This window comes from Gavia stellata, chromosome 15, assembly GCF_030936135.1.
Source record: "Gavia stellata isolate bGavSte3 chromosome 15, bGavSte3.hap2, whole genome shotgun sequence".
Classification (NCBI taxonomy): Eukaryota; Metazoa; Chordata; class Aves; order Gaviiformes; family Gaviidae; genus Gavia; species Gavia stellata.
In genome coordinates, this window is record NC_082608.1 from 3997800 (window position 1) to 4122067 (window position 124268).

The 124268-nt window shown below is 40.6% G+C and overlaps 2 protein-coding genes across 7 annotated transcripts; both read left to right on the top strand.

Annotated features, from left to right (window-relative positions):
* Positions 1-24033: 24033 nt before the first annotated feature.
* On the top strand, positions 24034-32192 carry LOC104251902 (dipeptidase 2). The gene is made up of 10 exons (XM_009815359.2): positions 24034-24167; positions 24719-24845; positions 25341-25470; positions 25806-25947; positions 26871-26940; positions 27446-27622; positions 28118-28205; positions 28862-28937; positions 30621-30756; positions 31998-32192. The coding sequence occupies exons 1-10, from the start codon at positions 24034-24036 to the stop codon at positions 32190-32192; spliced, it is 1275 nt and encodes a 424-aa protein (XP_009813661.1).
* A 12106-nt stretch (positions 32193-44298) lies between these two features.
* Positions 44299-93790, top strand: SLC12A4 (solute carrier family 12 member 4). Of its 6 annotated transcripts, none has more exons than XM_059825106.1 (25): positions 44299-44455; positions 64466-64560; positions 66695-66826; positions 73259-73405; positions 74001-74055; positions 74383-74513; positions 74963-75204; positions 77091-77305; positions 78306-78470; positions 78551-78649; positions 80782-80839; positions 81395-81569; positions 81933-82051; positions 82564-82662; positions 83021-83140; positions 83874-83978; positions 84996-85164; positions 86275-86470; positions 87188-87357; positions 87536-87667; positions 87764-87871; positions 88678-88862; positions 89396-89410; positions 91332-91465; positions 92629-93790. In XM_059825106.1, exons 1-25 carry the CDS (start codon positions 44314-44316, stop codon positions 92718-92720), a joined length of 3300 nt encoding a protein of 1099 aa, XP_059681089.1. In that variant the 5' UTR covers positions 44299-44313; the 3' UTR covers positions 92721-93790. The 6 variants fall into 6 exon arrangements, with proteins under 6 accessions (XP_059681089.1, XP_059681088.1, XP_059681093.1 ...); XM_059825110.1 differs by lacking the exon at positions 89396-89410 and adding an exon at positions 49371-49373 and having other exon boundaries at positions 44314-44425; XM_059825108.1 differs by lacking the exon at positions 44299-44455 and adding an exon at positions 60807-60978.
* Positions 93791-124268: the final 30478 nt, after the last annotated feature.

A 124268-nucleotide genomic window follows, 5' to 3' on the forward strand; every position in this document is an offset into this window, starting at 1 on the left:
TGCAAGTTTGGCAGTTGCTGCTGGAGAAGCTCTTGTGGCAGAGGAGAAGTCCGTGCTAGAAGGGCTGAGGATGAAGCTGCCCTGGGAGCTTGGAGTGGAGGCAAAGCGACTGCAGCTCGGCTTCCTCACGCCCCTCCTCTTCTGTTTCCCTCCCACGCCAGTCCCTGGATCTGCGGCTGTTGTACCTGCTCTCCCAGCTCTGCTCGGAGCTGTGGCAGTGAGAACAAACGCTGTCTGTGACCTGAGCCCTTCAGAAAATAAACCCTGATCAGCTCTGTCCCCATATGTTACTACTCACGAGGAGGCAAAGAGCAGAGCAAAAGCAAGTTCTCATCTGAAGGGATGGGTTGAGCAGCAGCCACTGAGCGATAGTGTATGCAATTCTGTGAGAAGCAGCATTGGAACTGGCTGCATGAGGAAGAAAAAGGCTAAAATATGTTTTTTATCAACAGAACAGGATTTGTTTTTTTTCATAGTCTTTAATGTGACACATTAGAGCATAAAGTGATCTGGATAGTTGTGTTTTCAGCAGAAAAAAACTGGGAGAGCCTTAGATTCAGCAGCTGGGTCCTGTTGCTTCTTGGATATCTGCCCAGATTTCTTAGTGCCTGAATATTCATGGGTCTTGTTGATCCAGCTGTAAAGAAGTTCCGGGTTCAGCCCAGTAGTACCAAGAGCATCTGTACTGGAAAAGGAAAGGTTCAGTCTTGGTACCTGTGAGCAGCTCTAAGTATTCCCTGCCAGAGAACAGAGATATGGATTTTAAAAAAAAAAAAAAAGTTTTATTAAGGATTAATGGCTTAGTTATTGTGTTTTTGATGCTTACTTATAGAAACAGTATGTATGTTTTAGAACGCACTAACTTGGTTTTAATGGTATGTTTCCTCATGTTTCTTAAGGGATTCTGTGAACTCTACAGGCAGTAAGGAGGGAAACAAAGTTTAGGCAAACATTAATAATACCTGCACACAGTGATTTATGCATTCAGGACAGCTTCTTGTGTAGAAGAGTACACATCTTGATTTTCAGTGGTTACAAGTCTTGGCACTTGGTCAGAGTGGCCCACCACTGGTGCCTGTGGATGTGGAGGTTAGGCTGGAGGGAGCCCCTTAATTTTTTGAAACAAAGTTCAGTAACTGAGAATTTCCCTGCCCTGTGACTTGTCTTTAAGCTCTTGTTGAGAGAGGTGATAGTGCTGCCTTCCTTAGCCTGCTCTGATATACTTGTTTAAAATCTGTAATGAAGCTAGACTCCTTATTTCCCCCCATAGTTTTGAGGCTAGTTATGGGGTGAGGTGGGAAGTGGCCAGGGAGTGAAAGATGTCTAAGTTGCAGTGGAAAATATGTCTACCCTTGTTGCATGCCAGTGAGCAGATCGCTGTGGCTGGACCAGCTGCCTGGATGCCACCTGCATCTAGACACCTTTTAGTCTTCTGCAGCCCGGCTGCCTCCCGTGCTGTGGCACAGCACCTCAGACGCCACTAAGGCTTCCAGTCCCCCAAGCAGTCTGTCTGTTTGCTGGGATCTCTGCCTTCAGCTTGCAGACAGCTGCTTGCAATGCATCGCTTGCAGGGACCCTGGACGCTCTGGGGTTGTGCTGCAGAGTTGAGTGCCATCTACTGGCGTTTCATCTCCTTCGCTGCTCTCAGACAGCTCCTGTGGCAGTCCTTGTCCTTTCTGTGCCTCAAACATACAGTCCCACCGATCAGTAACGATCTCTATCTGCTATTGTTTTCCTCTCGTCCTTGTGCACGTACACACCGTTAAATAATGAAATATATATGCTCGCTTTTCCTTTTGTGATAATACGTGACCATTGGAAGGTTACTTCTTGTAATACTATTCATATCACTTCATGTAACATTTTAGAGAAGGCTACTGAAGGTGATTTCAATAGCTATTGCTGTATTTTAGATCTGGGTTGTTTTTTTGTTTTTTGTTTTTTTTTTCCTCTAGTGGGCAGTCATACCAGAAAGTATTATTTAAGAAGCACCCGTAGCAATCACAGCAAATGAGAACATGCATTTTTTTCTTTTAGTGGCTTTGGGCAAAAAAAAAAACCACTGCAGCATAAGTGGTTTCTACTGCAGGGGATTTGAGACAATGCATGCAGGAATTTGAGAATTGCATGCATGTGTCACCTGCAGAACAAACACAGCTTTGCAGATCTAAAAGGTTGTATGGCACACTAAGTGGAAAATGGGCAGAGGACAGCACAGTTGTAGCAGTGAGGAGGGAGAGATTGTAGAATTGTTTAGATTTATAAAAACAATTTTCAAAAATCTCCTAAATTGTTGCAGAAGGGACATTACCATCTTCAGAATGGTGATTACCATTACCAACATCTTCAGAATACTATTCAAATTAATAAAAAAAAATAGGCTGCTCCAGGTTTTGGGGTTTTTCCAGATTTCAGTGAGAGCATTATAACTGGGGGAGTAGGAGGAAAGGTGAATATTCTGGATAGAAAGTGGCAGTGACCTGCTGAATTAGACATCCAGTAAACTAGGTGCAAAAAATCAGCTTGCTTTCACTAGGGAACTGAGATGCTGCAAATCTGACTTCAAATGGAAGCTGGCTGGTGTGGGAGTATTCCTGGCTGGTCTTACTTGGGAGGAAATAATTTCCAGTGGTAATTTACATGCTTTGCTGAAAACTTATCCTGAAACCATGCTTACCGTGGCATTCAAAAGTTCCAAAAAAGGTGAAGATTCCTTCTTCTGTTTCCCTCTTTCTGCCACTTCTCAGCTGCTTTAAATGGTGTGTGTCTGAAAGGGATAGAACCCCTGTCCTCGAGAATTCACAGCCCAAATGCAGTTGGAAGGGAACTGACCATGCTGAGACAAAGTACTTGCCATAAGACATATTCATTAGTCCAAGTAGGAGGAGAAGATCAGGTCACTTTACTAAGTGCAGGAGCACACATAGCAAGTGAACCTGTAATGTCTGATTTGCTGGGAGCATCCACATTGTGTGTGGTACTTTAAAATCCGTGGTGTTTCACCTGAAAACCAGAAACAATGCACTGTGGATTGAGCTGCATGAAATATCTCAGCTCTACAAATTCTGCTGTTCTTTAGAAACTCTTCCTGGATGAAGACAAAAAACATTTAAACATGAGGAAGTAGGAAAACAAAACTGAATATTCTCTGTGGGAAGAAAAAAAAGGTAGAAGTCTGCCAGACATCACCTCGATCAAGACTCAACGGGAAGCCAGGTGCTGTTGCCTTTGTCTGAGTTGGTGTTGGGCTAAATGAAAGCATTGGACTCGCATGCTGAGTGCCTGACTAAACAGACATCAGAGGTGTCTTGTTGAGAGCGCACAGCACTGGATCTTTATGGATAAATTGGTAGTCCCACAGTACGGAGAAGAGAGGGAGAATGTCAGCCTTAGAAACAAGGGTAGGGGGGGAAAAAACCCAAAACATTAGACAGTAGTATTTAAATGGTAATATTTTTAGCCTGTGTGGGTACAAACTAATTTGTCCATTTTCTGATTGCTAATGGGTGCTTCAGCTCTTAATTACACTGAATATCAGGTATGTTGCAAATCACTCTTACTGTTTTGATAGTCATGGTTCAGCTTTTTGATACCTATGCATTAGCTCTCTAACCCTCTTGACTTTTGAGTGGAAGGAGGGCACTCAAGCATAACAGCAAGCAAGGACCTCACTGTCACACTTCTCTCCCTCTCTGGAGAATGAGGGTTATATCCAGATCCATTTAAAGGAAAACAAACAGGCATCCAACCCCAAAAGTCCAGTTTGTGGCTTTGAGTTTGGCATCTGTCTTTGTATACTGTGCTCTTCAGAAGGCTGACTTGGGCTGAAAAGTCCTTTGGGCTGAGTGATGAGCTACCTAGATGGAGCTACTAGGAAACAAGCAATGGTAGGTCTGAAATCTCTGCACTTGGATTGTAACAACCCCCTCCAATTGTGATCGCGAGCTTGGTTATGCCCTGGTGAGGGAAGATGCAGTGTCCATTCCTCTTTAAGTATGACCCCAAGAGGGGCAGGAGGTCCTGCTGCCTGCTCTGTTTATATTGCCCCCCAAAATAGGAGCCCAGATTAAATTCCTTTCCAACCCCGCATAACCTCTTTCCTAAAGGAACTGAAACCTTCATCCCTTAGACACTAAGTTACTTGTTCACTGGGCCATAAGCCAAGCTGTACAGGGTAGTCTTGCTCATGTGGGAACTATGGTGAAGTGCTGCAGAGGGTACGAACATCACAGGGCCAGAGGAAAAATAATTGCCTATTCAAGTTAGGCACTTGGTGGAGGAAAGAAAGGGTTCTGAAGTGTGACTTCTCTGCTTCATTAATTGTAGGGTTAAAAAGTCAGTATAATGAATAAGTAAATCCTTTCAACTTTTGTGAGCTGTAAAGTTTGAGTCTGTTGGGTGGAGGATTGGAATCTCACTCTGACCATGAAAATGTCAGACATTGTATGATATGAAAAGATAGAAACATCTTTTTATGAGGAGTCAGAAATTGTTAATGTGCTATGTCAGTATGTGAACTGAAGGGGAACCTCAGGGGTGATAAAGAGCGATTCCCTCTTACTTGTGGATCTTGAAGGGCTGGGCAGGAGTTTGGTAAATAGCTGCCAATTTGGCACAAGTCTGTGTGTGCACAAGGGAGAGCCTTCAAAGCACAGAAGGGGTTGGTTTAATCAAACAGCTGGCTGAAAGGGTACTCTGCTGCATGTAGGTAACTAAAGTCACAATTACCAAAGATCAAGCACTTGGTCTCTTTTGAAGAGTTTCAACTTGATCTGAACAGTTTATGAGGCTGTAAAACTCTTCCCACTGAAAAGGGTTTAGACTGAACATAACTGAGAGAAGACTCCTTTCATTTTAATTGATGACAGCTTCTAGCACAGCTGCTCTTAGTCCTGTGACGTTGCCTTTGAGCTGGTACAGTCAGGATTTAAAGCAGATGGAGGTTTATTGATTGATTCTTAATCTATTAGATCATTTTGTATTATTTTTCTCTTTAATAAGACTTAATCACAAAACTGAGTGGGCTGTTGGCTGGCTCTGTGGATCTGCTTTGTTTGTACTGCTTAAGTGTTGGCTGAGGTAAGAGCTTGTGGAGTACACAGCCATGTAACAATGGCAAAACAAAGCATATTCTTAAATGTAAATATAGGCTAAATACTGAAGTTGTGACAAATCAAGCAAAAGTGTTCTGTGCTCTCCATCCCCAGCAAGGACAGGAAGATCACAAGGGTGTATCTACACAAATTTGCATCAAAAGTGCACTTCTGAATTGAGACTGCTAATTGTCCCTGCTTCTTGTGACTTGTACCACAGTCACTCTCCAGGTTGGCTTCTATTGGCCTGCACTACATAACCTACAATATGATAAGCTAAACCCTGGACATGTTCTGATCTGGCAGAACTTCGTGTCATATTTCACTCTAAAATTTGCATGGAGCTGATCCAAAGTTAATATTCTTTCCTCAAATGATTAGATAGTTAACCTGTTTCCACAGGTTAAATAATTTTAGATTAATTCTAACTGATTTTTTGACTGTTAATCAAAGAAATGGCTGAGAAGGTACTTTGAACTAAGAAAAGCCCTTTTGGTTCCAAGTCCTTCAGTGCTGTATCTCTGCTGCTTGCAGGAGTATGCTCCTTTCCAGGAGTGTCAGCTTTTGCAAATTCCAGCTTTCTCTCATCCATTTTAATGGGTAGGGAGGGGGACCTAAAGTACACCATCAGTTTACCTTCACATAGATTTATGGAACAGGCTCAGTTTTTCAGATAAATTATTTTGTTTTGCTCAGTACTTGACTGAAGGTATTGCTGAATTATTTTCTATTCTATATGCTGCAACACCTTCAGATTATTCACTAGAAATTACCTGTGGGTAGTTTATCTATTTTGCAGGTGCCTTAGCACATAAATTATGCTAAGGACTCAGTCTTCAGTCCCTGAGGGAATGCCATTAAAACAGGAAGTATTTCTAAAAATCTCTTAGGAGGCTTTATAGGAGATTCAGGCCATGGGACTGAATATGTAGTCTGCATGCTGACTGCTCGACTTGCTTATGTGCAATCATTGAGTGCAGGCAGTGTATTTCAGAAGAAAAAACAACTCATTTTCTGAATAATGTAGGCTGTGTGAAAATAGTTACCTGTAGTGGTGAGGAGAAAAATCCAATGTTACAGAACATTCTTGGATGTATGAGAAAAAACCTAAGGTAGTTATTCAGAAGCTTATGGAACAGATAGAATTTAAAAAACACCCAAACAACTTCGAAAGAGTTACTACTTCAGTGTGTACATAATTTGGCATCATCTAAACCATAGACATGAGGCTCATGTTCAAACAGTTGTCTTTAAGAGTGTGTCTGTAGAAAGCTTCAAAACAAATCAGAGATTTGCCTTACTCACCCTTGAAGAGCTGTTTTATAATGACTTGTAAAGTCAGTCTCCAAGGTAGAAAATTATGTTGGTAATAAACAGATCCCATTCAACCTGATGCAGATCAAGGGAGCAGAAACATTTTGTCCAATCTTCCTCTGAGCAGTCTACCATATAGTTACTAAAACAACTGATAATAATCTCTTTGCCAAGCTCTTTCTGCTCTTGAGGCGTTGTTTCATATCATATGCTAAGATAAAGACTTTCTTTCTCAATGCCAGAACCTACCGTTTGCTAAAGAAGGAAACTTAACTATACATTCTGGTAAAAGGCTTAAGGCTCTCAGTAACTCTTACACACTTCATCTGCTCTGCTAAAATAGCTTATCTGCTATTTTTTTAAAAAATCTGTATTTTCTGTACAGTGGGCTGGGACTATTTTTTGAAAAAGCAGAATGTCTTTTGCTCCTTGTCTTCTGTGACTTGAATGTTCAGTGTTCAAAATGCTTTTCTACAGTTTAACTTCATGCTGTGTTCAGCTTATTCTAATTTATCTTCACTAGGAATAGAAAGTAAGTCACGTGAAATATGCACTGATTTATAGTATAAGTTTTAGATTCAGCATGCAGTATATGCTTAGGTCAGGGAAGACTGTAATATGCCTAAGCTGATTCAGTCGTTTGTGATTAGATACTCTGTAAAGTTCATGGAGCTTAACTAAAAACACTCTCATGTTTGTTGTATACAATCAATCATGTAATTCAAAACTACAGGTGAATAACATAAATAACCTGCATCCTTTTCTCTACATTGCAGGAGTTTTAGGTAATATACAGGGTAATTTGTCAAAATCCATTTTAACTTAACCTGTGTTTTAAATCTTTTAACTCCCACAGTGTATGACCCAGAAATCTAAGATCTGATTCTTTTGTTTAACTTACTTTGAGATTATCTAGGTTAACTATATGTACATGACAGGAACCCTTGAGTACATTTTTCTGTGAACTGCAGTGAGAGTCTCTTTGAAGTGAGGTACAACTCAGCACTACTGGCAGAAATATATCCAAGCTGAATAACTGACTAGGAAGGCTGAAGCTGAACTGTTCAGCTATATTTGATTTGTTAGTCGTAAACCTTTTAGTGAAACTTTTTCCTTTTGGTAAAGAAACAGTCACAATACTTTCCAATTACTTGAGAATATGCTCAAAATATTGACAGAGATATTTTGCCATGCTGATGAATTAGGCTGCTGAAAAAAAAATTAGAACTTCAGTGAAAGTTTTTCAGCTTTAGCTAGATACTTAGTCAACAGTTTAAGTCCCATCAGCTCCACAACTTGAAAACTATAAGAATTCAAAATTCAGACAGTGGCTTTTCTCTGTGTAATATGTATCATGGTTGCACATATGAAAAAAGCAGCAGTATAGAAATATTGGGCTCTCTTTACGTAAACTGAAGTGTGTGATGCCATTGACTTTGCTTTAGGCACTTTGACAGCCTCTTTTGAAGCAGTTAAGTAAATTAATGACTGGTGATTTCTCTGTCTCTCCTAAACTGGCTCTATCACAGCCATGATGAGGCAGGTCTGGTTAAACACACAGCTGTTCAGATGCTCCTTAGGGTTGGGATAAATCCTTCACATGACTTTTTCATGTCTTCCTTACTGGACAGCTAAAGGCATGGCAGCTATTGGTGATTATAAATACCCTACAAATTACTATTGCCTTACCTAGAATTTATAATAAACCAAATCCATTTGAACAGCCAAAAGCATTGTATCCACACTTTGTTTGCAGACTTTATTCTGCAGTTTAATTTTTGATAAGGCAGGTAGTGTTGTTTAACAAAGCTTGTTATTCATTACGACCAACCAACTGAGTAACAAATTATGATCTTGGCTCTAATAGAAATTATATTCGAATAAAGCTATGGAGAGAGAAGACTGTTGGGCATACAGTGTTGTCAGGTATATATAAAACTAGGAAAAGAAGATGCCAAAACCATAATAAACCTCAAAACAGGATGCTTGATGATACTTGTTGCTTATTTTGTAGAGAATAAGGAACGTGTCCTGGCTTGTGTCATCAGATTCAAGACAATGTATCTCTTCCTGTGTGCTCCTGTGGTTTTGTGCACAGCTCTTTTGTGAACTCAGTGTGGTCAAAGTGATGTGAGTGATGGCTCACATTTTGGCCTTACACAGAAGAACAAGATGTCTTGATTTGGGTCCTCATACGTGATATATTTGTAAACACATATATGACACTATGCAAAGGGTAATCAAATCCTGGTGCAGAGTCCGAGGAGACATACTTGGGTTGTGAAAGCTAGAAACAGAATGTCACGCTGGAGAGGTGCTGCTCCCCTTGTTAAATACCAGACTTGCTGGTGTTTAGATGAAGAAAGGTGAGAAGATATTACAACTTCACTGGAGTTCATGAGCTTGGTCCATCCTGATTTGAAAAAAGGATCATTCTATGAGAGCATGAAAACACTTAGTTAGCTTCTCATGGTGATAAACTAGTTTAAGGCTGGTTCACAAACCTATTTTTCCTGTGTGTGTATCAACTTGACTTTACCTAGCTGGTTGGGTAAGATCACTTGTCCAGTTCATCTCCTAATACTCCTCTTCCTGTAACAAGATACACTGTCAGCTGGCCAGCTCTGGAGCATAACAAAATTCTGCAATAGTTCTCCTGAGTAAGTCCTGGTCTCTTGCTGTGCAAATAGCTCTTTTACTCAGTAACACCAGACTGTATCACAAAATGCTGCTTATTACAAAAGCAGAGATGTAAGTGTACATGCTGTGCCTTAATATCATCTCAGCAAAAAGTTTCCATGGTGATTTTCTCTCGTAGCTGCAAGGGAGCTCTCTTTCCAATAGAACCACGGCAATTTTCTATCTACCACCTTATTCAGATTACTGCCAAATTCCTCAATTAAAGAAACCTGTTCTTAAGCATCACAATATGTTGCGTAGGTGATAAAGTACCTCAGAAACAATGGATCCTAAGTTGGCAAATTTTCTGGTCTAACAAAGACATCCCAAGACAAAGGTACTCTGAGGTCTCTTAACAATGCTTCTGTAAAAAAAAAAATCAGTATTATATATAGGATCTCTTATTTGGCCACAGCTCTGGATGTTTAAGAGCACATGCTTGTGCTTCACGTCAGATTCTGAGGCGGCTAGCTGAAAATACTTGCAGCAAATTTTAGGTTTTTTAGATTTGAGTTAATAATTTCTCTGACAGCCTTTGACAGACTTTGTATGAGCCATTTTACTTAGCTTCCAGTTTGTTCAGTGTGGTCTGGACAAGAGGCACAACTAGTCAATTTATTTCCATGCTGCATTTAGTTTCGTAATACTTCTGAGGTAGAAGTGTGTGTACCCAGTACAATTGGTTGCAGATACATAGCAAAGAAAAGTCATTGCATAAGCCTTTAGGAATTGCTAATGAAGTGACAAGCATGCAATTGATTATTTAGAAACTTGGTACAAGAACATGAATGTGTTTCAGTGTAAATACAGTAGAGATCTACCATATAATGGATGTCTGTTGTATTTGTAGTTATGTTGTGGTATAGTGAGGTATAACAGTCAATATTAGACCTTCTGTAGCCCTACTCATATTTAGCTTGCTGTTTTTCTCCTTTGTCCTGTAACTTGTGCTTAGGCATGTGACTTGGTAGATACGTTACTACTGTAGAATCCAAAGGTCTTGTTTTGGGTTGGGGCCACTTCAAAAAGCATAGATTAGTAATAATCTCTGGACCATTGCAGAGGCTTGAAACAGGCTCTGTGCAGGAGAGGAGGAAGTAAAACACATCTGCTTTCACCATCTGTCAGGGCTGAAAACGAGTCATGAAATTCAGAATATTGGTGAGGCGTCGCCTCCTGGAAATGAAAGTGTCTTATTACTTTTTGTCTATATCCCTTGCTGATTATTTTGTTCTCATTAACCCTGAGTCTTGTCAAGAAAGACATATGTGAGACCTCTTTAATGGCTCTCAAAAGTTTGAGCTCCTTCTGGTAAATCCTTATCTTCACAGACCCCAAGTCATTTGAGGGCAGTTCCTGCTTTTCCAATGCACCTTTGTGACCGTAGGCTGGGAGGTGGTCTGTGAAATTTCCTGGGAGGAAGAGGAGGGAAGGAGGCAGGCCAGGAGGACTGATGTCTGAGTTTACGCATTCTTGCTGTCTACCAAAAAGGCAAGCTGGAGCTGACTTGAAGTGCTTTGGCATGGGTGGGATTCCCTTCCTCCTGAGTACTGTGGGAAGGCAGATGTGACTTTTCCTACAAATAATTAGTTCTAGTCTTTACTCTGTGTATGTGTGTGTATAAATGCAAAAGCTATTGTTTTGTTGGGAATATTAATTTCAGAATTGACACTTGAAACTGGAAAGATTTTTAGAAAACCTTGGCTGCCTCAATATATTTTGTTAAACTGAAAAAAAACCTCAATCCCAAGTTTCTTGATTTACTGTCCTGCGCACCAGCATATTACAGAATAACTGACTTGGCTTTCTCAATGGAGTTGTGTTTTACATTGACATTTAAAAAAAAGAAAGGGTGGGTGGGTGCTTAAGTGTTAAATAGAGGACAGAACACTAAAATTAAAATCAGTAAAACCTAGACTCTTCCAATATCCTAGAGTATGCTGACAAGCTTGCAGTTAAAGGTGGGTGGGTGCTTCTACTCTTGATTTTCTTGTGGAAATGCTTGTTTCCCAAAACTGAAAAATTTTGGTGAAAATAACTGGCTAGCTGCTTGGGACAAAAGGGGGAGAGAGAAGGGCAATATGCTCAGCTCTAACTTAAAATGGAATCTGTCAGGAACTAAATGTAATTATTCTTGTAGACAAAAAGGTGTAATCGGTGAACAATACTGTGTACAACTTCAGTGATGTTTATACAGAAATATCTTTGGGATTTTATTGAGAGCACAATTTAAAATAATTATGATTTAACAGAATAAGTAGCAAACAATAAGAGCTCTAAAGCAAAGATATGTAGGAAAAAGGTTTAAAGTCAGTAGAAGACAGAATACTTGAAACTTTTCTCATACTCTTCCACTATGCTTAAAAAAAATTGAAAAAAATTCCAGAAGATACCATCCTCTCTGCTACCATAATCTGGCTGTTGTTATGTGACAACAGATTTGAAGATTCTGTGGAGACAGTCTTAAGCACCAGTGAACACTGTAACCTGAAGGTCACACCTAGTAACTTTCTTGATACTGATAGCAAAGTGTGAGTGATTTCAGTGGATGAAACACTCCTGTTCTTCCTGAACTGTATGATCTTCCATTTCCCCAGAATAATCCTGAGAGTAAACACATGTTAAAAAATCAGTAAAAATGCAAATACTACATGGGCCAAGGCACAGAAATGTAATTTGCAATGCTGCATTCATGAATGTTGGTCAGTTTACATCACTGAAAGATTTAGTCTAGTTCTATACTTAAACTTATACCAGCAGAGCTGGCAGCTGTGATCGCAGTGGTAAAACATCTCCAAAACCAGTGTAGCTGCTATATTTCAGGGCATGAGCTCCAGTGAAGGAAGGAAAGGAAGGAATAAGGAGGACTCAGGCCTGGGTCAAGGATTACCTGAACATCATCTGCAAATCAGAGATGATGATAATGACTTTTAGGCATCCCCCCAAAACTCAAAGCACAGTCTTTGAAACTCAAAGAAAAAAACCAACCTGTTACTAGGTGGCAGAAACGAAGTTGACGAAGTTGACTAAATAGACTTGCTCTGAATTGGGTTTTCTCATTGATACCAAAAGGATCGGCTCTTCTCAGAAACCTGTGCTGAGCGGGAAACGTGGCATTCAGTGGAGCTTGCTGCTCTGCATGGCTGTGGAGTGCCTCATGTCACAAGGGCAGCTGCTACTTTAAACAGATATAAAAGGCATTGCTCTTGCTGAAAAATTGGAGTGGAAAGTGGCAGAAATAGAGCTTTGAGAATTCTGCTTTTAAACAGAAAAGAGTGCTTATATAGCAATCAACCCAGAGTGGGAAAACAATTTTTCTAACTACTTTTTTTATGAAAGAACCTGTTTCTAGAAGCCTATTTAGTTATAATTCCTGAACTGAGTAGGCAACAACAACTGCTGTCCACAAGGCTTTTGTGACCTCTTCTATTGCTTCTTTAAAAAGATTTTTCTTTTTATTTTCCTGTCATGGGAAAAACACCCAAAACCAAAAAACCCCCACCCGTCTGAAGCAAGCTAGTTTTCATCCTGTTCACAGAAATGGTCTATAGTCCTGACAATTAGTAATCTGTCATTAGGTCACCGATTAGGTATGATTTTAACTGGGAAGCTCCTGCCACCTTGTGGCAAGAACTTTCACCTTTCTTGAATGGAAAGAATTAAACTGGATACATTTGTAGAACAAATGTACATTTGTAGAACAAATGTATAGCTAAACAAACAGAAAGCAGGGACACCAGATGCTTTGTTTGGTTTGCTTCACTATTTGGATATTATCACTTGTAAATATTACTAGTATTTTAAAACAAGCATAATTTAAATTAATAGATAAGCTTATTGCAACTTTTTTTTTTTTTTTCTGCAGCTGCTTCCTCCATCTTTCTTTCCACCACACTACAGAAATTAATTCTGTGGAAGTAGAATATTGAGCCAGGAGAACCCACCACAACTTTGGTATTTGTATAAAAAGTTGTTGACAAGTTGTTGATGGCTGTCAGTGTAGTACTCATTTGTGTTCATCCTGCAAGGTATCTGCTTTCATTATGGCACTATTTGCTTTCAACTGTAGGAAACATTCAGATATAGCTTCCTTCCTAGTGACTACAAAGCTTTTGTGACATCTTGATGTGCTTCATGAAGCCTTTTCTCTGTTCAGAACATGGGAAAATAAAACTGGCATCTGTGGTGAAGATAAACATTTATCTTTGTACTCCTTCCTGTTTCTTTCGCGTTTGGTAATTCGTATCAACTGATGTTGTTCTGTATGTACATATCCTGAGAGTATACGGCATCATCTGAACTGTTTTCACGGACACTGGTCAAACTAGGGTCATGAAACTGTGGCAGCTTCAGCCACCCAGGACAGAGTAATATGGGAAAAACAAGTTTTTTACTGACTTAGTTTGTAACCTCTTTGATTTCCCAAGCTTAGATTAACATTTCTCACAAGGTCTTGTCTGAGAAATATGTTGCAGCCATGCTGATTTAAATAGATTAAAACAAGCAATGAACCTCCTGTCACCACCCCCGCTCCAAGTGCGAACTCACTCCATTTTAGGACCTGAAACTAATAGTGAGATCAGTAGAAGAAACAGATGGAATGTGATTTGGAATAGTTAAGACTGCCTGTATTGCTATTTTTATGCAAACAGAAATCTTGATACATGGGATTTCCTCTTTCTAACATGTTGTAACAGTTTCTAGTTAAAACACTGATGCCTGTGCTTAAGAAATGCCAAACTGACAGTCTTGGAGACTGCAATCTTTACAAGGAAGTAAGATACCGAGTTCAGATACTTGATAAGCAGCATTTATAATACTATGTTAATGTGACTTGTCCCTAAGCCATTTCACTGTATGTGGTTTTAAAGCATATTCCCACGCAAAACTGTATCCATGCCAAATGCTAGAGTGCTATCAAGGAGAGTAGATGATGCCATGAACTGGCAGAGAATAAGCATTTTATGGAGAAACCAAACTGCAGTTAAAAATGGCTGCCATAGTAGGCATCTGCATTTACAAAGCACTGCTTTCCCAGCTGTAGTAATCTACAGTTTAATCTGTGCTGGTAGTAAAAACACTAGCGCTTTCGACGTGTAACTATTGAAATTAGTGAAACTGCTCTGTGGCTGGAACAAGCCTTCATAGCATGAAAAACAGTTCCAACACATAATGTTATTCCTCTGTGTCCTGACAGCAGCTGGTATTAGTGTAAGTGCTGCAGTTACTTTATAGCTTCTCAGCTCGCTCCAAAATATGTCTGAGGTGAATACAACATGATATAAACATATAGGGATAGCTATTATCAGGGAGAGACAGCTGTATAACAACATTCTGGACAATAAAGATAGCTCTCAGGATATTTATTAAGAGAACAGTCCTGCCAGATGGACTCTGCAGGAAGGACATACATCACAAATGCCACATTATAAGAATTATTATACACAAACAGCTGCTAAGGCTCATCCAGGACTATTGGAATAAAAAGATAGGAGAAACCTGACCGTGAGGCAAAGTAAGAATTTGGCTTTTAGCAGCTTTAAAAATCAGTTACATTATGAATCTGCAAAGAGGTGAGCTGTTAAAAGTCTGAGCAGGAGCTTAGTGGATCAGCAAAAATTGTTCTTGAACACGGAGTTGGTGAGCTTAGTTTTCCTGGAGGCATGTGGAAACACAGAGTTTTAGGCAGAAATCAGACCAGAGATGAAACTTGACTTTGCAAGGAGAGAAAATTGAGAAAATAGGAAAAATAAATTGCAAGCTATGCTGGTTATGTGATACTACTTACTTTGGAAAAAGAGGATGAGAATTTGAAAAGTTGAAAATTAACAAGGTAACATGCACTAGAACTAGACTACACATGGGAAAATTAATCTAAGCCTGTTATTTGCTGCTTTAAATTAAATTTGGGAGACAGTTTCCCGTAATAGGCATAAAAATGGACCTGGCCTGGATCAAGCTTCAGATTAGGTAGAGGATATTTTCTAAAGAAAATATTTGTCTTTTCTCTTGATACTAAATTTGTATTGTTTAGGGTTCTTTAGTCCACTTGAGTTGATGGTAAATGTTTATAAGTAAAGTTCACCAAAGCAGCAATGTGCAGCAGAATTCCAAGTGATGTGGGGGTTTCTGTTTAAGTTTTCCAGTTACTGGGAACTAGAGGATTGATGACAGACGTATGTTCCAGTTAAGACGTGACTTGTGCAATAGCTCTGTGGGAGTTTTCATTGTGACACTTGGTTATTTCTCTGCAATGGAATCATAAACAAAAGCATGATGCTCTTTTGGTTTTCTGTACGAAGCATGAAGTAAAATAAAAATTATGATAAGCAAACATTACTTCTTGTGAAACTGCAGGATCGTGTTTTTGCACATATTTCTTTGTTTCCAAACTGTCAGCTCCTACAAAGGGAGTGAAAACTCCCAGTAGGTTCAGAGACGTTAAATATCTTTGAAAAGGTCACCTGTAACTTGTGAGCATTTTGACTTTTACAACTATCACACAATGGCACTGTAAATCCTGATTAAAATCCGACAGGTATAGTAACAAGGGGTAGATATTTATTGGCTTAGGTATAGTCAATGTGACAAAATTAGGTCAGCACTAAGGTGCATACCTGTACCTGTGTTTACTGTAAGTTCAAATCTAAGAGACTCTTCTCAGAGCAGGTCAGCAAGGGGATGAGAGGCAACCATCCCAGATTGCAGTAAGGGAGATTCCAGCTGAAATTTTTATTTTTTTTTTTTAAATCACAATGTGAATAAGCAAGCACTGGAACAGGGGCCTGGAAAGGTTTTATAATCTTTTTCCTTGAAGACATAAACCTGATCTAACTTTGAACTTATCTTAGCTGGGATCAGGTGGCTGGACTAGATGATATCCCACCAGAAATCCCTTCCAACCTGAATTATTCTGTGATAAGGGGCACCTATTTCTAAAACAGCAAGTGTTAAACACATCATATGTTAGTGAGGAGATGCATGGTGGACTGCACAAACAGCCTGCCACAAGAGGGAGGAAATGCCAGATTTTGAACACGCACAGCACAAGGCTTGTGGGTTCCCCGGGTGGGCGGTATCTGAGCTGAAAGATCTCTCACAGACCTTATAGGTAATCTCCAAATGCCTGTTGAGTGTGAAGCCTGTGACATACGAGCTAAAGAAATAGAGGACGCTTCTTGTTTGCGGCTTTGATGCCAGGAGGACCTGGTGCCAAGCTTTAGCTGTTGCATCCAACACAGTGGAATGTGGATTTCGACTCTGCTGCATTTTCCTAAGAAGGTAACTTGCTCCAAGGAGCCTTTAGATAAACAAGAAAAAGCTATAAATCTCGTGTCAACTTCCACTTTTAAACTCTGCTCAGTCAGCATGGCAAAAAGCTGTGTGGGCTTTGTATTTTAAATGTAGGGTTGCCTAATATGCCATGTTCTTAATTTTGTGTAGTGCTTGCAATACTCCTTCAATTTTCAAGAACTGATTTCTGAATGATGATATACTTATGTGTCTTTTTTACTTAAACAGTTTCCAAGGCAAATGAGTCTTACTGTCAAAGTATAAAGAATATTTTGCATGAAACCTAGAAGGTACTTTTATATAGCAAATCTATGGGAAATTCTTGCAGCTACCAAGAATAGCATTTTTGTACAAACACATAGGATGGAGATTTGGTAATGTATAGATAAGGACAATTTCTGTTAGCAGTCAAACCACTTGAAGAACATGTAGGTACACTTCCTGCTTAAAAATTTTCCTGAAAATCGCTATGGATTTCATATTGATGGAAAAATAGTAAATATTTGGACCAAAATTTACAATGTGTAGCAGTTTTTATAGCATCAGAACGGTGTTATTGTGTGAACAAGGCTTAGTACTTTTTCATTAAGCATTTTGAACTGACAAATTATGTGGATTTCTGGAATAGCAGTTACACTGTACTATGCTACAGAGTACATAATAAGCTATAAAATCTTAGTGTTCCTTTTAGAGTCAGGATCTGGCAGAGTTCTAGAGATACAGCTTGCAGATCTGATCTATATTGTGGCTTGAGGAATTTGAAACCAAAAAATGCCTGCAGAAACTAATTCGCCTTTGTGATGCCAGCTTGCTAGAATTCTGATGCTTGGGAAATTTTTTCACCTTTCCTTTTTAACAGTTTGCATGCTGAGCTGCCACAAACAAATTTAACACTTTCTAAATTAGAGAGACAAGGATTTTTTTCACTGTGGTAGCAAAGTCTGTGTTTGAGGTAAAAAGGTAAGTGCTTTGACATTTGAGGGAAATCTCTATGGTTGCCACAAAGCAGAAAAGAAACAACTTCTGGTTGCTCTCTATCCTTTACAGTTCTGTAGAAGTGCTGTTTCACCAAAGTTTTTGGGTCTCACAATGCATGTATATTTCTGATGCATGTTTACGGAAGAAAAACAACTTCTCTAAGACTGCAGTCCCATCTGAGGAAGGATTTCGAGGATGGTTGTGTTTCCAGTAATTGCTGTTCCTCAAAATCTTTCATTTGCATGCCATGACCAGAAGAAAACTAAGTGCTCTCTTTTAGATTGGAAAAATGTGTGTGGCACAGAAAAAAAAAAAAAAGCACCCATGGTGTGTTTGAAAATGCTCTCTTTTTCACAGCTGTAAGGGAGAGGCAGGTAAACTCCACTGTGGCACAAGTACTCAAATAAGTTTTCTTAGGCTGAAGCAAAGTTCATTACCTCCTGTGAGAGCAATATTTCCACAGACTGCATCCATTATGGTTAAACTTGGTTGTTAATGCTCAGTAATGCTCGTCCTTGTGGCCTTCATCTGCCTCTCTCCCTATTTTGTAGCATTGTTTTTTTAAAGCAGTATCCAAACATTTCCAGAATATTGGAAATATTTTGGAACTGGGCAAAACCCTGCCAAAAAGAATGAGTCTGGCAGGAGTAGGGGCTGGAGGGGACATGGTTTGCACTGACCCTGGCATGGAGAAGAACATGTGTTAAAAAAGGAACAGGAGCATGGGGCAGAGGGCCCAAATGGGGTGACTGGGAGGAAGAGCATTCCTTTCATATAATCTGCTGTCTATAGCTTTGAAACCTGTTTTGGCCCATACAGTAGGAAGTACCTTCGCAGAGGGGAGCCATGGAGTAGTTGTTTGCTCAAGTCTGTACGTGCTATTCAATGGGTTCTAGTTTGTCTTCCAGGAAAGCAGTATCGCCAGATCTGAGAAAGAGGAGACTGCACATTAACAAAGCAGCCAGCTGACTCCCTGCATCAAAGGCTCCTGGCCAGCCCTTCCACTGAGGTCAGCACTCTTAAACTGGATACAGATTTGCCTGATAATATGTAGTCTGCTACACTGCTATAGAAGGTAGTTGTCTGGCTGTTCTGGTTTGTTCTGCCTTTAGGAAATTATGCCATAAAGCATATCTGTCTTGAAGTTAAAAGAATTTCAGTAATTCAGGATTACTGAGAAAATAGTCCTCATCATTAGTAATTAGATAAAAAAAATGCATAGCATTAGCAGAGCTCCTATTTATTTCAAAATTTCTGGATTCAGTAATTTGTATTTGTCAGAAAGTCTTAAAAACTGTGGACAGGAAAAAACAATGGTGAAGTAAAGGGTGAACGCCTAACAGGAAAGAAATTCAGTAGTTGTCCTTTTCTTAAGGGAAGTTATGAGAAATCTTTCTGGAGTTAAAACAACATTTTTATCTGTAATAACAAAATTTGTTATGGCATAGTTTTAAAGGAGAAAGCAATGAATCTCCTATACTTCAGCTGCAAAGAAGTCTTGCCAGCTGAGGTTATATTGTATCTGAAAAACTTGCAGTCTACGTGCGCGGTGCATAGCATGTGTAATATCCAAGGATGCACTTAAATTCAAGGCTGACAGCTAAGAGTGACTGTTTCTATATATGGAAGCACTGTAATTGCCACCAGTGGGTTCCTCTTTCCTAGGAAGTTTGGGACAAGCTATCCTGCTTGTTCCTCTCTCTCTCCTAGAGATCCTGAAATGCCTTCCAACCATTACTGTATTTATTCCCTTCTATCCCTGTTTTAAGCAATAAGTTTAACAGCACCATGTTTTTTCATTGTACCTTTGCACAGGCAGAGAAGGAATAGCAGGTTGGAAATTATAAATTGTAATACTTGTATTGGAACAGCACTAAGGAGGTTTCTAAACAGGAGAACAGATAAACCTGACATAACTCAGGGCTGGTGATAGCAAAAGGAATTTCAAGCAAATATTGAGGAAGATTATTTGAAAGACTGTCTTGATGACAAGGTGAATTTCAAAGGGATCGATACCTTTTCTTAAAAACATACTTCATAGTATGATGCATGTTTTCTGCTCCTAGACGTATGTTTAATATTTATGTATTACTAACTATGTTTAGTTATTATTTAAGGAATAGGGAGAATCCATGCTTTTGCCAGCAATCAGCAAGGAACTGTTTACCTAGGGTCCTGGTCACCTTGTGTTGTCTGTGCTGTTGCAACTAAGCTGCTGCCATGATCTGAGGTAGTTAATTCAGAGCTACACTAGGATTATCTGCATGAGCTGTCTGCGTAACCGGACTGGGGGGGGGGGGGTGAACCTTCTTCATTTTTCAGGAGATGTTACTATCTTGAGCTGTGAGGTCTATTTTATTGCACTTTATGTATTTGATTGGGCACAGTAATTCAACAAATTCGAGTCTTAATATAATAGCTGTCATGAAGTTTTTTTAGTAAAGAATAATATGGAAAATAAGGACTTCAAATGGGATGAAAGGAATGCCATTCCTAACTGAGATTTGCTGCACTTAAATAGCAGCTGTTTACTGAACCTTCTGCACTGAGGTCTGGCCTGCCTGCTGGAAAGAAGAGGGGCCAGGCAGCTTGCCCATACTTCCGAAGATGGTAAATGACAGAAGCATGCAGAAAAACTTTCCTTTTTTACTGTGAAATTTTCCATTAAAATGTATCTATTTTAAAAGAGCAAACCCTCCTTGTTGTATCCTTGTATGGCAGATATGGCCATCCTGCTTCATTATAGCTCTGTCCTCCCTGACGTGGGAACACTCAGTGTCATGTACTCTTTTTCAGCGTTCACCTTTTATTGATAGTAACTTCCTAGCTGTTCATGAAGAGCTTGGAGAATGTAAACCAATAGTCGAAGCTAACTAATGGCAGAAGCATGAAGTGGTAAAGCTTTATTCCTGTAGTGTGTGTCTGCAAAGACTCACTCTGTGCCTATTGCAGCTCTCCAGGGACTGTCATTGTTTATTTTGGGCTGTGGGCTGATGGCTTTTCTAAGCCTGATGCCCCAAAATTGCTGTGCTTATCCTGTGTGCAGAGGTATGGTGGGGATGAAAAGCAGTTATGCTCTCAATGAGAGATGCAAAGGTAGATATGGAAAGAGGCACTTTGGCTCTGAAGTGTAATGTGGACAAGAGATAGAGCTGCATTTTGCACCTCCCTCCTTATCTCTTCCACACTGTGTGTGTCGGTATGTTGCAAGCCTGTGATGTTTTGTGTAGGTGGAGTAGAGCCAAAACTAAGAAGAAAGTTTTCTCTTTGTGTTCATTGTCCCTTGTAGTGTTGCACGTATTTCTTTGGGACAGACTTTTGAGAGACTCAGCTGCGGTGCCTAATTCAGAACTGAAGAGATGTATTTCAGTTCCTGCAGCAGCATCATGAGACTGCCTCTGGGTTTGTTCCATGGGGATTAATGGTGCGCTTTGCTTTATGTATCCCAGGGATGGGAGAGAGGAGCTTGGCAGGAGAAGTAGCAGGCTGTTGGGCCCGGTTTACTTTATATTCCCGCTGCATAGTACCTTCCAATTTTCTGCATGAGGGTAATTGAAATAAATCAACTGTAAGCAAACCACTGCAGTTTTAAATGCATATGAGATTCCAGTAGGATTCTGTTTATCTTTTCTTTTTGGAATGTACCCACTTGCTTAAATGGATTTTTATTGAAAACAAGTAAGAGAAGGAAATCAAACACCACATCGTAGTAACATAACAGGGCTCGTATTTTGAACACGGATTTCACTGTACCTGGATATAATGTGCAAGCCCATGTATCTGACCTGCCTCTTTTTTTCCCAAATACATAATCTATAAATATTCAATTTCTTTGCGTAAAAGTAATAACAGAGATCAGCTTGTTCAGCATTGACGCATCACAATTGTTTCCAATGACAATTCAAATATTTTTCTGTTAAAGGCAGTATTACAAAAAAAAAAAGATAGAAAATGACCCTCCCAATAAATTTTTCCCTGAATACAAATACAAAGCTGTGGCAATGAATAAAAGCAGAAATATTTCCCTTCCAATCAGACAATGTGGGAAGAACACAGAAGGTTCCCTTGGTTATTGTGCAGACATGAAAGGAATAAGGGCTTCTTCCATCAGCTATGGTATGAATCCTGGGCAAATGAACGTGTTGCCAGGGAAATCAACTGTGCTCTCTCTGGTGAAGGACAGACTGAGAGTATTGTCCCAGTCTTGGAAGGTCTGGTCCTTATTCTGACCCCAGGGGAAGTAGTTGGGCCTGAAGGAAACCATTCCCATGAGAAACCCCAGATGTGTAGGCTTATGATGTAAATTGATTCCCATATTGTCCTAAGGGCCTAGCCAAAAACTCTGTTAAGCATCCTTGAAGGATGAATCTATTTCTAGAGTGCTTTCCTCTATGTAGCATTAGAACTCTGTACTTCACAAATACTTTCTATGCCATTCTTTACATTATGTTTGTCTTGTAGGAAACATTAAGGGGTGAGGGTTATTAATTTTCTTTAGTTAGTGCCACAGCTCCCCTGCTATCATATTTATATTGGATCTTCATTAGTGCCTGCATACTACTGTGTTTATTCAGCTGTCCTAGAGCTTCTTTCTGAGACCACTTCAGGGCTAATTTTAAAGTTGCTTCTCCATGTATGCTCTCTTTTGTATAAGCTTGTATGTTACCAGTGTTCTTTCTGCCAGTGTACTTTCTGCCAGATGGTCCCACAATTTAATGCATTCCCAAATCTTGTGAAGCAGAGAGGGCCTGAACCAGTTTCTCTAAAGAACCACCTTAGGAATTTTTGTCAAAGTTAAACGGTTTTTTTAGAACATCAGTTTGCACCTCTCTAAACCCAAGTTGTGAGGTCATTTCTTAATCTCTTTTTTTTTTTAAACTTTTATGTTATTTTGATTTAGAGATAAAATACATGCAAAATGGATTAAGTTTTACTTTAAAACATCTTAATTGCACAGCTTAATTAAACTTATACTGGCTTATTAAATATAATTCCTTTACTAATGTATTTACATTTTATCAGGCATAGGCAGGGCGAATAAGTCTGTTAACTTTTCCTTTTATTTACACTCTGCATATTGCAGGTGACAGGAAAATGGTTTAATATATAGCCTGGAAATATAAGAATCTTAATAATATGATTTTCACTGTGCTGCTTTTCAACATCCTGCTACTCTTATTTTGGCTTTGATTTTTATAATCAAAATGTTCTAGTAAGGGGAAGTAAGAAATGTGTTTAGAACAGGATGCCATCAGTAGGTAATTTGCTTAGTGTGACTGGAATTTGCTTCCAATGCCACCGTCACCTATGGATTTCCCTTGAGATATCTGTGACTTTATTGATGAATATGTGGTTTTATATCAGGAAACCATTTCCTCAGTGTATGTCCACCTCCTGTTGCTTTAGAAAATTTCCTTGAAGACAAGAGAAGCAAAGCATGCAGGCAGCCAAGGTGAATTGACTTGATATGATTTTATCATATCTTGGATATTTGCTATTTGTTTTTACCTCTGCAGACAAGGAACACATAAAAACAACTTCCTTTATTAGTAAAAACAAACTTTTGTGCTGCCAGAAGAAAGTTTATAAATGTAAACTTTACTGACTCAAAAACAAATGAAAAGTCAATATTATTTTTCTTTTTTTTTTTGTTGCTGACTTTTGGAAAAATTTGAGCATTTGCTCTGCAATATCAGAATTCTAGCCAAAATTCTTTGATTCGGAAGAATTCACATGCATCTAATTAGGATGTCACTCCAATGAATAGAGGAGCTGACTGCTCCTCAGCTTTATAGGTAATGCTGCCAGTAACGCTGAATGTGGGAGAGAAAACCCCCAACCTTTTCACTGCAAAGGTATTTTCACCTCCTAGCAGATCTTGTATTTACTTTACATAGAACAGGAGGTATTTCTAATCTGTTTGTAAAAATGCTTTTTGACTGACACCTGAAAGGCTGTTGTCCAAGTGTTTGAGTACTATATTTTTAAAAAGAGCAGGGGGTGCTTGAAGTTGTCATACCCATTTCCTCATGAAAATAAAGTGACCCTTTCAAGTTTGGCACATAGTGTCCTTGCTAAGGTGTGGAAAAGTGTTGGATTTCAATAGCTTACCTCTGAAAATACTCTGATGTGGTGTGTGTTTTAACAATACAGTTGTTACTGTAACAATACTCGGAAGCAGCTGACTTTTGGAATTTCTTAAAGACAGCTTCAGTGTCCATTTCAGTGTGAGGTTTCCCAAATAATGAGAACAAACCAGTTAACGTAATGAGAAAACTATCTTGTTACGCTGTTTTGGGAGCTGCTTTTTGGGAGGTGTGAGTCCAGGGTCCATCAGGCTCACCCTGACAGGTCTGACTGAGGAGTTGGTTCCCTTCAGCAGTCAGCTGGTGGCAGCAGCACAGTTTAAGGAGTGGTTATACAGGCAAAAACAATAGCCAGAGACATTAAAATTTTTGGGAGAAGGTAGCTGTTTTACAGTTTCCGCCACTACCTTCCCTTCTGTTTATTATTCTCTTTTTCTTTCCTCCTGCAGAATTCACCCAAGCCTTACCAGGAGGGACATTTCAGCTCTGCCTATACTATTAAGCCTACAACCTCCACAGGCTGGAAATTTTGCTATTTCATTGTCGTCAGCGAATAATTGTGGTATCTCTTTGCTTTAGCAAACTGGAAAATGGAAATGAAGAGAAATACAACAAAGCTGTTGCTGTGGCTGTTGATGTTCTCTGATACTGTTCCATTCAGCTATGAGAAATCAATGAGAGAGCGAGCTATCGAGCTGATGCAAGATGCACGTTTAATTGATGGGTATATAAAATATGTTCAACTATATCCTCTTTGTGAATCTTGACAAGTGAGGAAGAAATGCTGAAGTGTGTTTGGATCAGTAGAGACATAGGCTGTTACTAGCACATAGCAGTTAGTTACTGTTGCAGTGATTTAACTTGAAGGAATTTTGGTTCAGAGGGTACTTACTATAGGATCAGGTTATTCTAAAGGCATTTGTGATTTTTCTGGTCTGGTTTTGCCACTTAATTATTGTTTCCCTTTACATAATATCCTTGTCTCCTTCCCGTAATTTAATGACATCTTTCAGATTCCTTCAGAAACGATAGGGAGAAAAATAGATATAGAAACACAACAGCTTTAAAAATGGGAGAAGCAAAAAAAGTTTCTTGCTGTCCTAATTAAGAAATAAAGCTTGTTTGCAAAAGAAGGGAGACTTCTAAGCCTATTTTACTGCAAGGATTATTGGCAATTATTGGTCCAAGGGACTATGAACAGCGGAAGAAATTACATTTGTGTTGGAAGGGGAACAACTTATTTCTATCGCAAGCCCTTTTTGTTTTCAATTCTAGCCACAATGACTTTGCACTGCGGCTGAGAATATTTTACCAAAATAGACTCAGTAGAGTCAACTTAAGAGAACTCAACAAGACCCACACAAACCTTGCGAAACTTCAGGCTGGTTATGTGGGAGCTCAGGTATGTACTGCCATGGTTGTGAGTCTGAGAATGTATTTTTACATTTGCCTCCTTCCCAATCACAAAAGTACTCCTGGCCTTGGTTTTGGCTTTTTCTGTTGAAAAAGAAAAAACAATGAAACTGAAAAGCCACAGACGCTTTTCCATAACATTTGTGTTTCAAAAGTTTGTGGTTTATAATCCAGGTACCCTTAACCAAAACAGTGGCATTTGTTTTGTGCTAAATAAAATAAAGTAAACTTACATCCACATTCCTGTGTGTACTCTGGAGTAGCTGAGTGTGTCAGGAGGTCAGGGAGGCTTTAATCATGTCTGGAGAGGATGCTCTTGCCTTGCATTGTAACTCTTCCTTTGGGGGCAAAAACTATAGTGGCAACTCCCTTGTGAACTGTAGGAAATTATTTTGGTCTGTGCTTATGAACTGCACTATTAGCAAATGAAAGTTTCCAAGTTGAAACACAAGTTATCTAGTTTTCTTGTCAATGTCTCTTTCAGTTTTGGTCAGTGTATGTTCTTTGCAGCGCTCAGAACAAGGATGCTGTGCGTCTGACCTTAGAGCAAATTGATGTTGTCAAGAGGATGTGTAACAGCTATGAAGAGCTTGAACTTGTGACAACTTCCCAAGGTGATGCTCTTTCTTGTAACAGAATTTTTTTAAATGGGATTGAGGGGGGTATGTGCAAAAGACAGAGAACTGCAAGCAGGCAAGTTATTCTGGTTTAAAGAGCAACTTTAACTTCAGTTTTTCCACTGAACCACAATAACTGACTCTGTGCATGGTCCTGGCCCACTGCAGTCAGGAGAAAATTTGCCATATAAACATGCACTAGTATAAGCTCCTGTTCTATGAAAATGTCAGTATTATTGGTTGCAATTTACAATAACAACTGTTGCTCAGAAGTGCTGGCTTCTTATCTGTCATGAAATTACTTTGGAATTATCTCCATTTGTTGTTTCCAGGTATCTCTGACAGTAGAAGGATTGCGTGTTTGATTGGAATAGAAGGTGGGCACTCCATTGACAGCAGTTTGGCCACACTGAGGATGTATTATGACCTGGGTGTTCGTTACATGACTTTAACACATTCCTGCAATACACCTTGGTAACTAATGTGCATGTTTTTGTGTGACCGTCTAATGCAAAGTGGTGGCAGCTCCAAGATGGGGAAAATATGGATTCAGACGTAGAGTTCACCTGTGAAAGACTCTGAACCAAGTAAAGGATGATAGGTTTTTGGAGTAAATCACTTGCCATGTGTCAAGTGGTAGACTGAAGGATCTGTTATGTAGTGCTTGTTATGCTGACAGTTTGGGAACTTTTAAACCTTGTTAACAACACAAAGATGGTAAAACTGCTATCCGCTTTGCTTTACTGGGAAAGATACATAAGGCAAAACAGCCCACCCCTCACCCCCCAGAAAAAAAAAAGAGTACTAAAAATGCATATGATGTAGCTAAAAGAGGGTAAATGCGATGTAAGAACTTAGCAGTCAGCAGCCTTCAACACTGTCCTCTCTGGCCGCCTCAAAAGTGCAGGTCCCATATGCAGCTACAGAGATGGATACTTAGTTCCTGTATCAGAATATTAACACCTAGTCTTTGCTGGATTGACAAAATTCCTTCTTGTACTGACTCAGGGAAAGGGGAATTGTCTGCAGAGAGGGCTGAAAAGCAGGCTTTCTGGCTGACAGGAAACTGACATTTCAGTGTATCTTTGTTCTCTCTCATCATCTCTGATGAAGGTTTGTTTAATCAGAAAATATCTGACAAGCATCTCTTTGCTTGTCTTGCATTGCTTCACAAACTTAAAACAGTCCTGAGCCTGAAGGCATAATGTCCAGAAAATAGTTACGAACATAAAAAGCACTGTGTGAACAAGATACATACTATGTAGCTCATTATCCCTACCTTTGGCTATGTGACATAGTAATGATTTTTATTGTGTGTAGCATAAGAAGATTCAGTTGCTGATATTGCAGTCTCCAGAATAATATGATGTTTCTCCTCCCTCACTCCCCTTTTTTAGGGCTGAATCGTCATCTAAAGGAATACACAACTTTTACCCTAGTGTTATTGGTCTGACTGCATTCGGCCAAGTAAGGATCTCTTTCGAATGCTAATCTAAGCAATCTCTCATGCAACTAACAACTTCTGGCCTTATCTTTTCAAAAGCAACTTGTCATTAAAAAATAATTACTGGAAGTTCTTGATAGTTAGGAGGTGATCAGGTTTCAGTCAAACCAAATTCCCTGTGATGTTCCTTAGAGTAAAAGAAGCATTAGATTTAATTATAGCAATTGTTTTAATACAAATCAGATGTATGAATTAATATATGGAAGTAGTGGGATGTGAATAGCAGTTCAAATGTCTTCTTTTAGATTGACTAAGTTTTCTAAGTTTTGAGCATGTGGTGGTGTGCTAGTTAATTGTGAGTGAATAAATTACTATTAAATTAATAGGTAAATAGAAACCCATACAGGCACAGCATGTTTATGACAAGCTGACAGCTGCAGAATTTATTTATCTGTTTACATATATCAGCTAAATGATTTCCTTTAAGGAAACTTAATACTGACACTGTTGACTGTAAATCTGTTTTAGGAAGTGGTAAAGGAGATGAATCGCCTGGGTATGCTGATAGATTTATCTCATACTTCATATTCTACAGCAAAAGCTGCACTGAATATCTCAAAAGCACCAGTAATTTTCAGCCATTCCTCAGCATTTTCTATTTGTAATCACTCAAGAAATGTTCCTGATGATATCCTCCAGCAACTGGTGAGCGATACGGTTTTTGGTTTTTGTTTTTTGGGGGGGTTGTTTGTATGTTTTTGTTGGGTTTGGTTTTTTGTTTTTTGTTTTAATGGCAATGTTTGATTAGTCTGAGGCAAACCTGCGCATTCAAGTTGTGGTGTTTAGTTTTCACCTTCTCATATCTGAATTGGATTTATAAGCAGATCCCTGAGCAGCAAGTTACACATTTGCTTTGGGGTTTGTCTTTGGTTACAAAAATGAAGCATTTGCAAATACTTTGAAATTCTGGTTGACTTTGTTTGATGTAGTCTCTGGACTTCAGCCAATTCAGGCTACATGAGAATATAATGAATCCAGGGTAAAGGACAGAGAGGCAAAGCCTCAGTTGCCATCTGAGCTTTGACTTAGAGTGTTGTTATGCTGACTTGATGGATGGAGGTAGAAGGATCTATATGACAGGCCTGTGAGGTTTGCAGGACACAAGTGTCCATTCATCACCTGTCTCTTTGTATCTTTCAGAAAAAGAATAAGGGAATTATCATGGTGACTTTCAATGCAGATGTACTGGCCTGTGGCAGAAAAGTTGTTAATGTTTCTACCCTTGCAGGTCTGAAGTTAATATACTGTAGTTTTTGTGGGTGGCTTCTATGAATTTCCTGGTGTCTGCGTCATTTTTGAGGTCATGTAAATTATATTGCTTGTTTATTCCCTTCCACACCTTACCCCAGCTCTAGGTAGTTTTGGAACTAATATTCATTAAACAATAACAAGAGGTACAAGGTGTGTAGCTGGAGGACATGATGCTCCCAAATGGAGCCAAGAACCATTAATTCCAAAGCAGTTGTTACTTTCTGGAAAGCATCTTAAACCTTTGTAATTAAGAGTGGAAAACATAGGTATGTAATGGGTAATGAAAAATCTGTTGGTATACGTGGGCTACTTCTTGGGAATTAATGTGGTGTGATGATCATGTCTTTTTCCTCATTTGCATCTCATCAGTGTAGCTGTTACTTTGAAGACTGCTGCCTGATGTGCTTAATAACAGATAACATCTAGTTAAGCATCAGCACATATCCAGAATACATCAACTGCATCATTCATTTTTAATCTGTATTATCAGGGTATCTTTTGACTTTTTAAAAAAAGGATTTGATTAAGAATCCATGATTAAGGAGAACAGTCACCTAGTGCCAATATGTCTGATCTGTATTATTTCTTCTTGCCAGATGCTTAGATATTGTTTTCTTTGACATTTTCTTTCAGATCATTTTGACCACATAAAGAAAATTGCAGGTTCAGAATCAATAGGAATTGGTGGTGACTATGATGGAGTGGAACGGTTAGTAAAATTGTACATACATTGACACCTGCTCCTTAAATTATGAAGGTTTTGACTCCTTTTGGAGAAAAAAGGAATACTGAAAGACTTGTAGCAAGTTGTCTTGTGATGAGTACTAAAACAAGTTTTATGAAAGAGGAGCACAATGATTCCTTTTTAGAACTGTATGAAGCACTGCTACAAATGTGGAAATGGATCCTAATGCCCTATGAACTCTCCAGTTGCGTGTTCTAGGCAGTGGTTTGCGCATACAAAAACAGTGATAGAGGGTGCTTTCCTCCAGAAGCCAAAGATGAATGACAGAAAACCTGCCTCAGCCTTTAGATGGTAAACGGGTTAGCCCAGGGAGATGCTGCAAAACTCTTTCCTCCACTATTACTTTCTAGTGGGGAAAGCCCAAAATGTTTTGGGGCTGTGAAACCACTCCTGCTTTTGGGGCTTGGGAAGTGTTTGAGGCAAGCAGAGCATGGTGAACAGCCTACAACATAATCTCTCCTGCTGACTCCTGGGCTAGTGTTGTTACAGCACAGGAAGGAAGTGCAGATTGGGTGGCATTTGCTGGTGTAACCCTAAGCCTTTTTTTTGCTGCTTATCTTTCTGTTGAATCTTCATCTCCTCCTTTTTTATTTTTTTCTGGGGTCAGAGACACTTGGCTATGAAAGTCACAGTCACATTCACATCTGTAAAGTAGGACCACAAAAACAGTGTGTCAGTTCCCATGAGAGTTAGCTAATCATAGCTCTGAAACTCTGAAACTATAATATCCAAAATAAAAACACAGTTTGCGACAAAAGGACACATTTTATTGCATGCATTTTTGCAAAGACCATCAGTTTAATTGATGGTGGAGTTGTTAAGGTCCTAATTCCTGGTAGAAGTAATGTCACAGGTTTCTTGAGATATGCTTATCACCACACCTCCACAGAAAAGAAAAATAACAGAAAATATTAGTTATCTCAAAATAAAGTCAAAGACTCATGGAAATACAATTTAAACCAGCTGCTTAATGCAGGTTTTGCAGCTTATTACTTCTAATTCCTTGTTATTCTGATAAGAATTAGCATAAGACATAGGTCAATTTTGCTTATTGTAATTTCTTCAGTAGAGGGTTCTGAATAGCTTTCTTTTCACTCTCTAAACTGCTAAATTCAAAACAAAATTATTATTCTAACCATATTTTCTTTGGAAAAATGACTTTGTCAACAAAAGAGTACACGAAATTGCCTGCAGCTCCTTAGATCATCATGTGTCTGTAGGTTCCCTTTTGTTCTCAGTTACACAAGTGGATTGCACCAATTCCATCTGTGATGCAGCTGTTTCCTCTTACTCCAATGGCCAGATACAAAGAGTGGATTAATGCATACATTAGTTTGTTTTTTTTGTTTTGTTTTGTTTTTATATCCTCCATGTTGTTGTTCTGCCTATACACAAGTGCACCTTCATTCCAGAATACACAGTTTTGTTCTGCTAATGGGATCCTCTGTGCAGAAAAAGCCTTTCATTGTGTCCGAGTCCTGCTTGTTTGTTAACTGACAAATTATTTTTTTAACTTCTCAGAGGAATAATTGGGTCCAAAGTGAGCTCATTCCAAAAGTGAATATGTGCAAAAGACCAATTAAAAATCTTTTTCTACATTTTTTCAGTGATGTGTGTTGAATGTTCTTGTGTGACTCTTGCCAACAGTTTCCCTGAGGGATTGGAAGACGTTTCTAAATACCCTTCTTTGATTGAGGAACTTCTTAGAAGAGGATGGAATGAAGCTGAACTGAAAGGGGTCTTAAGGGAGAACTTCCTCCGTGTCTTCAGGGAAGTGGAAAATGTAAGATTAAAAACTAAACTGAATCTTGATTCTTACTAAGAGGGAGAGAGGAACTGTTGGTACCTTGCTGCCTTTTTTTTTTTCCTTCTTTTTTTTCCTCAATGAGAGAGCTATGAGGGAATGTAAGCACTTAATGCAATAATTCCAAATGCTGGGAAAGAAACCAAGATGGCAAGAGAGTGTTAGCAGAATAAAGGAAAGCGAGAGAGAGTGGACAGAGCTCTTTGGAACTTCTTCTCTGTGTGGTAATCTGATAAATACCCATCACTGACTTTCTAAATAGAATAGCTTCACGGTTTGGAGAAGCTGCTCATGTACCAGCGTCACAGTCTGGTTGTGTTTGCTGGTGCAGTAAGGAATGCTGACTCCTGCAAACCAGTTTAATTCTTGTCATGGGATTGGGCTGCTATCCAAAAGGTTCCTGCCGTGACCAGATCACTAACAAGCCATAAACGTAACAACTAGATCACAACGAGCTTTAAGTGTAAGTGGTGTAGAAGCTAATCCAGAAGGATGAGGGAGGACAGGAGGGAAGGAGAGAGATTCTACCAGAATAAGGACCCCCTAAATGGTAACTTTTTCAAAAGCCTATGTTGAAACTTGCAAACTGCTTGCCTTCTATTTTTTTTCTTTACAGGGATAAGTAAGTAGATATTATACACAAAGCCTTATAGATGACATATATTTCACAGTGATCTTTTTTTTCCAGTTGCCTTTTTGGGGTATGTGAGATGAACAGAAATCGGGGAATTTTGTACTGTTCCAGTTAATCTGCCAAAATATCTACCTAATGCCAAGTTGCACGTGTGGCAGACTGACATTATGAAGAGGTTGAAATTCATCACGCCTAACCAATCTGTGAGATTTAGTAATTTTTTTCCTTTTAAATTAGAGATGTTTGAAGCTCTGTCTTGAGACTGTGAGCTGACTTTGGGGAAGAAAGCTCATGACTTTGTTTGCCTAAGGTTTTCCAGCTAATGCATCCATATGTGGAGGGAGCCATGACAAAGAACAGCCAGACACGTGACTCTTGCCTGTAATGTATCTTTACTGAGTTCTGGGAAGTGTTTCATAGGAATGCAAATATCAGGATACTGATGTTGATTTCCTCACATTCAGATGTGTTTTAGCAGTACAGTTTGAGTTGGTTCACTTGAAATAGCATTGAATTTGCTAGCTGCATAAAGCTTTTTGCTGTTGTGCCAGATTGGCTTTCAGGGCAACCTTTTGGATTTTTCTAGGTGCGGACCATTAGTGGACTAATGGATGTAGGTGAAAGTGAAATTCCGCAAGAAGTAGTACAAAATTTCTGTCGCCTAGACCTACGTAATCATCAGCTTCAGACAGCCAGGTCCTTTGGATTTCCTTCTGTCGCACAACCTTTTAGTCTTACACTTGTAATTGTATCATATTTAATACTGTATTATGAATCATAAGACCTATGGAGGCTAGAGAGAGATATATGGAGTAATCTGCAATGCAACTAGTTATCTTTTTTGTGTTTTGTTAATGTAAAGCTATGCTAAACTTTTTGATATAAGTTCTATAAATTCACCTGCATACTTCAAAGTTAAAGTAGATTTTTAAATGTTGTAGCAAAAGCATTTAGAATTTGAAGTGATAAATTCTGTGTCATCTTGGCTAAACCACAACCAACATTGTTAATGGAAAATATTCACATCTAATGAATAAATTCTCTAATACACGACACATGGTTTTGGTAGCCATATTGTGGCACTTGCTATAAATACTGGAGTCCATAATCAGCAGTTCCACACAGGAACTAGAGAATATGATTAACACAGCTGTGCTGAGATGTTTACAGATATTACTTCTTGTTAAATGGCAATTTTCATCATGAGTTGATGGCTTAGTCAGAGAAGACCAACTCTCTGGTATATGTAGAAGAGTGGGGTTTTGGTGGTTTTTTTTTTTTTTTTTAAGACGACAAGATGGATGACATGGCTATTTCAATTTGGATTTCATGCCTTCCACTAGCTTTAGGGATCCACCCTGCAGTACTAAACTCTTATTTTTGAACCCTGACCAGGACAGTGGGCAACTGGAGAGTTACTGAAGGGTGGAGGTACGTGTCTTGCATTCAGGGACAGGTGACCAGGCAATGTTGTAGATACTTTTCTATAATTTGGGGACTGCTGTTTCCTGCATGTTCATGAAGCTGGGAGCAAGAATAAGCCAGGGCAAAGCAGGAATTCTGGCTACTCAGAGGGTGAGCTCTTGTTCTGATATTTTTATTGCAGTCTGAACAGAATAAAATGAGTATTTAAATAAAAATTTTGTTAGAATGTTCCACAGCTTTGTGGAAATCTTTTTCATATTTTACCAATGAACCTTATCAATAACAAGTTTTATTATTCTATTTTTATTCTAGCTGGCTAAAATAATTGTCAAAGGATTCATATGCATGAGAGTAGAAAGAAATCCTTTTATTATAAATCCTCTGTTGTTTCAGCCTTTGGAACATGTTTTCAAATACACAAGGTATGTGAGGTTAGAAGCTACTGTTATACAGAAGAGCATATATTGCGATAGGCCTATTTTTGGTTAATATGGCTCAAACCTGGAATTTTAATCAAATATCCTGAGATTCATGATGAAATTGTAAGATGGCAGCACTACATCTTTGTAGGGTCATTTCCCAGTGCGTGCTGGTGAATGCCTTCTCATGACACTTGCTGTTAATTGTGATTTTTATCTCACGATATGTGCTTTTATTTCTGATATGACATTTACAGAATTTAGTCTTTAGTATTTGTAAACACACAAAGTATTAAACAACTGAAAGACAAGGTTAAGCATGAACAGAATGGAAAGCAAGTCAGTTGTTTTCTAGAGTCACTTGAGACTGTTCCTGCCATCCGTTTCTGCATTCCATGTACAAGTAGGGTTTCTGGAAGAAGACTGTTCTTTTATTGCTTCAAAATGAAGCTTCATTAATTCTCCTGATAAGGTGGTCTCCTTGATAAGTATGTTCTGATTATACTACTGCCACTTACTGAATTCTTTACAAATCATGTTAAATAATCTAGTTGCATACAAGCCAAGTTTTTAAGAACAGTTTCTCAATAAATACTGATCCTGTTTATACATCTACAAGGGGGAATTACTGCACTGACTCAGAAGTCTTGCCTACCCGATATTGCTTGACTGGCATCAGAACTTGTTTTACTGGAAAAATGAATTCAATAAGGCAAATATTTACTTCCCATCAGTATTTCTGCTAACAGCTTCATAAGCCTATGGAAAATTGCCATCCATGGTCTCTTTTAACAGAATTAGTACTATGATAGTAACTTCATTACATATTTGAAATACGCTTCCTTATTCCTTCCAGCTTTTTCCTTTCTACTGTGTTGTCACTTTCCTGCCCGCTAATTTCTAGGTTTTTTCCCATACCACAGCACGGATTAAAAATATATTTCTTTTCTTAAAGATATGGATAATACCTTTATATGACTGATTCCACCATACTATAGATATTTGTAGTTTATTTCCTTATCTGTAGTGTATTGCACTTATTTGTTTGACTGCTTTGTGCAATGAATAGTTTGTAACCTTGCAGCAAAACATATACATGAAATTTAAATAAAATATTGTTTAAAATTGTGTATAGATACTGGTGTAATCTCACAAAACAACGTAAATATTCAGAACTCCAGGAAACCCTGAAAGAACCATGCAACTCTGCTACAGAAGGAAGCCAGGGTATCATGAGGGCTCTGGGTCCACTCTTCACAGGGAAGATAGCCTCCCCCATGGCAGACAGGAAAAAGTCAGGTGGGTTTAACCCCAGAGCATCCTGGATGTAGGCAGTCAGCCTCATCGTCACTCAGATACTGCCTAACCTGTAGAGAAGTCTGAGCAAGTGCCTATGGAAAGGGAACATGGATGACTCAGTCATTGCAGCGAGTCCATGATGACAGTGTTACCTGCAGCAAATCACTTGCAAGAAAGTCAAGTCACAGAGAACAAGGCTTATGGGGAACTAGACAGGTTGCCTGCACCAAGGTTAGGATAACCTCTACCGCAGCATTTCTCACAGATGTGCGATGATCTAGAAGTCCCTTTTGCCATTACTAGTTACAGTGTTAATTCAGGACGCTTCAAATAAGCTGCTTGTGTGAAACCAACATCAAAGTGCAAAATCATCAAGCAAGAAATGGAGTCTTGTGCATTGTGCAATGATTATGCGTATGGTGTCTAGCTTATCTAATAGATGCAGTTAGTTTTTTATTTCAATTCATTAGAATTCCATTTCAAAAGTAAAATCATGTAAGATAAGGCTGTGACTGCTGTCAGAAAAAATACAGCTACCCTTCAGTCTGAGTGCTAGTGTCTCCAGTCCTACTGACAACAGCTTGTAGTAGTAGTCACAACACTGCATTTCCAACAGCTCAAGCATTAAATGATTGCACTCTGATTTCTGCCTGCCAATGGAGAGGATGATTCATCCTGAAATTAAATGCCTTTGACCTGCACCAATTAATAAGAGCAATTTACATTGGTAATTTGAAATGCATGCTAGCTCAACTAACAGATTCTATTATGGCTAGTGGTATCAGTGAAGTATCAGATATAATTGAGATACCAACTTTGTAATAAGCTTTGTTGGCTGCCACATGGAAGAATGCACGTCATTATTTACCTCTTCTAAATAATGAGTTGTGCTAACATGAATTCTGAAAATAATTATTACTATTTCTGTAAATCTCAAAATCAATGTACTATGAAGTACTTTAGGCTGATTTTCTAAATAAGACCCAAACTTCAAGGCATCTTTAACAATCCAAGGCTCATGCTTTCACATGTGTGGTATGAACAGCGAAAACCTACAGACATAATAGTGATGCAGACTATGGATTTGATTCTAAAAGGTGGATGCCAGCGCCCTTCCCCCAGTACTATCCTTTTCCAGACTAATGGGCTGTAGCATCCACAGAAATAAACAACTTAAATTCTCACTTGTCTCATCTGGGCAAGCGGTGATGCTAGAAACCAAGCCTAAAAAGTCTGTTGCTGGTCTAACATATACAGCTGATCTGTTATGTAAAATCTGAGTAGTTCAGTTCATGTATCTAACTTACTCAAGTAGGTGACTTGTTTGGGCTGTGGAAGGACTTTTGCATGTTTTATATTGGATATGGGCTACTGAACTGTGCTGGTGCTTAATATTTGCAATCCTTCTTGCATATCATTGAGCTGCTCAAGCAATATGCTCAGCATATTTGTATGTTTCAAGGTCAGTAAACGTCATGCATTAAGTCTAAGCACCTATATAAGTTTCTTAACTTCTGTTTAATCTTAAGCATAAGGTTCCGTGGGCATCTGCACCACAAAATCAACTTTGAAAAGCTGGGTGTCATTGCATCTCCATTACCTTCTGGAGTAAGGGGCCGTGCCGTGCCATAACTGTTTATGCCAGTGACAACTTTGGCTGCTGCAGTCCTACCCTGTTTCTTGGCTGCATGTTGTCTCCCCTGTCCCTTGTGACAGCACTGGTGTTTGTGTAATTATATGGTAAGCTGGTTCAAGGAGCTGATCTAGCTGAAAACTGTTTTCCTCCCTCAAGTAATGGGTTTCCTGCTGATCGTGTCAGTGATTGGGTTAACCATGTTCAGTGTCAGTGGAGGGAAGGAGCAGAAAAGCAGAGTGAGACTTCAGCAACTTCAATTTCTTCCATTTGCTATTGAAAGCAGCAGCTCCTCTGTTCACTCTTCTCTGGATTTATATATACAGAAATGATCAAATTGCTTCAAATTCTGAAAATGTAACATGTCTAAACTACAAAAAATTAAATAACTGGAAGAATCTTCCCACCAACAGTGGATTTGTTGGATTTAACTCGCAGACCCAGAGCAGTATGTTAGTGGATCTGCTGAACTATTTTCAGTACAGACTGTGGTGCTGATAACCCTTCTTGGAGTGTTTTGGAAGGCTTGAGTCAGTGTTTCAAGAACTTTTTTTTTTTTAGGCTGGTCTTGATTTTTGTCTTGATATCTTACCGAGAAACCTTACATCTACGTAGAACAACTTGAGATGGTGGTGGGTGTTTGGTGCTCCTATAATTTTCCTTCTTTTATATTTTCTAACCAGAGAAATGGAAAAGCTTTTACTAACCTTCATCTTTATAAGTTCACTATGCGATTTCTGTCAGAGGAAAAACAAAATTTGTGGAAATGGGAAGCATTTTTGTCCCATTTCTGTATTTCACAGATGTCCAGGATCTTTGGTGATTGAGCTAGAACTTCTCAGTCACTTGTTCCAGTATTACCAGATGAGCTGTTCATAGCCTGTTTCACTTCCTGGCACTCAAATTGCAAAGATGGCAATTCTTTCCCCAATGTCTGTACTATTTGAGAAACTATTACAACCTGTGAAGTTTTTTTTTCCTCGCAAAGCAAAAGCAACAGCAACAACCCACCCCTCTTCCCTGAAGCTGTGACCTCAGAGAGATAATTAGACTTGGTTTAGCTGCTTCAGTCATGAGTAAATGAATCATTTAAAAAAAAAAAAGGTGAAGTAAACAAAGTTCAGCATTTACTTGTATCACAAAAATGCTGCTGCTTCTAATCAAGGCTCTAGCCTTAACAATCAGAACTCAAATGAGAGGGCACTTAATTTTGCTGTTTCTGTTGCTTCTCCCCAAATTGTTTTGTAAACTTCACTAGGATGATTCTTTCCCCTATATAATGGTTAAGTATTTTCCTCTGAAGCCCTTTCTCAGCATGCAGTCTCGCTGTTTTCATAAAGCAATTTCTTTCACCAGTTCTGCAATGAAAGAAAAGCACAGAGCCCAGGAAGCAAGAATTTGAGTTCCCCTGTGGGTTGTTGCTGAGAAACAAAGTAAAGATTAAAATAGCTAATATTAAAACTGAAGCTAATACAAGTTTCGTCAGACAAAACAAAAGAAGGTCCCTTTAGACTGGAATACAAACATTTGGAAAAAAGTTCAATACAGCTTTGAAAAGTCCGTTTTGATTAACTTTCCTAAGTATCCTCCTGTAGTTAAACTCAACATCTAAAGAATCTTGTCTAGGCAAGTGCTCCGTTTTTTCTCTGAGCCCTTTATTAAAAATTAAATAGACCATGACAAATCTATCCATGCTAAAAATGTAACTGAACTGAACACCGATCCCTTAAAAAAAGGAAGAAAAAAACCCCCCAACAAACCACTGAGCAGTATTTTTCTAGCATCTTAATCCTACCCTGAAAATTACTGCAATGTTTAACAAGTTGAGTGGAGAAAACTTTGATCCACTTCTTATTTGAATTTACAGCATCTGGTTGGGGGGGGGGATAATCTTGAAGATTTAGTAACTTTTCAGTCTCTAAAGATGAGATTAAGGTATCTTTGTAAAAATGGCTATTCCACGTATCAAAAACAGTTATGAATAATTTTACAAGTGAGGCAGAAGTTCCTTGAAGTAAATAAATTTTGAAGTTAAGTGGCACCATAGTGTCCTCTTGTGGTCTTTTACTGCCTAAGCACTGACATATTTTCTAGGGGAACAGCAGCAAAATTTTCAGTTGCAGTTAGCGTATGAGCTCCTGTATAAGTATAATGTGACCTTTCCTTGCCTTACTTTTCTCCTGGAAATGGCATATGGAGGATTGCACATTGCATCTCCCATAAGCACGTACTACTCTGTCTCCAGTTCTTTACATGTGGACGTACATATTGCGGTCCTTTCCAAAGGACCTCTTTCATCAACTGCTTATCTTTGTCACAGATGAAATAGATCCTGATCTTCGTTAGTGAGAAACCTTTGCAGCCAGGTTGCCAATTTCCAGCCTGCTTTGTCCACAAGGCTGGTGTGATCCTCGGATATGGAGAAGCAGGAATGTGCTGAAAACAGAAGTTCGCTATGTGAAATAATGGCCATGAACTTGCAGAATTTCTGCCAAGCCTCATGTCCAGGGAAGTTGTACCTTGGCAGTGGCATTTTTTGCTTAGCTGTTTTTTCTGATGGTCTGCTCTGGGCTATTTTTCACCCAGGTTCCACTCTAGAGGAAAAAAATCTTTCAAAACAATAAATAATAGTTATGGATCCACTGCTCTGCATATCCCAGCCTTTCTCTTTACACAGTTTTAAATATCTCTATTTATGCTTTTTAAAAACACGTTGGCTTTAAAAATTGCAAATATTTAATTCTTCTAGGTATCAGGGCTTTGTGCCTAACTGTGTGGGAGATAACTGAGCAGGGTTTCAGTTTCCCAGTGATTTTTTACTATGTTAGATCAATGCTGTCTATAAATCTCCAAACCGTTCCTCTAACCAACCACCCTATTTCTGTTCTCACTGGAACATACATTTTTCTGGGCCATTACCCTGCTACTAACTCGATGATCCAGGGTATCTCAGAAATACTTTTCATGTCATATGGTTTAGAAATTTCCCATGCTTTCAAAGTGTAAGTTCATAGATTGACCCATTGACAAAGAGGAGAGAAGCATTATACTGGTCTGTATTAACAGAGATGCAATATAATTATTATCTATAACATCAGAATGCAGGTATCCTACTCAAGAAGTTTTATATATTTTGGATAAACACAGTTACGGATGTTATCTCTCAGGTTTCTAGGGCAGTGTATCCTGTGCATATACCTCTAACCAGGTCATGCATTCTGCCTGGAGACATAAACATTTCAGTCAGCAACGACAGCAATAACTGGGCAGGTTACTCCACCAATGAGGCATTTCAAAGCTTCATTTACAGAAAGTTAATTTAAACTTTCTATAAAGCTTTTTGAGGTATCATGTTATTATAAAGCACTCCAAACAATATTAGGGGCAACACAATTTTACAGATTAATTAAAAAAAAACCAATTGTCTGAATTGTAATTTTATGACTATTTATTTCTAAGGATGATACTTTTTGCTTGGACTTGATTTTCCTAGTTAGAAAAAAATAAACTAGTTTATTTAAAATTAGGCATCTCCCCATGAAATTCAGGAAAAAGGAAAGATAAGAAAAGCTGTCCTCAGACAGTTTCAGATGCTGGGTCTTCCTATCCTTAAACAAATGGCAAATCACTTCCTTTGAGAAGGAGCTAAAATGATACTACTTTTTGCTGTTTGATTGAGGTTAACATCATACATTGCACGTCCGTGAGCTAACACTACTACAGAGCTCATTTACAAGGGCCTTCCAACGTGTGTACTACATCGCTTAGCGAGGGCTGAGGCAGGCTGTTCCCTCTACTATATCCTAACGCTGATACTAATTCTATGTTCACTTTCTCCTAGGATGACTGTGTGAGCACCAGAGGGGAACCTGTGAATTGCTGTCTGTCAGGGAAGGGATGAAACACCTTGCACGCGTAAGTCAAGTCTGTTTCCGTACAGCCGATGCGGTGTGCCGTCACTGTCTCATACTGGGCTGTAAAAGCCATGCTGCTTTTTTTAATGCTTGAGTGGTGTCACCTGTAGTAAGAAGTGTTCAAGGCAAACTTGACGTTTCTTGCCTGCCCTGAGGATTTGTATCAGGCTGTGCAGCAGTTTACCAAACTACCCTTCCAGAAGACTCAACAGTTTCTCATACAACCTTTTTCTTTGAGTTGAATGGCACAGCTGTTTACTGTGGAAGTGTACTGACTTTTCAGCTGGAAGCTTATACCTGCTTAAAGCAGTTCACAAATACCCAGTGGCTTACTAAATAAGAACTGAACTGTGTCTTTGCTTATATGATTTGTAGGTAATAAATGAACAATTTAAAAAGCAGTTCCTGATGGGGTATCAGAGATCATGGATTTGCTGATTTTTAGGCTGCTGATTTCACTGATGCTGTTAATGTACACTAGAGTACTGAAAATTCAGGCCTTTTCTCATCTAATAAGCCTTGATTCTGCTAAGCTGGTCTCAATGTTTTTTTGCAGTGAAACCAACAGACTTTTTTTAGAAGTGCAGTTTTTCTCCGTTGGGGGTGGGGTAGGGTGTGTGGAGTGTAGAGAGAGAAAAAAAGGAAATTAATATTATTCTCTCTGCTCTTTCTTTTGTTTTCACTGACCAGTCTGTACCCATTTGAAACCATAGTCTCAAATTGCCTTTAGCTTTGTAGAAAACAGGTAATTTTCATCCCCATTATTTAATGATAGCAATGTTGTCTCAAGTAAATGCTGTAGTATTGTAGATAGATCATCTAGTTTCATTCCACCTCATATTCGTATCAGACAACTTTCAGGCTTATGATGGCTGCTCAAACCATTCAGAAGTAACAATCAGTATTCATACTGGGGGGGAGTCAATCACCCAAGTTGAAATTTCAGTTCTTTTACAAACCAGATGCTAAACAACAGAGTTGATAGGAGTAGATAACTTTTTATCTTTAAATATGGGCTTTCTACAAGTCAGTAACAAACCACTGTCTTTAGACAAAAGAAGTATTTTTGCTTCCATAAACTTGAATAGTTTCCTAGGGCTAAATTCTCTCCTAAGACATTTGAATACAGTTTCCATTCCAGAGAGGGGAGTTGCTGGTATACGTGCATAAGCTTGATTTTATTTCTGTTTTTCCCCTCGTGGGGTACAATTTCAGCGCCATTGATTTCATGATACTGAAACATTTTGTGATGGCATAGATGCATTTTTTGATGCTTAAAGAAAGACAGCTTCTGCCAGACCTGCTTTCAAAAGCAAGATGAGAAGGAAGTGCCCAGTTTTAATTCTTCTTCCTGAATGAGCATGACTCCAAAAACATTAATTCTTGAGACTTATTTCTTATAATCCCTGTCTCCTTTTTCTAGGACAGTTTACTTTCACTCAAAAGCTTTATAAAGTGGAAACCAGGAAAGAAGATGACAGAAGACTAAGCATGAACTAACTTGCTTAACGGTGAGTTATCATCCTGCCCTTTTTCTACGTAAAATTCTTTGCCCCCTGTCAATTAATACTTAATTTTCCTGTTTTCTTGGTGGACTGTAGCTTATTAGGTCATACTTACTATGAACACTAATTCAGCCAAAAAGGGTTAAACAGAAAATGCTATCTTTTGGCCAATTTTTCCACTTTCCTCTGGGGGAAAAAAATATTGCTGGAGATAAGACAGTGGTTTAAGTGATGTGCCAGGATGTTTCCAGTCTGTCAGAACTAATGCTTCTAACATTAACAGAAATACTTTCTAGATTATCAAAATTGGCCTAAGATGCCCACAGAAATTGCTGGTAAAACTTTGTAGACCTCAGTGGGATCATATTTACAAATGTGCTCATTTTAGGGTTACTGGGGAAGAAAAAAATCTCACCCTAGGTCTTCCAGGTACCATGAGTTTTGAACAGAGGAACATCTGGGGTTTTTTTATCTCCTCCAAAACTGATGAGGGTGTTACTGAGATACACATGGCCACGTGAAGATCATTGCTGTTTTCCTTAACAGAGCAGAGAGACAAAAAGTAAAATGTAGGTTATATGAAAGTACAGGAGTCTTAGAAGTCTTTCCACCTGTCTGATCAATATGAAGAGGTGTAATTGCTCTGGCTTTCCCCAGAGGTGGTCTGCCAGCAGGTTTGTGTCAAGTGAACTGAGAGACCTGTACCCCCTTGGCAGCAGTCACTCCACAGCATGGATCCTTCTTGTTTATGTCAAAACCCAACTAATTAAAAGTAGGCTTAGTTCTCATGAACAAAGCATTCTCCCTCTTGTTTGTCCCTCTTCTGCTCGTTACACATTTTTTTTTCCTCCCAGGGACCTGGGGATTGCTTTGTCAAAAAGGCTGGACAAATTCAGAAAGCTAGGGACAAGGTTCTTCGGAGCACAGGAAATGTCTAGGCTTACCCTCTTCCTCTGCTCTAAGCTTTATATCCTCCCATAGACTCTGAAGACAAAACTTACATCAGTACTGAACTGACTCGTCACTGTACACAGATTTCTTGATTAAGGACTATTTTAATCAAAACTCTACGAACTGGTTTGAGTCAATATTCCATAGTAAAATGCACAAACTGTCCTCTAGAGTTTTTTTCCTGACGATTACATAACGCATTAAAAAGGGATCCTTTTACTTTCAAGGCTACCTTTCAAGCACAGACAATAAATAGCATTACCAACTATTAATTCACGTTTAAACTGCATGTGAAGGCTACCGTACACGAAACGAAGGCCAAGATACCCATCGCTGGCGCCAGCTTTTTCAACTGTGAAGGCAAAATCGAATTCGGCTCCCTGGGGGCCAAGAGGCTGAGGGGCAGGCCTGCCCCGGCCTTTACCGACCCGCCGCCACCGCGGCCGCCCTCCCGGCTGCGGGGAGGGGGCGGCACACCCCCCTGCCGCCATTCGCGGGACAGGACAATGGTGCAACGCCGGCTCCCAGGCCCCCGCCGCAGCTGCGGGGCCGCGGTTCATCTGCCCCGGCCGTCTGCTGCCTTAGCAACTGTCTGCTTTGCATACCGCTGGGAACGCCCCGGCCCCAGCCCGCGGTCAGGCGGCCCCAGCGCCCTGTTTCGCTGCCCCGCGCCCTTCTGCAGCCATGTTTCCTGCTCCCGGGGCTGGCTCCGCGGGCCGCCGCCTTTCTGAGGGTTTCTTGCGGCCATGAAAGAGAGCGAGCACAAGAGAAACCACCCCGCTGCCGCCGCAAACGCCGGAAGCGGGGACAGCTGCCGCCTCTGGCCTTAACGATAACTTGAGTAAGGATAAACCCGTTCTCGGCGCGACGGTGTGGCTTTAGTCGGTTAGTTGTCGACCAGCCGCAGGCCGGGGTTTAACAGTCTGTGAGAACGCTCAGTCGGCGCGCTCCGCTCCGCCGAGGCCGAGCAGGGCTCCCGCTTTGCCTGCCTGCGGCTCGCTTGCTGACGGTTCCCCCACGCGACCCCTCCCGGGGTTCCGCCACCCCCTGGCTCCCGGCAGCAAGCGCCCCAGACCCCCGCACGCCGGCAGCCGCCAGCGGGAGCACGGCTTCGCCCGACGCGGCCTGCCGGGGTCACCCGGCCCCAGCACCGGGGATAGCCCCCCCCCCCCCCCCGCCCCGCCCCGCAGCCGCCTCCCCGGGCCTGGGCGCGGCGCGCCAACGCCCTCTCCGCATCGCTCCTGCCCAGCAAATGGCGGCGGCGGGCGGGGGCCGGAGGCGGCCTGGGGCACGGCGGGGGGAAATTTCCTCCCTGAGGCCGCCCGGCAGCGCCGGCAAGGCAGGGCCTCGGGCGGAGGGCGCGGAGGGGGCCCGCCCCTCCCCGCCCCGCGGCTCCCACCGCCCCCGGGCCCGGCTCCTGTCACGATGACTGCGGGAGGAAGGCTCTCCCTTCCCCGCGCCGCCTCGCCGCCTCCGGCCCCTCCTCCGCGGCCCCGCTGCTGAGCGCGCCCGCCCGGCGGAGCGACCCCCTCCCCCGCGCCCGGTCCTCGCTGCGGGGCGGCCCCGGCCCGCCCGTCGGCTCCGGGGGCGGCGGCCGCCGCGCCGCCCCGGCGCTCGGAGGGGAATGGGTGGAGTTGAGGAGCGCGGTTTCCTGAGAGGAAGTGACCGCACGGGGCAGGAATGCGCCGCCGGCTCCGCGCCGCGTCCCGCCTGCCTCGCCGCGGTGCCGCGGGGAGCCCTCGCCGCCCCGCCAGCCATGCCGCACTTCACCGTGGTGCCGGTGGAGGACAAGCATCGCGCCGAGTACGACAGCGTAGAAGGGCTCAGCTGGGTGGACTACCGGGAGCCGGCCGCGGCGCCCGCCGCTGGTGACTCCTACGACACCGTCAGCTCCGACGGTGAGCGGGCACGGCCGGGGCTGGGGGGCGGCGGTGTCGGCCGCTCCCGGGGCGGGGGCCCGGGGCGAGCCTGGCTCCAGCCTGGCTCCCCCGCCTCGCCTCGCTGCCGCCGGCCGCGGCAGACAACAAAGGCGGGGGCCGCGGTTGCGGCGCTCGGGGGCCGCCAGGGCCGCCGCGCCCGGGGCAGGAGCCCCCGCGGGGTCCGCCGGGGCGGGCGGCGGCTCCGCTGTTGCCAGGGCCGGGACGCGCCGCCGTGGCGAGGCCCGCGGGGAGCCCGGCCCGGCGGGGGGAGGTTGTCGCCGCCTGTCCGCTCCGGCGGCCCGGGCCGGGCGGTGGCCGCGCATCCCGCGTGGCTGCGGCGGGTGGCCGGGGGATGCGGGTGGCCGGGGTGCCCTCCCGCTGCGCGGCGGAGCCGAGCCGGGCACCCTCGGGGATCCGCCCCGGGGGTTCCCTCCGCTCCGCAGCCACTTGCCGGTAGCCCGGGGTGCAGCGGGGAGCGGGGCCGGCGCGGGGGAGCGGGTGTTATCGTTGCTGCCACAAACTGGTGTCCCCAGAGGTGATAAGGGTTCGTGGAGATACGCTCCGGTTTTTTCAGCGCTCCACTACCAAAATAAACGGGTGATAGGGGACTCCGTTAAAGTAGCCGAATCTCAGGTGACTGCTTTCATTGCATATGTCATCTTAAAAACCGCGCCTGCCAGGCTAGGTCTCGCTCCCTCGAACCGGGCCCTTGAATACTACAGCATGTGTATTGTGTCTGCGGCTTTCACAACTGCTCCTGCTAGGCAGAGCTGCTTTTTGTTAGTGGTTAATTTATTCCAATTACAGAAGAGGATCACGTAAGTAGGAGGAGATTTTGGGTGGTGAGAAGTATGTTCTTTCATCAGGCAGCTAGGACCAGCGCTCAGCCTGTCTTGGTGTCTTGCCGTGACTTTTGGGTATAAATCAGTGTAAATACAGTGAGTGTTTCTAGTGAGAAAATGAAGGACATGTAGATGTGGAGAGTAGAGTAGTTCTGGTCAAAGGTTGTTCTGGCTCTTAGCAGGATCTGTTTCTTTTCTCTGCCTTGGTTACGTTTAGTTCTGCAACCTTCAGGAAGAGGATCTTCCCATGGGCTCAGCTAGTGAATCTGACTTGCCCTCTGTGAATCATGCGTGACTCTAGGCAACAAAAGAAAAACCAGTAAACACCTGACCTGTTCTTCCTTGCCCGAGCAGTCAATCTTTTCGAATGCAAATGCTACTGGATGCACAATAATCCCTGAAGGGAGCCCGCACTGCTCAGGCCTGTGAGCAAGGAAGGAAAAAGAGTTATTTTGCTGATACTCAACTGTCGCGAGATCAAGGTCCAGTTCCTGCCTTCTCACCTTGTTCAGTTCTCTGTGAATCTGTACTTCAATCTCCGATATGTACCATTCTTTTCTTTCCTTTTTTCTTTCTTTGCATAGTTTTCAAAGGAATTTTATATTTTATATATCAAGTAGCTTACATAGGCCAGATGTCCATTATGTCAGTTCTTCCCAGTTCTAGCATGGCCATTTTGGAATGATGAGCGGTAGGTGCTTTTTCCAACTTGTCTGTTATCACAGACAATTTGAGGCTCTAGCCCGAAAGGCTGTGCAGGGCCTTGACTTCATTTGGTAAAAAAGGTTACTGAAGATAGAGTTCATGTGTATGAAAGTAACAGGTGCTTTTCACCCATCTCGGCAGCTTGAGGTGGAGACCTCGGGGAATACTTTTTCCACTAGCTAGCTTTGGCCACGGTCGGTAAGTGTGGCTTGTGGAAGCTGCTGCCATGGTGGATAAAGGAAGGTCAACTCAAACCGCCTGTCATTTGGGTATGAGACTGCCTGCAGGATGTGTACAAACAACATGCTTCAAGATACTCAGCTCCCCGTCACAGTCTATCAGTAGCTGGCAAGCTGTGATCTCTTAAGTACTGCTGTTCCGACTGCAGCACAGAACCATGCTGCTGGAAGTTAGCTGGGTCTCTTTGTTTTAAAACTGATAAATATCTAGTAACATCTGTATTAATTCATGGTAGGTAGTTCTGTTTCGGTTTGAACTATAACTCCCTTCTGTTTTTTAATTTACTTTCACAGTAATTAAGTGTTGTTTCATATCCTCAGGGTGTACGTATAAAGATACGCTGTCTTGCCTACCTGCACTGACAAGCATGTTCTTCCCCACTAGCCCTTTCTGTCTCTTCCTAGGTTTCTTGGGTTTACGGCTCTGTAGAGGGGAATCTGAACTCCCTTGTGTTATTCCTTTGGGTTTTGGTGCTTCTTTCTACATCCTATGCAGAGTGCCGTAGCCTCTCGTACTGGGATAGCATTGATAATGTGACATGGTGGAGATCGAAGCTCCTGTTGAAGACAGAGTATCTCATAGCTCTTCGTTGCAGGCTGGAGCCTGCAGGCTGGAGGGAAGAGAGTGACCCTCCAGTCTTCCGTGGCAGCTGATGATGGGGCTCATGGAGGGATTTGTTGGTGTTGGTGATGCTCCTGATTCCAAATAAGGTAACTTCATTTGACTTGAGTGCACAGTTTTAGAGTTTTAGGTTGTGGCCCTGTCCGAGTGCATACGATTCGTATTGGCACTGCATGAATGCACACAGAGCTGCCTGAGTGATGCCAGTCCTCCATTCTTGCTGTGTGATCAGGTAGCGCCACTGTAGTCTGTATGAGGCATTGGTTGCAGTTGTTCTGGTGAATCTTCTCCAGGGAAGATCTTTATTTTATCAGCTTGCTATTGAGAACCTTACTTAAAGACTTTGGATTGCTCGGTTTGACTGGAGATGGCTTAAAGTGACTCAGTAATGATATGGCCCTTCCAGAGTATGGTCTGTCATGGTAATGTAACTCTGTAACTGGTCTGTAACAGTGTGCAAAGTAGTGGCTTTGTTGTCCAGTACACCTTGCACCATATCTTAGGCTGTTGCTTATGATTCTGACAGATTCTTATTTCACTCTGACCTTTTCACTCCAACCTGTATTTATCATAGCCTTGTTTTTGAATGTTTTGTCTGAATTTTGCTTTATTTAGGACATCAAGTGATATGGTGTCATCTAAACACTACAGATGTGAAGTTATTTTGCAACAGATTTTCTTGTCAACCATTTCCATAAGAAGACATTAGTCAGTGTGCAATAATTTAGCCTTCCCAGATAGCTCCATTGCTTGCTCGTGAATAAAATCAGCCTTTTTTTTTCTAAGCAGGTTCCACCGACTGACACTGCTTGTAATAGATTTTGACATCTTCCATTTAGAAAAAGAAGTACAAAGAATTATCCTGTGATCCTATGATAAACATGTGAGCCCTGCTTTATGGATCGGCAGGAATGAGAAATGTGAATTTGGCATCTCTTCAGTCTTTGAAATAACGCCAGCACGTTAAGTTGGGTACACAGGGTAAGAAGAGGGACAGTGGGGCCTGAATAGTGTGTTAAAAAAACCGAATAAGCTGTGCTTTAATAGGAATCTGAGCTCCACAGTGATTGCGCACCCTGTTAACTAAAGTGCGGCAGTGTCATGTGTCCTGTGGGAAGTTACTTATCTTCCTGTGACTTTTGTTTGTGGAAATGAGACACTAATCAGCTTGGTGTCACTAACCAGCTTTGGTCAGCTGCCACCCTTGGGTTTTGCCAATGAATTGCTCTGCTTGTGTTCCAGTTATCACATGGCTTCCTTTCAGCCCAGAGTTTTCTGCCTAGACTTGAGACCTTTTCTTCACGCTTACGGTCTGCATCAGTATGTACAGTGCCCTTGTGCAGCAACAGGTTATGCTGGTCATTTGCAGTAAGCTAGTTTCGAGAAGATGGATAAAGGGAGTTCTGGTGTGATAGCAGTGCACTTTACTTTAAACTTCTTCCTGGTTCACTGCTTTTTAATGTGTGCTAACTTACTGGTGAAGGTCTTAAGTCTTTTGCAAGAGCTCACATAAAATAAAGCTTACATAAAATATGTCTGAAGATACTTTCAATGGGGACACATAAATCTTTCAAAAATTCCTTTTCAAAGTGCTTAATTGTTACATGTAGGTGTTTTGGCAAAGTCCAGAGATAAGATAAAATGAGTCATATAATGAATTAGGTACTACAGCTAAATAGGAGTGACAGAAACATGTCTCCAAATATATTTTAGGTTATCTTAAGTTCAAGAACTTCTGCTGGCAGCAGTGTGGGTAAATGGCGCTGTTACAGTAGTCACAGCAAGGTATTTTTCCATAAGCTCTGTAGCACGTGCATCTTCAGCATTCTTCATGTTGCCTCAAAACTGCAGAAAGAAGTCATGGAGGAGGGAGCCTGGGGAAGAGTTGAGGCAGAAGCTCTGAACTGTTTGGGAGGAAAGAAAGTAACCTCAGAGTAGAAATACACTGATGTCAGTGAACTGTCTCTTCTGGTGATTTGTTTACTCATGTCTTGCTGAAAGTGATACAGAGACTGCATCTTCTTCAATTTAGTTGCATTTTGAAGAGGAAGGGTGTTTTTTCTGTTCTGCTAATCTTGGCGTCTGTTTTCCTGCTCTGTAAAGTTTAACGTGTAAATCTGGAGATTAAATTAAAGGTGTCCCGTCAGTGCTAAATATGTCAATATTTGTTCCTGTTCCATAGAGGATACTTGTAGGATACACAGCAACGGTTATAATTTGAAATGCAGATCCTGAAAGGGGTCTTAGCAGCAGGGTCATCCTTGTGAAGTCCTGTAGTTTTTTTTTCTGTTTGTGCAATCGGCAGTTAGCGCAGCACTGATAGCGGTGCCAAACTCCAGAATACTTCTTTCAACAATACAGGTGCATAGATAAGTGGAGTCTTGCTTCAGATAAGGAAAGGTAGGAGTGCGGTATGTGAAAATCGAGAGTGGAGAAGTGCTTTGTGACATGATTAGCTGTTTATAACAGGTGGGTGGGGGAAGGAGATGGTATATACAGGCTACCAAGAAAGTAAGCAAAGGAATTTCTCAGAGAAGCTCTTTTTAGTGGAGTCCATGGTGGGTAGCTCAAGTTTCTTTTAGCAGCATGCGGCGTTGCAAGGTTTAATTCAGCTATAAAAATGCTTGTCTAGAAAAAGAAAAAAGTTCATGTTACTCCATAAACTGTTGCTTTTGCTAAGCATGTCTCTCATACCTCTTCTCATTTGTGCAGTGATTAAGATGGAGCTGGAGAGGCTGCAGCTGTCCGGTACCAAGGGGATCTTGGTGCCAGCTGCTGGTGGCCAGGAGACTTAGCTAAATATAGAAAAACATGGGCCTTTTTGTGGGTTCTCTGGTATTTCAGTTATTCGGAAAAGCTGTGGGAAGGATCTTTATGATACGTCTAAGTGATATGAAAGCAGCTCCCGTAACTGTGTATGTGTGGGTCTGTTTGTTGTGAAAAACTAAGAGAAGATAAAAAAAACCCAACACCCAAACAACCCTCTGCCTTGTGTATTAGAAGGCTAAGCAATTGTACGTGAAAAGACATGGATTTTCCACCTAATTCTACCAGCAAATGCTGGCTCCTTTTGACTTGCTAAGCACCCATTCCAAACTTGAGTTGAGACTAAGTTTGGGGATTTTTTTACATGCTGAAGCTGGATCTTTTATTGAATCTCTGCGCTTTTTGGAAGAAATTAAAATAAATTATTGGGTTTTCTTATATTGTGTTTGTAGTATGTATCTTTCTCATGTATAAAATTGATCTGTGTGTGTGTGTTCCATTTCCCCTTGCAAATTTCTTCAGTGTTTCACTTCCTTGAAGAAAATAGTGACGTTTCCTTTCTTTTCCTCACTGCAGCAAAATTAAAGAATACGTTTTTGTATGCTTTTCAGTGTAAAGTTTAAATTTGCCTTTTGCTTTAAAGTTCTGTGTAGAATGGAGATTAAGGTACTTTGCAGCCTCATTGACTAGGAACTGTATAGCCAGACATAATAAATGCTGTTTGCTGAGGTTAAAGAACAAGAACCACCTTGAGGAACATCAAGCTTAGTGATCACTGCTTTCTTCTTAAGTGCGTGTAACAGAATGGGGGACACCCAGTGCCACAGAGAGAGAAAAACTGCCTTTGGTGTGTTTCCCTTTCCAAGACCAAGTTCAAGATTTACACCTGTTCTTGACTTTGATGTAACAAATAATTTAATGTGCAGACTGTTTTATATTACAGAAAAAACGCTATTATCACCAATATGTGGGAGCAAGATTTATTTGATCAAAGGGTTTGTGTCTTCAACTTGTTGGTTCAAGGTTTTACTTGAAATACTTTGATCTGTGACTTGAACTACGGAGAAGAAAATGCACCATTTTAAGACATGGTCTGAAGCCTATTGGAATTACATTTTAGAGACATTTCACAGAATCACTAAGGTTGGAAAAGACCTGTAAGGTCATTAAGTCCAACCGTCAGCCCAACACCACCATGCCCACTAAACCATGTCCTGCAGTGCCACGTCCACACATTCCTTGACCACCTCCAGTGATGGTGACTTCCATTGTCTTCAGTAACCTTTGAATCAGAAATTTTGAATCTCTTAATTGTACTAAGCTGATTTTTATTCTCACAGATAAGAAACTTTGAGTAATCTTTGTTGTTTGATTTAGTAAACCCTCTTTCTTAATTAGTTTTCAATAGGCGTCTGTTTAAATGATGCCAAGTGATCCCTTAGCAATGAGTAGTGCTGTTCTTGTTCTTTCAGTTGAGCTGCCTTGGATGATTTCTTTCAGTATATTTGGATTTTGTCATGCATGGAGAACTGTGCATCTTTCACAGTGGCTGCTGTAGTGAATGCTGAGCAAACAATATCTTCTTTATAAGCAAGCAAAATAACAGAATACCATGCACAAAAAACATTAGTCTTTTAGCAAAATCAAATACTTGACATACGTTTAATATGTTCTGTCTTTAAATATAAAAAGCCTACATGACCAGGAAGAATACAGCTCTTACAATGCATGTAGGGTAAACTTCTCTGGATTTTGGGTGTGATAGCATTTTGTATGCTGGTATGTGGTACAGGTCCCCTTCCTTCTGCCATCCTCTGCACACCTATCCAGGGGTTATTTTGTAGGCTGTCTACTGCTTATTTGTCCTCAGTGATTCTCAACTTTAAACGTTGTTGCCCAAGTCTCAAACTGTCACTTCTGAACCATAAAAAGAAGTTACTGGAGTTAAAGGAGTAGCATTTTTTCCTAATAGGTCATGTAATAGGGCTTTAGTTTTTGTGGTAGGTATTAGGTTTGGCCTGGAAAAGAAGACTGTTTACTTTCCAGCAGTCTTAATTCATGTCTGGGCAACAGAGGTAAAGGTTAGAACAGTTCTGGGAATATGTTTTTTCAAAATTTTTGTTGCTGTTAAAGGTACTTGGTGGAATTTTTTCTTAATCATCTTTTGATCTTCATTCTGCTCTGTAGCACAGAGAGGTGGAGTTCGATGTGCAGAATAAAGTGCTAATTGCCCAAAAGGAGCTTTGACTCAATTAGCTTAGGGATGGATGGGGAAGGTTGATAGCTTGGCGGTTTTGCCAAGTTAGCTATGCTTTGCTGACCGGAGGCAGCCTAAGACTCGTTGGAAACCTAAGTGTAATGCCATTTTGCTGAGCGGAAGGTGAGAGGCCAGTGCCAGGCTGGGCTGGGCAGCTGGGGCGAGGGGTGAGGGAGGAGATTGCTGGTACTGGTGAGGGGACGTCATCATCACACCTTTGTATTGGCGTCACAGTGCTCTGACAGGAAGCCGGGAAGCTCGTTTGCTTAGGGCATGGCTTAGCCGCATTTCCAAAGGTACTCAGAGTCTGGGTTTGCCTAATGTCCCCCGGTCCCACAAGTCCATCCCCTTGAACCCAGAATGCTTAATTTGCCACCTTCTTCCCCGCTCCACCCGAGTGACCTGCATTGTCCTAGAAGCCCAACTCTTTCATTGATTGACACATGGTCTGTCATATAATTAGGATGTAATCCATCAATTGCTTTGACAATTGGAATCAACGCTGTAAGCTGATGTTGGAAGCTGGCTTGCAGGGAACTGTAGTGGAGATTGCATAACAAGATCCTGGGAGAGGAGAGATGATGCAGAGCTCTGTGTTTAGGGCAGAGGCATGCTGTACTATGTATAGGTTCAAGCTAATTATGCCCGAACAAAACTGTATGTGGTGGTTTTTTCTACAGACTAATTGCCAACCTTCATTTTCATCTCCTACCTGTAGCCAGCAATTTCTTGTGTTTATCTGAGGGATTTAGAACATCATTCAGTCATTACAGATACCTCCTTGTCGTGAAGCAGGTTAGAGCATCCAAACTTCTGCCATTTACTTCCACGTCAAAGGGAAGAAAGGATTTTTATGGTGTGCCGTTAGAAGCTGCCTGTTTGGTGAGTTAGAGTAACTCCTAAGGAGGGCAAACTTGTTAAGACTTGCTCTTGCATACTTTAAATTGCTGATTGCTGCATGCAGTAAAACACAATTTTTATGCCCTGGTGTATAATTGTTTTTCATAAAATTATCTATAGCAATGCTACTTTGTGTTATGACCCTGTCTCTGCTTGCAAGCTGAGCAGCCCTGAGCTTAGTTCCTGTGTGTAAAGTCCACCTCTGGATTTCTGTGTAGGAGGTCAAATCTGAGTCAGGACTCAGTGATTCAAGACGACGACGGTGTAGCTGCTGCTGTCTCTGATGGAGGACACCCCGTTACTGTTTCTCCTCAGCCGTCTACCTTTGCATTCAGGAGCTTTGCCTTCCTGATCCACTTCTAAATAATATAACTGACATCACTTTTACTACTACTTGCTATAGTATGTATTTGTATCCAGAGCTGATGCAAAGGATGAAGGTAGAGGTTCTTTAATAGTCTTACAGGTCTGATTTAAGAACCTAGTGCTCCCGAATATTTTCGGCATTCTTCTGCTGAGGTTTTCACTGTCCAGTCGGTGATTTTACAATATGAAGTGTTCAGCAGTAATACCACTTGTCCGTCTCCCCCGAGCAGGATCCCTTCCTTTCCCTTGATTCATATTTGTGTTCTGTGCCCTGTACTGGGACATGATCTCCAGGGCACAGCTGGTTTTAGAGCATCACAAGCCAACCCTTGCCAACCTTATCCAAATTAATTTCCTACGTGGACATAACTTACGTCTTGGCTACTTTGCCTAAGCAGACACAAACTATTGATGTGGCTGTATGTTCCAAGGCACGTGGTGGCAATGTCAGGGATTAATTTCAGGGCCATTGCAGCCAAACATGAAGGAAGGTGTAGTTGAGCTATGTTTGGTAAATCCCCATAGTATGTAACCAGGCAGTGGGATGATTATCTGCCGTGTGTTAAGACGTCTTTTAGCATATACAGAGGGAACTTTAAAGCTGTAACTCAAGGCAACACACAGAGAATAATTTAATTGCAATATTTTGCCTTTGCCCTTTTAAGACACTGTAGTCTGGACTTTGTGGTAGAAACATGTTTAGCAGGAGTAAGCTCACCATTATATGTCCCTGAGTTTCTTCTGATTTCGATTCTTTTGCATGTGCTTGATTTAATTCCTGACTGGTGGAGCAGAAGACAGGTCATGTAATGTTGCCCATTGCTCCTTGAAGAGTTTCTGTAGGCTAATGTGCTGTACTCATTTTGCTGTGATGCTCTTGCAAACTGATGAACTTTTTGTAAAATGATGTAAAAGCCACTGTGGCTTCTCCAGATATCTGACTTTGTCTTGGTCTGTGCTGTGTGTTGCACAGTGTGAAAGATGTGGTGCTATTTTGGAAGACCTGTGAGCTCTTTATAAACGTGTGTTTGAATATATGTATTTTACAGGTACTGTGGTTTGTTGCTTATCACGTGCAATGTTAGAGCGCTTTCCACCCTCTAAAATGTTCAGTGGGATGGAAGAACTTCCTTTGCTTGGAGAAGTCTCATGCTGACTTGTACTTTCTTTAAGTATCATAACTGGAGTTACAGTGAGTTTTGGCTGTTTGTAGCGCTTCAGACTGACAGGTCAGCTCTTCATCCTTGGACCATATACAAGCTTAGCTCTTTTTTGTCTTTCTCTTTTTTCTATTTTCCTTAGTTAAAAAAAAATGTCCCGCACACTTTGTTTTCACACGCAACAAAGTACTTCTCAAATGTAAGAAAAATCTGATATTCAGCACTTTCTATATGAGTTAACTGAAAACTTAAAAAAACATTCAGGGCTTCACAATAAGCTGTAACCGATTACAGATGTCTCTCTACTGTCTTCCAGGAATGGATAGTAGATGTCTGTTAATGTACGTTGTACAGCATGTAATGCATAGAATCTGCATACATTGAAATTTTCCAACTAATTAAACCTCCTTTTTCTGTTATTTTCTGTATGTCTGGAGATATTGAGCACCCTGGCTCGTATCTCCTCTATTTCCACTTGTTCCTTGTAGGATTTTGTTTGAGGTGGTGGCAATATTGACTTAATAGTCACTGTTCCCAACTGCGTGTTCTCACTCCGTGGTTTCTGCCTGTACAATTGTTTTTTGGCACATGTTGAACTGGAGAAGGGAGCAGATATGTCTGAAATTGAGGTGTGTGTTGTGGGGTGGTTTTATTTTTTTTTGAGTTTGGAGTTGTTGTTGTTGTTGTTATCTCATCTTCCTTACTGCGCAGCCATGGTCAGCTGAACAGGTACAGGGCTGAAAACGATGTTCTGTATTTGGTATCGGAGAGAGAGGTGAATTGAATACCGCGGGGAATCTGCATGCTGGTCTCACAGATGTATGTTGCTGTCTCTCAGAGGAAGTGAGAACATTTTACGGCAAGGTAAGAGGCTCTTCCTGAGGCAGGGAAAATGCTAGAATGCTGCTCCCTATATTCTGATACAGGGTGTGCTCTATCTGAGGTGCCTTCATGCATGTGAAAGGACAGAGTTTCAGGGAGGATAGTCATGAGAAATGATTTGGAGTCGTTCCACATGAAAGAACCTCTGAAGTGGATTACAGTGAAGTACAAAGGTTGTTTTTATAGTGGTTTTTTTCAGCTGGCAATGACAAGTTATATTATGAAAGCTCCTAAGTGATCTGAGTTCCTAAATCCAATTTCTCCAAAGTGACTTGGCACCTTGAATGACACAGGCACTCTTGGTGATTGCACCTACTGTATAATGTAGATAAGTCTCAGCGTGGTGTGTGCTGGTATCCAGAGGACCTCCTTACGAACGAGCAGAATGGGGTTCTGATAATTGAGACCTGCTTATAATCATTAAGTTAGTATTTACTTACGTATCTTATATAAACCTCCATTTCATCATGCTGACGCTTTTTTTTTGTGGTCTTGCGTATGATTCGTCCATTAATGGGTAATCACATTAAAAAGTATTGAAGATGGAAAGAAACACATCACTGTTTTCACTTGAAAGCTGAAATGCCTGGAGGGCTAGCGTCACAGAGCTATACTTTTCATGGCATTAGCAGGTTTAAAATGCTGTCTGATTCCACACTTGGCAAGCAGCAGATTTGTGGCACACGCTTTCCCGAATAAGTGTGCAAACAGCTGGTGATGTGCCTCTTAAATGTGGCTGGGTTTGGATTTCACAAACAGCATTTTCAGTAAGAGCCTGACACTCGCATATTTTCTTAGTGTTGAAAGGATTATAATGCCAGGATTATGTCAGTGTCGGCTTAGCTTTCTGTAAGAAACCCTTCTGCTTCCTGAAAGAGCTCAGTCCCATTCAACATTGCAGCCAGCAGTCAGTTTGTCAGAGGAGGTAGAAAAAAGTTCTTTTGGGAATACTATATTATTAATCTTGTCCGATCCTCAGGACTTCACAGAGCAGGCATTTGCTAAAGCATATACTAAGAGCAGAAAGAAGAATAATGGTAAACCAAGTTACTGAAAATGGCAAAGAGCTATTGCTAAAGGGTAAGTACTTCATGTTGCTATTAATACCTACAAAGGATTGTGGTGTTCTGAAACTATCAGTGTATCTTAACTGAAGAACAAAATCACTGCGCTTTCTGAAACACAGGATTATTAAATTGCTAAATCCTTCGAGCTGTGTAGCATCAGTCGACTTGATTGGTAAAGCTGTTCTCTAATCTAGTTTTGCAAATTATGTGGAAGTTTGATAGTAACTTCACCCGGCTTTATCTAGGGATAAATCAAAGATCTGTGCTTAACTGTACATTTAATTCTCTACTCTGGTGCAGCCTAACTGTTGCATAGGTTGTTGTCTGGGAAAGCTTTGGCTGTTTCTTTCATGCAGAACACAAACAAATGCAGTCTTTAGAACTCTGAACTGTTTCAGAGGAGCTAATGTGCTATCAACAATAAAGCTTTTTAATTTACTTTTTGGTAAAACTGTGCTTTGTTTGTGTCTTGCAGATGCCAAAGCTGTTGCTGATTGTAAATATGTACATGGTGTCTGCAGTGTAGTGTGTAATGAATTTTAAGAAGCAGACCTTTATGTGTTAGGTGAAATTCAGTAAACTCAGAAGTTTAATGACAGTTTCAATATAACAGTGAAGTAATTAATGTTGTGCATTAATCTTAAAATGGTGAATGACACATTCCGTTCTTAAAATACCCATGAATGGCAATAGTTGGCCTTAAGCTGCAGTTTGTGATGGAAGTGTGTGTCTGGGTCTGGCATGTGAGAATTCAGTGTCGTCAGTGTAACTGATAGTTTGAGCCTGTGTTTAAAGTACCGGGATCTCTTTGCTGCCTAAAAGCTACCCAGGTAAAGATCTGTCCTTTCGTTCCGCTATTCTTTCCTCTCATACAGCCTTCCTGTTGCATGGGCTGTCGTCTAGTGCAACTTTGGCCTTTATTTTCATAAGATACTGCGTCGTCCTGGAATGTACAGCTCGTGCTTTCTGCCACCTTCAGTGAAAAAGACCCGGTAGCCCAAGGTCTTAAGTGAACTGGTGTTAACAGATTCTGGTTAGTTATTTCATTACTAGTGCCTAGTTTGTAGTGTGAACAAGTTTTATATAACGAGATGCAATGCTATTTATTTCCCGTTTCTCCTATTTCTGATGTAAATATAATACTCCTAATAAAAAAAGAACCCTAAACCACTTCCCCACACCCCCCCAGCCCCAAGAACTTAGCCAAGTTTTCAAAACATTTTGAGAACTGTTTTTTTCTGAGCTTGGAATGTCAATATGAATCTTTTGCTACTGCAAAATAACAAAAGTCTCGTTTTCAGTTTTGAAAAACCTGAAAGTTAAATCTTAAATCATGACTTTCTGGTTTGGCACAAAAAAAGTGCTTTGAATAATATTGTCTACTTTGTAGCTAAAGTGAAAAGAAGTATTCCTCACGATCAGATTTGTGATATCAGCTGTCTGCTCTGCTGCCATAAATCAGTGCGTAATCAGAATTTTCATTTTAGAAATGCTTCGTGATTCTGGCTAGCTGTGTGTTGTCCATGGAGAAACAAAGATTTCTAACAGGCTGTCTTTTAAAATTATTATTATTGTTTTTAAATAAGATCTCTACTTTGGACTGTTACTGACATTGGATTAGGATTTTTGCTAAGCAGTTGAAATTTAAGAGAGTAAGCAGAAAATCAAGCAGAGTGATTTAAGAAAAGAAGCAATATCTGATTTCTGTTTATGAAATTTATCGATAGTGATCTCTGCAAAAATGTAATTGTAAGTTGAATAATTTGTTATAGCCTCCTGAATGAACCAAGAAAGGGGTTTCATAACAGTTCTGAGAGTAAGAGTTTTGTTTAGCCTAGCCACATGTGAGGAGCCACATAAATAGAGTATATAAGCAGATTCAGAATGTATTTGAAATCAAATTGTCATCTACATGTTTCTTAGGTTATCTTAAGATATCTCTTGATATACTCCAGCAATACTGTTGAACGCTTTGCTGCTGAAACGTGGAGATATCGGGGTTCTTGAACTACCAGGAAAGGCCAAGAAACTTGTTTAGGGTTTTCTGTTCTTCAACAATATTCAGTTCTGCAAAACTTGAGTGCTGGTGGATGGTGAGAAGAATGCTATCTGGACATAGCACAGCCTTTTGGAGGGAGGCAAGTTTTATCTCACAATACAAGTGCTTGGGAAAGTAGTAGCATTGTTAACATCTGGGAAGTGCTTTCTCCAGAACTGTGTTTAAACCGTTTCTTTTGTAGAAACAAACAAACCAAAACCGCAAAGTGTAATAAAAATGGACATGGACAGCTTTTTATATTGAAACTTTATCCTTAAGGCTGTGAACAAATGTCTTAAAAAATAATGTTGTGACTAATGAAATTACCTGATTATGCAAGGAAGAAATACTCTACCTGAAAATAATTTCTGTTTGCAGCAATCCCATTGTTCCACTAACTTCTTTCCCCTGTAGAGTACCTATCTTGGGTGCATTCATTTGCTTCTAGGTCTTATGAGAACAGTAAGTGTAGGAAACCTATTTTGGTTTTGTGGTGAAAAAATCAAACTGAATTCTGGGCTAATTACCAGTCATGTAGAAATTTGCAGAAGATCTTGACACATGAAAATCTGGAAAAGCATAAATAAATCAGAACAGAACTAACTTGCTTTCCAAAGTGGGATGAATTTTGCATACCTTAAACCATCTATAAATTAGGTTTTTATTTAAGTTAGGTTCTCTTTAGAGGTAATTTGCAGCATGCCGAGGTGCGTGTAGAGGACAGGCACTCCAGGGATCCGCTAATGGAGCCGCCTCTTTCGGAGTAAAGAGCGAGCCCACATGCTCCGTTGAACCAACGGGTTTCTTTCTTTGTCAAACCTAGCTTTTCGGTTCTAACTCTGATTTGTATTCTGATTCACACTAAAATTCTTTGAAGAAATGTAGCCCCTCGGTTAAGATTTAGCTCTTGATATTTCAGGCAGGGTGGATTCTGGCAATTCTGCGTGCCATCATCACAGGTCGTAACCATACCTCCAGCTTTGTCTAGATTGCCAGCCTAGCAAAGCACATCTGAGAGTCTGTGCGTTCCTCTTGAGATACTATGAGCATGGTGTATGTGCCTCTACCAACTTGCACTTAATTACCTCAGATACACGCCTGTAAAAGCCAAGTGGCAGAAGTTTGTTATCAAAGTACAGTCTTCTTGGGAATCTTTTTTTTAAAATGTTTTAAGCCTTACTGCAGCCTAATCAGCATTACTATATTTTTCACCTCTCCTGTTACCTGTGCTGGCTAGACTAAAGCTAGTCAGAATACGTCCATCCGTGCCTTCAGCATGCCTTAACTTGTCAGGTAGGTTCCATAAGAACTAGGTGAGTGTCTCCGAGTTAGTCATGTCCAAATGGAAAGATCTGAACTTGTTTTAAGATGTACTAATTTCCATTTATTTAACTGAACATGATGAAGTAGGGGAGTGGTGGTTTTCTTTGACAATAGAGGAGAATAAAACCTCGACAGGTCGAGTTATGCAACCGCTTCTGCCACCTTCTCCCAGGGATGACTATTCTTTAGTAGTCTGGCTGAAGCTTCCTGGTCTTTCTTTACAATAGTCTCACTGTGACTAATTGTTCAGCTTTCCTTTATCCTCACTAACCTGTTTTTCTTATAGTTACTTTTATATACGTGTTTTGTCTGTAGTTCTCTCTAAATTCTGGTTTTCATCCCTCAGTTACTAAAGAAAACACAATGGCTTGCAAAAAAGACTTGCGCTCGGCGTGGTCAAGCAGTGAAACTCTCTCTCTGGCCTAATCCCCTCCCAGAAGGAAAGCACTAACGTGAACACTGTCCTCTGTGTTCTTCATCTTTTTTTTTGTTTTCTTTTAAGTAAAGACAACATAAGCCTTTTGGAGAAGAACAAATTAAAACCAGTCGGTAGAATATCCGCTGCAGTTTTGCCACAGTGTTTTTTCTTGTCAATGAGGTAAAAGGCAAAAGTTTGGACAGCCATTTATTGCTTTTATTCTGCCTCCCGGGCTTGTGTGTTTGTGTGTATGGGAGTATGTACGCTTAGGACTTTTAGGTTTTGTTCCATGGACCATCTTTGATGTTTTATGGAACTCACGTGATCCAAACGATGATGAACCTTGCTCTACAGACCTGTGTCCGTACCTGAGGAGGGGAGCTCTAAAAAGTTCAGGGAACTATGGTGGAGATGTTTAGATAAACTGTATAATTGTAGTGGTGGCTGCAAATAAAATTATTTGGTTTGGAGGAGAACTGGTAGCATTCAGAAATAAAATGCCTTAATTATTGAAAGATAACAAAGACTGAGAAGCAATGAAATGAGTGAAGAGGAAACATTAACTTACTTGGAATATAGCTTGCCTCAAAAATTGAGATTAATTAGGGACTAAGGTGAATAAATCATTCTGTGTTGCAGAGTATATAGCTCCCTCTTTAAGAAATGTTCCTTGCAAAACAATCTTGCGTGATGAAAACTAACACCACATAGCTACTGTCCAAGACCAAAGACTTGATAACTAAGAATGTGGAAAACTGTACGCATGTCACAAGATGGTGCTTGCCCAGGAGACTTCATGCTTCAGAACGTAAACTGTCCTCGTGTGAAGCTGGGGCAAGAATTCCCCGGAGTAGCTTTCCGAGGTCACCTCCGCTCTCTTCCAAAACTGATGGAGATAACAAGTTCTTCCCATGCAAGTAAGTCTCTTTGAAGCTGCTGGTATTGCTCATTGGCAGATGGAATACAGTAGACAAATTTTTTATTGCGGTATGTATTATATAATGTGCTGAAGTCCTTTCTATTCTGTTTTGTCCAAGTACATTTGTGATTCTTGTTGAGGAAATGGTCATCTGCCATAGGTTTTACTCATGAAATTGGAAACAATATGGCAAGAGAAAATGAGATGAACGCTTTGATGTTGTGATTAGGATCTCTCTGAAAAGTAGAGATTGCGCTGGATGTGCAACTGTGGTGAAGATGACGTTGGCTATCATTTAATTAGCTGTATTTAACTTAGCAATGTAGTACCCTTCTCGAATCGGCATACGTCTCTGCAGCACCCGGTTCTACATATTGGTGAAGTTAAAATAGGATGTCATTGTCAAGAACTTGAATACAAACTTAGGCTCCTTCGCTTCCTGTTGAAAGTGTACAGTGTTTGAGAGGGGGGTTAATGTGACACTTCATTGGATTAGTAGAATTGTGCAGTTTGAAAGTTCACTTTTATTTTTGCATTGCCCGCAGTAATTCATAGTCTGTATCTACTTTCAGGATAATGGAGCTAGTGCTGTGAATGTGGTAAAAAGCCAGCTGTACATCTCTGTCATCTGAACTTTTCCATCGAGAAAAATGTGCCCTAGCAATTGCAAAAACAGTACTCTGTTTCCAATCACTAGTTCTACTGATTTTTCTATTGCAGTTTGTTTTGTTTGGGCTTCTTGTATGCAGGAAGATGTGCAAGCACACCAAGGGGTCAAATTCAGAGGGAAAGACTAACGGGAAGGAATTGGGTGATGCTTGAAAATGCAAATGGAGAATGAGAGAGAACCTGGAAGCTCTTTTTGAGAGAGCTTCTGAAGAGACCAATTGTGAAAAATTTACTGGAGGTAAAATTAAGAGGCATCTAAAAAATAATGCCAATTAACTTGAAGATTCTTCTTAAGTCACTGGTCTTTGTCAGGCTCAGAGAGATGGTATAAAGTAATCGTTCTTAACTAAGGATAGGTTATACTGATGATGGTAATGAGAGGCTTGGCATTTTGAAAGAGCAAAACTGTTGTCATCTTACATAAAAATCTGAGATTGAAAGTAGGAGTTATCTTGACAACAGGGTGATTTTACACATAAAAAGGGTGAGAGTTTCTGTAAGCATTACAAGTAAAGGAACACCCATTAGACTTTTTTGAGACAGTGGTAAGCTGCATCTGTAAGGTAAGGTTCCTGATGGAAGAACAAGGAAAACTAAGACAGCAAAGAATTGATTTAAAAATCACTCAGTGATTTAAAAAAAAAAACAAAACCAGTTTGATTTTTTCAAACTTTCAGTTACCAGAGCTAGTATATGGAAAATGACAAAATAAAACTAAGTTACTCATGACCTTGCTGTGTTTGGTGGGTGTAATGATGAGAAGCTATTGCACAGACCAAAGTCTCGAAGAATCAAGTAGACAGCATTTCTGTTGATGTTGTCATTATCATTTGTGCCTGTGTCCACTTGCACGAGTAAAACCTATATGGCAGAGAACTCCATTTCCTCAGCAAGAACCGCAAATGTACTGGGACCACGATAGGACAGAACGGACTGCAGCACAGCTTACAACATCTACTGCAACAAAACTGATCTTGCATACTCCTTCTGCCAATATAGACATAACAAATAGAGCAAGCAAGTAGTTTTTGCATTTTTAGTAAATACTGACCTTTGCTGAAGTTAATAAACATTTTATTTTGATGCTGTGTTGCTAAGCTTCCTGCTATTTTTATAGTCGTGCAAAAAATTGTACAATGTACAGCAACGGGAACATCTCTTACATGTAGGTGGGGTCAGGAAATAAGCTGAGCCCGCTTGCGCAAGGCAGCTGCTAATGCACATTTTGGTGTTAGTTGTCAGAGCTGTGTGAAGAGCAGTAGGCATGTAAACATGGCAGACTGCTAGCTACTAATATCTTTGGTCGGCCAAGTGTTTACTTCCAGAAGCTTAAAAAGACCTCAGTTGTTGGTGAATATTGTTTTTCCAACAGTTTTGTTCAAAGCACCTGTGAGCAATTTCCAGCAAATTGTGCTTCTTTCCATGCATCCCTTCCCCTCAGGAAGAATGGTAATTTTTTTGCTTATAGCAATTACTTCTGTAACAGTGCGCTGATCGCTGTGTGTAGGGGAGGAGTCTCCTATTTGCCTGTTAGGTTCATTTTGTAAGCGGATTCAGATTTGGAATTGCAGAGATACTCTCACTTCAATTACATTAAAATAATTTAGTGTAGCCTTGTTGAATTGATTACTTTAATCGTTGAAAATAGGCACCAAAAAATCCAGCTGGTTAATCTCTTTGTATCTATTCAGTGTTCAATACTTCTTTAACTTGCAGTATTTTCATTTGAGATAATCAGGTTTTTTTTTTTTTTTTTCATTTTCAATTTCTTTAGTGGTTACTTTTTTTTGTAAATGAAAAAAAAGTATTCCTTGGATTGATCGTCTCTTAAGGAGATACTCTTGGAAATATCTCTGGTTTGTATTGGCTGAAAGAGCAGGGAGTGAAGAGTTAGAGGCAAAAGAAAGGAATTTTTGCTTGTCAAGCAGAGTGTAATCGGAGTCACAGGTCCGAGAACTTCTGAATACTGGAATCAATTTAATCTTTTTGTTTTTCCCTTTCCAGAGCTCATTTTATAATGTAGTGCCCTTACATGTTTTTTTTTTTTTTATTTGAAGTTACTACTTCTTACAAAAAGTTCTACTGGACTTTCATGTTATCTTTTTTTTTAACACTTCATTGCATAGATGAATGCTTTGCTTTTACTGTGCCTGATGTTAGGTTTTAATTTCAAAGCATAAGAGGACTCTGAAGAATGCACAGCCTGAACGTTCAAAGTGCAGTAGGGGTAAAGGCATCATGAAGTGAGCACGTGATGTCCAGGGTTAGTGGGCATAGTAAAAATACCCAAACAACAACAAAAAACACCAACAACAAAAAAAAAGGAGGCTTCCGTTGGTATTTACCTGTATTGTAGTAACAGAATCTTGCCTTTGAATTGTTCAGTCTTACTAAATCTACCTAATCTGTTTGGATGTACTGCTCAAAAGTTGCTCTTAGCATTAGTAATGATCTCTAAGTGCACGAGAACTGTCTCTTCAGTGGTCACCGTTCTATGTAAGGAATAGTTATAAAAGGGAACGTTAGAGAATAAAGGCACAGTGAGTGTTGTAGCTGTGACCCTACTTGTAACTTTTACTTTGAGGTGACTTTTTATTCTGTTTTAATGAAAACGGAGGAGTAGAAATAGAAATAACTCTGCCTTGAGAGTAACACCTCTGATCTTCATAACATTGCATAACTTCAGATACTAAAAAGAAACAGATTCAGTTGACCAAACAAGTTTATTTCCTATGGTTTTTGTCCAGGTTACAAAGTTTCCTTGGAATAGCTGTCTTTCTGCTCTTCTCAAAACCTGCTGCTTTTTTTCTTTGCAGGTCATGGCAACCATAAAGAAAACAGTCCTTTCCTGAACAGTTCAGAAGCTGGCAAGGGAGGTGATTACTATGACAGAAATCTGGCCTTGTTTGAGGTAATTTCTAACTGTTTTTCATACTTCTAATGTGATTTGTGACCTTCCAAGATGGGAGGGATTGAGCACATTGTATTAAGTGGAAGACGGAGCATTGCAGAGGTTGGGGCGGCAGGTCGGTACCTGACTCGCACCGCGTGACAAGTCTAGGAGCTGCTGGTCTGGTTTAGGGGTATGTCTATGAAGTAGCAAAATATAATGGTGCCGGAGGTGATCTGAATCGTTTAAATAGCGAAGCTGTGGGACTGTGTGCTGATCAGTGTGGAAAATGAGCACGGGCTGCTTTACTGTGTGGAGAAGTACCATGTTATTCTGTAGGGGAGTGCCTGAATTCAGGTGCTGAAATTAGCCTGGGCGTCCTGTATCACAGCTGCAGCACATCAGTAGTATGGACTTCTCCCCCCCACGCGTTTTTGTGGGTGTGTGTCTGTTGTCCGAGGTACCCACTGGCAGAGATGTCCCATGTGATGAAGAAGCTCGGATGTGGGGTCCACTCGGGAGCGTGAGGCAGAGAGGTATGACTGTTTCCGTGCGGAAGTAGGGAAGGCCAGACTCATGCCGGAGGCCAGTTGGAGCCACACCAAGTCCAGCAGAATCCTCCTCTGCATCTTCACCTCACTGGTGCCGCATTAGGTGCGAAAACGCCATGGTGCGCTAAGACCAAGTTTCTAAAAAGTGTTTTCAGAAGCTCAGGCGCTGCGGAGTGGTGCAGAGGGTCTTTGTATGGCTCTGCAGCTGCTTTCCAGCTGGGCTTCCGAGTTCCAGCCTCACAGCAGTACTGGTAACGTGTACCCTGCATTTCCCGTTCTGGGAACTCGGTGTGGGGCAGCCTGAGCTGGCTCTGCACCCCGCCAGGCCGGCGCCTGCAGAGTTGAGCTGCGTGGCGTGGAGCCTGGACAAGTATAACTAACCTGCTGCTAGACAGCAACTCGCCGCGGAGATGCTAGAACCATGTTTGCAGGCAGTGTGCTTGAGCTAAAAGAAGCGTGCTCCCAGCTGTGGCATCTCTTCCCTCCAAGGCAGGGTAAATCTGTGATCAGCATAAACTCACTTGCAGATGCTGAAGAGCTGAGACACGGTTGCTGCTAGTCACGCGTCCGCCTTTTTCGTCAGTGGTAACAGTACCAGAGCCGTGCTGCAGGCTCTTTCTGTGGCGCGGAGGAGGAGCAGGTAGGATGCCAAAGGCCATGCTGCTCAGCTGAACAGGAAGCGTCTGTTGCCTCAACCTCCTTCTGAAAGGAATCGTAGTCAGGTTTTTAAAGATGTGAACTGCAAATGAAATCAGAGGAAGGGATAAGAAAAGGGACACTTGGGGTCAGTTTCTGCCATCAGGTGCAAAGCACATAATGCTACTGATCCTCCCAGAAACTGTTCGTGATGATACGTGAAGATACGAAAGAACTCCAGACAGTGAAATTTTTCTTAATTGGTTTTTATTTCCTGTGTAGAAAGTTGTTTCTCTTTACCATGCATTACTTGCTGTGCAGTTAGACATGTAAGACATTTTCATTTCAAAGAGAAAGGTGAAGGGAATGATTTTGTTCTGATTTTTTTTTTTTCTTTTTCTTTTTTCCCTTTGAACGTACTTTCAGAAACAGAAGTTGGATGGGATGAATGTAAAGGTGTGAGGCCTCTGTACATGTGGCTTTGGGGATTTTTATGTAGATCCACATGGATTAGGTTACATAGTATGAAAAATGTAATTATCAGAGTGCGTGCATGCCTACAGTGACCGGAGTTTAATCACTAAATCTCTGATTTATTTGACACCTTGACCTATTTAAAAGTGTATCTGTTGATGCAAGCTGACATTAGAGACACATGCAAAATACACGTCCATTTTCTTACAGTCCCAACGCTCAGACTTCTTTATTGCTGTAATTCATGCTTTTCAGCACCGAAGGAGAAGGGTGCAGACCTGTTGGCATAGCCTTTTCCTGTCAGATTTGCCCTCCTTTCAGAAAATTAAATCCTCTCATCAGTGGTTCAGGCACAATGACGTATTCTGTCATTCCCTGGATGGTTTTCCTGGTGTGTTCCCTGGCAGCTTCAGGCATGCCAAGGAAGGCATGACCCCAGCCGCTCTCCATAAATGCTGTAATTGCAGAAGTTGACTAGTTGTCTTCTTCCACAGGAAGAACTTGATATACGACCAAAAGTGTCGTCTCTGCTTGGCAAGTTGGTCAACTACACAAATCTTACCCAAGGTGTTAAGGAACATGAAGAAGCAGAAAGTACTGATGGCTCGAAGAAGAAAGTATCAAAAGTAAGTAAAGATTCTCTCCATGGCCAGCTGATGAACAGGATGATTCCCTATGTGATTTTTCGGGAGCTGGACTCCTTTCTGCTTTATTTTAATGTCTATTAGGAGCCATGGCAGTGTTGCAAAGAAAGAATATAGAACTCTGTAGGTAACCAGATGTTACCAAAGAATTGGGGCCAATGTAGTGGTTAAGCACTGTGTGCTGCGGTGCAGTTACATACACTTGGTACGGCTTTGGATAGGGAGGAGAAGTTTTTAGCGGTGAATCGAATAAACAACAAAACAAAACCCCCAGCTTTCTCCTAGCGCTGTTTTAGCTGCCCAGCAGTATCTGACACATCTCTACAAGCCTGCTAGGTGTGACACGAGACTTGCAGGAGACAACACCCTTCTAGAGTGGTGGGCGGAGGCCAGATTGGACACCTGGGGCAGCTCAAGCGTCATTCTGGCGTTAGGCACTTAGGCAGCTGGATTCTGCCCCAGAGCATCTGCATTTAGATGGTTAGCCCATTCTGGCTGGCCTTGTAATAACCAGGTAGAAGGTGGGGTTTGATTGTTGGTAGTTAGATTTCTATCAGGAGGACTATGTTCTAGCTGCTCTTCTGAGTGCTCTGGCAGTCAGGCAAGTGTTTCAGTTAGTGCTAAACCCTCAAGCGGTGTGGTTGCATTTTATGGCACTGGTGGACCGGTCAGTTTGCTTGCAAATTTTGTCAAAGTTTTCCAGAAAACTAAGACAGCACTTGAATTCTACGGGTTTTATAGTACTGCCCGTTAAAGTTTGAGGGATTTCAGAAAGAGATGGCAGTGATAATGGTGAAAAACACCACATTCTTCTCAAAGAGAATGCATGTTACGCCGTGCCGAACGCCAGATTCCTGCTCCCTTACACTCCAGTTCCTTACTCTGCACGGTTTTACGCTGGGGTTAACAAAGTTGTTTAGTCAACATGAAGCTTAAAATTCAGTTTTATCTGAGACCACATGCACTGAAGTGCTGTAATATTGTGGTTAATATGACCATTACAAGACCAAGCAAAGGTCGTCTGGGTGCAGTAACTGTGTTCTGGTACTATAAGCTTACATTAAAAAAGTAATTTAAACATTTTAACTGTGAATTTTCTTTTGTGTGGTACTTGGTGTTATACTAATTGCTGAGTCTGTCCAAAGTTTTTACCTTCGCAATGCTAATATGAAATGGCAGCTGCATCGCTGTTTTAGCGTGCTTTTGGTGGGAATAATGTCATGCATCAGCTGTTGATAGGTGTTATTGCATCATCTAAAATAATTTTCAGCCTCTGCCTATCAAAAGCAGATCGATTGTTACCCTAACAAAGATAGCATGGAGGAGGATACAGTAGGTACAGTCCTTACTATTCTGAGAAAGTTCTGATCGCTTTTGCTGTTTATTGACTTATTAATTGCCTGACCAGAATACCAGGGTAAGATGCAGTCTGATCTGAAAGCTAGTCACTTACTTCCCGGTTGGAAGAAGAATTGGGAGAATTTGGTGGTGGGTCTGTAGCGTAAAGTTGGTTAAAGCAAATGCACTATAGCTTCATAAGGTAAAAGTGGGGCAAATAACAGGAAACTGAGAAGTTGCTTTAAATCCCTGATAGAGTAACATGTAAGGTTTGGTGATAATATTTCTACATCTAGGTATGATTTATGTAAACACTTGCGTATTTTCAAACTGTTTACTGCCATAAAAAAAGGACTGTTGTCCTTGTTAAAGCTATGTTTCTATGGTAAAATAGAGTTTGGGTTTAATACCTGGGTTGCTTTCCTGTGTCCCAAAAATATGTGTTTGCAGACTTCTCAGATGGTTTTTGTAGAATGGGTTGAGAAACCATTCCAAAAGTGACGGTATCATCCTGTGTTAATACCTCAGTATTTTCTGTGTAAACACTGCAGTTCCCTTAAGTGAATCTTTGCCTAGCATGTCTGTCTCTGGGATAAATTACATCAGCTGCAAGATTATAACTGTAGTTTGAATTTCTTCTCCCTCTCTTGTTATAAGCAATATGAAATTCTAAACATCCTGTAGAATATAAGAAGGTTGAATATTAACTTGGCCAATAATTACAACCATTAAACCCAGGCAATTCAAAAGCAGTAACTGTACAAAGCTATGGATTGAAAGTATCCAGAAACTGTGCAAACGGGATTCTTCTAGACATTTGTTTTTAATCATTTTTGAAGTATAAATCAATGCACTGCTGTTACCTTATCCTTCCCATTTGAGCGCTAGTACAGAAGCATGAATATCCACCCCAGCACGACAGCAGGTTCTGTTTTTAAGTGCCAGCATTGTTAACTGACTCGTTGCCGAACGCTATACTGGGTACGCTCAGCAAATACGTACCCAGCCAGTGTGACGAAAGGTAAGCTGCCTGTCCTGATGCGTAACTTACTGGAATTGGCAACTTACAGCCAAGAATTGGAGCAAGGAGGGTGAGCAGACTCTGGATCTGGTATTCAAAAATTGAATGAAGAAAGCAGTCCTTTCAGTAAGTGAATATATAATTCTCTATCTGAGCAGGTAAACCAGGTCTCTTGGTGAATACCTTTCTGTGACCTAGCACACCCCTGCCTGCCAAATCATATCCATCCAAATAAAAAAAAAACCCAAAGCCCAAAAAGAATCTACAAAACCCCCAAACCAACACAAGAACGCAGGCACAAAAAAGAGACGAGGCAGTTGTGTGCACATGAAGTGGCCAAATCTCTGAGGGGCAGTATCGAAAAAATGAGATCTCTCTTCCAAAGTTTAAGCTTAAAGGATAGAGAGTGATGTGCTTTAGCTTGTGGACATCATTGTTGCCAGCACCTGCTTTCTACAGTGACAAGACCAGAAGACCCCTGAACATTTCCACAAGCTCTGGAAAATACATTAGGTGACTGTCGCCCTTCTAATCTCTTGGAATAATTGCTGCAGAGTTTGTGGAAGACGCAAATGAAGATCAGGACAATTTCAGTGCAAAACAGCTTAATATAAACATATTACCCTGTTTCAGCATTGCCATTAAATATTTTTGGTAGTAGCATTCTGTTAGATACACATCAGATAAAACTGACACTATTCCATGTAATAGGGTAGCAGTTGGCTTGCTTTTTAGCTTTTCTAAATACAGTCTTGCATTAAAGCACTTAATAATTGCTGTGCTGTAAAAATATCCCCTTCTCATGATGGAAAAAATTAGATTAACTATTTTAGTTCATGTATCTTTAATAAGGCAGTTCATTTCTGTGCTGCTGTCTGTCCTCATGCTACAGAGCAACCGCAAGAGCTGTCCTTACCGATCAATGTCCCCGAGCCCTGCAGCCAAGTGCTTTGATAACCCATCACGCTGGCACAATGGAAGCGGTGTCCTTCAGACTCAGATCAATATTTCTGTCAATTTTGTGTCTGCAGCTGATGAGAGTGAACAGAAGCATGATCTGCAGCACTGAAATTGAGACTGTTTTCGAGATTTTTCTGTCCCTTCTTGGTTGATCTAAACCAAGTGTTCTTCAGAATGTCTTTGTGGTTTATTTCCTTTATGCAGCATGGGGTGTTTAATTTTTTTCGTTTGGTAGCTGTTGAGACTGGACACGATACCCTTCTTATTTCAGATTGCATTCTGCTGAGACTTCAGCACTGGTTTATTACCACTTACTGATTGTAAGATGCTATAAAAAAGGGTCGAGTCACTGCAGATTACCGGTGTTAAATATTGCTGTGAACAAGCTGGTTCAAGTAGTATTTGTGGATCATTCTTTCATACCAGTATTTTTTATTCCACAGGGTAAGAAAATCCAGACTAAACTCTTATGCCGAAGGCACGCTTAGGAATAGTGTGGCTTGGGTTTTGTCTGCAGGCAGACACTTAGGCATTTCCTAGGCTGCTCTGCTCTGCCGTAGTCTCATAACTATACCACTAATGCACGATTTCTCTTCCCCTGTGGCTGAAGTTAGCTGGTCACTGCATCTGCGTAAGAGGCCATTTAAGAGGGAGGGGGGGAAGAGTAAAGCAAAGCTGCAGGGGCCATGTAGGGCAGAAGATAGGGAAGACCTGAGTTCAGGTGAATTTTTGGGCAAAGGAAGCCGGTGTTGGGAGATTGTAAAGAGAAGGCTGAAAACTCGCCTGCTTTGATAGTGCGTGGGAAACTGTCCTATAGAATAGATAGCAACTGTCCTCCACTTGCTTCTCCTGCGGAGGAGCAATAGGTTGGGCTTCTTTCCTTTTCCCAGATGCCAGTTTTGTCAAAACTCTGGGAAACTCCTTTACCTCTGAGATACCCACACGTCTGATAAATTCACTTGACGCTGTGAGGGGGGTGACTGACAGATGAGTGGTCAGAGAGATGATAAAATTATGTGGAGTGTCTCTTGAAGAGAGGCAAAGAGTGCATTAATGTGACAATAGGAAGCCCTTAGGTGGGGCGAAATCTGCCCAGTGCCCGGCAACATTATTTAGTCCTTTCTCGGTTAATGTTTATGCAGTTGAAGACACAAGGTGAGTCAGATGAAGATGTTGGAATCAAAAGGATCTAAACCTCTCCTTCTTGAGGAAACAGGTACGCTATAAAGAGTACCCTACGAAGATCCTCCTCCGCATTGGAACAACTTGTTTAAAAAAACCCTTACCTTACCCCAAGCAGGATACTTACGTACAAGTGTCGTTTCTGTTCGTATCAGAAGACAACAATTCCTTTTGTCCTTGTACATAATCTGGACAAAGCTGATCAGGTTAGTTCTGTAGGATGGTAATTTTTGTACAAATGGCAGGTGACGTTTTAGGGATTTTTTTGAACTGTGGCATTGGAACAGCTGAGTAACAGCCCTCCGGCCCCGTGCTGGTAGGTCTCACGGGGTAAGTCCACCGCGAACCCTCAGCACATGGTTCTGTTGCCCACTTGACTTCGTGAGGTTCGCCTGGGTTGAAGTGTGTGTTGGGAAAGTCTGGCTGATCTGATTTAGCTTTAGTCACACAAGGAATTCAAAACTGACTTCAGAAAATTCAGTCAGCAATTCCTGGTGTTTCTACCAAAGAACTGTTCAGATCATGTTCTTAGGCACAGGTTTCTTTCATCTCCGGCACGGCAGATTCCTAAATCAGATGAGGAAACTTTGGATTGTAACATGTAGCTGCAAGTTGAAGCACTAAATTCCTAGCTTGCTTATTTTGACCTGGTGATATTATAACCATTTGCTTTTTCTAGGATTTTGCTTTGTGTAATAAAGTATACTCTTGACTTACCTTAGATAACTATATTTTTCCATAGTGAAGAGAAAGCAAGAACAAAGTTTTTGACAGCCCTTTTATCGCTGTCAGAGTAATATGCTTGTCTTAGGTACCATTGCCTTTGATTCATGACTAATTTGTCTGTAAGGGTGCGTGTTACCTATTTATTTTTGCATTTAGTTAATGCTATGTGGAGTCAAATTTGAACAAGTGTTGTCACCTCCCTTTAATATCCTTCTCATTTAGATGATTGCTCATGGGTTTCTTTAAATGCTGTCTATCTGTAATAGTTTTGGAATTCAGGTTTATTTGCGGAAAGAAGTATGAAAAGTGATGAGCCTTTGAGAAGTTACACTCTCTATTCCCCCTGTGTTTCAGCATTCTGTATAATTTTAAATGCAAAAGAGCCTCAGAAAGCAGAAGCAACCAAGTGTCTTGGCAGGAAGCCACAGAGATTTGGGACTCTGAATTGCTGCTAGTGCCAGGTGTGCCAATGCAGGGAACACTTTTGTATCCCTTGAAAAAACCCTTACTGGTGGCATTTTGATATCACTATATAACGATTTGGGCAAAGGAGAATTCTACAAGATACTCTGTTGAACGCAAGTCACGCGTGGTTCCCGTGAGGTCATGTAACTAACTTGTATTTTCTCAGTTGCTGTCGAAAGTAATTCAGCGTCTGATGCTAACATTAAACATAAGAAAGGCAGAATCATTAGTTTTACATGGAATGTATAAAATGGAAGAAAATACTTTATGCACGTCTCCAGATTGCTTCTGAATCTTTTCTACTTGTAATATCACAGAAGTATGTTTTCCATGAAACTAATTTGTAAACTCTGGGGAGTAGGGTAGGATTGATCTTATTTGGGGTTTGCGGCACTCAACGTTTCATACTAGAAACTCTGTGGTTCTACAATAAAACAAATACATGTATGTTCTTTTGTTAGTAATTGGTGTTAAATGCTGAGTATAATTACTTCAAATGTGAGGATGTGATAGGGTCAGCATTTTGTTCAGAAATTCGTGGGTTTGGTGTTAGGAGTTTGCTTCGTGTTCTGGGGAAGTCCAGCGCACTGGTATTTGTGTGTGTACCTTGTGTTTCCCAGATTTCTACCATTTGAAAAACTGAAGTTGTAGGGTTTTTTTGTTCTCTATGCGTTGAATAATTCCAGTTAATGAATGTCAATTAACTTTTTTTTTTCCCCCAGTCACCCAGCATGGGCACCCTGATGGGGGTGTATTTACCATGCATGCAGAATATCTTCGGGGTTATTCTCTTCCTTCGGCTGACTTGGATGGTAGGAATGGCTGGAGTTCTTCAGTCCTTCCTGATTGTATTACTTTGCTGCTGTTGTGTAAGTATATAGATAAAATAACGCATGTGACATAACCTCTGTGAAACTACTGAGAAACTTGGAGAGGCTGCGTTGTAGATGCATGTGTAAAGAAAAGCCAGATTTATGCTGGAGGCTTCTGCTGTGTTTGTAGCCATGTGATTTCTTTCTTTTTTTTTTTTTTTTTTTTTTGCTAGTATTTCTAATCTGTCAAACCGTATCTAGTGTAGATACAGTCTTAAAAACGGTGTTTGTTCAGCAAACAGCCATTTTCTGTGCCTGTCCCAGGTCATGGCTGCCTGCTTTGTTGGACTAGCCTTTGGTGGAATTTCAGCTCTGCAGATGGAGGGACACCTGTGTTCTTTTTTCTTGCTTTGTCTGCAGACGCCCATTATTTGACCTGATAAAGCAGTGGTCATCTCTCACGCAAAAGTCTCAACAGCTTGATGATTAAATTCCTGCTACACTTGTTTTCTTTCAGATAATGACCTGTCAAGGCAGAATGAATAGAAATACTGTATCCTATATGCAGTGGCAGCTTTGTTCTATCAAGAAATAAGTTATGTTTTAAAAAATGTTGTTGACACAATTGCTTCCTCTTCCTTGTTTTCCCCAGACTATGCTGACAACCATATCAATGAGTGCTATTGCCACAAATGGTGTTGTTCCAGGTACGTGTAGTTAGCAAACTTATCATTTGTGGTTTAAAAAAAAAAAAGTTGCTATAAGCTGTTAACATGGTTTTATTCTAGAGAAATTTGCTCAAGTCAGGGTACAAAGCCTGAATTCATATCTAGTATTTCTTCTTAGTATCAATTAGGCTAAAGATTAATTTATTTGGTTTTTAGTTACCCCTGTGCTAACAAAAAGATACTTCAATTGAACCCCAAAAAAAGCAGATACACAGTGTATAATTTTATTGTATTCTTATTGTGTATATTTTACAGTTTATAACAATAAATAAATGATAATTTTACTCTCATTTTTTTCTTTCGTAGCTGGTGGCTCCTATTTCATGATATCCAGGTCATTAGGCCCAGAGTTTGGTGGAGCTGTAGGGCTGTGCTTTTATTTGGGAACAACGTTTGCAGGAGCAATGTATATCCTTGGTGCCATTGAGATTTTATTGGTAAGTAGTACCAGAGTAGTCCTTCTTTTAAGACAAATAGTATATAGAAAATACTACAGTATTCTTGTTCCATATTCATATACACATTTACGGGTAGAGACCAGAAGGTCTCCAGTTTCTCAGTGTCCAATTCTGTACTGCTTAGTGCTTCCCTTTGGAAGTTGCACACTCTGTGGGTATCCAGAATGGAAGCTCTCCTGCAAACACAGATGGAAGTATGACTTAATCAAAGACACATGCTCATCACTGATAAAGTTGGCTCAGTCGTACTACTGAAATAGAATGGGCCGTTATCCCCTGACTTTTCCTATAAACTGGAGATTCCTGGTGAAAAGCATGTTGCAAATTGGAAAGTGATTTACATTTCTAGTATAGGTACAAGATCACTACAGTAATATAGACGGAGTTCTGTGCCTGTGTTCCTTCAGCTTGCTTTCTTCTTATTTCAGACATACATTGTGCCTCAAGCAGCAATTTTTCATCCATCCGGTGCCCATGATGCATCCAGTGCTATGCTAAACAACATGAGGGTGTATGGAACTGTATTCCTCATCCTAATGGCAGTGGTGGTCTTCGTAGGCGTGAAATATGTTAACAAATTTGCTTCCCTCTTCTTGGCCTGCGTAGTAATATCCATACTGTCCATTTATGCTGGAGCTATCAAGTCCATCTTTGATCCACCTGAATTTCCGTGAGTAATGTTTCTGGATGGGGGTGTAACTTTGCCTAGAGGTCTGGAAGATGAGGTTCAATGGAAGTTACTTAAAACTTGTGCCTAATACATTGTCAAAGCTATTTTTTTGTGAATTGCTTCAGATTTTTTTAGCTGTGTATAGTGGCAGTGATAGTCTTCCACATGCAGAGGTCGTGGAATACAAGTTTCTTAAGCTAAAATGAACGCATTATTGCATTCTCTAACTTTTTCGCTAGACTGAAGTCTCGTGCTGAGTATACAGATGGATGGAGGCTGACGTTTCCCTGCTTCCTGCAAAGTATCTGAGCCTATGGCTGTTGAGTTAAATTTTAGCAAGAATTTTGCTGGTTATTTATGGCAGTTAGTAGGAAGCAGTTTGGCAGGTCCATTTTCTCCAGGCCAGGCAGAGATGATGTGCTGCCTTTGTGGTTGGAAACTGTGGCGGTGTGATGCAGCTGCTTGCTGAGAAATAGGGCATCTCTTGGGAATGTGGGAGCTGTGATGGTGGGGCCATGCTAAGGCTCCGGCGAAACTTCCCCTTGGTCTGAAAGCAGATTACTCTGCCGTGTGAGCAGCCCTGCTCTGAAGACAACACGTGCTCCTTGCCATCCTGGCAGTTAAACCTGTAATACGGTTTCTTAAACTCAGAGCTGGGGCAGCAATGATGTGGATACATGTGTTTTACCAGAAATGCAAACAGTATTTCCTGATGCTGCTGACAAGTGATGAATGGAATGGAAATAGAGGAGTTGAGTCTGCATAATTATTCACATCTTAAAATGTTGTGACCATAACTAAGTCCTTGCAACCCTCAAGTGCTCCCTTTAGATATTTAGGGCCCAATGATTATAATGTTTTACAACAGTGGCAGGTTTACAGCAGTAAAAATAAAACAGTGTCTCTACCTCCCCCTCATTATCTCTTGGATTGTTCTCGAATGTTCTCCCTATCTTTCTTCCATGGGCTGTATTCCTTTTTCTTTTGCTGAAGTAACTAGATATTGTATTTATTTTTAATTCTGGGGAAGGCTTCTCTGAAGTCACAGTTCACAGGCCTGCAAACCCTATAAAAATGGCCCTGTCTCTTCCATTTGCCTGGCTTTAGTGATTGATAAGACCTGTGAAACAATTAAACATATTAAAATGGAAGAAACAATTTTTTTTTTCTGTGGGTGTTTTGTGGCACTGGGAAGAGAAGCTGAATGAGCTTTAGCGGCAGCAAGTTATTGTGTTACATCACCATGTCTTGTGGAACCATCTTTGGAGAAGTGGATTAAAAATTTTTAGTGTGGGAATAAACTATATTTGTGATTAGGTGAAACACAACAGGCACTGGAGGATTTTAGCAATTATGCGTCGCATCTTCTGACAAGAAGAACCTTTGCTTATTGTGATTGAAATGTATGTTCCTAATTCTGAAGCTAAAATGTCAGGGATCATTTGAGTGCTACTATATAGAAACTGGGATAATACGATTCCAAATGTCTTTAGATATTCTAAATACCTAGTAATTTGAATGCTAGTATTCTTCAGGTCTCTTCCACTCCAGTAGTTCTGTTTAACTGGGGGGAGGGGGGGAAAAGTGGCCTAATCTTTCCCTTTCATTGTTTAAGGTAAATTTACCAGATTCAATAAATCACACTGATGTAGCTTTTTATAGCTCTCCCAACATTGTTGGAAAAGTAGCTTTATACTTCTGACCCTTAAAGGAAACAGATACGCGGTCTTTGTCCTGCTGGTACCATCTTTGTGAGGCTGAGAAATGGTGTAGGAGACTTAGAGCCGCTTGAAATTTCCATGATACGAAAGAAGAATTATGGGGAAGGGCGGATTTCATCTTCCTGGTACCATATAATAACACTGGTTTTCATGTTTCCCTTCCAGGATTTGTATGTTGGGCAACAGGACTTTGTCAAGAGATCAGTTTGATGTTTGTGCCAAAACCATAATTAAGGACAACATTACTGTGGCCTCTAAGCTTTGGGAGCTCTTCTGCCACAGTACAAACTTAACCACCGAGAACTGTGATGAGTATTTTCTAATGAATAATGTCTCTGAGATAGCAGGAATTCCAGGAGCTGCTAGTGGCATTTTAAAAGGTATGATAGAATTTTTTATTTCCCTTAAAGAGGAGGCATGCTGAGCAGTTGAAATGGGTTGAACTGTTCCCTGCTGGTTAAGAAAGAGGGCCTGAAGAAATGTAATTACAGTGAAGAAAATTATCTTCAATAAAGAAACCCAAGTCTTATAATATTTAAAAAGAGTAGATGGCACTTTGGTCCTGATACAGTACTTGTCTGCAGTAAAATTGATTAAATTTGCCTTGTACATCTCATAATTTCAGCAGAAAGTCAGCTACAATTATGAGTTATACTAACATGATAAGCTGGTAAAATTTTTCAGAACTCTGTGTAGCTATGATTCTCCATTTTAGGCAGGTTAAGATTATGTCCTGAAAGATAAGTTTATTTGTATAAAAATAGTGTATCTCCTCCTTTGCCTGCTCCTGAATATATCATCATTGAAAAGCGTTCCTAATTGACATGAACTCCAGAGTACAGTTGCTTTGTGCAGGTGCTGAGTGCCAAAGGTTCCCATTTTTACAGAAACCAGTAGTCTAGTTTCTCAAATGGACTCAGCATTTATTAATGAAATTTCAAATGCCAACCATATAATTCTGGAAGTCTCCCACTGTATAAAGAACAAATCCGTTTCTATCTAGAAAGCTGGTCAATATTGCTGCTTTGGATTCTCGGAGCTGCTATGTGTGGGTATGGTGGTTCATTAAAAATATTCAAGGTATTTATCGGGGTTAAAATAGGTATGAAGTTAAAAGAATGTTACATTTAGTAATATTAAAGGATAAAAAGTGCTTAGACTTCTGTAGGCTATTCATAAATATTTATTGTTTTTGTTAGATTCCCTTGAAAGCATGCAATATAAATTTTCTTTCATGTAACTTGTGTATGTCTTAATTCAGTAATCAACAGAAATTGCATGAATTGCATTTGTAATCTTCAGTTGTAGACCCATTATAAGGAGAACGGGTTTGATCTGAAACATGCTTTTCTTTTCTGTGGTGTGATAATAACATTGAAGACAACTTATGGAGCAATTATTTGGAGAAAGGAGAGATACTGGAGAAAGCACATCACCCATCTGTTGATGTAGCAGGCCAGAAGAACAACCTTCATCTATACGTGCTTTCAGATATAGCTACTTCATTCATGGTGCTGGTTGGCATCTTCTTCCCTTCGGTGACCGGTGAGAATACTGGGACAAGAGGGCATCTTGGGTCTCGGAGCTTTCTTGATCTTGATCTTACGTCCAAAATGTGTTTTCAGGTATCATGGCTGGTTCAAACAGATCAGGGGACCTCAAAGATGCACAGAAATCCATTCCCGTTGGAACAATTCTTGCTATTGTCACCACATCACTAGTCTGTATCCTTTTAGAATGAGTCGAGTTCCTGGCACAGTGTAGGTGACTCAGACGAATGACTGTGTATCTGATTTGTGGGACTGCTTTTAGGTGACTAAATTGTCGGTGTGAGTATGATTGGTTAGTGGAAAAAAAAAAAACCCAACAGTCCTTGGGCTGAAAGCATCAGAATTATTATCCTGTTGTTTGCCATCCCCCTTTTTGTGTTGGGCTTTTTGTTTTGTTCTTTTGCATTTCTGTTGCTTTGCTTTGCTACACAGTGGTCTATAGCTCTTCAGGCTGGTGGAATACAGGTGTATATTTTTTTTAGGATGTACTTGGACCATTAAGATGAGGGAAGGCTTTTAATGGGAGAGATCATAAATTCAGTTCCTTAAAAAAAAAAAAAAAGCCTTTAGTTTGAGTGACATTAAGGATTATAGGCTTTCTTGAACATTTTAGGGCAAGATAAACTGGCGTTAGAAATTAGACTAGATGTTCCCCATCCATTTGTGGTGGTGGGAGGGGGAAGGTTCATGTGTGGAGTCAGCTGCTCACTGGTACCAATGAATTTAGGTATTTCTTTTGAAGTCAGTGAAACAAGATCATCTTACATCAGCTTACGGGGCTGTATTTTTTTTCTTTTTTCCCCTTGATTTTTAACACAGTCATCTGGTTTGATGCTGTTCCGTGATTCTTAGACCCATCCCCAGCTGGCATGCGTGGAAGGGTTACGAAGGCTGTGCTCAGTAGTGAGCTCCACGTAGCTCTGAATGACTCGTAGTTTCCCGCCTGTTTGCACTGAGACTGGAGTACTTCATCTGCAGAATATGAGGATGTTCCTCATACCAAATTTCTAGGTGCTGAGTGTGTGTTCAGAGAGGAACAGCCATTGTCCCAGTTGACGTTGCTGGCTTTTGTATGTGGCTAAACTCTTCAGGGCTTAGGACCACAGGAGCTTTGCTTAGGAAAGACTGTCTTAATATCTTCTCTCCTGCTAGAGAAGAGATAAAGCTAAGGTCTTTCGGCTTCAGCTACCTGTTGGTGTCCTAAACTACAATTTATCAACATAGGAGATGAAAAAAAAAGGCAAAAGGCAATTAATATGAACAAGGACTTCAAAACTTCTTTGTAAGAGCTTTCTGAATAAATCCCACCCAAAGGGCAGCTGGCTGAGATGGTGACTCTTCTGGAAATTCTGCTGGTTTGAAGCTGTTTTTTTGCCAAACCTCGCCAAGCTGTAAATCGGGATCCCAGCTTACTTGTCCCAGCTTCTTAGGAGCGCAGCCTTTTCCAGGTGTTACTTTGGGAACTGACCTTCTACCAAGAAGTTTGCATTTCCTATGAATGTAATACATATTAAAACAGGTCACAGATGTAACTCCCAGCTCTAGCGTTAAAATATGTGCAGGTCAAAACCTATTTCGTGGCGGGTAACTTTATACGTAGATATTAATACGCCACCCAGTGGAAGGCTTACACCATAATTTTTAGGAGTGATCCGTGTTTCCCCTTTTATTAGTCTTTTGTATTTTACAGTTGCATCTCAGGGGTAGAGGGTGGAGTTGAGGATTTAACCATTTGTGTAAACTTAAATCACAAGATCAAAAAGTTTATCAGAATGCCAGATCAAAAAAACCTGCATTGGGGAGTACAAAGTACTTCAGAAGTAGTACACTTTAATAACAAACCCAACATTCAAAGACTTATTGGTGATGGGAATGCCATCAGAGACCACAGAACGAGGAAGTGCAAGGCAGTGGTTTGCTAGATGTTCGAAATACCTTCAGACACAAGAGGAGAGAGAAAAGAAAGATAGTTTGGTATCAGTTCCTGTTCTATACTAGCAGATTAAGTTGACGTTTACATAGGGAAATATTTCTTTTGAAGTTCTCTCTTTTATCGTAACATTTAAAACTATCTTTTTTAAAAATTGAAACTTGGAATAATAACTTTGTCACTTTAACATTAGAAGGTATGTATGAGCAGTGAGACATTAATTTACTCACCAGCTTTACCAGGTACTTCCAGAGATGCTGCAGTGCGAATGCCGTAGGGCAGAGGCACATCTTGGACTTCCGCAATACTTTCTATGGTTGTTTTTATCTGCCGTGTCTAAACAGATCCTACTTCCTTAGCACGCTCTGTACTCAAGACTTCAGCTGTGTATTATTATTTGGAGCCTGCATAGAAGGTGTAGTCCTGAGAGACAAGTAAGTTTTGCTGCTTTAATGCTCTCCTTTCTTTTTCTTTTTTGCAGGGAAGGTGTGTTCTTTCCCATATATATATTAATATATATAGAGAAATATATATATATATTTCCAGCAATGAAGTGCTTGTCAATATAATTGTCTGGGGAAAAAAAAAAACAAGCCCAAACAAAGAAACCCTGAAGTCTTCTGTAGGGGATGTCTGATACTGGATTGCATTGGGTGTTTTAAACCTTAAACTTACTTTTTTTTGTTAAGAACTGCATCTTTCTATATTAAAGTAGAAAATAACGTTAGTTAAAGTAGAAAATAATTTTGTGCTAGTAACAGGAATTATATAATCAAAAGAAAGTTTTCGAGTTGTTGGAATCAGGCTGCAGACACTTCCTATCTCTGTGTTAAAAGTAACTCAGATTGTTTATTACTTCCTACATTACCTAATCAAGAAAACCTATAATATTTAGTATTAAAATGATGTTTTAAAACAGACCGAGAAAACCAAGTGTGAGTGTCAAAATAGTCCTTTGAATATGAATGTCTTGCTGTTCCTCTCTGCAGGTACGGCGATGCAGTGAACAAGAACTTAGTGGTGGGCACCCTTTCATGGCCCTCGCCGTGGGTCATTGTGATAGGATCCTTCTTCTCTACCTGTGGAGCAGGTTTACAGAGCCTTACCGGAGCACCCCGGCTGCTGCAGGCGATAGCAAAGGACAACATCATTCCTTTCCTCTGGGTTCGTACAGCTTTAAAAAAAAAAAGAAAGAAAAAAAAAAAAGGCATTCTGTACATAGTAACTAACCAGCTATTTGACTTTATGCTTTTGGAAATCAGATTTATTTTCCCTAGTTTGTCCAGCATTGAAGTGAAGGTCAATATTTTTTATTTTAATGCTTTGTTTTCTTTTGTTAAAAACTGGGAAAAACTTTAAAGGTGTTTGACTAGACATATATGGTAATTTTATGAAGAAGTCTAACATCTAATTCAGTGAAGCACAGAAAGCCATTAGAATAATTTGACTCCTTTCTCTAGAGAAAAAAGTATGTAGGAAAATTACGATTGTTTCTTAAAGATATGCTTAATGTTTCTGTTTCTTCAGGTTTTTGGTCATGGAAAAGCAAATGGTGAACCGACATGGGCTCTTCTGTTAACAGCATTAATTGCTGAGCTGGGAATCCTTATTGCTTCGCTTGACATGGTGGCCCCAATTCTCTCGATGTAAGAAACAGGGTGGTTGCTATTTAAGAGAAAAAAAAAGGGGAGGGGGGCAGGGGAAGACCGATACTCTCTTAAGTTTTGCTAATTTGATTGTCTTTCAGAACCTTATATTAAACCAGTAAAGCAAATTACTGGAGCCTGAGTTCCACTTTTACTATTTCTACGAATTCTTTGACTTCAAGCTCTACATGTAAATCTGTTCGTTTCTGCTCTGGAGTATTCTGTGAATAGCCATGTTTTTAGTATAGCTGGATTGTTATTTTCTTTGGGAAAATGTTACTTTTATCACAGAACAAAGATAGCGTTGATGTTGTGGATAGATCTAACTTGATTCAATTAAAGACCTGTTCTAACTACTTTATGCTGATAGTTCAGGCTAATAAAAATCAGCGGGATAGTCACACATGACAGGGCAGCCGTATTTTGACTGTAAATCATCTGTGTGATTATAATATGTGCCAGAATCTGTAAATGTGTGTGCTAAAAGGTTTTGCACTTTTTTGCTTCTGCAGGTTTTTCTTGATGTGCTACCTCTTTGTTAACCTAGCATGTGCAGTACAAACACTTCTTAGAACTCCAAACTGGCGGCCCCGATTTAAGTACTATCACTGGTAAGCAAGAGGCCAGCATGCTCAATGCCTGCTCTGTAAACTACAGCGTGGGTTTTAGAAGAACTCTCTCCATGAGGGCTGTGGGCATCTTTTCTTTCTCTGGATATCAGTTCTGGACAAGAGTACATCGATGGCAGTATTCATAGTGGACCAGACCCAGATTATTTAATGGCATGAGAGTTTTCATTCCACCAACAGGATGCTAAAACTGTGGGGACTGGGGAGATGCATTGGAAGCTTTACTTTCACTGCCAGTTCAGAACAGACAATTTAAAGAAAAAAGAGCAAGAGAATAACTGACTCGTTTTTTAAGCTTTTCTACCCCACTACTCACTAATATCTTTTCTTTTTGTTTTAGGGCCCTCTCATTTTTAGGCATGAGTATTTGCCTGGCACTGATGTTCATTTCATCTTGGTATTATGCTTTGGTAGCTATGCTTATTGCAGGCATGATTTACAAGTACATTGAATACCAAGGGTGAGTATTAACTGGATAGAAAAGGGTAGGAAGGAGATTGGGTCTGTTTTTTATGAATTATCTCTAGCCTTCGCATTTGGCGAAGGAGCTGTCCAGAGATATGACTTGGAGGGCTTCCCTTATTAGTTTGGTTTTTTCATTGTTTTACTGTGTCAGTGCTAAACAAAAGCCCCTGAAGTGCTTTGCTGTTAAGCCTCTAAAGGTGTTTGGTGAAACTTGAGAGTCACAGGAAGCAGAAACCCTGGTTGGGATCTGCCCTTCTGCTGTCTGTCACACATGGTTACTGCAGGCCCAGAACACCTGAAGGCAGCCATCTCATTCCAGTTCATCTGGTGCAACGGTCTGTCTAGAACAGTCCTTGAGAAGCTGAATCTGCAGGTTACCTTGCCTGAGATTGTTCATATCTGATGGAGTCAGGCTGTATAACTTAGTTTTAGCAAATGAGGTGTTGAAATGCCTGTTAGTGCTTGGGAAGCATTCTCTGTAGGGGAGGGTGGATTACCAATTAAACGCAGAATGGTATACATTTGGCTGCAACATTTGCATTTCTCTCCTGTGATATGGGCTAAGTATCACAGACATAGGTGTACAAATGATAGCTGTACATGTGATGCATGCTATGTATCACATTATTAAACTCATTATAAGGTAATGATTTCCCTCTAGCATGACTGTAAGTGTGCAATTAAAGCTCATGAAATCGTATGCTGGCTAAACGGTGTGTTCTTCACAGTGCGGAGAAGGAATGGGGTGATGGTATCCGGGGTCTTTCACTCAGCGCAGCAAGATATGCCTTACTCAGGCTGGAGGAGGGCCCTCCACACACAAAGAACTGGAGGTACTAATTTTACACTAATAAAATGCACTGTCATAATAATCTACTTACACTTAAGGAATTTAACTGGACTCCAAACAAGATGCTTTTGGTCTGTATGAATGAATTTAAATGCCCAGAATATTAAAAAAAAAGTCTTGAGTCTGAGGTGAGCTGTCCTGTCACTGCCCAAGCCCTAGTGTGTGTGCCCTGGATGGGCAGAACTTTCATGTCCTTTGGATCTTTAATCGACCTCTGAATTGGTGAATTCAGAAGTGGAACTGGGGGAAGCTGTAGAGAGCTCTGAGTACAGAGGTCCAGAGGCCCCTGGTAATTTACACTGGGGACATAAAGAAGTCACTGCTGTCATTCTAGGATTAAAAACCAGGACAGTGGCCAACATTTCTCCCTCTAGCTTTGTGTGTTGAAGGCAGATTAAGTGGGCAAGAACCCTCCTCTCAGTTGTGCATTGCACAACTCTTAGGCTCTGAACAAGAGGACTAGGGATCTACCAAAGAAGATAATTTTACAAATCTTTTTATACTTGCTCAACCAGAGCTTAAGAGAGAAACTAACTTCATTCATGTGTAGCAATACCTTAAGGGACAGAAGGCAGGTGGGATCTGTGTTTAGATGAAACTATTGCTGTTTCCCAAGTGTTTGGCACAAGTATCCAGACAGATCTGGAAAGACAGCCTTACAGTATGACCACAGTGTGTGCTCTAATAGTACTTAAAAGAGCCTTGAAAATCAACCACGTAAATAAAACACTAATGCACGCCTCTTAAGCTAAGTACATGAACGGGTTTTATGACTGTCAAAACAATGCAGCAGAAGAATTCCCCCAATGCTTCAAATCTGCTTTGAATCAAGAGAAATAAAATATTAATTAAAACCCCTCTAATGTGTGAGGTACAGAAGGAATGTGCTGTTTCAGAGTTAATATTCAAGCACAATTAAATTGATGAGAGAGGCAGTTTTTTAGAAGTGTTTTTGTTAAAGCCTTAGTAAAAAATACATTCCCTTTTTTATTTTCTCCAGGCCTCAGTTGCTGGTGCTTCTGAAACTTGATGAAGATTTGCATGTAAAATACCCTAGATTGTTAACATTTGCATCTCAGCTGAAAGCTGGCAAAGGTTTGACTATCATAGGATCAGTGATCCAAGGGAATTTCTTGGAAACTTACGGAGAAGCCCAGGCTGCTGAACAGGTCAGTGTCTTAACCAAATCCCTGAAGTAAAAAGGGGTGAGTAGGCAGATAACTGAAAAGTTTTGTAATCATACATGGAAAAAAGCATATCGGTAAGGCTTCCATGAAATAGAGGGCTAGTTGCGTAGTACTACAGCTGTTCAGTAAAGGGCTTGCAAACGTGTTTCAGCTGCCAGTTGTGGCTTTGGGAATACAATAAGATCAATGCTTGCAACTTGTGTAAACAGCCTTACTGCATAAAACTGTCTTCATTTGTAAGAAAGAATTACTGTGGAAATTTATGTCTGCTGATTAATGGAGGGAAGAGGACTATTCAATTTTCTGAACATACTAAGAAACGTTTCAATAACTGTCAATTATTACAAACATAGCAAATGTGCTGTGTCTCTTTCAAAGTGTGGTGATAAATTTAATACAAGAAGCATTGAAGGATGGTCCTGAAAATTTTTTAATCAGTCATTTCATCTTCCTGTGTAAACATGACATCATAGCTCTGTTTACATCTGTATAGTATCAGCACATCACTGTTTTCTTCCCCAGGGGCTTTTTATACAGGGAAACTGTTATAAAGGGAAAACTAATTCATAGGGCCTGTGTGTTGACCAAGTTTGTTTTAGTTTTTAAACAAATGAAGGGTATGGTATTTTTGATAGGTGTGGGGGGTTTGGTGCTTATATTTGTAAATTGAATGTATTAACACAGCATGTTACATAGAAATCTGAAACTGGAAGTCCAAATGAAGTTAATTAACCTTGGGTTTAAAAAGGTTGAGTGTTTTAGGATTAGAAAATGGAAAGTGAGATAGTAACACAGATATCAGTAACTACTACTATGAATAAGAGATTATAGCACAAACCAAAAAACACTTATCTTAATCTGTTAGAAATAATTATGTTTGGAAGGGAACTATGTGCATGTTAAACAGGTATTATTCACAATTAGTGGGCATTTTCTCTTCTGTTTTATTAAGGAAAGCGCATGAGCAGAATTTTGCTTTGAAACGTGTTTTACCTGTGGACGTGTGAACCAGGAATTTACATTGTAATCACATGATAGAGAAATACTGAGAGTTCCTTTTGGTTGTGAGTTTTTTTCTTGTCTGTCTTGCAGACTATTAAGAATATGATGGACATTGAGAAGGTGAAGGGATTTTGTCAAGTAGTTGTAGCCAATAAAGTTCGAGAAGGAATTGCCCACTTGATCCAGTCCTGTGGACTGGGTGGCATGAAACATAATACTGTGGTTTTGGGATGGCCGTATGGCTGGAGGCAAAGTGAAGATCCAAGGTCATGGAAGACATTTATAGGTGAGCTTTAAAGGTTCTGTATGATCAGACATTGTGAACAGAGGTGTTTATTACGCATATGGTACACACAGGGGATTGTAACAGAATCCTTGTGAAATTGGTTTTGGGTTTTAGTCTGTTTTTTCTAGCATTGATTGTGAAGTAGATAATTTCTCTCAAATGCACTCTATCTTTGAAATATCACTTCTTGTAGGTATAAGACCGACGAAAGATCTTCAAAGATTAATCTAGCAGCTAAAATGCGTCTAATGAGTGCTTAAAAAATTACAGACTTCAGAGATACTGATTTTATGCCAAACTATAATTTGTTTCCTAGATAATCTCTGTCTTTTCACTGGTCCATCCATCTCTCTTCACTACTGGAGCTAACACTCTTCTTGCCTATATCCCTTTCCTTCCCCTATGGTCCAGTTACCTGACACACTCAGATTAGAACAGAGCAAATGCTTTCTTCTCATACTTAACTTTGAAGATTGCTGCTTTCATTTCAAACATGAAATAAGACTTGTGTTCCTGTAAGTCTGCTTTATCCTAGCTTTGTCATTTGGTCCGACCTGTCTATACAAGCCTTGCTGTACATACTTTTCTTTATGTAAGCGATGAGTTTTATGGTTTGCTGACATTTGCTCAGTGAGTAACTTTTTTTTTTTTTTTTTTAAACCATAGATCACTCTTGCAGAATTGAAAGTAACTGTCTGTTCTTCTCCTCTGGGGCAGGTACTGTTCGCTGTACAACTGCAGCCCATCTGGCTCTGCTGGTTCCCAAAAATGTGTCTTTCTACCCCAGCAACCATGAGCGTTACAATGAAGGCAACATTGATGTGTGGTGGATTGTGCATGATGGAGGCATGTTGATGTTGCTTCCTTTTCTTCTCAAACAGCACAAAGTAAGGAGCTAGCCAAAGAACGTTTGTCACCCAACTGCTTCTGCGTGCATTAGTTTAAAGAAACAAGGTCCAGTAGTAGAGCCTGTATTGATAAAGGAGAATGGATATATTGATCAGTTTGTTTCGTAGAGCAAAATATTACTGGTTCAAATACTGAAAGATTGTGTTCCCTCACCAGGTTTGGAGAAAATGCAAAATGAGAATTTTTACTGTAGCTCAGATGGATGATAACAGCATCCAGATGAAGAAGGACTTGGCTACTTTCCTCTATCAACTCCGAATAGAGGCAGAGGTAGAAGTGGTAGAAATGGTAAGGGATTTGAGCCGTTTTTCACTTTATGATGCAAATGGTGGTATTTGGTTGTGACTTGATTACAAGCACAATATTTTTTTCTTATTTCTGCAGCACAATAGTGATATCTCAGCATATACTTATGAGAGAACTCTTATGATGGAGCAGAGATCTCAAATGCTGAGGCAAATGAGGCTGACAAAAACAGAGAGGGAAAGAGAGGTACGTCATTTGTGGTTGATTGCTATGGGCTGTTGAGGTGGACAACACCAAGTGCCTTCCTGGTAGTGTTTTATATAGCTGCTGCTTAAGTTTAACTCCTGTGTTCTAAAGACGTAAGGAACTACTTTTAGCATAGCTTTTTTGGTTCCCAAAATTGCATGTAGTCATTGAATAGCCTGGCTGTACTCACAAAACCATGCTAGAAATTACTTGTTTTGGGTGAAAATGGTGGCAGCATATACACTATAGAAATGATTTGCGTGTTCCCCTTTGCGATGTAATGCTACTTGATGACTTGAGGATGTAAGTCTCATCCCTTTCTTGACCTTGCTTTTGCGTTATATGGGATGTCTGGGGTTTGTCCCAATTTATAGCATATCCTGTTTTCCTACCGAAGATTTCATTCCAGTTTGAACTGTTAGGACACGTAGCTATGAAGGGTACAGATGACGTAATTTTTCTGCATGTGTTTGTCCAACTTTTTTTGTTGTCCATTTTGAGTCAGACTTCCATTTTTTCAGACCATGTCATGATGTGAGCTAGACTGTCTTGTTTTCTTGTATAGATACAGGCCTCTCTTAGGCCAAATTCTGCATGGCTTACACCCATCAAAACAGTTTAAAGTCAGCTTGGTACATAAGATTATTGGCTAGCGCAGATGCTTGGCGTCAGAGCTGTCCTAAATGCTGAATTGACTGCACAAAATAAAGGATACAATGGAACAAAAAGTCTTTCATTGCCTAAATGGGACCAGAGAACATAAAATAAAGTCTCTGAGTTCACTGTGTCATTCATGTGCCCTCTAGGCTCAGCTGGTAAAGGACAGACATTCAATAGCACGTCTGGAGAGCCTCTACTCAGATGAAGAAGATGAGGGGGACCCAGTTCCTGAGAACATCCAGATGACCTGGACAAAAGAGAAATGTGATGCTGAGAAGCGGAACCGAGGCAGTGCTGTGGGAAGCTTTAGAGATCTCATCAGCATTAAGCCGTGAGTCTTGTCAGAGTCAACAGCTTGCACCTCCTGAAACTCTAGATGTGCTGTGCTTTTATTATCTTTTGTCTCCTAATCCTTGGTTTGGACTTGCGCAATACACATTGAGACCTGACTATTGAAAAGACAGCAGTTAGCCTCCTGAGAAATCTCTAACCAATATTTTACTTGGTATAGTTAAATTCTAACTTGGAGCTGTTAAATCCTATTATAACTTTCCTCCTGTCTCGCAAATACCTCAACAAACCACACAATTAAAAACCAGGCTGATAATTTCACTGATCTAATCTGTAGTGGGGATGTTTAACGCAGCAAGGAAGGAGCTGTGGAGATGGTGATGAATGACTGTGAATAGAGTATGTGTGTGATAAAACCCTCTAAGAGAGAGTTGCTGTTGAAGGAGCAGTGACATATAGATCAGTGAGAATTCAAATCTGGTTTAGGATGAATCATACATAGTTTATATACTGTAGAAATTCTGCTGAATTTGGTGTTAACTGCCTGTACTTTTTCCTCTTCCATGCCTTCAGAGAGTGGGAAAACTTGTAAGTTTGTTATTTAACTTAGAAGTACATTAAGATGGTTGAGAGGCAAGACTTCATTTTCTCAACTAAAAGCAGGAAAACGATATTTAACTATGGAAGAAAAGAAAAGGAGTTAGAGTTGAGCAGTCTTAGCAAAGGTTTTTAAAGGGAGCAGGATTAGCCACGTCAGCTAAGTATCATAGCACGTAACAAACTACAAGAGTTGTCCTAACAAGAACTATGTAAGGATAGAAAACAATTACAGGTCTGATCCTATTTTCTTAAGCAGAGTATGACACAAGAAGTGGGAAACATCACTCATTTAGAGAAGCTCTCGTTCCACAACACTGCTATGATGTTATTTCCAGCAGTGTTTGGACACTAAACAAACCCTTTCCTACAGCCTACACCTTTAAATCACTGGGGAGATGTCAATTTTAAATGTCACATTAGAGAATACCAAACCTTTACTTTTCAACTACTTTTCCAAAACGGTACCTAGTTAGTAACAGTATATTGTTTGTGGTGCTGGTTTCTTCCTCACTTCCTGTAAACATAACCTGGCCTCTGTTGTCCCTGGCTTTCTGAAGCGGATGTGGTGAAGACAGAGGATGTCCTTGCTCTAAATTAAATAAGAACAACAGAGAGGTAATTCAAAGTGGGTAAATTGTATTGTTAGTATAACAAACGTTGTTCTTACCATTGCATCTTCTATTTTCTGTGTATCTAAAATATTTCTTTGCAAACCTAAATATTTGGAAGAGCAGCAAAGTTGCTAAAGACTTTCACTCATAACATGTAAAGCTGAATTAACAGAACTACAGATTCATATTTGATTCATTTCTACCAATACTTGCTTTTTAAAATGAAAAAAAAAAAGTGGAAAATCCTCAAAGCTGCAAATATATTCTCTTTTTGATAAGTCTATTTCTGTATTGTTTTTCCTTTTACATTACCAAAACAATGGTTGATTTCCTGTAGGAACATTCCCTGGCTCAGACTCCCCAAAGGATACTTTCCAGTTCTGTTACTGCATTAATTGATGTTATTTTGTGATGATATATTCTGAATAATTAATCGTGTTACCTCTCTTAGCTTGGATTCTTAAGGAGCAGAGGCTTATGAGATCATGCTGCATCTGTTCCTTCCTCTCCCATAACTTTTGAACCAAGTGGCTACTCAAATTTGAAAGCATGACTGAGATTTTAAAGATACTTGGGTTGTAAGTTTTTCTTGCAAATAGCCAGGCAGAGAGGTTGATTAGTTTCCAACTTCCAAGGTTAAAATCCTTATTACACACCAGAAGAGCCCCGTAAGCAGCCATACATCCAGCCATTTGTAGGCTGCATTCCAGCCTATGAATCTGTAGGAAACCAGGCTTTCTCTGGAGATGTCAACTGCTGTTCAACACAAAAAGACAAGTGCACTCATGGGAAGTGTGGGCTGAGCGCAGTGGTGCCAGTCTCCTACTCTGTTTCAACGGGTCTCTGAGAAAAAGCTTTCTGGTCCTGAGTGTGGAGACGTGCATGGTCTGTGTTGCTGTGGGAGTGAGGGGATCTGGAGAGGGCTGCCCACAGAGAAGGCTCTGCAGTCACAAGTATCCACAGTCAAAGAGCATGTCCCCTTGTGCAAATGCCTTTTAACTTCATAGAAAGATGATTTACAGCCTTGCATAATATATGCTTCTTGAAGAGCAATACAAATTCGTAAACTGGAGACTTGACTCTGGGGATCTTAAAACGGATGGACTAGCAGTACCTGAAGAACTCTGTGAAATCTCTTTTGTATCTTCATTGTTAAGTCTGAAAAATTTTGCTGTATGTTGAGTTGACATTTAACAGGGTATTTAGGAGATTTCAGGTATGCTTTTAAAGGCCTTTTGGATAATTCAGTTTTCAGAGGCATCTTTCTAACAGTAAGTCTGAATGTGCTTCTTCTACAGGAACCAGTCTAATGTCCGAAGAATGCACACAGCAGTGAAGCTAAATGAAGTTATTGTAAATAGGTCCCATGATGCCAGACTTGTTCTCCTCAACATGCCTGGTCCTCCAAAGAATACCGATGGTGATGAAAACTGTATCCTTTCAGGCAAGGAAGGCCTGGTCCATATAGAAGATCTTCCTTTAATCTGTGCTCTTGAATCAATTTTGCCACAAATGCTGTCAAGCTGTGGTGTGTGACAAAGTGTCCACTGAGTGGAGGGTACTGGCTTGTGGCTGTTAGGTAGTAATTGCTTAAAGTAAAAGTTGCCACTGGTTGCTCTGGAAGCCTTGTAGGTTTGAAATCAGTCTTGCCTAAATTCTTACTTGATTTTATTTATTTATTAAATTAGATTTAATTAAAGGTATTTAATTTAATTCTCAATAGTGGATATAGCAGGTGTTTAAGAAGGCATTCACAGCAGCCAGCGGTCTGGGCAGGGCAATGTCTGAACCCAAGTGAACAGGAAGTCTTGGAGGAGAGGGCGTATCTCAGGCATGGCTCACACATCAGAATTTGGGAGCTTAGCTCCAAGTGCAGTGCTCTGGTAAGATTAAAATTCAAACCCCCAGTATTTAGGCACTTAGAGGGATACCTGCACCATGCCCCTAAGCAAGGCCAGAGCTGAGGGCTGTGAGCTGGTGAGCCTGTTGGCACCACAGTTCTCTGGCCAGAGCTGCTCTTCAGCCTTGGTTTGTACCATTAAATTAGCAAGCCTTTCACTGGCCTGTGCCAAAAAAATGTATGTCACAAGTCACAGACCAAACGATTGTTTTCTTCTAAATCTAAATAGTAGTAGTAACGGCTGTTTCATGACAGTTTGCTGGCCAAAGAAAGGGTAAAAACATTCCTCTTAGCATGAGGGGGTTTCAACCACAGCTACTACAGCTCAGGAGAGATTTCAAACTTGAGGTTATGGGTGAGGATGCTTATTCTTCCACCCTTTCCTGCAGAGGCTGAGCCACTGTGACTGAAAACCACTCAATATTCATGGAGATCAGCTGGGAAGTGAGTGTGACACTGTAACCTAGTGCCACCAGCATCACTGACGGGCTCAGTTTTGGGCAGTGGCAGGTTCGTTTCAGAGGCAGCTGAAACTGGCTCTGTTGGACATGGGGGCAGCCCCTGGTTGCGTCTCACAGAGGATGCCCCTGCAGCCTCCCTGCTACCAAAACCTTGCTGCATAAACCCAATACAGAGGCTAATCACTGTGTATTTTGGTTTTGATATTTCTTTTGTCCTTGACTTTACCGAAACAGACATGGAGTTTCTTGAAGTCTTGACTGAGGGTCTGGAGAGAGTATTACTTGTTAGAGGAGGTGGCCGAGAAGTCATCACAATTTACTCCTGATTTAGTACAAGCTTCTAACGCTGGTCTACATTTACCTTCTTGGCGATAACGGACATTCCAGTTTTAAATGGAGAAGAAAAAAAGGTTTTTTGCCTAACTTTCTCCTCATCCAGTCCTATTCATTGTCTTTCCATTTGCAACATACATATCTTTTGGGATTGCAGTATTGTTACACCATCCAATTAGCAACATAAGTTAATTGTGAAGCTGCCACATTATTCAGTTTCTGCTTTGGTACTCCAGCATTTGTGCATGTAGTTTTAACACTAAACCTATTTTTAGTCAGCACTGCAATGTGCAGTATTTCTAGTAACTGTATGTAAAGTTAGGACATGAAAGCCAGTTACTGTAAAAAGATTTTAAAAGCTTTTTATATTAGGTTTGGGGGATAGAATTACATTATATAGCAGCTAGTTTCTGCTGAAGTTCAGCTATAAAGCATTTTCTAAGAGCACACTAAATTGTAAGAGAGGACTGAAAAAGCTTTGTTTTTCTGGGTTTATTTCCAGAACTAAACTCTCAGTATTGGATAAGAATTTATACTTTTAATACATTTATTGATAGAGATTTAAATAAATTATGTTGATATAGTTGAAATTATGTATGTAGCTTGCTACAAATTGTGTTGCTTCTGAGACTTGAGGTTCCGTGAGGCCAGATCCCTATTTATTTTTGTATTTATTTGTCAGAAATATTGGATACGCAGATGCAGACTGTTTAGGATAACAGACATCTCACAATAAATTTTGAATCATCAGTGGATTGAAGGACCAGTCCTGTGCAGTTCTTCCATGCTTTAAATTTCTTGCAGACCATCCATCAAAGTACATTGAGCATGTTGGAGTCCCGTGTGTAGAGCCAGGTGCTATGCTGCACGCACAGCGATGGGATTGCACTTGCACAAGTACAGGGGACCTGCTGCTTCATTGTGTGCTTTATGCCCTTAGAGGAAAAAGAAGAAAAGAAGACCTATATTAACCAATAAGTCTCTGGAGATTTTATCAAGCCCATTGAGTTGTACTTTATGTACAGAACATTCGTATTTTTTCAATAAAATGTTGCATACACTTTGAACCTATTCTCTGTTTTGTGTGCTATGGTGCATTGCCTAGGAAAAGCCCACCTGTCCTTCCCTGCGCAGAACTGCTGGGATGTGACTTCAGCACATCAGCACCCGTGGATCCACTGGGTGAAGGGACCGGGGGGGAGAGGTGTCGGTGCTTGCCCATGTGGCGCACGTACTGCACTGTGGAGGTGCCAGCTTAGTCTTTAAAGCAGCCTGCCTAAGTGAGTAAAGGCTCCTGGGTTACTACCTGTAAGTTACTACCGTGTGCCCAGGTAGAACTCCATACCTGAAGACTGTGAAACGTGCCTCAAGATTTCCAGCTGTCTGGGAAAGCAGCAATCCCACACTAGGGACAAGTGTGAGCTAACCTCTATGGGATGGATTTGTAGTATGGGAAGAAAGGTGGGGACCGACATATTTCTTTGACCCATGTGCTCTTGCCAGTTGGTGTACTAGTTCTGTCAGCCCTGCCGGGATAGTACTCCTGGCTGTTTCACTGGTACCAGCATGACCAATTTGTCCGTGAGACAGAAACCTGAGAAGCTATCCAGGCTTTTTTCTTGAATAAGAACAACATAATAAAAAATTGCTTGTTCTAAGAGTTTTATAGTTAAAGCCTAAGTTTGTTCTTTCTGTGAAATGGGACATACATGATGGGAGCAGGATGGTATTAATGCGTGCAAGATCCCTGCAAGACAACAGCTAGGAAACAACTCTAGGGTGTGCTCTCTACTGGGTATTCTTTATTTTATTTTTTTAACACTAGTCTTTGCTTTTTTGGTTTTGAAAACCAAAATTCATTTCACTCAAATTTTAAAACCAATGGAAAGAATAAAGCTTGCTTATTTGTAAATAGTGTGCTATTTGTAGAGAGATTGTTTTTACATCTTCAGAGGACGGAGGAGTAGTACACAAGTATGCAGCAATTATGATAGTTAACACCTATTTGCAAGCATTCTTTTATAGGAGCAATAAAAAGAGTTTATGAAAACATTTTTATTCCTAACTATGAGATGCTAACTTTCTTTTACCAAATGTAAGCTTACAATATAAACATGCTGAGAAATAGATACACTTACCCCTTATGAAATTCTATGCATTTGGATGACATAACTCCACCTCACAAAAGGATTTCAATGCCATCTATCACCTGACCCAAGTAAAATGTTTGTGGCTTTATTATGTTTTTAACATCAAACCAACCAAGTGAATATCCTTGCAGATACATGAGATAAGGTTTTTCAGAGGTGATTTCTATGCAATGTGGATTAAGGCCCCCTTAATTCAGCATTGTGTGGCCCCTAAGGATTTAACAGGGTCTAATTATGTAGGAGATCTCTATATAGAGAAGGTTCAAAATAAGTTCTTCTGAGACCTAGCTTACATTAAAGTGCAGAGTCGAGGGGTGCATGTCTGTGAAAACTGGAAATAGCATGGAAAAAGGTCAGGTAAGGAAAACATCAGTGAAAAAGGCAATTTCCAGTTGAGTCAGCTTCCCTGCGGGTAACCGAAGGGTCATCTTCCACTCCCGTCCCTACTCTAAAACCCTTTTTTTGGTAAGGAGATGAGAACATTGCAATTAAAACACAACACGCCAAAGTTGATTTAGGCTCTTTTATACGGGTGTAGAGAATTGTACTTAAAACCTCTATGGTAGAGTTTTAACAATTAGCGAGTTGTTTAAAAAACCGGACTGCAACACAAAGATGTCACTTTGCTGTCTCTCTTACCTCGAGAAAACTCGGATCGGAAAAACCTGCGCTCCAAAAGCTGGTTTCCTTCCTGCGAGGGGCCCGGCCTTGCTCCCGCCGCCTTCGTCGCCCTCAGACGGTCCGCGGGACCAGTGTTGCCTTCGCCGCCGCGGCCCAGCAGAGGGCGCTAGGCTGCCTCCCCTGGGCCCGCGCCACGCCGCAGCCGGTACCCGCCTCAGCCGGACGGCAGTGGCGAGCGGTAATTTTTCATGCTCCTCGTCTGAACGGTACTTCTTTGAATTCTAGATGCACTGATAGGAAATGAAACGTGACAAAGTAAAAAATTTCCATTTAAACAATGCAGCCTCCCCCCCCCCGCCTCCCTTTCTCATCTGCGTCATCTGTAATAATGTTTGCTTCTTCAGCAGTTCCCTTGGGAAGGGAAAAACTGCCTCGTGCTGTGCTCCGGAGGTCCAAAGTTCTCATTCCATTCTGGAGTAATTACCCCCTGCACAGTGGCTGGCCCAGGTCTGCAGGCAGATGCTGCCAATGCAAAGTGCCGCCCTCCCCCGGGCAGAGGTACCCCTCCGCTCGGGGTTCGCCACGCCGGACAAACGACAGCGCAGTCCAGCGGTGGGGGCTCCGACGAAAACTTCCCGTCATAGTCACACTCTATACTCCAGGCTCAGGCTGCTCTTTGAACAGCGCCCTGCCAGTGGACAATCAACTACAATGGAGCCTAGGGTTGGCAACTTCCGTCCAAAATTCTCTCTCCACCCTTGAAATAACGCGGGCAGACCTCTCGCTATTGGGAAAAGTGTCCTAAGGGGATGCCTCTTCCTCTGGCTGGGGAAGGCGCCTGCCAGCCGGGCAGATGCTGCTTACTTCTGGCAGGCCTGACGGTCATGTCTTCTGTCAGCTCCTGAAGCGAGCCTGTCCTAGCCCTCCAAGAACTGCTAGACAGCCAGTGCACTTACTGTGTGGGGATGGGCTAAATCTGAGCTGAGGAATGGATGAAAGGCTGGGCAAACGGGACAATTTCAAAAGCAAAGGGGTGCCTGGCTAGTGCTGAGGGCAATGGGAGGTGTCCCTAACTTACCTCTGCATAGGGCTTTGTCTGAGGTTCTCCTTCACTCCTCTGCACTGCCTCGTGGGACTCCCAAGATAGCTGTCAGTACCTGACACCGTGAGGTCTGAGGCTCTCCAGCTGGCAGTGATTTTTGCTATTCCCTGGCAAGGTCAATGATATAGATGTCACTACTGAAACAGAAATGTGGCAGGATGTGTCCATGGCCCACAGAGATGGCATTGCTAACGGGTTAGTGACAAAGTTAGAGGCCTCAGGCAGAGGTATCAACCTTTTAGTGTTGTGCAAGTAGGCCAGTGATTCTATGGCATTAAAAGAAACGTAAGAGGGAGAGGAGGGGACTGCATGCTGCATAAATCTCATCCATTATTAAATAAGTAACACAAAAGTTGATCTATCTCACCAAAGAAAGTGTTTTTACAGAATTGCTAGGAGAGGAAAATATCAGCTGGGCCACTGATCTTCTAGGTGAAGGCAGTCTGGATCTATGACAGGATAGTCTGGGTCAGCTTCAACAGGGAGACGAATGCAGCAAGCTACCATTTTGATGTATAAATATCCAATGCTTGGATACTATTCATCTGTTTCCTTTCACCCAACCCAGGGATGCCTATGTTTCTGCTGTCAGATATGCATATAACCATTTAATTCTTGTTCAACATTCCTCTCAGCTCAAATCTAGGGAATTTCATGAAAGGTTTTGAATTGCCATAGCTTGCTACTGCTTCTGGAGGCAGTCCTGCCTGCCCTCTCCTGTTTCTTCTTGTGTCTTCTACCTCTGCACATTTTGTGCTGGCATCAGCAGTCATTCAGCCATGTAGCAAGGGGATGGGACCATGCCTTTCGGCAGCAGTGACAAGTTATGCCCATTTAAACTCCTCTTTAAACTGCAGCATTGGACGTGAGATAAAAGTTAAATGTCTGGCAAAGTCAGTCCTCATAAAATGAAGCTTTTTAAGAAGAACCTAAGTAGACAATTCACCACATATTTTGCCTGCCAGCTCCAAGCTGGGAGATGTCCTCTTGATGTTGCTTCTTCTCTTGCCAATAAAATGCCACTGCCAGGATGACACAATATTTTCTGTACACCTCCAGACATAAGGCAGTCTCCAAGGTTCAAATACAGTGAAGTACTGGAGGGATCTGAACCACAGCTGTCATAGTGTAGGGAATGTGCCACATACAGTCTTACTTGGAAGGTTCAAGAGAAACACCAGCTTTGTATTTTTGTAAGATGGGGTTGGCCTGTCCTTGGCACTTTTGCAGGAGGTCAGGACAGTGAATCTGAGTGAAGGTAAGTTCTTCTTTCCAACTGGACCCAGACATTTAAGTTTCAAAAAGTGATACCTTTGAAAAGCTCTTCTCTTTGGCAAACTGAAACATAAGAGCTGAGGTGAGCCTCTCTCAACAAATGCTGTTTTCCATGTGATTTAATACAAGAATACCTGTATCTATTGTACAGACTGTGACTTACATTGAATATTTGTATATGATGTTGTTATATGATGTTGTCAATGCTAAGATGTGTAGTCCCTCTGACAACATAACCCTTTGCATTGTGCATCAACAAGAGGCAAAACCAGCAGCCAGCAGAGCATGTCAATGAAAAAATAGTTTGTAGAAACAGAAAAAGAAATAAAGAACCTAAAGTCAATAAGCTTATGAACCGATCTTCATTATTGCCTCTCAGTTTCTCATAATCTGTTTGTGGGAGTTCATTTTTGGTTGGGTCTTTCAAATGTCAGGCACCTACTACTCCTACAGAAGACCCATTCTCAATCTGCAAGCAACAGTAAGGATTTTAAGAATTACAGCTTAAAATTGAGAGGCATAAATTCGAAATTCAAGACTTAATATAGGTAACAAGGTAGCAAGTCATATGCATGCAGCACTTGGCCAAACTTGCCTGCTTTATATAGCCCAATACACAGGATTTTCTTGTTACGCATCTGAAACAATTTCCTAAGTGTAACAATTAATTTCCTTCTGCTTTTAAATTTACAGTTATGATTAAATAACTTGATTTGATTTCCATTAGACTAAAAAAACCCGTTAATAAGGAATCAATTGCTGAGGCTTTTAAAAAAAAGAAAGAAATTCAGCACAGAAACATTGAAGATCTAAATGGAATATGTAAATAGTCCCCATCAAAATAAGCTGGCTACAATCAGGACTGAATGTATTTTTAGTTGGCTCCTTTCATGTCCTTCACCAGAGTCCATACAAGCTGTTCCCACAAAATATCTCTTTGTGGCTTATCTGCTCTTTTCTCTTTCAATGACAAGTACAATTAGCTTCCTCAGAGGCCAGCTGGGCTAGGGGTGAAGCATGGCCCTGTTTATTGTTTACAGACTTTAAACTAGCACAACTCTTGTCAGAGTGGCTTCAGCTCTGTTTTTCATATAAGTGTGTTTAGTTGGGCTCTATTCATTACCATTTTCAACAACCTGCTTGTATTTATGGAGATATTTCTCACCTCAAAAGAGCTTATTGAAGTGGTCAGCCAGGCCAGCCAACTAAAATGAACATACTGAAAATAAAAAGCGGATGAGCTTTACTCCAGCCTGTCTCTTAGGCGGAGTCAGTTTAACTCACATGCCCTTTTTTTTCACACACTAAAGCTAAAGCTGTGTAAGATTCTGCTGTGAGCAAAGCTTAGCAGTTATATTATTCCCAGAGTGGTGCATGGTTTCTACAATGTATTTTTTTTTCTCAGATTTTAAAAGCAATTCCTTTTAAACAGGCATGATTTACTCCTTGTGTTTGGGGACACTTTTTTCTTTCTGCCAGCTGTTACGTCAGTAATGAATGGAAACTGGTTTAAAATCCACATAATTGGGTAAAACAGAAGTGGTTTAGCTCAGCATCTGTGTAATTAGGCCATAGATCTTAAAAATGCATACTGAGAGTACATAACATTGTCTTGGAAGTCAGTGTGGATAATTCCTATGCTGATGTTTGCATCCTCTGCTGTCTCATGCACAGCATGACATCCTGGCTTCCTGTATCGACTGTACCTTGGGTTCAAAATGGCCCAGAACAGCAGCTTTGGTTATTCTTTCTGTAACAGTTAGAGATCTTTCACTTCGAAGGCTCCTTGACCCCCGTGGATGTAAACTTACATGCAAAATCAGGGAGATTCATTCAAAGCACAGCCTCTGATCTAAAGCATGTGTCATAAATAAAATACATATTTATGTACATAAAGGTACATAAATAAATGCTCTTGCTATTGGAAACTGCGTAAGACAGATCTAGTTACTTGAAATGGGTCTCATGGCTGTAAAGGCTAGTACTTGTTGGAGAGGAGGTGGAGGAAGGATAGGCATGTGAGATGAGAATGCCAAGTCGTAAGTTTTAGACCATATGCCCTCTAAGGCCATGGATTTATACCCCGGCACTTTCCCCTCCCCTTTAGCTTTCCTTTAATACAGGAGTGGTGTTCATTTCCCTGAAACCCTCGTTTTGCATGAAGTTAGAACAAAAATAACAGTAAAAGTGATAGAGATGCCCTTTACTATTATTTCTGATCTATGCAGAAGTAGTAAGCCAAAGAAAACTTACTGGGAGACTGAAGTTAGAGGTAGTCTTATTTCTGTGTTAATTCGCCTCTGTCAGTGAAGTCTGCAGAGAGAACAAATCCTGTTAGAATTCACAGTGCTTGTTTAATTGGACATTTGTGATTATGCCAAGAGTTTATTCTGGCAGCAGTATGTGTGGGGTGCCCTTTTTCATATTGCAGTCCACTGCTGTGGGGTTACAAAATGAATAAATTTTGTGTGTGTGATTTTATAGCTAATACAGCATAATGTACCAACATTTATCAAGTTACATTTAGTGTTGCAATCAAGTTAAAGAGAGGCAGCTCTTAGTGCAGAGTCTGTAAGGAGGAAAAAGTCACTCCTGTAATCTCTTCAAAGTCTAACACGATTAAGAGACTGACCCTTCTCACACCAGGCTTAAGTATCAAAATCTAATTAGAATCTCGTTACTAACCATATGACCACAATCAAATCCTGGGTACTACAACTTGCCTGTCAGTATTTTTAGGGAAACTCAATAATGTCTTTAAATTGGACATACAGGGGCAAATTTTCTAAGAAGCGGAGAAGGCAACATAGAAAAAAAAATGTAGAAGTCGATAGTCCTACAGATAAAAGGTTTAGAGGAAAAAGTCTACATATTTTAGCAAAGTTGACCTTCTCCTGATGCTGACCTTTCTTTTGCTTTAAGGTGTAGCTCACAGATACCAAAATCGGCCAAGAAATTGATCTCACCGATGTAACTACAGAATTAGACATGCTTCAACCCCAGATGTCCAAGTCATTTTGTATACTGACATCATCAAAGAAACCCATGTCAAACACTCAAAGAGAATCCAAACCTAGCCTGTGACATCTATAAATTTCTTGGAGATAGCAGAGCTCATAGAAGTTGTTGAACTCCTCAGGAAACAAGACTCAGCTGTCATCATGCTAGTCTGGGCCAATTTTTGAGTTAAATTTTGGAGTTTAAAATGAACACTTGATGTTCAGTTTAAAATCAGAAATTACTCCAAATACAATATTGTGCATCTGAGGTACTGGATTAAAATGGAATTTGGATGAAAATTTTGCAGGCTGAGGGCATCTCCACAGGTTACTTGTACCATAAATAAAACAAAAAAGAAACCTTAACTAGGTCCAGGTACCTCTGCTAAGCCAAAGGAAGAGGCTAGAGTTTTTCTTGTGTTTAACTCCTCTCCTCATCAGAATTACATCTGAAAACCTTATTTACTAGCACAAATACATGGTTCTTCATACTGTTTGGTTTACCATTGAAAACCAAACAGACAGCTGCAACATAAAAATCCAGCTTCTATTTCAGGCAGCAGGTCCCTTAGTCCTGTGTTCAAATAACCTTTTTTTTTTTCAAAAGGACAGTTAAAATATGCTAGGCTGTTTTAATGTCGTCTTTGTTGCCACACCAGGAATGTGAAATAAAACTCGCCTCCATCATTGCCTGATGGACCATGTACATCCTCAGGGAGAAGTTAAGATTTCTCATCTCTGCTCTCAGCAAAAAAAGTCTCTGACTCCAACGCAGAAGGCATAGTGGCCACTCTCAGTACATGAACTGAATGAAGTAAAAGAGCCTTTCTGCAGCCAGGCTCAGTAGCAAGGAAAACCCCCACGCTTTTTATTCATTGCTTTCTTTTGTAATAAATGTTAAACATGTTATGAATGGACACAAATTCCATTAATGTCACTCGGAAAGTGACATTATGTATGTTCTATCTCTAGCAGTCTCTTTAGCCATTTCTAAAAGCCTTCTTAATTCTGAAAGACAGTAAGGATGTGCTCAATATACTGGTGTCATGTTTCTCAGGACATGCTGTAGGAGTAGAAGCCTTGGGAATTTATGTAATTTCTTGCTCACAATTGGAATTGTGTAATTAAACTTTGTTCATTCTTCCACATTTCAAAATGTGTTATTTACGTGTTCACTGGCAACTCCATGAAGTTTCATATTTGAACACCTGCTTTCAGGAAGAAGTTTGGTTTTGCCTGAATTGATACACTACAGCAAAAGGTCTCTTAAACAGAACTTGCCAGACGCTCAGCATATCACCACGACCAAATGTGAATAGAGATAGTCAGCAGTGCCACCCCGTAGTGGCCTGTTTGCCTGGATACCACTGTTAGGCCTATCACATTATTGAGTTCATTTCTGTTTCAGTACCTACCCTTGATAACGTTAAGAGAAGGGCGGGCTCTCTTTCCTCAGTAAAAAGCTGATCCCTCTCTACTCCAGATTTTCCCTTGTCGGGCCTCCAGCATTTCCTGTCTAGTACCTTCTCCATATTGCCTGTTTGCACTCTTTCTGAGATACCAAGGCTTACAGTCCAGCCTCCAGGTTGCCGTCTGCACGCTACCTGGCTGTAGCCCCTAGCTACTTTGGGTGTTTTGGACCACGAGAGCAAAGAAACCCACCACTGGGTTACTACTGATGGTCTGGAAAAGAGTCCTGAATACCCAGAGAGGGCACCTGGGGCACCACAGGTGATGCAGAATTCCTAGCTCCAGAGAACAGCAATGATAATTAGCTACCTGGAGTTTCTATAGGCCAGCAGTGACTGCCACTCACGTCTACAGCTCTTCTGATGAGTATTAATACCACCTGTGGAAGGAAGAATCTAGTTTTCTTAGGGCTATGGCTGTGTTCTTGTAGTTTTTGGCTAGTGCAACTTTTGGCTTAGTTAAAATGGAGTCTCACATAAACCAGAGCTTCCTCCTGGACAGTGAAGTTTGTGGGAACAGCATGGTGCTGTATGCCAGAAGTGTCTGTCTGTGGTTAGTTGTTTATCTTTCCCTGCTTTATCTTTTTGGAAGTATTGGTTGTCACCTGAGTCTTGTAAAGAACTATTTGTCTTACCGTTCCTTAAGAAAGCAAACTCTGCTTCTCACTGTATTAACTTCTTTGGTGCTTGAAGGGCTTATGATTAGTATGATTTGGGATTTTGATTATTCTTTGATACCCAGAAGCCCTAGTGTTTTGCTGCAGGTATGTTATTAAGGATTTTAAGCTATTCATGGTGTAGTACTCCAAATGTCTATGTGAGAATTCTGCAAGACTACATGTCTTGTTCAACAGATTTGTGAGAGGAACTTTATGTAATACATGCGGTGTCCATGACTAAAGCTGTACCTGATTCCTAGCTTATCTCGAGCTCTCGGGGACTTTAGTCTTTTGGAGGACTGAATAGCAAGCTGTTGTCACAGGTGCAACTGGATTCTTGAAGCAACTCTACTGTCTCTATGAATGTCTGTTATTTCTTCTGTCTTTTTAGAATAACCTCTATAAGAACCACTGTGGGGACTGTTTGTGCTACTTCACATGCAGGTACACACAGAAAGGAGTTTGACCTTAGGAGCTCTGTTTGGAGTGAGTTAACAAGCATGTGCATCTCTACTATGGGCTAGTAACTGGGGAGAAGGCAAGCACATTAGACACATATAACTTGGATGGAAAAATCCAACTCTTCTACTGACTAGTAGAACATATATACAAGGTATTTGTAGGATGGTGAGGTAAACCACTGTTTTTAAAACCTAAGATCTACATGGCAGTTTCACAGAACTAACCAGGAAAGGTATAAAGAAGAAAAGCTTAAAGCCTCTGTAGTAATCAATCAAAAACTCCTTCTGTTGAGAGAGAGAGATGTGAGAAGTACTTCGGCTACTTAATTGCATTGTTTTGGCTGCATTGGCCTAGAGATTTTTTTTGTGGTGAAAAGCTTAGACTTAGCCTTCATATCAATATGTGAAGGGACTATCTAAGGGACAACCGATTAAATGACAGAAGGACTTCTCTGATGTGGTTACATTATCTCAAATAGCCTAGTTCGTATATCTTCTGTGGTTACGAGAGTAAAAGTCTGCAACAACTGTTACTAATAACAGTCTACTAGTAGAAATATCCTTGACTGTGGACAAATTCTCATTTCTGGAGTCCACATTGGGGACCATTGACTCAATAGTCAAGAACCCACACACTACAACAGAAATAAGGCATAGCAATTTAGCAGAAATTCTAGCCTGCAGTAGTGGTCTTGAAATGGTGCTAAAGATAACCTGTATGAAATCTAAGGTTTGACTACACTGTTGTAAAAAGTTCAGAGGTGTGAAGAAAGGAGCTAATGTCTTCCCTCTCACTGAAAGTTATTGTAGATGGTCTTGTATAAAGTTACTCTGAAATGCTGTTTCTAGAACTGGACCCCCTTTGATAACTTCCAGGTTGTCACCTCTTAATGACTGGAAACTGATCTAGAGTCTGCCTTGCTTTCCACTTTTTTCTAAAAACTGATGCCAGTACTACTTGCATGTGTGGGGGGAGGAGGAGTATGATTTCTTTTGCTGTCACCTGCTCTTCTAATCCTGCTAATGCTTGTCATCTTTTTGCTTCTATAAGACAAAGTCAGCAAGGCATGGACAGAATTGCTGCTCTGGAAAAAGCAATTCAGCTAGAATTGCCTTTGTGTAATCTCCTGCTTTCCTGTGCCCTCCAAATATGAACTATTGCAGTAGTTCTTTATGTGGCTAGAATTAAACAGCAAGGGTTGCAAATGCACTGGGAAGGACTCCTACGCAGCTCCTTTTCCATGATGGAGCATGGAAAATACCCTTTTTTCCTCAGTGCACCATAATGATCTGAGAGCTGTACTGTCCTGCAATGCAGGAAAGAATATGCAGAGACAAATGGTTTACATGTAGAGCTTTTATCATAGAATTTTGGTTGGCTTGCATTAAAAAATGTGGCAATCAAACAGCTAGCTGGTTGTTATGGCTTAGAGGAGCAGTTCCTCCTTTGAGAATACATATTACTAGTAAACAAACTAGTTCAAAGTGGTATGAATGTGGTCCCAGAGCTCTGAGCTACCAGCAGTTGTGTCCTGTGCTGTCACTGCTCCTGCTCAGGGCTGTACTTAAAGGTCTGGGTATCCTTAGCATACAGTTCTGATTGAAACACTATTTTTTTCAGGCTACCTTAAGTATACTTTTTTTTCTAGATGGACAGCTGCAGGAAAAAGTGTTATGCATGATTCAAGTATATGTAGATTTTTTTTCTGCAATTGAAGCATTTGAAAAAAATCTTACAGTTGAAAAGTAAGGACAATGAATTGAAGGTGGAGCTGGGACAGCTCAAACCAGCAGGATTCTGGTTTCTTTGTACTTGGAAGACAGTAATTTTGCCCCTGCCAAAATGCATGTTTATGATATATTTAGTGTGAGAACCATAATCGGAGTTGGCTGAGACACAAAATTTCCAAATTACACAAAAAAACTTTTATTTATAAAAACATCTCCCAAATGGAGACAAAGTAAAAAAAAGACCTTTTGTATGATGAAAATTAATGATTAACAGCCTGAAATGAAGTAAATTTGACAGCATCCTTGTCTATCTGATTTGTGTTGCCCTGTTCCAGATGCATACATGGTATATATCTGAGTTGTCAGAGAACAAAGTAGACCTTTGCCAAAAGTTTTTATGTGGAGTTTTTGTTCCACAGAATCATCACTTTGACAGCCATTGTATCAGAATAAATGATTCTATCTACATCCTTTCTTCAAGAAAGATGTCAAAGCACTTGCTGGAGCTGCATGGAAGAAGTGTAGCCATGTTTTGGGAATGCTGGTACCCATGTGACTTATGGCACCAATGTCTACTCCTGTTGCACTTAAAGTTTGTTATAAAACTGGGACCAGTTGTATTTCTTCCATAAAAGCTGCAAAGCAAATACATAGGTGTGAAGTATTCAATGTTAAAGGTGTCCTGTGAACTGGTAGTAAGTCTGATTTGGGAAGAATGTACTGCTGACAAGCTGTCTGGTTGAAAAATTTAAGTGGGGAGACAACTGCTAATTTGATTGGAATTAAAGATATTAAATCTCAGAGAGCAAAAAGAAAAAGGAAGGAGGCAAATTCTGCCTCCCCCTCCACCCAAACAGCCTATCTTTTATTAATTCTCTTAGCCCAGTTACTGAGACATGGAGTCTGTTGTCAGGGAGCTGCAGTCAGAACGTGGCTAGTAGGGGGTGTGCTTCTACTGAGTGGAAGCAACTGTCAGTTATGGTGGATGCTTACACTGATCAGACTTAAAGGTTATGGAGGGTGGGTAGGGGAAAGGAAGGCTGTATTTCTATATAGTTTTTGTATAGTGTTTATTTTGTCTCATTAAATCTGTCTGGGGTAAGAAATGTGTTTTACCCAACTATGGGATGAGATGTGATGAAGTTTGTGGTAATCACAAGCCTGTTGTGAACTTGGGTTTATAAACTAATATCTATCATCCACAGAGAATGCTGCAGACTGTACTAAGAAATCAAGATTTAAGTTAGATGTTCCAAAACTAGCCATGTTTTTGATGGAGCAGGAGGCAGCACTAAGCAAACTCTAGTTTTGCTTGAGTACTAAGTTGCCTCCAGGAAGCTTGTGGGATTTTGTTTTGAGTGGCCATATTACAGTTCCCTGTTCTTCCTGAACCCCCATTTTAGATGGGAATGTGGAGTTTTCAGCTTGAGAAGGGACAGGGTCCCACTGCTCAAGGCTACTGCCAGTAACAAAAGCAAGGTAAACCCTGCAGTAGTGTGACTTTCTAAACAACACAGAACCCAACAGACCTGTGAGTTGATATGCACCAGAGATCTCATCCTGGAAACCTAGCAGAGCAGGTGATGATACCTCTTTAATGATGTCTGCAGGGAGAATAATTACATTCAATTCTGGTTTTTGGAGGAGTCCAGCCTCTGCTGTTTCACTTGCGGCAAAGTCTGGTTCTTGCAGTAAATAATAAACTATTATATCTCATTTGACAGCGCCATTTATGTGGTGGGATTTCTTTCAGCTGCAGGAGGAAAGAATGTACCGAGAAGTTGTGAAAACTAAAGTAACTTTTACAAGGCCAATGAGTTTTTGCAATAATGCTTTGTGGTGAAGAAAGGAAGTGCGAGGCAAGGAAGGGGTATGTTATGACAGACAACAAAAGGGTGAAATTTGTCATGCAGTAAAGAACCTATTCCGAAACTATGCTTGCTCTACCCTCTTCCCTAAATACCAAAATATTCCCAGGGGTACTTTGTGTCAACCATTGTGACTTTTGTTCAGGCTTAGCCCACTCATGATGTTCAGTTAATAGCACTATTATCTATCCAAGACCACACTGTTACATTAACTGTAGTGCTAATGTGATTATTGAAATAGGTAGGTAAGATAAGTGGTGCCCTTGTTCCCTGCCATTAGGAACTTTCTACCACAAAGAATAGTGGAGAACTCCAGGAAGAATGTTGGCAGGACAAAATCCACAGCAGTCGCTGAAGCATGAAGAACGTCATGGAATAAGGCTTTACATTCAGTGCATATGTATGATTGCACTGATAAACTTGTTTTGTTCTATATTTTTCATTACTAGCAAAATACCCTATTTCTTCTCCTCTTAAGAGTCTTTACATTGCACCTGGAAGATCTCTCAGCTCATGCACTGAAAAGGCCAGAGATAGTCATTGCAAGTCTAAAATACCAGAAATTGTATGAATTTCTTTAGCCAGGGAATTCACTGTGAATATCCTCAGTTCTCAGAACAGCAGAGGTAAAATAACTGGTTCATGTATTGAGTTTAGGGCAGCATATTGGCTTGCTCAAAAGTTACTAAGCTGTAAATAATGATAGGACTGAACTAAATCTAATTATCCTTTCAAAACTTGAGATCTATATTTCCAATAGCTAGGATTTTTTGCCTAGCTACTAAGATATGAGGTCTGGTTCAAGAACTCTTCTCGAGCCTTCTAATTTCTAGCCTAGATTTATTCCCAGTTTATAGCCACTTGCTCTCATAACAAAACTGCCCTTTAGCTTAAATAACTCTTCACTAGGGTATTTGTTCCTGGTAATATTTATAGATGACAACAGAGTCCCATTGTTTAGCTTTAATTCAGCTGTTATTTCTAGGCTGGCAGAGACAAAGTCTGTAGAGGAGAGTTTATGGTCTGTATCAGCTTAAGAAGAAAAAATTAACAATAAAAATGGGAATACTGACTTTACTGAGATCCTAACAACAGTTCACTAGATTCACCTACTGTTTGCCCATGCTGTCTGACATAATGTTGCAGTATGGAAAAGCAGTAAGGAATATTTGTCTGATCATGTTGCTTGTGAGCCTTCTCAGCATCACACATATTCCATTTTTCCTTTGATTCTGTCTCAGACTTTGTCTTTGTTGCTACAATTCTGTTGGGACTCATGAGAGAGGTCTGATGACCCATGAAGGGACTACAAAGAATTTTAAGACAAAGCTTGTGGAATTGCATGTTCCTCCTACCACTCAGTGTTTATAGGAACAATGAAGGTGTGTATTGCTAAGAATGATCCACATGCAGAGTACAAGAGCTAGGTGGGTGAAGATAGCAACCCTTTACCTCCTGCTGGAATAGGAGATTTCAGTCTTAGCTTTGAGCCAGCAGGCTATCCTGCTGAGAGGGCAGAGGGAAAAATGTTTCCTTATTATAATGAAGTTAAACCACTTCACCTCTCATTCTCACAATGGATATTGTAGTATGAATGGGAATGGAGAAATTGCTACATACAGATCATAGGCCATGACTTAAGTCTAGTTTTCTGTAAATGCAAGCTAACAATGTATGTTCTCAGTGCACTTTGTCACGTAGGAGCTGGGATACTGGGAAGGTGGTAGGCCTTCCACAAAGAACAGCAGAGATGCCCTGTGATGACAAGACTTCCTGGCACTCTTCAGAAGTCAGGGCTGTATACAATCTTAGCATATCCTCCCCCTTCCAAAGATGCAGGTTTCTTCCTGCTCCTCTTAAGTAGTATGGAAGACTCTTGGCACTCCACAGGCCTTCTAAAAGTACACAGCCTCCTGGTTACTTGTCTGCCTCACTGATGGAACAGGAGAGCAGTCTGCCCTACCTGTTAAGAGTGTCTTCAGCTGACAGCTGTTGCTTGGAGATGTGCTATCTCATTTATCTTGCTGACTCTTTCATGACTTCTTGTGTGGCCAGAATCACAAGAAATAGCTGCTGAGTTAAAGATTTACTTCACGTAGCAACTCTGAAGTGAAACAAATGTAGGACAGGAAATTGCTCCTTTTGTTTCCTACAATAGACCCTATAATTTAATAATGTTGTAACCAGCAGTCCTTTGCTTGACTAAATTCCAAACATTTATTTCATAATCTATTCCCATGTTAGACCACGTGCAAGACTAAGCAAGTAAAAGGTGGCAACTTCTGGTTAAATACTCAAGTTCTAGTTTGTCTTAAACCCTACAACAACAAACAAGCCTCAATTGCTTTTCCAGTGGTGAGCAAACTGTATAAACAGTCTTGTGTGTCCCTTGTGCATGTGATTAAAAGAAAATGTTAACTGCTGTAACTTGATTCCTTCAGCTGAATCAGATCAGATGAAAAGAACAGGGAGGAATCTACTTCAGCAGTAGAAGACTCAAGGTTTTTCAATGTGCTGCACAGCCTGCAAGAAAAGGACAAACTGCAGAATATATCTGCTATAACTTGGTATTGCTTTGTCTTAGTGTCTTATTCTCTGTACATGTCACGGTGAGCGAAGGGGACTTGAATTTTTATTCTAACCCCTGAGATGCAGTAGATCTCATCAACTGAACATAAATTCTAAGGGACTCTAGCATAACAACTACACTTACTGTATGAAACTTTCCAGCAATCAGAAAACTTGACAACATCAAGATTAATAAAAACAGTAAGCCATGCACTCATGAATGGGGGTGCATGACCACAGACCATGCCCAGAGTACTCACCTCGTTTCTGCTCCTTACTGTATAGACAAAGCATTTCATACTGGGATAGGTGAAAGCAAAACTGCTTCACAGTTTGAGAACAGAAAACAGGTTGTCAGAGTGGAAGCCACTGTCAGAAAGTAAGCTCAGCAAATGAGGCTTTATTCTGTTTGAGTCTGGACATAGCTTGCTTGAGCAAGTGGTACTTCAGTATAGATTATCTGTATGTAGATGTTAAATGGTGGTTTTATAACATTGAACTAGGGCTGTGTTCTTTAATCAGTTTTAATAGCTTATAAGTAGCTGCAGCTGTGGTGGCTGTAGACTTTCCCAAAAAGCTTCTCTAAAGAATAACCATACTAGATGGTACCTGTGTAGGAATAAATATAACCTTAATTTCTCTTGCAGTGTTCATTCTTTGAGGACATTTGTGATATTTTAGCACAAAATATACTTTGAGACTAGACAAAAAGCAAACAGCAAGTGCAAAGGTCACCTTAGTTCTAATTCTTTACATGGAAAGACATAATAGGTAATTTTCCAATTTGCCACATTTATTAACTCCTTGTAAGTCACAAGTAGTAAAAATGCTTTTCTGAAAAATGGTATCAATAGTGCTTTCCACCATGAAACTAGTCAAGAAGTCTGGTTAGTAAGGGGAAACAGCAATTTTAGTTTTGCTGATATTTGGGGAGAAGGAGCTTACCAAGTTGGACAATTGTGCTAATGTTACTGATGAATTTGCTATTTCTCATCTTCCCTCCACTCTAAATGCTACAGCTGATACCCAGACAGGCCTGTAGGCATTAAAAGAGAAGCTGGAGGGGACCCCTACTGCCTTTCAGTTTTCTTTTGCACTGATAAATAGTATTTGCTGTGAACCTAATTCCAGATATTAGATATTATCAATTATTAGATATTAATATACTATCTATTATTAGATATTAATAGATGGTAGACATTGACCTCTAATTGCTTATGGCAACTGGTTAGACAGGAACACTGATGGAAACAAAATTGACTGCTAGGACCCAGATCTTTTGTTCCTCTTGTCATCTTTTCTCCTTTATTCATTACCCCTTGCTTTTTACAGCTGGTGGAAGGGGAAGACCCAGATGCTGTCTATATAAAGATCGATACGAATACCCAGAATTTAAGAACTTCATTTTTTAATCGGGATGCCTGTGGGGCCCTCCAAGGTTTCTTCTATGGCAGTTATAGAGGATGGGGGGAAAGCAATGGCATGTCATATGACTTTAAATACAACTGATTATAGCTGTTACCGGAAGGGCTAAAAGTGCGAATAAGCAGATTTTTTTCACTATAAATAAGGCACAAGGATGTGGTCTTGAGCACTCTACCTTTTAAGGCTGTGGCAGAGCTGCCAGGTAACTACTTGCATATCAACAAGTTTGAGATTTAAATAAGCGTTTAACTTTTCATCTTGCCAGCCTCTGCAAGCTCAGATTCATTGCTCAGGCTGTTAACCCAACAGGACAGTTCTCTGTTCAGACTGGATATTAGGAAGAATTTCTTCACTGGGAGAGTGGTGAAGCACTGGCAGAGGCTGCCCCGGGAGGTGGTGGAGTCACCATCCCTGGAGGTGTTCAAGGAAGGTGTGGACGTGGCACTGTGGGACATGGTTTAGTGGGCGTGGGGGGGTTAGTTGATAGTTGGACTTGATGATCTTACAGGTCTTTTCCAACTGTAGTGATTCTGTGAAGTGCGTTGGTGTCTGGAGCTGCTGTTGGAGACCAGTGTGGCTGGAGGGAAGCTTTAGGCCTGAGGTAGCACTGACTTCAGGAGTGCTTTCATTTCCAAGTAACCACGGGCACCTGGGTTCAGCCCGCACCCCGTAACGGCCCGCAGGCTATGCCCTGACTTACCGTCCCCTCTCTCTCTGTCACGGCTGCAGCGTAGCTCCGCTTCCGGCCGCAGCAGGCGGCACCGCGCGGGACTCCGGTTCGCCGCGGCGGGCAGCGCTGGCCGCGGGGCTGAGGGGAGGGGCCGGCGGCGGAGGCTCGGCCGGGCCGGGCCGGCAGTGACCCGGTGGCGGGGAGAAGAGGGGCGCCGCGTGCGACGCCTCACGGTGACGGCTGGTGTCGACCGTCAGGAGGGTGGAGCGGGCGCGCGGCGCCTCGCGCTTCCCGCCTCCCGCACTGCCTGCCGCCCCGGCCGGCTTTATGGCCGCCGAACCCGGAGAGGCGCGCCTAAGGCGTGGGTCGGCGTCCATCGCCGGCCTTCGGGCAGGTGGCGCCGGCCGCAGCACGCCGGGGGTCCCCGGTGCAGGGCGACTCGGCTCGGCCCGGCGGACCCGGCGTGTGAAGGCAGGCGCTCGCTTCAGGGGAAGGCGCGAAGGCGGCGGGCGCTCCGCGGTGGCCCGGAGAAGCTGAGCGCGGGTCTCTGCCAGCCCGGCAGCGCTCGTCTCTCCCGGCCTGCCAACTTTCTTGCCCGGCAGAGCTCGTCCCCCGCTGACCAAAACCCCTCGGTCAGCTCTGCGGCTGCCTGGGAGCTTGACAGCGAGTGAGGGGTGTTGCGCTGCTCGGAGTTCCTCACGCGGCTCAGCCGGGCGGGAGTGCCTCAGGGCGGCAGGGGAGTGCCTGCGGTGCTGGGGACACTGGGGACGAGAAACTGCGTTGTGTGCTTCAAAAGAGAAGAGCTCGCCCGGAGGCAAACTGAAAAAAATACTCTGAACTTCAAAATATGGTAAATAAACTGCAGCTTCAGGTTACAGCATGTAACCATAGGTGAAATGTTATGCTGCTAGAGAAAATACAAACAATATGTGACTGTCATGCATCACGGAGTTCCCATCCTTTTCCTCATTTAATAGTTACAACTTCAGCTACCTCAGATACAGGTCTTAATTTTAAATCGGTAGTTGTCTCGTAAGGGGCAGTTAAGTTGCTGAGTCTAGTTTGTGGTAGTACTGCTTGTCTGCGTCATTGAAAGTGTTTTTTTCAAACACTGAGCGGAAACTGGCAACAGAAGAGCTCGAGGAACAGCTTGGTAATTGGGCGAGACATTTGGTCTGCCTTCGTTTTCTGATCCGCTCTGGAGCAGGCATTGTGCGGGGTCAGTTTCAAACAACGGCAAGCACAAAGATTTGGTGCCATAATAGAAGATTTTTTTTATTCTGTTATTAACAAAGGGCAGCCTTGTGCATGCGGTAGCACTTCTGATAGCTGGAGCTCTGAAGAAAACCGTAAGAAGCAAAGGGTATATCCAAATGTAGGGCCTAGGTTATTTTGGAGTGTGTGAAAGTAGAGATGGCTTATCCCCAAAAGCCAGAATCTAAAAGGTAGCTCTAGGCAGGGATCTACTAATGTACTCGGTCATAAACTAGTCCTGACTCGATCACCCAGAAATTTTAGCTGGAAAATTCTGTGACTGTATAAATCTTCATTTTTGTTTTTATGAGTACATCAATTATTTTCTGTTGCAAAGAGACAAGAAGAGCCTTTAATCTTAGAGAGAAACTTAACAGACTTTGGGGTTTTTTTCCTCATCTCACTTCTACCCATTATTTTCTTTCTAATTAGCAAATCATATATAGTTTAGGTTACCTTTAATAGATGAAAAATTGGGATTAGGACCTGGGCAAGGAAATTAAAAAAAAAAAAAGGATATTGGTTGTGTAGTACTCCTAGTGGGTTGCTACAGTTTTCTCCCATGTATTTGAAATCATGTTGTGAGAACATGAATTAACCTTCTACACAATTATGGTCAAAAGTTACAATTGCAGAGTTACACATATTTTTTATTCTTGTGATTCCATAGGAGATGTTGTATTTGAAATTCTTGTCTTTTTATGTAGTTTGTTGTCCCCTAAAAATGAAACTTCTGAACTGCTTTTTGTATTTCTTTTAGTTTTACTGCTGAGACCTTGGTGAAATTACTCTGAGATAAATTTTCAGGCCCTTCAAGGAGCAGCCTATGACCTGACAGAATCAGAACTTACTACAATGAGCATGTCATCAAGGTAAGCCTAAAACATACACTTGAATAAAACACCTACAGCTGATAGTGCAAAAACTAAGTCTTAAGGGTGGCATGGATTTAATGTCTTTTTTTTTTTTAATATTTGCTGCTTGCAATTATGAGCTCTGCTGGGATAATCTGGCTTGTTTTACTAGTATAGTAACACAGAGTTATCAGGTGTGTTACTTATTACAAAATGGTGGCTTTTCTAAAACTATTCTCTCTGTGCTTTTCTGGCATATAAGTGGTTCTGCTGAAATCCTAGGTAGTTGTCTATGAAGTCTCCGGCTTACAAGTCTTTTTGACTTTGTTCTGAAGCATTTAATTAATTGCCCTAAGAAAATTATATAGGGAGTTAGTGCTGTTGACAGTCTCAGCTCTTATTTTCTTGACTGTTTGAGTAGTTTTTAAATCTGGATCTTAAAGCTTTTAAGTATGACATTGACATTCTGCCAATATTACGGTTTATAAAAAAAGCCCTGTGTAATGGCTTTGCCTAACTACAAAATCTTCTAAGAGGGGACAAAAGTACAAGATATAAATTTTTCTTGCTTTTAGTAAATGTAAATATCATCAAGAAAAGAGAATGTCAGAGTGTGCCAAACACAACACTCTGTTCCAATGTAAGCACCTGTCCTTAAATAAGAGTAGCAAGTGTACCAACTTCCTGATAATGGGCAGTTGCACTCACCTGAACTGTTCAGAAAATATCAACAGACCACTGCTTCCTGCTATTTTTCAGGTGTACTTTTGGTTGTGTGACATTGTAGCGTTGCATGTTTTTAAAGTAAGAAAGTGTTGGCTTTACTGCCTTGAGAATTGGTCTCATGCTTAGTAATTACTTGGCAGTTTGGAATCTGTCTCCATTGCTAATCTGGTAATGTGGTTTGAACTTGACCTACTGCAGTTCCTCCGTAGTCAGAAGGTACTCTGTCCTTGATCTTCTTTTGAAGAATGGCAGTGTGTTGGCTCAGAATAGTGTTGATTCCTTCCTCACCTCACATAGGGATTCATTTGCTAGAAAGTACTGACTGTTAATAGGACTTGAGCTTCTTAACTTTGGCATTTCATTACTTAGTCTTCTGGTTATTCCTCCAAAACCAGATTTTCTTTCGCTAACGGTATTTAATTGGCTCCTGATGCTTTCTTAACTGAAAATCTACCTCCGAAGCTTTAATAATGTTTTTTTTGTGTTAGTTTTGAAAGTGAAAAGACCTAGAAATGTATTACCAGGCAGGTACTTCAACTGCCACGTTGTCCCAAAGAAATGTATGAAGAATAGGTGTAGCTGGAATGCACCCTAGCTAGATACCAAAAAGGAGAATACCGTATCTCATTTGAACTCAAGGAGAAACTCTAGAAAGGCAAGCAGCAGCAGTTCCAGCCAAATTAAAACCAGGAAAAGCAGTAGAAAATTGACTAATTTAGAAAATGAAAACATTTCTGATGCATCGAAAATGTTTAAAGAATAACTTTACCCCAAATTACCCAAAATCTAATTGAAAATGCAGTTTTCTGCCAAAAGTTTTGTCAGCGAATTATTTATCATCCCTCAAAGATACATACATAGTACCTGCCAAGTAAGTGAATGGGTAAGTAAAAGCAGATTAAAATGATAATGCTGCTGTAGGTGGGGAGTGTTTGGAATCCCTTTATGAGCTTGTATTCATTAATTATATAGTTAGGCAGAAGTAAAATAGAAATTAATTGTGTCTCCTTTTCCAAAGAATGTAAAGGGAGACAAAGGTTGTAAATAAATTATTCTAGAACATCCAGCATTAGAATTTTTACTGTGGACATGGATTCAAATTTCTGCTTTTTTAGATTTGGAACAAAGAGAGGAGAATCTGTAAAATGAGTGCCCTACTGCTGGCTGTAGTTGCTGAGTTAGTTTTGGCTTCTTTAATTCTGCTGTCTTTTAAAATTTATTTTTGAAGTTTTAAATTTTTGTTTGGATGCAGAACAAAACTGTAGAAACTGCAGCATTTTTGGTTACAGGAATTCTTATTTTGTGGCCAGGCCTCATTTAACAAAACTCAAGTTTTAAAATGTTCTTTTTCCTTCTTTACTGTATTACATTTTAGTGTTCTCTTCTTGATTTCATCCAGGCTTGGAAATCCATACCTGTGAAATACTGTTAGAGAAGTTGCTTTTTTTCTTTTCTTCCTTTTCTTCTACCCGCCCTGCCCTACCTTGTGAGATATTAGAAAGCTCATGAAAATGCCTGCTCTCCTGAGGTTTCTAGTTGTTCAGATAAGCAGCCAGAAGTTCAAACTTATATGTTAAGTCAGATCCAGACCTTTTGAAGCTCACCTTCACAAACTGAAAACTGAACTGACTTTGCCATCAAAAATCACCTTTTTTCCTTTATTTTAATAGCATTAGGGAATGTTTGAAGTCATCGAATCTTATTCCCTGCTATATTATGTACTATTTACCAGTTTCACTGTCTATTGGGCACTAGATTCATGCCTTTTCTGCCTCAGAAAAAACCCATATATTTAATACTAAAAATGTGATTCTCTTTACTATCTTCAGCCAACTCAGTTGCTAAGATAACAGTACTGTTTCTCTGCACTAAAAAGCAATCATGAAAATATCTTGAGGATCCTGTAAAACTTGATAATGTCTTATAGGTGTTTTACTGTAAGATGCTGCAAATTTCTTCAACTTCTTAAAGTACAGCCACTTTCAAATACATTTGAAACAAAGTATCTTCTCTGTCAGTTGAAAATGGATATTTATTTCAGTTCATTGGTTTGGGAGAAAGGAAACTAACAACTTTGGTATGGTTGCATGGTAACATTTAATTTTATCTTGGTGTTCTATTGCTCGAAATCAAACCGGTCTCTGATACACTCACTTGTTACCCATAATTTACTTTTTCCCTTTCAAGGAAAAGAATGACATTGGAGAACATGTGTCAGATGCTGCAATCTAACATAATCCCAGATCCTCTAGGGAGGAAGTATTAGCACAGTGATTAGAAGATCAGTCATTGCTGAAATGTGGTGTTAGAATGCTTTATGGACAGTCTTGCCTGGGGAGACGTGCAAGACCAGTGCTTGTAAAAATCAAATTCTACTCCTTTCTCATATGTTGGTGGCAATCTAGAGTCTCTCTCTCTCTCTCCCCCCCCTAAACTGTTCACAGCTCTGTGAGAGCAAAGCAGTGTAAGTTAGTTTTTGAAGAAATAAAATCCCCTAGAAAGAACAAGGTGTAACTGTGGTGCAGAACCATTAAATGTGGTCTAAGATCTTGAGAACTGAGACTCTATCAGGCTTAGTTCCATAGCTGAAGAAATTTCATGCCGGTTTATGAGTAAGTTGGCTAGTATTCTGTAATGGAAAAAGTAAACAACCAAAAGTGAAAGCATTAAAGCTGTGATACTGGCTATGATCATTCATGGATGAATGCTTTGAGCTTGCACATGACAGGTGCTGTGTTCAGCTGCGGTCTGTTCATTCATTTGGTGGTTCACTGGTAACTCTCCTTGTTGCTCTTTAGCTGGGAAGAGTGGGATAAGCAGTATCCTCCTCTGGAGTTATTTTTGTATGGTGTAGTTGGACTGCAGATTGAGTGAAGAGATAGGACAGAAAGGGCACTTTGTTATGGCACAACAATTCCTGAGAAGCTCATTTCAAATATTAACTTATGAGGCTTCAAAAACAAGCTATGTGCCATGAAAAGCTTATATTAAGTAGTTAGTGTATATTATGCTGCGCTATCCTTGGTGCTTTAAAGTGATTTCCGGAGTTATCAGCAGTATCGCAGAAGCATCTTGTAGTGGCTTGGATTAATTTTTTATGAATTCCTGTTGTGTTGATGTGGTAACTTCAATAGTTTAGAAAACTAGCTTGTGAAATGCTGCCGTGGCCCCACCCCCCTGCAGGCTGCAAGTTCCTACCCCTGCATTTCACCACTGCTGTAGTTTTCCATTGCGGCTATTTTTCTGCGAACACCCTTGAAGCCAGATCACTAAAGTTATCAGAGTTAAACAAAAATGAAATCTTTGGAGGGCTGCAATCTCTGGAGGATGTGTGAGACAATGACCTTCAAGCCTGCTTTACAGAAATAACAAATTCTGGAATGTGGCCTAGATCCCCCATTGTGTACTGATGGAGATGCTCACAGTATAGTTTTTTCATTTGTTCTAAGGCACTGAATAAAGTTATCCTTATGACTGCAACTATAGTAAGAAGGCATGGCTACAAGCCTCAAAAGGGTGTTACTTGTTTTCTCTATCCAAACAAACAAATATTTTAACTCTCAATCTGTGGAACTCAATGCAATAAGGTGTAGAAATTTGTTTGGTTTAGAGGTAAGTGTTCTTCTGAATTGCAGTATACTCAGGGACATGTAAATTAGATGGATACAAGAAAATACAAATCCTCTTACAGGAAAAAGAAACTAGTAGATGATAGAGGGTAGTGGGAAGAAACAAATCCCATAATTGCCTGTGTGATGTCTCCTGCGATTTCTGCCATTGATCAGACCGCTGGGGTATCTTGAATTAGGAGGAATGCTGGTATGTTCTGCTACAGTGAGGTTTTTCAAATAGTATTAGTTTTCTTTTTGTGTATTACCATTTCAGGCTACTGTGCATTGGTCTGTTATGCTACTTACTGGTTTGGCCACTCTGTCAGCATTTCAGTTGAAAGGCAGTTTGTATCAATAGTTTTTGTTGGCAGTAATGGATTATCTAATATTGATCATGATCCAGCTAAACATCTTTAAACATCTCCCAAACTTTAAATTCTTTTGTAAGGTTTTGTTTTAAATGTTTGTTTCAAGTTCATATTTGAACATGTAGAAATGACAGTTACTTAGAGAGAACATTACTAAAAACAATAAATTGGGCATTTATTTGCTCTCCACAGGAGTATATTATACTACTAAAAAAAAATTAAATGTTTTTTCAAATTGCTGATGGACTTGGGCTACAGACTGAAGTGTAGCTGCTATGGAAAATTCCAGGAAAAGGTGTGAAATGATGAATGAAAAATGTCAAGGGTGATATTTATTGAATGTGATTTCATTGATACGTTTATATCCAAAAAAGTCTCTTTAGACCATCTGGGAGTTGTACTGTTGAGTCATGCTAGCCCTTTCCTTATTCACATTTACTCCATTTTGTTTGTACTTCCCAAATATATTTTATTTTTCTCATTTTCTTTTACCCTGCTGGTTTGTTCTTTCTTGGCTTTATTTTTAATTAGTTAAACATAAGTGGCCTTTGACATAGCAAAGATTATGAAAACAGTGGGACATTGGTTACTGCTTTGAAAGAGTAAGGCAAATATTTTTGTGTGTTTGTTCTCCTTTGTCTGTTACCTCTCTCCTGGGCTTGTATTGTCAGTGAGTGAAGTAAAAGAGCCACTTGAAGGGGGGAAAGGGAGTTTATTTAGAATCTTAGTTTTCTGCGTATTATAGCTAGAGGATCTAATAAATCTTAGTTCCATTGTGCTATGCAAAGCTACAAGTGCGTAATGAGAGCCTCTGAAGTTTACAGCATGAAGCATTATGACGAACCAGACCTGGCAGGGAGATGAAATTTTAATTTTATGCATGCAGATCAACAGCCAAAGACTTGGAGCCAGCATCTAATCATATTTTAAGATCTCTTGAAAATCTGCCCTTCTACAATGGAAGCTTCTATATGGAAGCTAGCCTACTGGAAATCTCACCTTTTATAGTAATTTCGAGGTCACAGGGGGAGACAGTGACATGAGGTCTGAAAGTGTTTCCCAGCTCTGGTGCCAGTCCAGCACTGTAAGCTTGAATATACCCTTTCACTCCCAATCCAGTGCCAAATGTGGTCAGACTGTGCATGTTTGCTCTCCATTTGGGATTTGTGTTGTATTTTATTTGAAACTGCAGCATTTTGTGATAGCCAGAGGTGGCGGCAATTGAGATGGCTGATTCTGTTGCAAACGGGCAATACAGCTCCGTGAATACTGAAGGCATGCATACTGTTCCCTTGCTTGACTTAAAACAAAAGTTGTTATTGAGATTCTGCTAGTTAAGTGAAACTTAAAATTTGTCAAAAGGAACATGCAAAATAGTCACAGAATCCTGCATCTGTCTGTATGTTTCTCTATAATGGGAACTGGTTAGCCTCAAAGAGGTTCAAGGGTCTTTCCTTAGAGATTTATCAAAAGATGGAAGATACATACTTGTATTGCCTTCCTAGAGAAAGCTGTTTGGGAATTAACCATTGCTACTTGTCACAGGGGAGAAGTATTAAGTGCCTTGTGACTTGCATAAAGGGCTCTTTACAGGTTGCCCAGAGAGGTTGTATCTGGAAATATTCAAGGTCAGGTTGGACGGGGCTCTGAGCAACCTGATCTAGTTGAAGATGTCCCTGCTCATTGAAGGGGGGTTGGACTAGATGACCTTTAAAGGTCCTTTCCAACTCCAACCGTTCTATGATTCTATCATCTTTTGAATTCTGTCTGCTGAAACAGAACAGGTCTGTTTCAGGTAACCACAAAAAAGAATAGTTTTCCTTATCCCAGCTGTAGATCCCTCATCTCTGAGAGGTATTACATTTTAAGCATAACTCATGGCCTTCCACAGTTTGAATGCAATGCAGCATGATTTACAAAAGACTGGAAATGAGCATGTGCCCCAGAAAAAAACAGATTCGCATGCTGTATATGTGAAAGTGTACATGAAATATACAGTGGATTGCTAAAGTCAGAGGTTTTAATTTATGGTCATCAATACATACTAATCTGTTTTGTACTCAATCATGGTAGTCATACATGTTAATGTCGACCCTGCTCTCTAGGCCTCAAAAATCAAGAATGGGACTGGAGTTCTACTTCTGGGAAGGCCTTGAAGTGTCAACGTACCAATAAATTCTCAGGTTCCTGCAGCGAGTCAGCAGCTTGAATTTGAAAAGCAGCAGTCTGTTGTGCTGCTACTGTAGGTAAAAGCTAGGTGGTGGTATATAGAAATGGAGCACTCCATGTTCAGCTCCGTGGAAGTATTTATATTCTTATAATACATCCCCCATGAAAGAAGACTGGTAACAGAAGCACTAACTCATCTGTAACGAAGCCACTACAAAGGTTCCTCTGTTGCAGGAGCAGAGTTCTTAAGAAATGCCAACCTTTAAGCTGCTTAAATAATTTTAGAATATAAAGCCCCACACTTCGAAGATTACAGAGATCAGAGCTAAAAACAAAGGAAATACTATTAGTAGGAAATTATATTATCTGTTTTTTTCCACAGTGACCAACTACAACCACTGACACACTTTTTAATGTATTCTAAGGTACTTGACAATGCGGGCTCTGAAGACTGTAAACAATGATTCAGAGATAACAAGCTTCTTTACCAGCCCTGTTCATTCCAGAGCCTTTATCCAATTCACGTACCTGGATTTCAGTATTTCAGCAGAATGAGTTTTTTTGCTTCTGCTTTACAACTGAACTGAACTTGCAGAGGAGGCCCCCATTTAGTCTCTGTAAGAAAATGTGATCAGTTCTTGCCCTAAAACTGTATCATTCATGAGAGAAAAGGTGAGTGAAGCTCAGGGGAAGGAAGACCAGAAAGACTGTTCCCAAGAACCATGTCTTATTCAACTCTGAATGTACTTGACAAGCAGAAAGAAGGGACACAGAAAAAGAGCTGGAGCATGAAAAGGAAGGTTGTATACTATGTGTAACTGTGATCCAAGCTTCAAAATCCAGTATTTCTGCTCAATATTTTATTAACTGCTTGAGTAAGGTAACTCTGAAATGATCAGGAGTGTGATTAATTTTTAGTCTAAATGTGGGCCTGGAAGCATGGGGTTTGAGCACTGGAAAAGCATCATTTAAAGTAGTATAGTAAAACTACTGTGACTTGGTATCTGTACTTTCTTTGCATGATGGTTGACATAGGTGGATATTGGGAAGAAAGTTGGAGTCCCTTTTTGAATAACTCAATGACATGCGGAAACAATCATATTTCTTCTGTACTGAGGGAAATAAGTTTATATGTTTATCTAGTTTTTGATGCCCAAATATGTAGCTCCTTGGAATTAAAGCAAGCAAATGTACCATGTGCATTTTTACCATCCACTCTAATGTTTTTATCCATTGTTATCAGAAAATGCTTCTGCGTCTGCATCTAAAACATCATTGGGCCTTTGTTTTAAACTGTGCTATTTTCTCCATTAGTCTCCAGCTTAGTTTCGTTATAATCTGAGTTTAAAGGCGACTGAAATGTCAGCTTTGTAGGCGGCAGCAAATACTAATTACTGTCTAGAGATTTGAATTCAGCATTACAGAAATGAAGGTAAAGATTGAGGCAGTGGGAGAGTTGTCAGAACTATGAAAGTGATGGAGAGAGTTTGGAAGCGGCACTGGAAAGCGGGAATGCAGTCTATAGCACTTACCTATAACTTAACCTCACACCAAGGCAGTGCGTCTGAGGATGATCTTAAAGCTGCTTATCTAATGACGTTAGTCACTCCTGGAAATAAAATCTACGGCATCATTTGTTACAGTGCAGAAATGGGGGAAACTAAGAAATGAACCTGATGCCGAGGATTAATGCAAAACAGGAAAAATCTTCCAGTGCCTGTGTTTAGCAGTCTTTACCCAATATGTGTTGGGCTTCACATTCTTACTGCTGGAAGATTTATTTTTGTTTGTGTAGGAAGCACTTCTTTCAAGGAACGCTTGTAAGCATATAGCTCCGATGTGTCTGACTGCCAAAGACATGCCTTGTTCTGTTCTTCTGTAAGCAGGAGTTGGGCAAGGGCTGGTAGCTAGAAGCAGAGTGGGGAGAGAGAGGAAGAGCTTTAATGCAGTCAGCTGTCACTGAGTTTTGTGAGACTGCAGATCTGTGGTAAAGGCACTTCTGAACTCTCAGAAAACTACATGTTACCTTCACATATGAAGTGGTTTTGACTTTTTTGTTGTTGTTATTGTTTTTAAGATAAGCAAAAATCACTAATTTTGGCTAATGTTATGGGTAATTTGAGCAGTCATCTCCCTGGAGGCCTACGGACTTCCTTCTATTCTGTGGAATGTATGCAAGGAAAGCTGCTTGTGCAGAACAGTTCTCGGCATTGGAGCCTGTACAAACATAAGAATTCATTTGTGTAGTATCTTCGAGCTGTGTGTTGGTATTTCCCAAATCACTTACTTTAGACTGGTGCAGTTTTCAAGCATGGTCAGTATCGTCCTGTTTCTTCCATTGAAATGAAGTGAAGCAAAACAGAGGTTGAGTTTGGAATGAATTTTTGGAAATATTGCTTCACCACAGAGTTGATGGTGGTGAGACTACTAGTAGCTTGGCATTAGTCATGCGCAGTTGTAATTTTGCACTTTAGAAATTATGTGCTTTAGACAGAAAGAAGACAAGTTATGACACTGTAATAAAAGGTACCAGAAGGGCTTTGCCTTGATTTGGTCTGGCTACTGTAAAAGGGGAAATGAAATAATCTACGTTTGGGACATAGGTGCTTTAACTAAATTGTATGTGATGTTGCCTTTAATGAACTGATGAAAATTAAAAAGAAATTCCACAAATATGAAGTTTAAAAAAATGGACTGTGCCTTTTAAATGATAAAGGGCTTCTGCTATAGTGTTGGAAATATAAAATAGTTGACATTTAAAATGTCAGTAGCTTCAGCATTTACCATAGAGTTCTGACATTTTAATAGCGACCATTGGAGCTTTTATTTGTTTTAAATGCCTCACTTAAATTCTTTTAGCAGATTATTGGCAATCTGGTCATCTTTGAAAAGTGGCATCCTCTTTTGGGAGTACAGCTATTGGGGAAACAGAGCTCTTAATTTTGATGGTTACAGTCAGTGAAATAAGGCCAGCCATATAAAGGTGGGCACTTGTTTCTTACTGCTTGCATTTGCATTTTGCTCTGGGCAGGAAGAAAAACTCAGCAAGAGGTAATTTTTTTTTTCCCCCCTGAAAATGTGATGTGTATTAAAACCTTTCTTTAATGGTCAAACGTAGTAGGCTGGGCCTTGGGAGATCTCATTCCTCCCTGAATTTGGCTGGTTGGCTGGCTTTCGCAAATCCCTTCCCTCTCTGTGCCTTAGTTCTCAAGGTTTAAGAAGTTAAGTGATAATGATCTTTTGTAAAAAAAGCATATTGAAGTTAGTCTTAGGAAGAAAGTAATTTTTGATATTTGTAGAGACTATAGAGGCTTCTCAAACTATTTTAGAAGATGACTGCTGTGGTTTCCCTATTGAGAACTTAATCTATACTCAGTTATTCAGTGTTTTATGACCACTAATGAAGGGCTTATGTTGGCAGGTTTCTCTTATTATAATATTGAATGTAAATGACACTGAACTAACACTTGTGTCAGGAAGATACTGGGAAAACCAACACAGCTAAACAAACAAATAATTCAGTGCCATTCTCACTGCCAGTGCATATACTTGTTTCGCATA

Excerpts from the sequence above, each read along its gene's own strand:
- LOC104251902 (XM_009815359.2), top strand. The coding sequence starts at position 24,034 with ATGGAAATGAAGAGAAATACAACAAAGCTGTTGCTGTGGCTGTTGATG. Across the intron at positions 24,846-25,340 it reads CTGGTTATGTGGGAGCTCAG|TTTTGGTCAGTGTATGTTCT; the intron begins GTATGTACTGCC and ends TGTCTCTTTCAG. Across the intron at positions 28,206-28,861 it reads TAATGTTTCTACCCTTGCAG|ATCATTTTGACCACATAAAG; the intron begins GTCTGAAGTTAA and ends ATTTTCTTTCAG.
- SLC12A4 (XM_059825108.1), top strand. The coding sequence starts at position 60,807 with ATGTGGAAAACTGTACGCATGTCACAAGATGGTGCTTGCCCAGGAGAC. Across the intron at positions 85,165-86,274 it reads AAGCCCAGGCTGCTGAACAG|ACTATTAAGAATATGATGGA; the intron begins GTCAGTGTCTTA and ends TCTGTCTTGCAG. Across the intron at positions 86,471-87,187 it reads GTCATGGAAGACATTTATAG|GTACTGTTCGCTGTACAACT; the intron begins GTGAGCTTTAAA and ends CCTCTGGGGCAG.